The sequence below is a fragment of the Salmo salar genome, chromosome ssa10, assembly GCF_905237065.1.
Source record: "Salmo salar chromosome ssa10, Ssal_v3.1, whole genome shotgun sequence".
NCBI lineage: Eukaryota > Metazoa > Chordata > Actinopteri > Salmoniformes > Salmonidae > Salmo > Salmo salar.
In genome coordinates, this window is record NC_059451.1 from 78119829 (window position 1) to 78228114 (window position 108286).

General features: G+C 43.0%; 2 protein-coding genes across 10 annotated transcripts; one reads left to right on the forward strand and one right to left on the reverse strand.

Moving 5' to 3' along the window:
- Positions 1 to 651: 651 nt before the first annotated feature.
- Positions 652 to 76293, reverse strand: ptprz1a (protein tyrosine phosphatase receptor type Z1a). Of its 9 annotated transcripts, none has more exons than XM_014124572.2 (31): positions 75995 to 76293; positions 40914 to 40985; positions 33574 to 33753; positions 32943 to 33094; positions 31527 to 31622; positions 29573 to 29639; positions 27937 to 28094; positions 24028 to 24178; positions 21974 to 22158; positions 21569 to 21695; positions 17679 to 17719; positions 16092 to 17514; positions 15465 to 15998; positions 12671 to 12809; positions 10826 to 10917; positions 10491 to 10576; positions 9741 to 9761; positions 9452 to 9548; positions 9281 to 9363; positions 8998 to 9132; positions 8754 to 8888; positions 8356 to 8519; positions 7824 to 7959; positions 7437 to 7583; positions 6478 to 6571; positions 3699 to 3775; positions 3306 to 3434; positions 3049 to 3201; positions 2354 to 2496; positions 1692 to 1827; positions 652 to 1579 (listed from the first exon to the last, which is right to left on the reverse strand). In XM_014124572.2, the coding sequence occupies exons 1-31, from the start codon at positions 76053 to 76055 to the stop codon at positions 1436 to 1438; spliced, it is 5358 nt and encodes a 1785-aa protein (XP_013980047.1). In that variant the 5' UTR covers positions 76056 to 76293; the 3' UTR covers positions 652 to 1435. The 9 variants fall into 9 exon arrangements, with proteins under 9 accessions (XP_013980047.1, XP_045544067.1, XP_013980048.1 ...); XM_045688111.1 differs by adding an exon at positions 56189 to 56254 and having other exon boundaries at positions 15465 to 17514; positions 75995 to 76292; XM_014124573.2 differs by adding an exon at positions 56160 to 56254 and having other exon boundaries at positions 15465 to 17514; positions 75995 to 76292.
- A 19162-nt stretch (positions 76294 to 95455) lies between these two features.
- LOC106561021 (dihydrolipoyl dehydrogenase, mitochondrial) lies at positions 95456 to 103266 on the forward strand. The gene is made up of 14 exons (XM_045688114.1): positions 95456 to 95610; positions 96518 to 96593; positions 96745 to 96824; positions 97078 to 97146; positions 97278 to 97347; positions 97514 to 97614; positions 98455 to 98598; positions 98700 to 98801; positions 98994 to 99184; positions 99395 to 99565; positions 99721 to 99910; positions 101289 to 101426; positions 101526 to 101615; positions 102551 to 103266. Exons 1-14 carry the CDS (start codon positions 95572 to 95574, stop codon positions 102614 to 102616), a joined length of 1527 nt encoding a protein of 508 aa, XP_045544070.1. The 5' UTR covers positions 95456 to 95571; the 3' UTR covers positions 102617 to 103266.
- Positions 103267 to 108286: the final 5020 nt, after the last annotated feature.

The following is a 108286-nucleotide window of genomic DNA, read 5'->3' on the forward strand; positions in this document are numbered from 1 at the left end:
CACACCTGCAGAGCGCGTGACACAACTGAATAAGGTAAGCCTGAATACCAAATACTGAGAGGTGCGCAGGAAGGCGTGCATAGGAAAGGCATAAATTCCTAAGTTGGAATCAGGCCCATGGTGAATACTGTCAAAAAATCCATTAACATTAACAACTATCTGGTTGAAAGCTCAGTTTACATTTTAGTTAGTTTATTTGTATCTGTTCATCTTATGAATAGTATAGTGTCAAGGACAGTGCTAATGCATTCACTCATTGCTATACTTTTCCCCTTGTAATGTATTTTTCTTGAGCGATTACATTATTGTTGAGGACAGCTCATACCTTGGCTTGATTGTTAAGGCTTAGCCCAGCTGCCTTACTTGGAAATGATCATGCATAATAATTATTTCAAACATCTGCTGAACAGTTTGATGGGGTCAGATGAACTCTATTGAGGCACTAATAACATACTGTATATTCACAATGCACCTGACCTGAGGGCATGATGCCGCCCACGCCTTAGGCTGTATAGTGCTAAAATCCAATTCAATGTGAAGTTACACCAATTATGGAACAGTTTAACTTTAATGTACTGTGCACCCACAGGTCTAGATTGACCTTCACAGTAGTTAAAAAAAAATGGACAGACCACTCCAAAAGCTCCTTCCTTGGTTTTCTTTCACTTGTTTAATCCTATGTCTAATCATCAGGCAAAGTTTCATGTACAGCTAAAACGTGTCAGTACCCCAAGATTCATATTTAGTCCATTACAAAATACAGAACACTTTCTATAACATTAAAACATACAAAAAAAATGCTTTGACTAAGTTATTAGAATGCAGCCATACATTGAAAATTGACTAAAAAAACTGTAGTAAAATATAAAAATCTAGAAGTATAAATAGAAATTTGGTCCATTGTCTTGGTTGCTATAATATTATTTACATATTAGATTTATTATTTCATGCCAATGTGCATTTTTGATTTCAAAAGCTCACCGTTGCTACAAACAAAATAGTATTTACATTGTCTAGATGGGAAGAATGAGTTGCTCAATGCATTGACTCTACAAGAAATAGGCTAACAAAATGTTGTTTAACGTAAAGGTTGCATTTTCCCTTCTTTTTTTATAGCTTACTGCCAATAAATACGAAAGTTTAGGGAAAACAGTTAGTTAAGCAAACATCTCAAGACGGCAGTATCGACAAAACATCGTAAAGTTAATCTACAATTGTATGAACGCCGTTAGAAGTACAAGATGAATATACAAAGGCACACATTACAGGGTCGTGCGGTATCATGTCCAGCGGTCCGGAAACTGCCATTCAACGACGGAGAACAGAAGAGGAGAATAAAAGGAGGGGAAAAAGGCAAAGCTGCTGTCTTTAAAAACTGAACACAGTGAGACAGGCAAGAGTCCATACTGGCAAGTTAGGGGCCCCGTTGCCATAGTTACACCAGGGACTCAAGGCTCTCGGCTGTGCTGACAGGGCCCCCTGGGACTGTTCCGTTGTTGTCAGAGGACTGGAGCGTCCTCTCGTCCTCCTGTGTGCCAACCAGGCTCAGCATGGCTTTGTACAGGAACTGGTACTGCTCCTGAATGAGAAAGAAATAGAGAAACTGTGCTGTTGAAGGGAGAATGTTTTAACACAAAATGGCTAATGTGCATCACTCAGGTACAATCAGACAGTGATTCAGATTGACTAACAACATCAGTGAAGGTCCCGGGCCTCATGAGGTTGATCATCTTGGCCACCTGGTACACGTCCACAGAGCTCTCCAACTCTAGTTGGCACACCAGAGTAGACAGGGCACAGAAGGTTCCCGCAGTAACACCGCCAACCCTGCAAAATCAGACCAGCGCCATGAAGTGCCTATAAAACTGAAAATCTCTGGTCATATTAGCCAGGGGCTAAGCCAGCTTTTGATACTTTGGGCTAATTCCAAGACATATTTGGGAAATGTTACAGGATTAGTGCTCTATGCTCCAGTTTGTAAGTATTTACTGAACCTTTACAGTATTATCTGTGGTTAAAACCAAGGATTGAGCACCATACAAGAGTATTAAGACAGGATTGTCTCAATAGGCCTGGATCAGTGCAGGTTTCAGTTCCAAGAAATTTTAAGAGTATTGGAAATATGGACATATCTTCTTATCCTCTTAGGTCAGAGTGGATCGTCTTGAATCTATTACCAGTGGCCAAAATAAAAAATAGAAGGAAAAGAGAGATTCAGGGGTATTGAGCTTGCCTGGTTCCAGATGGGTGAGATTTTGACTTTTGGGACTATTCCATTGATTCCAGGTCTTGAAAAAGGTTTAGAGTGGACATCATTACCTTATTTCACAGATAAATAATCAATAGGTCTTACTCGTCATGGACAACCATGGGGCCCTCCTTGGAGGAGCTTTCCTCCCTCACCAGGCTGAGCAGCTCAAAGGTGCTGCTGATGGGACTGTCTGGGTTGGGCCAGCGAGGTGTCCGGTAGTGCCTCACCTCCAGAACATAGTCATCCTGGCCCAGAGGGGGACAATAACACAATAAGACAGAGTGAGAGATAGAGAGACAGTGCGAGAAAGAGAGAGAGTGTGTGTGTGTGCCTGTGTGTATGTGTGTTGAAAGTGGTCCAGTGATTGGACGTACAGATGGTTGAGTGAAAACTGTGTGAAAAATAACAGCTGTGCTCCGTTGATGTGTGGGGAATGTGTATTGAATTCCATTTCCACCCTTCATTTGGTTTCACCATGGGCCAAGATCCAGAGAAATATGAGCAGAACAACTCCTAAATGGAATACTCATGTTGCTATATATTCCCTCTGTGTAACAATAAACAGTGGTTAAATGTTTTTGGGGTATAGACACAGTGATAACATTTGCTGAGCACTAGCAACTGGTCCATAACGACTGGCCCATAGCGACTGGTCTTTTCTATGAGGCTTTTCTTTTTGGGCTGATCCTCCTCTTCAATGTAGTTAGTCTATTCTAAGTAGCTGATCATGCTATTGTGACTGATCTCTTATCTTATCAAGCTGAACTCCCTGGTCTTACTGATCTCCCTCAGCTCACCTGTGTAGCCTCCAGGACATAGTCCTGCACCACCAGCATGTCCTCGTTGGCCAGACACACATGGTTCTCGCTCCGCAGGGTCACTGTGAACGCCTCACAGCTGATTGGCTGCTCCTTGCGGGGCCAGTACACGTACGGCTCCTCCCCCTCTGCCTGAAAACACAGAAAGATGTGATAAGGACTTCCTATTTGAGGCACAAAATGGCTGCCTGCATACATCAGCAGTTTTGTGTCCAGGAGGACAGATAGATACCCACCAGGCTTGGTGTTCCCGGCAGTGTGACGATGACCTGAGCGTTGTGATCCCAGATCATCCTCCAGAAGTCTGTCACCGTGCAGGCCAGTGGGTTCTGGGTCACGATGAACTCAGTGCTCTGCCGGTACCCCTGAGGAACACAACCGGTGGTAGAAAATTTAGACAGGTGGTATAAACATTCAGACAATTTAGACAGGTAACCAAAAGTGGAATTTACTGAAAATGATGGCTGGAATGGAGTGTTATGACTGGACTGGAGTGAATGGTATCAAACACATAAAAACCATACGTTTGATACCATTCCATTCACTCCATTCCAGCCATTATTATGAGCAGTCCTCCCGTTAGCAGCCTCCACTGCTGCATCCTTTATGTACAATGGTTGGGTTCTTACCGTGAGGTATGAGGCGTTGATGTAATCTGATGTAGTTTCTCCCACCACCGTAGACAGACACACCCGTGACCTTTCAACTGGAGACAAAGCCACACAATGTTAAACTTCCTTATTAGGTATAGATAAGGTCATTTTGTATAATATTAATATTACAATGATTAGCTTTATTAAAGCAGTATTACTTAACCATAATGACTGCTTATCAACCTAAAGTAATTTTGTCACACACATTTGCTTACACCAAACAAGAGTAAAACCGTTCCAAAGGTTTATGCTTTCAAATAACTTTTTTCCCCAATTTTTTTATAACAGTTTTTGTTGAGGGGTCCAAGTGTGGGGAATTTTGCTAAATGTTCATTTGAAAGTGACAATGTTGAGGGCGGGTGAGGTCTCATTGTCTACACACTGTTAACTTCTTTGGGATAGAGGGCAGTATTTTCACGGCCGGATAAAAAACGTACCCGATTTAATCTGGTTACTACTCCTGCCCAGAAACTAGAATATGCATATAATTAGTAGATTTGGATAGAAAACACTCTGAAGTTTCTAAAACTGTTTCAATGGTGTCTGTGAGTATAACAGAACTCATATGGCAGGCCAAAACCTGAGAAGATTCCATACAGGAAGTGCCCTGTCTGACAATTTGTTGTCCTTCTGTTGCATCTCTATCGAAAATACAGCATCTGTGCTGTAACGTGACATTTTCTAAGGCTTCCATTGGCTCTCTAAAGCCGCCAGAAAGTGGAATGGGGTGTCTGCTGTCTCTGGGCGAAGAACAGCAGGAGAATTTGTAAGTGGTCAGCCTGGGTACAGTGACACTGGAGATGCGCGGTCACGAGACTACTCCATTTTTTTCTTTCAGCCTTTGAATGAATACAACGTTGCCTGGTTGGAATATTATCGCTATTTTACGAGAAAAATAGCATAAAAATAGATTTTAAACAGCGTTTGACATGCTTCTAAGTACGGTAATGGAATATTTAGAATTTTTTTGTCATGAAATGCGCTCGCACGTTACCCTTCGGATAGTGACCTGAACGCACGAACAAAACGGCGGTATTTGGATATAACTATGGATTATTTGGAACCAAAACAACATTTGGTAGAAGTCCTGGGAGTGCATTCTGACGAAGAACAGCAAAGGTAATCAAAATTTTCTAATAGTAATTCTGAGTTTAGTGAGCCGAGTACTCAGAATATTGCAAAATGTGCTTTCGCCGAAAAGCTATATTAAAATCGGACATAGCGATTGCATAAAGGAGTTCTGTATCTATAATTCTTAAAATAATTGTTATGTATTTTGTCATAAACAATTTAGTAAATTCACCGGAAGTTTTCGGTGGGTATGCTAGTTCTGAACATCACATGCTAATGTAAAAAGCTGTTTTTTTATATAAATATGAACTTGATTGAACAAAACATGCATGTATTGTATAACATAATCTCCTAGGAGTGTCATCTGATGAAGATCATCAAAGGTTAGTGCTGCATTTAGCTGTGGTTTGGGTTTATGTGACATATATGCTTGCTTGGAAAATGGCTGTGTGATTATTTGTGTCTATGTACTCTCCTAACATAATCTAATGTTTTGCTTTTGCTGTAAAGCCTTTTTGAAATCGGACAATGTGGTTACCGTAAATTCCAGACTATAAGCCGCAACTCTTTTCCCACGCTTTGAACTTCGCGGCTTAAACAATGACACGGCTAATATATGTATTTTTCCCGCTTTCAAATTTGTGGGTCCTGACAGCGTGGAGCATTGTCAATAAATCCGCTATCATCAACGGGTTTCGAAAGGCTGGCCTGCTGCGTGTTGAAGAGGGCTCAGCGGGGGATTTGCCTCTGGATGAAAGTGACGAGAGCGACAATGAAAACGATCCAATATCGGATGAAGCAATTCTGAGGCTATTCAACTCCGACACAGAAGGAGATGGTTTCAGTGCACAGGAGGAGGAAGATAGTGACCAACGACTTTCTTGGTAGGCTACTGTTTACTGCAAATTTTTTATTTTTTGTTACAAGCCGTGTTTCGTTAAAGCCTATTTATTTTTGTTAGAAGCCGTGTTTCGTTAAAGCCTATTTATTTTTGTTACAAGCCGTGTTTCGTTAAAGCCTATTTATTTTTGTTACAAGCTGTGTTTCGTTAAAGCCTATTTATTTTTGTTACAAGCCGTGCTTCGTTAAAGCCTATTTATTTTTGTTACAAGCCGTGCTTCGTTAAAGCCTATTTATTTTTGTTACAAGCCGTGTTTCATTAAAGCCTGTGTAAAGTTAATTTGTTTCAATGTACCGGTAGGCACCTGCGGCTTATAGACATGTGCGGCTTATTTATGTTCAAAATAATATATATTTTTTAATTCAGTGGGTGCGGCTTATATTCAGGTGCGCTTAATAGTCCGGAAATTACGGTAGATTAACAAGAGTCTTATCTTTAAAATGGTGTAAAATAGTTGATTGTTTGAGAAAATTGAATTGTGGTATTTTAGTTGGTTTTGTATTTCGCGCCGTGCGATGCCATTGGCTGTTGGCTAGGGGTTCCACAGGCGGAACGGGGTTCCGCTAGCGGAACGTCTGTCCTCAACAGGTTAAAGGGATTAGACATTTTATGTTTCTGCGTCCAGTATGAAGGAAGTTTGAGGTAGTTTCGCGCTAATGCTAGTTAGCATTGGCTCACGAAACTACCTCTAACTTCCTTCATACTGGACGCAAAAACATAAAAATAGTGTCCACACGTTCATCTGCCTCTGGCGAAGTATGAACAAACTTGTCTGGAACTCACCGGGTATTAAAGAGGAGTTTCTGTTCTTCTCTCTGTTGCACTCTTTCAGGGCTGCCGAGTAGTCACACTGTTTGGCATTGGACTGGGATACCAGCTGTAATCACATTGACTACGGTTACATGCACACAATATGATTATTGTGAATAGTCAGATTAATATAATAGTTTGATTTAATCATTTACATGTTTTCCAAGAAGAACGATTTCCCAAATAATCCTGTTTACATAAACACATCTGAAATCAGACTACCTGATGGGACTGTGATAAATGCAGAAAATCGGCAATCTAAATATATGTTCTACCATAGCAACCATGTTATTTTTGGGAAGCCTATTCGATTCTGAGTTCGGATATTTAAAGTTTGTATGTGAAAATTATTTCTAAGATACATACTTTCAGTTTTTCCGAACTCACTTCACTCGTGCAAAAGATGGACGCTTCACTCGCGCGGCTCGTGCTAGCACACGTGCAGATCAAACACACCGCTGGAACGCCGATTAAGCTGCTTACATGTCCTAATAATTTGAAAGATTGCTCAGAAAACCAGGTGTTTTAATAGGTGTATACTTACTTTTTTTTGTGACCGATTAAGATAAGCAGAGTAAGGTGTTTAATGCCATATTCGGCTTACTGACGTAATCTGTTGAATATTGATTTACTAGTGTGCATGTAAACGTACTCAGTGGCACCAGATTAACTGTCAGTGTTTAAACATGATGTGCCAGCGGTTGCAACTGCTCTTTTCAAAGGACAAAGAAAGACAATTGATGTGAAAAAAAACTAAAACTGTCTTTAAACCCCGTAGACAAATTTTCCCTTTAAATGTATGTTTTACTTTTAGTTCTGCCCTTCATGTCCTACTGGAGTTCTTATGGAAAGTTTGCCAGTTGTACATTTTGCTGTAACGCAAATACTTCCTCTATGACTTGTTGTAAGCTGTTATAAGCACGTGTCTTTACCTTAAAATGTTTCTCCAGCTGCGTCCTGCCGGAGGGCCCTGGGGTCAGGAGGTCATTGACGTAGCTGTGGATGAGGCTGGAGGAAACCTCCGTCTCCTTGCCCAAGATGGCCTCCACCAGGGTGTCGTGGATGAACACATACTGCTCCTGAATGCACAGGGAAAGTAGGGGTTGAAAGCCTTAGTTGGGTGTTGTCATTCATACAGTTCTGGAAAGGTAACAGGACAACTGATCATAGTAGATTCACTGTTTTCTTACTGGTATCAGACCTGGGATCAAAAAGTATTCTTTCAAATACTTTAGAAGCCTTTATTTGAGCTTTTCTGGCGCAATGGCACCAATGGAAAAGTCCCAAAAGCGCAACCCCCCCTCTGGCTGAGCACTCACCTCTGTCTGTACCAGGTGGTTCCTCTGTGTGCGGATGTGTTTGAGGAAACCCATGATGTTGACCGTGCCCTCTTCTTTGATCTGCTTCAGCATGCTATCCAACACTATGTAGGTGCCAGTCCTGCCTACGCCCGCACTGGAAACACAGAGGTACACAATTTAGTTTACATTTAAGAGCCACATTTCAATAGAGAATTGTGAAGTACTTGGATAGAGGAAGGTTCTTTTTTAGATTGTGAATCCTGGTATTTTGAGTTCACTCTAGTTCTCTATGAAATAATTGTTGACCTTCTCAGCTGGACTAGGTGAAAGCAGCCACAGAATGCATGTTAAGAGATTGCATTTAATGGAGGACCATGTCCATTCTATTCCTATGCCAATCCGAATGTAAATTGACTTCCTAAATTCAATCCTTCACATATAGAAGATGAGCCATTTTTAATTGACTGAATTGAATTAGTAATTTCAGTGGGGAAAAACGGTATTGACCTCAAAACTATTCTATACATTTTGCAAATCTATGGCTTCCTACCTGCAGTGCACTACGACAGGCCCCATGTCATCTGTCCTGGCTTTGGAGGACTTCTGGACGAAGGTGAGCACAGGGAGTGTGTACTCAGGCACGCCCATGTCTGGCCACTGGGTGTAGTGGTACTGTGTCACAGTCCGCTCGTTAATCCGCCCCTTCAGTGAACCCTGGGGTTGGTGGGAGGAAACAGGAAGTGGTGAACAGGATGGGACTTTGTCTGTCACTTTGACACTTGGGATTCGTGAGTTCCATACGAAATGTTCAGAAACTAAAGTTGTAATGACGTAGTGCTTCAACTGATTTGTAGGGTAGGTGCAACCAAAGTAGGTAATATATGTGAGGAAGTAGAGGTGAAACTATTCATGGTGAATGAGAAGTAAATGTGATGTAAATTGTGTGACCTTTTGGACTTTGGTGTTCCTGAGGGTGAAGGTTCTCTCGGTGTAGTGGGCCAGAACCTTGCTGCTCTTCACTGTCACCAGGAAACCACCGTACTCATCCTGGCTCTCCAGGGGCCAGTACTGGTCACACTTCCTCTGAGAGACACAACGAAACACTTTCGTATACTCATGAATAAGCATGAATAAACTATTTATAAACTATTACTAAATATGTATAAGCGTATACGTGGCCCCGGTCTCTCACCCGTCCCTTCTCCACCAGGTTGGTAATCATGATGATGATGCCCACGTTCTGCTCCCACACCATCCTCCAGAAGTCCTCGGTGCTGGACTTGAGAGGGCCCTGGGCCGCGATGTAGGCCCTGGACTTGTTGAAACCCTGAGGTGGGAAGGGCGGCAGGGGACGGTAAAGAGAAAGAGAGTGAACAACAGATTAGCTACTGACTCGTCAACAAGACATTTGCCCTCATAACACTGCTAACATCTGATGTTATTGTGCAGATAGAAATGCAACAAAAATTGATTACGTCAACGTAGTTTGCGTTAATGTAATCTCCACTCTTCCCGTCTTTGTCAGCCTGGGTTGAGAGTCTTACTCGGCTGTGGTCATCTAGGAGTACAGGAGGAAAGAGATAAGCTGGGTGCATTCAATAATGTATGTGTGTGTACATGTGTTTGAAGGTGCATGTTTGACTTACAGGCCAGGATATTGATGTATCGGTTCTTGGTCTTGTTGTCTGGATGGTTGGAGCCATCTGTGGTGATTCCCAGGTCCACCGTGCACACCTGCACCTCCTAGAAAAACACATGACCTTCATCACTCCACCCCTAACATCCCACCATCCTCCATTACTACGCAGCCAAACAAAAATGTGTCATCATGCATGACAAAAACGTCAACATGGGCAGCTGGAAATGTGACAAACATCTACACACGATTACTACAGAAATAATCGAATCAAAAGAGAAAAGGGAGACACAGCTTACCTCGTAACATTCTTTCAATATCTAATGGAGGGGGGGTAAGAATGCAAAAAGCACAGCAATGTAATGTCATGACACAAGGTGAGCAAAAAAGTCAAAATAAATAACAAGAAAACGGTTTATGGGCAAATCTCAACTTAAAGACACTGTTCATGCAATAAACAAGGCATCGAAAGCGGGTTTCAGATTCACTCCATGTACCATGTTAATGTCCTTATATTAGCTTTGACTTACAAACCTATTTTTGTGTTATTGACAACAGTTACACATGTATGCATTTACACAGCACGGATAAAATGCCAAGCTGGATTTAACATGGTAAGCAATGGTAAATATCCAGTTAAACCTATCTTAACTTGAGCCAGAAAAACATCAACATCCATGAATGCAGTGTAGATTATGATACGTTTGTAAGTCTCAATGGTAAGGACAACAGACATGGCTCCTCAGAGGAATCTGGGCCTGTAGCACGTAGCATGAGAGAGAGTGTGAGTTTGAATGGCCATCACAGTGCATAGCCTACCGCCCCATAAGGTTTCTGCATGCTGACCTTAAAATAATGATAGCCACCGTGTAACATCGCAAACGTCACGTAACAATTTCGCAAGATGGATACACACAGAACAGCATTAACTAAAAAAACAGGTAGACAGCTGACTTGAAACACGTAACCAATAAATACTAGTTTTGTTTTTGTCATAAACTATATCCTGTGATCTGAGGGAGCAAAGGTTACAGAATGTGACAGCACACCTCAAACTCCCGGGAGAATGCGTTGGTGTGGTGGAGCTCTGTCACGTGCTTGACAAACTGCTTCACCGTAAGGGCTTCATGTTCATCTGAAAGGCAGAGATCAAAGGTATTGAGATGATCAACAAAAGTCCTTGATCAGAATGAACATTTGAAACGCCATACTCTTGTCAGAAGCAGATGTTGAGTGAGGTGGTGTTAATGACAGAGGTAGGCTTGATGAAAATGTAGCGCATGGACAGATGGAGAGGATAACTGTCTCCATGGCTCTGTGCTTGTTAGCACTTTTATCTCTGTGTGTGTGTTGCGTGAGAGTGTGCTTGTCTCAGGATGGTTACCTGTAGCTGTAAGCAACGGTGTGGGTGGAACAGATATGACTCTGGGCGATGTGTTTTCCTCTATGTAGAAATGGGCAGTCTGGAAACACTTTCTGTGGAAACATATGTACGATGATATAAGTTAATAAACAATAAACTTGTATTAGATGAGATGGAAAAAAGCTTTATATTTGTCTCCGTGACCTATTGACATTGATTTTTTTACTTTTTGTCCAAAAAAATATATCGCTTTTTTCCATCTCATCTAACGCAAAAGAGGTATTTGTATGCTTTGTTCTCATTTGGTGAAAAATGTGCAAAAAAATTGTGACAAAGACAATAATAATATTGGTATTATGATTGAGTAAAATATCATAAAAAGACTAACTGTAGATATATTTTTGAGACGTAAAAAGATCACGCTCAGAGACAAGAAAGGCCTAAAAAACACTTTTGCTGTGTTTTTTAAGATACGAAGACAACCACAGATGTTGGCGAACACATGGTAATCTGTCCGTAACACAGGAAGAAAAAAAAATCCTTCTAATCTCTGACAAGTTTTTAACAGGATCACGCATGCATTTCTTTTTGATGAGCCTGTGTTCAGATAAACCAAAAATGGACATCACCACACAGATTACTCTGGACGAAAAACCAGCAAAGAGACGTCCCCAGTAGATAACATGTTTGCGTTTCTAAAAGACGTCCCCACTTTGCTAAACCCAAGTGCACAGCTATGGGGTGGCCAAATGAACACCGTGTCACCAGGGGAAGTACAAGGATGCGACACAGAAGGGATTACCGCAATTTAGCCTCGCGCCACTCGTTTTACAAGACGCTGACACGACGCCTTCATGTCGGACATAATGAGGCAGAGGCCCTTTCCCCCTACTACTCCACCCGAGGCCCTGTTCCCCAACCACTGGACGACCCCGAGCCCCAAGCTCAACGCTCTACACTCTGAGTGAGGTACATCTCTCAGATTTAATCCCTTAGCAGCTCCAAGATTACTACGGCTTAACATGAAAATACAATAACAGGGCAGAAAGCATGAACAATATGTCACGTCTCCAGCCCAGTGGATGAGAAATGTACAGTCAAAGTGTTTACATTTTTGAAAGTGTGTCCTTGATTGGATTGCAGAAGATGGTTATTTTACTGTCCGACCGGTCAGTTTGCCGCCACAGTGAAAAGTAGTATTTTTCTATGATCTCACAGTATGGGCAAAATGTCTTTAAACCTGGAGACGCGCAACTCTGAATGCTGGCAGTTATGTGTAAGTGAACCTACCCAAACACAGCAAAGCTCATGTGAAAAGCCAGACATCAAACCGTAGTGAAGATATTGGATGTGTCATGGGGTAGTGTGTGAGAGTGAGAAGGAGATTGGGCTCGTGTCACAGAAGATTAGGCCTCCCAGTGAGACAGACAAATATGAGGTTGTTAAGGTCAACCCCCTCCACCCTTCGCATACGCCACCTCCCGCTTCACTCCACCCGTGCCAACTAATGTCTGGGGACCAACCAGACCCAATCCTCGGCGACAGATGAATAACAATATGACAGGTATCAGCCCTGGGGCAGTTCCACACAGCTGTTCCATTGGGAGGCATGAGGCTTACTGGTGCCAGTGTGTGTGGAGCCTATCAATGCAGAAAGGAAGCTGTTGTTCATGTTCTGTAGCTTAGCTGTCCGATTATAGAGATGATGCTTAGGGTCAGAGGGGTCAGTGCGGAAACGATATTCATCATCATAATTGGATCTAATAACAATCATTATGGATCTAATAATAATCATTATGGATCTAATAATAACCATCCTCCTTCTCTTCCTCCTTGTCCTCCTCCACCTGCTCCTCCTGGTCTTACCTCCAGTAGATGAGGATGCCCACCAGGATGATGAGTCCCACGAAGGTGAGGGTGGAGACCACTGCCAGAGGGACCACGGCCCTCCTCTCCTTATCCCTGGCCAGACCCACCCTGGACTCATGGCTGCTGTTACTGGCCTCTGTAAGTGGGGTGAGAATAGATAAGGAGGGGACAATGGATGAGGAGTGAGCTAATGTTGACTATTGAGACATAACACAACTCCCACAACAAATCATTCACTCAATCAGCTTCTACAGTGGCAAGAAACCCTTTGGAATTACCTGGATTTCTGCGTAAATTGGTCATACAATGTGATCTGATCTTTATCTAAGTCACAACAATAGAAAAACAGTGTGCTTTAACTAATAACACACAAACAATTATACGTTTTCATGTCTTTATTGAACACACTGTGTAAAAATTCACAATGCAGGGTGGAAAAAGTATGTGAACCCTTGGATTTAATAACGGGATGACCCTCCTTTGGCAGCAATAACCTCAACCAAATGTTTTCTGTAGTTGTGGATCAGACCTGCACAACGGTCAGGAGGAATTTTGGACCATTCCTCTTTACGAAACTGTTTCAGTACAGCAATATTCTTTGGCTGTCTGGTGTGAACCGCTTTCCTGAGGTCCTGCCACAGCATCTCAATCAAGTTGAGGTCAGGACTCTGACTGGGCCACTCCAGAAGGTGCATTTTCTTCTATTGAAGCCATTCTGTTGTTGATTTACTGTGTTTTGGGTCGTTGTCCTGTTTCATCACCCAACTTCTGTTGAGCTTCAATTGGCGGACAAAAGGTCTTGATGAACTTGGGAATGAATTTTTCCTTTGATGATATCAAGCTCTACAGATGCTGAGGCAGCAAAGCAGCTCCAAACCATGATGCTCCCTCCACCATACTTTACAGTTGGGATGAGGTTTTGATGTTGGTGTGCTGTGCCTTTTCTTTCTCCACACATAGTGTTGTGTGTTCCTTTCAAACAACTCAACTTTAGTTTAATCTGTCCACAGAATATTTTGCAACATCCAGGTGCTCTTTTGCGAACTTCAGATGTACAACAATGGTTTTTTTTGGACTGCAGTGGCTTCTTCCGCGGTGTCCTCCCATGAACACCATTCTTGTTTAGTGTTTTACGTATCGTAGACTCGTCAACAGAGATGGTATCACGTTCCAGAGATTTCTGTAAGTCTTTAGCTGACACTAGGATTCTTCTTAACCTCATTGAGCATTCTGCGCTGTGCTCGTGCAGTCATCTTTGCAGGACGGCCACTCCTAGGGAGTGTAGCAACAGTGCTGAACTTTCTCCATGTATAGACAATTTGTCTTACCGTGGACTGATGAACATCAAGGCTTTAGAGATACTTTTGTAACCCTTTCCAGTTTAAGCACACTATGTTTGTCTATTGTTGTGACTTAGATGAAGATCAGATCAAATTGTATGACCAATTTATGCAGATATCCAGGTAATTCCAAAGGGTTCACATACTTTTTCTTGCCATTGTACATACTGACTCACGAACACTTCAGTAGTAAATCAACACACGCACTCAGTACTCAAGAACAAACATCGCAAAGGTTAATGCAATATAAACATGTGATTTCACATAGAGGTGAGACAACACTTGGCAAGTGAAACGTGTTAGCATCAAACTACTCTAGCATTTGAACTACATGTATTGTCGTTTTGTAAAAAAAACTGCACTTTTAAAGAATAGTCCAACTTACCTTTGTGTTCTAATACATCGACTAATTCAGAGCTCCTGCTTGAACTACGTAGACTTGTTGACTTCAATTTGAAACGCTACCCTAGACCTTTGCTTCAACATCTTTATACCCATTCAGCTAACAAATCAAAACCTCTAGCGACCTCTCTAAACCTTATACAATGGTGGCAATAAGGATGAAAGTGAACACAAATGCTTTCACAAAGTTAACATGCACTAAAGGTTAGTTCATGAGTATGGCTCAAAGCTTGAAGCAATGGCTTAAATATATGGGACTCTAAATGCAGCAAAGGTATAAGAGTATGAATGAGTGAAGACCATAAAAACCTATTGGGCAAAACTGTTTTCTGCCCGCTTCTAATGCAAAGACTTAAATGCAGATGATAGTTTGTATCGATGAGCTGTTTTGTCTGGGGTCTGAATGATGACAAAGATATGGAATATTAAAGAGGTCAAAAATCGGAAAAGATTCTAAACAGGGGCCCTGAGACTGTCTCAAGTGTTTTGTGAATTACATTGACTGTTTAATGGGGAATTAGACCACCAGTGGTCTGCTAAGGCAAACAATCTATTTTGGTGCGAGTTGGGATTTGCAAGAGATCTGCTGCCCTCTACAGGATGTCACATGATGTTACAGCAAATAAAGAGTAGAGACACAGGCACGTGCAAGTAAATGTGAATGAATATAACAGAAAATACGTAACAAAGAACATTGAAATGATGATGGCTATGGACTTGATTGTGAACTTCAACATGAACCTGGCACAGTAGAGTGGCCTGGATCTAAATCAAAATGTATAAAAAAGTAATGTCTTTGTTCTACAAAGAAGAAAGGCCATGATGGTGAACACACACACACAGGCACAAACACTCGCACACACACTTTCATCTTATGGGATTTTAGTTATCGTAGACAGGTGGTGTGTTAGGTGATGTGCCTCCTAAATTCCAGAGTATTTCCTGTTCCATTGGCATCATGGAATCTGTAGTTTTCCCCAATCCAACAGGTGCAGCACTGTGCCTTGATGTACGGGGAGATGTTGTCCCCTTGTGGATGTTTGTTTTACCTGCGATTGGCTCCTCCTCCTCAGAGTCTCTCTCGGTGCGCTCGGGGATACTGAAGTCTGAGGACATCTCGTTGTCGTATGGACTCTCGCCCTGTCCCGAGCCACTCTGCTCCTCCCCACCTAGCGGCCAGGGCACCGCCGCAGTTACCGCGGATATTGTTGCCGTGCTCCCCGCCGTCTCCGTGGCGACGGCACTGCCACTCTCACTCTCAAAGTAAAACGCAGAGGAGCGTTCATCATTGTCGGGAGAGGCGGCGACCTCCGAGGTGAATGAGGGGGGGGCGGTGGGGATGTAAGGGAGCATTCCCTCCCCTGAGGCCGAGGCCGAGGCTGAACTCTGAATCCTGTCCCACTCTTCATCTAGCTCCTCCTGGGCTTCTCCCGACAGGGTCGAGCCAGACGCATTACTGTCTACCGTCTGCAGGTCAGGGGTGAGGGTGGGGGTGACGGGGGAGGCCGTGGGGGAGGAAGAGGAGGAGGGGGCGGAGGTTCGGAGGGCCGAGACCCAGCGGTCCTTGGAGCGGGACGGCGTGGCTGTAACAGAAATGTGCAGGTCACCATGGGAACCGGAGAGAGGAGGATGAGGCGGAACATGAGGAGAGGAGGAGGAAGAGAAGAGAGGCTGACCTACAGACGGGTTGGTGGAGCCCGCCAGAGATGAATGGATGAGATGGTCTAAGTCGCTACCGGAGGAGTAGAGCGCTAGGCTAGCCGCCCCCCAGTCAGACGTGGGGAGGTGAGGAGAGGCATGCAACCAGGAAGAGGACGAGGTGCCATCCAGAGAGCAGGTACACAACGACTCCACACCATTGCTAGCTACCGTGAACCCTCCGCCACCATCAACAACCCCCGACAGAGAAGACTCTATTACACCGCCCGTAGCATAACTAGAGTCCCCCAGCCTGCCATAGACATAGTCAGTGATTCCCGGGGTGGCCCCGGACAGAGAGAAGTCACTAGAGAGGAGAAGAGAAGGCTGCAGGGAGAGAGAGCCTGCAGGGAGCGGTCTAGAGGCTAGCTCAGACAGGTCCTGCTCGACGGGCGAGTCAGGGAGAGTTTGAAGGGGGGGAGTGTCACTAAATAGTGCGGGGTCACCCGAGGCCATGGACGAAGAACCAGACAACACATCGCCATCACCACTATCATCATCGCCTTCATCGCCAACACCACGAGAGACTACGGTCTCCCAACCAGACAGGGTGTGTGAGGGGTGAGGGAGGAGAGACAGGGTGGGGGAGGAGGGGGAGGAGGGAGCGAGGAATGAGTCACCACTAGACAACAGTGCTGTAGCAGCATGCGGGGAGTCCCGAGCAGGAGGGGTCACAGACGACACAGGTCTAGACGAAGGAGGGGCATGCAGGCAGGCGGTGGGGGCGTTGCTAGGGGTGGAGCCGGGATAACCAGGGGTCGACGTGTCACACACAGGAAGGGTGGAGGGGAGGATCTCACCGTTGAACACCGGCTGCGTGGTCTGCGAGAGAACGCTGCCGAAGGAGGAGGCAGTGGACGAAAACAAGGGCATGCTGGGACTTGTAGGCTGTGGTGGTACCCCCTGAAAGAGGGAGGGGGAAGAAGTGGCCACGGTCCAGCTTTCCGGGAGAGGGATGGCCATGGAAACACCGCTGTCTTTGCCGCTTGGGACGGTCACAGGGCGCACCAGCCCTCTGCCCTTCTCCTTTCTGGTTGAGGAAGTGGTGATGTCATCAGTGCGAGACAGCAGCATGGTCGCTGTTGTGGTATACTTCTGGGTACTCCCGCTCCCTCTGCTGCCTGGTGAGACGGCCCCCTCTGCTGGAGCTCTGGTCGTGGTGTGGTACCTTACACTTGGCTCCGTGGACGTATGGGATCGGTTGGGCTGAGTGGTCTTGAAAGGAGACCCTGGAGGGGTGGTTCTCCTCTGGACAGAAGGGGTGGTTGTTCTGATACCAGGCAAGGGGAGGCTTGGTAGGCCAGTGGTTGTTTTGGGCCTGATCCTCGTAGAGCTTGGGGTGGTCCAGTCCATGTCATTGTCCTGGTCTTCACCCGGTTCAACCCGGGGTCCATAGTCCTCCTGGTGGGGAAATACACAGTCACACACCACATATACTGATGCCTTGTTATGAGACACTACTCGTTGTCCTATGTTTAAATGAATGTTTTTTTCTTGCAGTGCGCTACAGACTATCACCACATTGCATTATGAAATAAGTAAAATGTATGTTATATTATACTTACTTCCTCTGCAAATCCAGTAGAATCTGGATCAGGGGTGTCCTCTGAAAATAATCACAGATGAGAGTGTTAGAAACATTTTGTTAACAATAAATAGCAAAATAAGATTTTGGGAGGTAAAAAATGTTTTTTTTTAAATGTATTTTTTAAATATGCCTTTTCACCGTCTTGAGCTCACTGGGTTATTGTAAGTATGTTCATACAAATAAATAACTATGACTGATACTTGATATATCTCAACATATTATGGTCAACAGTCTGACAAGTTAGGAAGATAACAGCCTAGACATTGATTTGTGTGATTGTTTTTCTTCTGGCCTTCAATTTAGGGCTCTAATCAATCTGTAAAGCTGAAGCATTACAGATTCCGTGATATAAATTGAAAGGTAATTTCCGATTGAGCCGACATATGCAGCGTTTACGGTGCATGAGAGCATCAGCTGTTCCGGACGACTGTGTGATCACGCTCTCCGCAGCCGATGTGAGTAAGACCTTCAAACAGGTCAACATTCACAAGGCCGCAGGGCCAGACGGATTACCAGGACGTGTACTTCGAGCATGCGCTGACCAACTGGCAAGTGTCTTCACTGACATTTTCAACCTCTCCCTGTCTGAGTCTGTAATACCAACATGTTTCAAGCAGACCACCATAATCACTATGCCCAAGAACACTAAGGTAACCTGCCTAAATGACTACCGACCTGTAGCACTCACGTCTGTAGCCATGAAGGGCTTTGAAAGGCTGGTCATGGCTCACATCAACACCATCATCCCATAAACCCTAGACCCACTCCAATTTGCATACCGCCCAAACAGATCCACAGATGATGCAATCTCTATTGCACTCCACACTGCCCTTTCACACCTGGACAAAAGGAACACCTATGTAAGAATGCTATTCATTGACTACAGCTCAGCGTTCAACACCATAGTGCCCTCAAAGCTCATCACTAATCTAATGACCCTGGGACTAAACCTCCCTCTGCAACTGGATCCTGGACTTCCTGACGGGCCGCCCTCAGGTGGTAAGGGTAGGTAACAACACATCCGCCACGCTGATCTTCAACACGGGGGCCCCTCAGGGGTGCGTGCTCAGTCCCTTCCTGTAATACCTGTTCACTCATGACTGCACGGTCAGGGATGACTCCAACACCATCATTAAGTTTGCCGATGACACAAGTGGTAGGGCTGATCACCGACAACGACGAGACAGCCTATAGGGAGGTCAGAGACCCGACTGTGTGGTGCCAGGACAACAACCTCTCCCTCAACGTGATCAAGACAAAGAGATGATTGTGGACTACAGGAAAAGGAGGACCGAGCACGGCCCCATTCTCATCGACAGGGCTGTAGTGGAGCAGGTTGAGAGCTTCCTTGGCATCCACAACAAACTCGCAACAAACTAACATGGTCCAAGCACACCAAGACAGTCGTGAAGAGGGCACGACAAAACCTATTCTCCCTCAGGAGACTGAAAAGATTTGGCATGGGTCCTCAGATCCTCAAAAGGTTATACAGCTACACCATCGAGAGCATCCTGACAGGTTGCATCACTGCCTTGTATGGCAACTGCTTGGCCCACGACCGCAAGGCACTATAGAGGGTAGTGTGCACGGCCCAGTACATCCCTTGGGCCAAGCTTCCTGCAATCCAGGACCTCTATACCAGGCTGTGTCAGAGGAAGGCCCTGAAAATTGTCAAAGACTCCAGCCACCCTAGTCATAGACTGTTCTCTCTGCTTGGACCAAGTCTAGGTCCAAGAGGCTTCTAAACAGCTTCTACCCCCAAGCCATAAGACTCCTGAACATTTAATCAAATGGCTACCCAGACTATTTTCACCCCCCCCACCCACTCCCCTCTCCTTTTTACGCCGCTGCTACTCTCTCTTGTTATCTATGCATAGTCACTTTAATAACTCTAATAATTATATTAATTAATTATATCTCAATTACCTCGACTAACCGGTGCCCCAGCACATTGACTCTGTACCGGTACCCCCCTGTATATAGCCTCTCTTTTGTTATTTTACGGCTTCTCTTTAATTATTGTTACATTTATTTATTTATTTTTCCCCGGTATTTTTCTTAAAACTGCATTGTCGGTTAAAGCTTGTAAGTAAACATTTCACTGTAAGGTCTACACCTGTTGTATTCGGCGCATGTGACATATAAAATGTATTTGATTGATTTGATTTGAATGCCGTCTCCGCTAAAGCAGGACCATTGCCTTTAAATGTCAATCACGCTGTAAAGCTGAACTTCCACGATGCGGATTGAACAGAGCCCTTAGTTACAACTTTGACAATTAGTAACAATGACATTATATTCTGAGATATTGGCCCCATTGACAAACCCAACGACATTCTTACAGACAGACACTTTACTTGAAACGTACTTTAAAATGTAACTGAAAGAATAACCATAAGGAGACACTCACACACACAAACAGATTGAGTATTTGTGAAAACCAATCTGTTTTTGATGGTATTTTTTTTGATGAATTGGGTGCAAAACTTTATTTTAATTCACAGATTGGTCTTCAGGTCCAGGATAGAGGCTTGACAAAAATCTTCGGAAGCTTGATATCCACATCTTTTCAATGGGTCCACAGTATATGAAGCGGCAAATCATTAGATAGTATGAACCTATATTAGAAATCTTGGTGAATATGTTGCTGTCTCACCAGGTGAGAGAGAGAGATAGAGGGAGAGATAGAGAAATAACAACAGGAGGGAAAGTTATCCACAGGTAGTACTTCCTCGTCAGCACAAACTGAGTGTTAACACACCCATGCACATGCACACACGGCCAACGCACACACACATCCTCTTACCTGGATGGGACTAAGTTACACATCATGGAGGCCTCAGGCCAGATCAGAGTGGGTTTGTAAAGCATGAGGTGGGTTTTTCAAAAGTTAAGTGGAGAGGGAAGGGATGAATGAATGAATTCACAAACGCGATTCACAAATGAGTTGTTTTGTCACCACAATTGTCACATCACATTCGGTCACACAATTGTTTCAAGTCATTTGGATGAGTGTATACAATTCATGCACATCGAAATATGATGCAGAGTATTTTTAGCAAGACAAAATGTGTTTATTATAAACTTACAATTCAGGAAATACAGAATACATAAGCAAACATTCTCTTACTGTGACAGGAGGAAAAGATGCCATTTCAAAACAAAAGTGCAATTTTTTATATTTTGTGTGACATAGAAGGTACACATGGAATAACCTTTGACCTTAAACAAACAGATTGAGGCGGGCATTCTTCCGTGTTAGAAATCAAAGCACACTTGAAAAGGGTACAACGAAGATTTCACCAGAGACAGAGTACAATACACGCAGTACATTTACTGTGGCACATAGAGGAACTGGGTGCATGTTTAAAGGAACAGAACTGGACAAAGAGAAGACACAGAGACTGAGGGTCGGGGGGGGCTTCTCAAACAACATCATACAGGGAGCATGGCCAAGACGGCCAGGGAAACAGAAGTGGCTCTGGAAACCAGTGACAGTACGGTGGGTGTGAAATGTGTGGTCATTTGCGGACACCGTGGACACCAATCAGAAACCACGACAGAACTACATCTTTATCTTCTTCAGAATTCCCTTAACACAATCTGTTCACTCTCTATCTGAGAAGCCTTCAGGGCACCTTATCGGCAAACTGACTGACTAGACTACACTAGCGGTAAGTGTGACTTTGCTGTTAAGACCTACCATTAAAGCGATACAGTAAAGAGAACTGGTTTGCAAATGATCAACCATCTATGTTTGGGCTCTACTCTCTATGTCAGCAGAACGCTATGGCAGAGTATAACCCCCCCCCCCCCCACCCTATGTACGGTCTGTGTAGACGTATTGACGGTCACGGTCGCTCTTACCGGGGTCGTCGATCGGCATGTCGACGGTCAGCTGCTCGCTCACGCGGCCGTACAGACCGTTGGTGCAGACCGCCATGACCTGAACCACGTAGCTGGTGTTGGCCATCAGGTCCTGCAATATGGCCCCCTGGGGAACGACAGGTGAGAGGGGAGTACAGGGGGTTTAGGGTGGTGGAAATGTGGAGGGTTATACCTTTGTAGGATCTGTTCTTGCTTTCAATCATACTATGGTTCTTTAGTTTCTTTGTTTGTTTCTTCATCCATTCCCTCTTTCATTTTCTCATTCACACAAACCTTCCAAAATGTGATTGACCTCAGTTGGTGATCTGCGTGTGTTAGTTTGCTGAGCTCCAGCTCACAAGAATTAGTTCCGTGACCAACCCCCGCTACAAAAATGTCCCTCACCACATCCTGGTCTCCGTCGGTCAGGTACTCGAAGGCCGGAGGGTCCTCTCCCTGGGCCAGCTTGTAGGTAACTGAGTACTTCTCTATCCCGGCGTCGTACACCGCCCGTGGCCGCTCCCACATGACCAGCAGGCTGGTCAGGTTATGGGGGTCTGCCTGCACGTTCTCCGGCTCTGAACTGCAGACTGACAGAGAGAGAGAGGCAGAAGAGACAGAGAGAGAGCGAGAGAGAGAAATAAATAAATCCAAATGATTTTAGATTCATAAGAATTCCACGTAAAATAATCACTTGAGGTGGTACAAAGAAATGCTGTGTAGAATAAATGTCAAACTTCATTCCGGGCACCAAAACAAAAATATTTGCATGGGGGAATAATGGTCACCACAACTGGTTGTTTCTCCCGTTAAGAGAGGTAAACCCGTGCCTCATGCCTGTGTCAAAGGTCACCATCAAAGATTAGTGCTGCGGCACTAATGCAGCTCACAGACACACTGAGACTCTGGGATTAACACAGATTAGAGGGGGGAGAAAGAGATTTAAATCAATCAAAATGAGACCTGAGACAATGGCCAGGGACAACAACTAAACCGTTGACACATTTCCTACACGATCTACGCTAAAGCCTGCACTTCAGTTTTCTTAGTTAAGGATCCTCTTTTCCCAGAAAGGTCATAAGGGCGCCACAAGAGTAGACCATGGAAATCATTTGTGGTGAGGGGGTGAATGCATTAATTTCATGTTTTTAATGATGCTGAGGGATTTAAGAAAGATACTCACATTTGTACTAACCCCTTTTCAACACAAGAGGGCAGAGAGGAGCAAAGAAACAGCAGTATTTTTCTCCAGTTCTTTTCTTTATTTTCTTAATTTTGACGTGCATCTCACACCTATTCATGTACATTATATATCATATTCAATGCACTGTATCCATTTTCCGAAGACGTTTGGAAAGTGCTCTGTGAAAGGGAGGGGGCAGCCACAGTAACCTAGCAACACCTAGCGACCACCAGGTCTAAAGAGGGGAGAAAGAGGGGAGAGAACTTTAAGCTGAGAGACTAATATCATTGCTGGCATGTAGGGAAAGAGAGAGAGAGAGAGAGAGAGAGAGAGAGAGAGAGAGAGAGAGAGAGAGATGAGAGAGCGAGAGGGGCTAGTGTATTAGCCTGGTGCCTAAGCATCCACAGCAATTAAATTATCCCTTCAAGGATATAGAGAGTCCGGGTATAATTAAGAGAGGCACATACACACACACACAGATGCTGACACACATGCTGTCTTATATTGAATGCCTCCCAGCATGCCACATGCTAGTTAAAGTCCTGATTAATGCTGATGTCTAACCAGAAAACACACATCAAACTGCCATCACGGCTTTAATAGGGTCAGGAACCAGTCATAGTATGATACATCAAATGAGCTCTGTGAGACAGCCACAGTGTACCGTGTATATGTGTGTGTGTATATGTGTGTGTATGTGTGCACGCATGCGTGCGTTAATGTGCGTTTGTGCCACAGATTACCTTTGCCCATAACAAGCTGCAGGTTCTTAGTTGGGTTACCAGTGCTTGCCTCATATGTATCAAAATCCACCTATGACATTTTAATAGGCCACCAAAAGTGTCACAAATATATTTAGGATGTTTGATATTGGTATGTTGCTCAGAATTAAACATTCTATGCTCTGCTGCAATGACAATGTAGGCATAATACATATTAATGCTCTATTTGTCTGTGAGTTACTTGACAGCAGACTTTATTCCAGCCCAGCATCAACAAACCTGAATCTATTCATCACCTAATCATCAAGACCATGATTAGTTGAATCAGGTGTTAGTGCCAAGAACCAGGAGTGAATACGACAGATGTTTGGATGGATTATTGGAGACAGACAGACAGGTACATGCTGGGAGTGAGGACCTCCTCTGACAGACAGACAGACAGACAGACAGACAGACAGACAGACAGACAGACAGACAGACAGACAGACAGACAGACAGACAGACAGACAGACAGACAGACAGACAGACAGACAGACAGACAGACAGGTACATACTGGGAGTGAGGACCTCCTCTGTGCCAGTGTAGGAGGAGAAGGCCTGGCCCATGAACTGCTGCTGCTGCTCCCTGTAGTTGTTCTGCAGGTAGTCCATCAGCATCACGTAGCCCGCCTGCTGCATGGTCATCACCTCACAGAACATCTCCAGCTACAACACAATGAACAGTTATAACCTCTTATGACCCTTCATAGCATAACCTCAAAATAATGTCACAGAGGAAGTCTGCTGCATGGTCATCACCTCACAGAACATCTCCAGCTACAAACATACAACCAACACATTCATACAGAACAATGCCTCTGTGACTTATAGGAAGATTTTAACCCATTTAGCCCCAACATTTATTCACGGTGTAGCCATCATTGTAAAGCCCTAGTTATTTTTTGTTGCTTTGACAAAGTCATTTCTTAAGATTTTTCATTTATTTTATGTGATCAGTGATTCATTTACGTCTTGCCGTTAGTTTAAGGTCGACCCTGTACGTGAACTGAACTCTCCTTTAAATATGGTGAAACTATTCCTTTTTAAATATTTCATTCAAAATAAATATTGAACAGCTAAAATTTAAATTCTAGTGTAAAAGCAGGTGAGCTGGATCTACTCTTTTTGGCCATTTTCTGGTGTTTTGTGGGGGGAAACTGAGCGGGTCGAAAACAACACGTCAACCCTGTTGCCCATACATGTTGCCCATACATGTTGCCCATACATGTTGCCCAAACAATGTCATTTCTTTTGTGAAACTCGCATTCAATTGCCACTCCCTGTTTCACACAACAAGATTCCATTCCCCGTCACAAGGAGATGTATGGCTGATTTCATTTGAAATCGTCAACCCTCTTTACAGTCAACCTTGTTACTTTACTTGGCACTTAGTACGCACTTACTATAGTCTTTTTTTCAATGTAAACTCTTGAGATGGGAAAACGTTTTTTTTTTAAATGAAGTTGAATATGTGCTCTTTATGACAGAATGTTAGAACGAGGTGAAATCTTCTCATAAGGCACTGAATTGATGGCACCACCCACATACTAGCTAATTACTATTATCGTGATACATTCTCACAGACCTTCAAAACTATGGGTCATACAGTATTCACACGTCACACAACCTAACACACAGGCTCTCGAAAATAACTTTCTGTAAATAAGAACATTGCAAATACGAATTTGTTCTTAATTGACTGGTAAAATAAGGTAAGTAACACACATGCTAGACACATGCATGGATGCATGTCCTATACACCTCTTCTACAGTTGATTGTGTAACACTGCACAGAACACTGGTCCTCTGACTCACACAGCATTCCAACCAGAGTGGCTGTGAGTGTGACCGGGGGCCAGAACCGTGACTCAGGCAACCTCTGCAACAGCCATTGGTATGTACAAATGTAATGATAGGTGTGGTGTTGTAATGACAGGTGTGGCGCTCTTATGGCACAACTTTTGAAAAATACTTTTGCATATGCACATGCATGCTTATTAGTTCATGTTATCAAAACAACTAATATGTGGATAACGTTGCTTGAATATATAGGCTACTGTATGCACGACTGGCGATATGGTAATTCCATCACATAAGAGCTAGTGTACGCCTCGAGGGAGTGTTTGAAAAGCTACCAAGCTACACAATAGAGGAACAATTCTCCCAAAATGGCCTTTCAAAGTGTTTTGAAACTTGAGACGTGACATTACCATACCATACAGAACCGAAAACAGGCAGACTGAAAGCCAGTTTAAATGGAAAGAGGGTGTGTGTCAGACAACAGGATGTCAACAGCTGAAGACTTAAAAGGAGTGTGAGTGCGTGTATGTCTTCCCTGTTACCCTCAGGGTATTTGTGATTGACAGGTATATAACAACTGTCATTAAAACCAATAAATAAAGGCGCACAGAGGCCTTTACTCTGCTTAAACTGAAACGCATGGTGCTGACACACACACACACTCAGAGAGCCACGATCAATTATGAATGCAGACATAAATCAAAAGCAAAGGTCTGGCACAAAGTCAGACACAAAAACAAAAAGATGCAGGCGCCGGCATAATGAAACAGTTTAGAAGTGACTTGTGAAAACAACCTTGTGCAATGCCTTTTAACTATACAAATGAAGGAGTGTATGTTAAGGTCCCACCCAACCCATACACACTCTAAAATACATCTGTCAACTCCCACTCTCCCTCTTCCTGTTGCTCACACTCTCATCTTCTGTACTGACAAAAACAATATTTCCACACAATCTCTGATTTTATAAATGCACACAGGAACACAGGTGTACAGTTGAACTCGGAAGTTTACATACACCTTAGCCAAATACATTTAAACTCAGTTTTTCACAATTCCTGACATTTAATCCTAGTAAAAATTCCCTGTTTTAGGTCAGTTAGGATCACCACTTTATTTTAAGAATGTGAAATGTCAGAATAATAGTAGAGAGAATGATTTATTTCAGCTTTTATTTCTTTCATCACATTCCCAGTGGGTCAGAAGTTTACATACACTCAATTAGTATTTGGTAGCATTGCCTTTAAATTGTTTAACTTGGGTCAAACGTTTCGGGTAGCCTAACACAAGCTTCCCACAATAACTTAGGTGAATTTTGGCCCATTCCTCCTGACAGATCTGGTGTAACTGAGTCAGGTTTGTAGGCCTCCTTACTCGCACACGCTTTTTCAGTTCTGCCCACAAATTTTCTATAGGATTGAGGTCAGGGCTTTGTGATGGCCACTTCAATACCTTGACTCTGTTGTCCTTAAGCTATTTTGCCACAACTTTGGAAGCATGCTTGGGGTCATTGTCCATTTGGAAGACCCATTTGCGACCAAGCTTTAACTTCCTGACTGATGTCTTGAGATGTTGGTTCAATATGTCCACATAATTTTCCTCCCTCATGATGCCATCTATTTTGTGAAGTACACCAGTCTCTCCTGCAGCAAAGCAACATGATGCTGCCACTCCCATGCTTCACTGTAGGGATGGTGTTCTTCGGCTTGCAAGCCTGCCCCTTTTCCCCCCCAATCATAACGATGGTTATTATGGCCAAACAGTTCTATTTTTGTTACATCAGACCAGAGGACATTTCTCCAAAAAGTACGATCTTGTCCCCATGTGCAGTTGCAAACCGTAGTCTGGCTTTTTTATGGCAGTTTTGGAGCAGTGGCTTCTTCCTTGCTGAGTGGCCTTTCAGGTTATGTCGATATAGGACTCGTCTTACTGTGGATATAGATACTTTTGTACTCCAGCATCTTCACAAGGTCCTTTGCTCTGGTTCTGGGATTGATTTGCACTTTTCGCACCAAAGTACGTTCATCTCTAGGAGACAGAACACGCTTCCTTCCTGAGCGGTATGACGGCTGCGTCATGGTGTTTATACTTGCATACTGTTGTTTGTACAGATGAACGTGGTACTTTCAGGGGTTTGGAAATTGCTCCCAAGGATGAACCAGACTTGTGGAGGTCTACAATTTTTTCTGAGGTCTTGGCTGATTTCTTTAGATTTCACCATGATGTCAAGCAAAGAGGCACTGAGTTTAAAGGTAGGCCTTGAAATACAGCCACAGGTACACTCAAATTATGTCAATTAGCCTATCAGAAGCTTCTAAAGCCATGACATATTTCATACATTTTCCAAACTGTTTAAAGGCACAGTCAACTTAGTGGATGTAAACTCCTGACCCACTAGAATTGTAATGCAGTGAATTATAAGTGAAATAATCTGTCTGTAAACAATTGTTGGAAACATTACTTGTGTCATGCACAAAGTATATGTCCTAACCGACTTGCCAAAACTATAGTTTGTTAACAAGAAATTTGTGGAGTGGTTAAAAAACAAGTTTTAATGACTCCAATCTAAGTGTATGTAAACTTCCGACTTCAACTGTACATGGACACACACACACACAGACCCACCTGCGTGTCGGAGATGGCCACAGTGTTCTTGAAAACGATCCACTCCACGGTCTCAGTGCAGGGTGGGGTGGTGAGGGAGCCGTTGTAGATGAAGTACTTCTCTGTGGAGTTGGGCAGGAGGCCCCGGAGAGAGAAGGGACCCACCCTCCCACTCTTACCTAGACAGGGGGAAAGTGTAGGGAACGCAGACAGAGAAGCAAAAGTGAAATAGAGGAACAGATCAAAAGGAAGAGAGAATGACAGATGATAGAGGATAACCGGTAGAGTATAACCAATAAAGGATAACCAATACAGGAAACACGATAGAGTATGAATGATAGAGTATGAACGATATAGGATAACCAATAGAGATTAACCAATAGAGGATAGAGGATAAACGATAGAGAATGAACGATAGAGGAGATACAATAGAGGATAAACGATAGAAGATAGAGGATGAACGATAGAGGATAAACGATAGAGGATAAAGGATAAACAATAGAGGATGAACGATAGAGGATAAACGATAGAGGATAAACAATAGAGGATGAACGATAGATTATGAACGATAGAGTATAAACAACAGAGGAGAAATGATAGAGAATAAACGATAGAAGATAAACGGTAGAGGATAAATGGTAGAGGATAAATGATATATGAACAATAGAGGATAAACAATAGAGGGTAAACAATAGAGAATGAACAATAGAGGATAAACGATAGAAGATAAACGATAGACGATAAACAATATAGGATAAACAATAGAGGGTAAACGATAGAGAATGAACAATAGAGGATAAACAATAGAGGATAGAGGGTAAACGATAGAGAATGAACGATAGAGTATAAACAATAGAGGATAGAGGGTAAACGATAGAGAATGAACGACAGTGGATAAACGATAAAGGATAGAGGGTAAACGATAGAGAATGAACGATAGCGTATGAACGATAGAGAACAGAGAATAAACCATAGAGGATAAACGATAGAGGATAAACAATCGAAGATGAACGATAGATGATCAAGGACAAACGATAGAGGATAAACAACAGAGGAGAAATGATAGAGGATAAATGATAGAGGATAAACGATCGAAAATAAACAATATAGGATAAACAATAGAGGATAAACAAGAGGATAAACGATAGAATATGAACGATAGAGTATGAACGATAGAGTATGAATGATAGATGATAGAGGATAAACAATAGAGGATAAGTTATAGAGGATGAACGATAGAGTATGAACGATAGAGTATGAACGATAGAGTATGAACGATAGAGGGTAAACAACAGAGGATGAACGACAGAAGATGAATATAAAGAAAACAGTGTGTGTGTGTTTATGTGCCTGTGTGTTACATTATGGCACAGTGAGGTAGTGGGTGTATGATTGTGGGGGATAGTGGCCCTTGAATTTACATGAAATGAGTTGATGCACTCTGTAATTGCTACCTGCATTGAAAACCTCAACCTCCATTAGCATTAACTATCTACTGTACAACATACATTTACTGAAACTTAGGAACAGTGCTGTGCAGTAATACATCGATAATGAAATGCAAGGGAGATAATTATGGTTGTGCTTACAGCAGGTGAGTAAAAAAAAGTTGATTGGTTGAGGTTCGAGTTATTAGGGTTAAGTCAGGTTGACATACCGAATCGGCTGACACTGTTGATTCCATCAATAATGGCTATGTAGTTGTCATTGTCTTCGATGCTCGTCTGTAAAGAGGGAAAGGCAGTGGGTTAGTCAGGCATCTCAAAAGTCTACAGTAGCTTCCTCTACTCATCTCCTCCCCCTTAACTTTTTGTGTCCCTACATTTCTTGGGCTGCTTTAAAGAGACAATCTGCAGTTGCTACATCCATTTTGGGACATACATGTATTTATTTTATACTTTATTTCACCAGGTAGGCCAGTTGAGAACAAGTTCTCATTTACAACTGTGACCCGGCCAAGATAAAGCAAAGCGGTGCGACAAAAACAACAACACAGAGTTACACATAAACAAACGTACTGTCAATAACACAATAGAAAAATAAATGAATAATGATGTAGCCATTGATTCTTGAAGAATATAACTTAGAAATGCCTCATGATCTCAGTTCAACTGTCGTACTCAATCAGAACCCAAAACATAACCTTGCTTTACTACATTGTTTGTAAACAAAGTAAATTTAAATAGACACTATGTAGCCTCAAAATAATTGCTAAAACTATAATATTGTTATAATGGATGGTCAGTCCTTGTATACATAGCTCTGTCAATGAATTTGATAGTGCTTACATTTCTCCAGCCCCATCCCTCAGCTTTTTACTGAAACAGGGGCATGGAGTTCACTTTGTTATTGTTTCAACTGCTGAATGCCCCTTTAAAGCTGTGACCCGCTTAGCTGAAGCTAACACTGATGCTAAGCTAAAGCCAACACTGATGCTAAGCTAAAGCCAACACTGATGTTAAGCTAATAGCTAGAGACGTGATATTCCACAGCTGACCGTCTATGTACTGTAGCATGTCTAATCTCTGCTCAGTCTGATGCTGTAGTTGGTAATCCGTTCCACTATTCTGTCCCCTTTGATTTCCCAGGTGGGCAGCGGAGTGTAGCCTAAGATGTGTGGGCTAATCTCCTCAACAAACACACACACGCTCACACACGGTATTGACCTGCTGGTATTCTACACTGTCAGTTACTGCCAGGCTGTTTATTCAGTAGAGGTACTGTTCAGACTAGTTATGTAGATACAGTAAGTCATCCCTCATCGACTATGAAAAGCATTGCTGGTATGGACGCAAAATTATCCATCAAACACTCTTGACACAGGTCACAAACACATGCGCGCACGCACACACACATCTGCACAAAATCGAATCCATCAGCACACTCCGCTTCCTGTCAATGTCAACAGATGACATACCTGTCAAGGACACCCACTCCCCCCAATCTACAGAACCTACTAGGTACTATGGCCATAGTAGGTCAAAACATACAGACCAATGGTAGAAAAAGTACCCATTGTCATACTTGAGTAAAAGTAAAGATACCTTAATAGAAAGTGAAAGTCACCCAATAAAATACTACTTGAGTAAGTCTAAAATGATTTGGTTTTAAATATACTTAAGTATCAAAAGTAAACATACTTGCTAAAATATACTTAGAAAGTAAAAGTATAAATCATTTCAAATGTCTTATATTAAGCAAACCAGACGGCACCATTGTCTTGTTTTTATTTTATTTACGGATAGCCAGGGGCACACTCCAACACTCAGACATAATTTACAAACTAAGCATTTGTGTTTAGTGAATCCACCAGAACAGAGGCAGTAGGGATGTTCTCTTGATAAGTGTGTGAATTGGACCACTTTCCTGTTCTGTTAAGCATTCAAAATGTAACGAGTAGTTTTGGGTGTCAGGGAAAATGTATGGAGTAAAAAGTACATTATTTTATTCAGGAATGTAGTGAAGTAAAAGTAAAAGTTGTCGAAAATATAAGTAGTAAAGTATAGATACCCCTAAAAACGGCTTAAGTAGTACTTATTAGTATGTTTACTTAAGTACTTTACACCAATGATACAGACACACTCAGAAAATGACCACACACTCACGCCCACCTCAAACAGCACAGAAAGAGCTGTGATCCTGCCCCCGTCCTTGATGGCGTAGTCTAAGGACTCAAAGTGATGCTCTTCATAACAGTAGATCTGCATCTGGAACAGACAGATACAAGGTACAGGAGATGGTTGATATCCCTTGTACTGTCCTTGAGAGTAGGGCTGAGTGCTATATCCTATTTTGAGGTATACTGGTATGGATCCACATACTGGTTTGGGATTTTAACAATACTGTCTATAGCGATATTTTGATACAATGCTAAACTAATTGGACTACTTCACAGTCAGTTTTGTCCTAGTTTGGTTGAGTATAAAACCATCAGAATGGAGAAAGCCCATTAAAACCACTTAGAATTCCTACGGTCATCTACAACGCATAAAACATATTTAGAACTTTTCAGAAACTTAACCGTTTCATCGTGTGTGTTCCAAATATCTCTAACGGTCTCCCCAATGTCCGTTTTTTTATGCGAGTGATGTCAGAATGCACTCACTGTTCAAAAATGTGATTGTTACGCAACAGGACAGTTAACCCGCACTGCCCTCAAACCAAGACATGCTGCCTGCTAATTATCTATAGGCTATGTTTCAACTTGTCAATTTCAGATTAGTTTGTATTTTCTAATAACAGTTTGAATTGAGGTGTATACTGCCTCCTCATTAATTCTTACAGAAGTAGTCCATTTCACTGTTGCGGACGTTTGAGGCTTTATTGAGCCGGAAAATCTCTCTTCGAAGAGAGCCCAAGCACTTATTCGGTTTGAGTGTACATCGCAGGGACCACTGTAGAACGATCACACCCGTGTGTTGGTAAGTGTCAAAGGGATTAATACTGTCAAATAGAGCCAAACAGTCAAAAATTAGAAAGCCCTACTTGTGTCACGTCCTGACCAGTATAGGGGTTATTTGTTATTGTAGTTTGGTCAGGACGTGGCAGGGGGTGTTTGTTTTATGTGGTTCAGGGTGTGTTTTGTGTATGTGTTTAGGTAGAGTGGTGATTTGATTTATTAGTCTGGGGTTTGTTAGTCATTGTTCTATGTTAGTATATTTCTATGTTCTATGTTTAGTTAATTGGGGTTGGACCTTCAATTGGAGGCAGCTGGTTATTGTTGCCTCTGATTGAGGGTCCTATAATTAGGAGTTTGTTTTTCATGGGATTTTGTGGAAGATTGTTCTTGTTTAGCTGTTTGCCTGACAAGACTGTCAAGTTCGTTTTGTTTTGTATACGTTTATGTGTTTTCCTTCTTCACCAAATAAAAAAGAAGATGAGTGTACATTTTCCCGCTGCGTCTTGGTCTCTACCCTACGACACCCGTGACAACTTGGGAGGTTACAATGAGGTCATACTCTGTCATATGGAGGTTATAACAAGGTTATACTCTGTCATAGTTATAATGGGCGAATGTCAGGTCTTACCTCCAGGGGATACTTCACCCCGTTGAGGCTGTGTTCGGAGCCCTCTGAGGAGGCGTTGCAGCGTCCCCAGTGGAAGGTGATTCTTCCCACCTTAAACCTGCCCCTCAGCCCCCCTCCACTCACATAGAAGTCCCCCTCTGGGTTCACCGCCACTGGAGAGAACACACAGAGGGTGTTAGCTGACCGCATTAAACAACACACACATACACTCACACACACTATATTGATGTGGCCTGAAGCTTGCCAAGTGAAAACACAAAAAGTCACGTACACACACACACACACATCCATCGGCTTTAAAAGTGCCATAAGTATACACTACAACAATGCCCAATCTTTCAGTATCTAACAATATATAATAATTTCCACATCATCATATTGTATTGCATTCCTCCTTCCACTCTTCTTCTTCTCCACCTCCTCCTTCTGCTATGACACCGTAGTTTTAAAACCCAGACCACAAGGCTCTGAGACAGTTTCTACCCACAGGCAGTGGATACTGAATAGGTGACTGAATGGCTGGTTGCAGATAGGACTGTTTTACTGTATTACTTTGGCTTTACAGTTTCATTGCTGGCTGCTGTAATGCTGTTTTTATGGTGATGACTTATGGGGATGTGAGAGCGCATACCTGTCTTGCCGTCGTTCTTGATGGTGGTCCCATCAGACATTGCTTCCTCCCAGCCCTCGAACTTCAGCTTTTGGAACTGAACTTTGACCTGTGTCAGCTCCTCCTCGATGTTGATGGGCGACTGTCTGGCATTGTTACATGATGGGTACTTCTTGGCCCAGTTGTTTTGGTTGAGAGTCCCTGCCAAAAGAGAGTTGAAATGTGTTTAATGTATGGTAGAGATAGATAGCTAACATATTGGTGGTGCGTCAGCTACATTCCTTTGCCCCAAAATTGTACATGCCATTTTCCATTTCAAAACATAACTCAGTTGTTTTCCCTTTTCCCGGAAGTGTACTCTGGTTTCTTCCTCTCTAATTAGTGGCCAACTGATTGCAGGTGTGCTCCTGCGGGGAGCTAACGAGCTAATCACCTTCAGGTGTGTCTGCTTTGACAGGATATCACTGGGGTGTAACATGCAGAACTGTGGAATTTCTCAAGCCATTCCTGGGGGATCCCCAGGGTGTGATAAATATTCTTTTTTTTTATCCCAGCACTAATACCTAGGGATGCACGATATATCAGTGAACATATCGGAATCGGCCGATATTAGCTAAAAATGCCAACATCGGTATCGGCCGATGTCTAGTTTAACGCCGATGTTAAAAAACGATTTCAAAGCTACCGTGCATACCTATATAACGTAGGAACATGACATAATGACGCCCACAATGTCTACTGTGTGGATCAAGCAGTCAACAAGTCGAGCAGTCATTTGAAAGAGTAAGAACATTTCAGCGAGACAACTCAAAGGTGAAATCCATTAAAGTCAAGATAATGGAATTCATTGCCCTTGACAATCAACCGTTCTCTGTTGTGGGTGATGTTGGCTTTCGCCGACTGGTCGAGCAATGGTACACACTACCAAGTGCGCTATTTTTCAGATGTTGCCCTACCGGAGTTACACAGTAATTTGGGGTATCAACCTCCACTCTTCCAGGGAACAAGAGCAGGAGGTCAGCATATCTTCGGCCCAGATGTTTGTCCGCCGCTGTCGACGTACCTGGAGAAGAGCTTGGGCGGCAATTCTCAAGACCAACTCCAGGTATTGTCGACAAGCGGACCGTCGTCGGACCCCAGCTCCCCACTATCGCATTGGGCAGAGGGTATGGCTTTCCACTCGGGACCTGCCCCTTCGGGTGGAGTCCCGCAAACTGTCCCCCAGTTTCATTGGTCCTTTTCCCATCTCTGGAGTCCATAGTTCCACTGCTGTCCTTCTTGTGTTACCCCGTACCCTCCGTATTCACCCTACCTTCCATGTGTCTCACAGTCCTTTGTCTTCTGTTTCTAGGCCCATCCCTCCCCCCGGGTCATCGATGGCCAGCCAGTGTATATGGTGAGACGCCTCCTGAGGGTTCGACCAGGGGGCAGGGGTTTCCAGTACCTGGTTGACTGGGAGGGTTATGGCACGGAGGAGAGGTGCTGGGTCCCTGCTAAAGACATCCTGGACCCGGCCCTCATCGCCGATTTTCACCACCGGCACCCCGGTCAGCCAGTTATGCATCCGGGGGGGGGGGTATACTGTCACACCCTGATTGGTTTCACCTGGCCTTGTGATTGTCTGCAGGTGTCGATAGTTTTCCCCAGTGTATTTATCCCTGTGTTTCCTGTCTCTCTGTGCCAGTTCGTCTTGTATGTCCAAGTCAACCAGCGTGTTTTTCCCGTGCTCCTGCCTTTTCTATTCTCTTTTTGCTAGTCCTCCCAGTTTTGACCCTTGCCTGTTTCTGGACTCTGTACCCGCCTGCCTGACCATTCTGCCTGCCTTGACCTCGAGCCTGCCTACCACTCTGTACCTCCTGGACTCTGAACTGTTTTTTTTTACCTTTTGCCTGTCCACGACCATTCTCTTGCCTTCCCCTATTTGGATCAATAAACATCTAAGACTCCAACCATCTGCCTCCTGTGTCTGCATCTGGGTCTCGCCTTGTGCCCTGATAGCGTCCATGTGTGTGTGTTAACTATTTAACTGTACTAGAATGGCAGTTAAAAGGCAGCAAAAATTTAAAATATCGGTTATCGGTATCGTTATTGTATTTTTTTTACAAGGAAAATATCGGTATCGGCCAAAAATGTAATATTGGTGCATAATGCCTGATTCAAGTAATCATGGGTTGGGTGATATGATGAGTAGTTCAATCAAGTCCAATCTACATGAAGTGCTTATGGCAAAGGGTGGATATGGGGCTGTGCATGGAGCTGATGTGCCTATTCCACACGATAGAACAATTTAATGTCATGCTTTCATTCCAACATTTCCTCCTGCTCATTCATTGCTGTACATTTTTCAGTTTAACTGGAGTCAACTAAGGGGCTGGCAGTATCATTTTCAGTGTATTGGTCGCATGGGAGGCCTAAATTGCCTTCCTGAGTTTTGTTTCAATGCTTCTCCTGTAACCGAACTCATCCTATCAAACCTGGTTGCCAGTCTGTTTCTGTTTTAGCCAACACCTGTCTCACATTACATAGACAACAACAAAAGCTGGCTAAAACATCAGTGACAGTGAGTATGGGTAGTGTTTATTTCACTTGCCTTGAAGTTTCCAGCAGATAGATTTGAGATGCATTGCTTAGGCTATATACTGTGAGCATGTAAATACACACACACACATACTACTACTACTATTACTCGTTACAATTTCTAACTGAATTTTAGTCCTGGGGCCCACATACTGTAGAGACCCATCTGAGCCAGAAGACAATGAGGCTGAATGAGGTCATTCTGAGTTCTGGGTCAGCTCATTAGCATGTCAATGGCTCCACACACACAGCAGAGGGGATATGATGCAACAGTATATTCTTCATCATCTATCTGTTGTGGGCAATTGTAACTGCTGGTGTGCTTACCCTGTGATAATCGTATAAAAAAAGCATTTATGAAAAGCCAAATTTAAAAATCTTAGTTATCAAATTTTTTCTCAATGGTTCTGATGGTTTTTGCGGGTTAGGCTACCGTTGAACGAACATGAAAATGGACAAAATCCCTTTGAATGATTTATCAAGCTAGAATTTCATTTTGATGACATACTTTTTTGACGCTTTGATCAACATTTTTCAGTCATTTCAATTTGTTGATATGAAAATTTCGTTACAACCGTATTTATTATATACAGGTAAATGCCAAAATAAAGGAAACCCTTGAGTAAATGAGGGATACAACGTATACATTTTACATTTTAGTCATTTAGCAGACGCTCTTATCCAGAGCGACTTACAGTAGTGAATGCATACATTTCATACATTTTTTCTTTCTGTGCTGGCCCCCCGTGGGAATCGAACCCACAACCCTGGCGTTGCAAACACCATGCTCTACCAACAGGTGCTTCCACACAGGTGTGGTACTGGTTCCTGAGTTAATTAAGCAATTAACATCACATCATGCTTAGGGCCATGTATAAAAATGCCCAGTTGCCTATTATTTTGGCTACTATGGCTAGAAGAGATGAATCAGTGAATTTGAAGGAGAGGTCTCAAAGCAGCATTTTTCATGGAAGAATGGTGTCGAATCTTCCAATAGAGTTTCAGACACTTGTAAAAATCTATGACAAGGCAAATTGAGGCTGTTCTGGTGGCTCTTGATGGCCCACCGCTCTATTAAGAACTTTTATGTTGGTGTTTCCTTTATTTTGGTAGTTACCTGTATGTGTGTGTGTAATAATATTTCACATAATAATATTGTTATGTGTGTGTTTTTGGGCGCGTGCAAAAAAAAAGCTGGTGCATTGGAAGAATCCAAAGTGAAAACATGTTTTTAGAATTTTTTGCAAATGTACTGAAAATTAAATACAGAAATAGCTAATTTACATAAGTATTCACACCCCTTGCTATGACACTCCAAATTGAGCTCAGATGCATTAGGATAAATGCTTGGTATAGATACCATTCTTCCCTTTCTAAGAGAGGTAATAGACCATTCATTTAGCGGTGATAATGATGGTACTGTATTGTACAGTGTTTGGATCCACATAAAGGTATGTCAGAGGAGCCTGTCTATTATGGTGTTAGGATAAGAAAGATCAGGGTTGAAGGGATGCGTCGCTCAAAAGGCACGCACAGCAAAAGAGAATCCCTTCCACACACACAACCGCAAGAGCGTACACGCACATGCAGATTATCAAATGGAAGCACACACACACACCTGCATTATGATAGCACATACACACAATGCAGATTATCCAATAAAATCACAAACACACACACACACACACACACACACACACACACACACACACACACACACACACACACACACACACACACACACACACACACACACACACACAAACCTGCATTATCACAAACAAGCTCACACAACCACAAAGCACCATTCCAAGCCCTTTGGCTGGGAGGGCCCACCATGCAGAATGGTTGTTTAACTCTCATGAGCTTCTATATTGTGCCTGAACAAAAACAATTGGACCCAATACAAGAGCACATCACAAGGATTCAAAATACAACACAATGCTGTGACTAAATAGTCATTGCAATATGAATAAGCAACAAGCAATATAGTGTGTGTGTGTGTGTGTGTGTGTGTGTGTGTGTGTGTGTGTGTGTGTGTGTGTGTGTGTGTGTGTGTGTGTGTGTGTCTGTGTGTCTGTGTGTGTGTATGGGGGATGAACAAGTTTATCTGAACGTTGAACTCTATCAACTGCTTTTCTATTTCTAATATATCTTCAAGCCTCCAACATAAACTTTCTGAAGCACAGGGTAAGTATAGCGTCCATAGGGCCATTGGACCAGGGCTGTTTTTCTGTTTATGCTAGTTATACAATAGGCCTATAGATGGGGGAGGTTATTGAGGACAGGGAAGTTGGGGAGGGACAGGGGCATGTTAGGGTGGCATTGGCAGTCGGAATACAGGTTGTCCCCCCGCCTGGCTGCCTGTGCCCACATGTCTGTGCCCTCACCCAATAATGTCCCCATTGTTGTGCCAGTCTCCCCATGTGTCACCCAGATTCAGTTTGTTGTGACGCCGACAGAGGCGAAAGGGGAGGTATGGGAAGGTGGTGTGGTAAAGAGATAGAGAGGGAGCAAAGGGAAGACGGAGAGAGAGCGTTGGGAAAGGGGTAGGGGTAGACTAGACAGTGAGAAGAAGAGGGGGAGTGAGAGAGAGAGAGAGAGAGGTGAGAGGGAAGAGAGGAGAACACAAAGACAGCAAGGGGTGGAGAGAGGGGTGCAAGGGGGGAAAGAGAAAATATTTTTTCTTGTCATGTCTAGTGAAAGCAAAGATTGGCAGAGAGATATGGGGGGGGGGTGATATTTGTGTGCTACTGCCTGAGGGTCATAGTAAATATGCATGGTACATTTCCATGCCAAATGATGCATCTATTTTGTAGAATATGCTGTATTATTGACTGTTTGGCAACTGTATAACATATAAACATGCTAATAATACAAACTGTATCAAAGTCAATGTTGAATTGAAGAGAAATACATACATTTTTACTACACATCATACATTCTATGCTGTATTGGCTAGTCATAACCCATGTCATGTCTCATCCAACACAGATCAGACAAGCTAGGCTAAACAGCCGCTCCAAACCAGGAGCTGAATGTGCCCTACTTTCAAATATGGGTCCCAGAGCCTAACACAGGGAATTCTCTCACCACCAGGGAATTCTCCATGGCTGAAAAAAGAAATAAAGGAATAGACCCTGAGAAGAGAGTCCCTAGTGTTGTGTGTGTGTGTGTGTGTGTGTGTGTGTGTGTGTGTGTGTGTGTGTGTGTGTGTGTGTGTGTGTGTGTGTGTGTGTGTGTGTGTGTGTGTGTGTGTGTGTATGCATTTGTATGTAACCCTCTGTCAAATGAGGCTACGCCAATACACTGTAACTCTTGCACTGTTTAACAGCTTGTGTTACAATATTGTGTGTATTTGGATGTTGTCAACATTAGTTGAAAAGAGATTGCGGGCCATATTCTGAACTAGAACTTCAGTGTAAATAAGTCTTCCTTTCTCATCTCCCCATCTGATAACCTAAGCATAGGCCAATTCTTAACTGAAAACATTTCAGTTGAAACTTGTCTACTCTTTTCCCCAACCAGTGGTTATGGAGTAAAGGGGAGAGAGAAGGCCATGCCATTTACCATTGGAACGAGGCTCCAAATGACCCCCAATGATAACCAATCCATTTCCTTGTTGATCTCTCTCCACACGCATTGCCAAACGTCAGGCGAATTCATGAAGATCAAATGAATTTCTAAGGGGATACGTATTCAAATGCAAATCTCAGAATGAGACCATGGGGGGAAATTGGAATGGGTTCAGATGATCTTCAAGAGAAGGGGGGAGAATGCGTGAATGTTTTCTCAAATTATATTTTCAAATAGGACATTAATTCCCAGGTCTCTTTGGCGTCCCCGTTTCAGAAGATATTCATGAAACCAAGCTATTCATTATGACCTGCATTGTAAACAGAATTATTGCCGAAGAGTATATTCTGCAAATGGCCTACTCTTTAGATCTCTGCCACACATGCACACACACACCTTTGTTCTTCCTCTCAAAAAATGGCTGATATAGAGATGCCAGGAGTGGCCATTCCTTAGAAAATCCCAGTCTACTCCAAGGTACAAGCTTCGTGAGGAGAACAAGCTTCGTGACTAGGCTACTCCATTTTTCTCTAACCAGTCAGAACAGTCTAGTCTAAGGCAAGACCAGTCTAGTCTAATAGGTTTATTGGAAACCATAACAGCTCTGTTAAAGGATGAGTCAAACAGATAAAGACAAAGTTAATCCTTTCTGATATTTTACACATGCACAGACTAGACAATCTCTGTGGTTATCTGTTATTACATTACGCACACACACATTACGCGTGGATACATGGTACGCAAGTCACAAGCAACTTTTAGTCTATGACTGAAAGTCTGACATTGTCTGTCACTACCAGCTCAAAATACTAGCGTTTCCCAGTCATCTCTTTGAAGCACACTACTTATCGATCACATACTCACTGTGTGCCCGCGCACCTGCACACCCGCGGGTGCACGCATTCACACACACCAACACACACACACACACACACACCTCATAAGAGGAGCTTTGAGGACACATTGTGGCAGTCCAGCAGACATCAAAGTCTTATCTCCACCAGAGTGCCACTCCACTCCTGACCACCTGTGGATTCATGGCTAGTGAGGAACCCATTCAGTTTACATGTTAGCACTTCAGCTGGTCTTTGGTATTACAATGCTTCAAAATCACTTAGCTTCAATATATCAATAATTTATCCAAATGTATCCTACTGAGATAGACGTAGAACATTTAACCAAAGTCGTCTGGTCCCCTACACACTTACCCGCATAGGACCAGTCGATGTCTTCTGAGAATTTGCGCTGGGCCCGGTATCCGTATCCTTGCACCAGCTCAGCTGCAACAGAAAGAAAATAGCTCACAAAAACAGCTCTGTTTACGTCCAAATATGTAATTTGATTAAATCAGCCTGGATTATTCTTATCATGGCACCAGAATTATTATACGTTCACACAGCCTCTAAATCCTATTGAGTTGGTCTGTTTTTATTTGAGAACTGAAAGACATCCATGTCACTTTAAAAGATCAACTCACGATACCCTCATTCCAAAAGATCATGGCAAAAAACAAATAATAATGTGTTATTACACATAACAATATTGCTTGTAGGCCATTATGTGCAGTGCAACATTGAGGACCACTCATTTAGAGTTATATATGAGAAAATATCAGCAAAAGAGGGAGGTCTGAGATTGTACAATAAAAACAATCTGTTATCTTTTCCGTCTGAAGAAATTTGCTCAATTTTGAGAATAATGAGTAAGATTTACAGTGCCATCAGAAGGTATTCACACCCCTTGACTTATTCCATAACATGTTGTGTTACAAGGTAGGATTAACATTGATTTAATTGTAATTTGTTGTCAAAGATCTACACAAAAAACTAAAATCTCAAATTGGAAGATAAATTCTAACATTTGTAAAAATATCATGAAAAATAAAACACTAATACATATTTTTTTTATTCTTCAAGCTCTGTCAAATTCATTGTTGATCCTTGCTAGACAGACTTTATTAAGTCTTGCCATAGATTTTCAAGCCGATTTAAGTAAAAACTGTAACTAGGCCACTCAGGAACATTCAATGTCGTTTTGGTATATTTGGCCTTGTGTTTTAGGTTATTGTCCTGCTGAAAGGTGAATTTGTCTCCATGTCTGTTGGAAAGCAGACTGAACCAGATCTTCCTCTAGGATTTTTCAGTTCTTTATCCTATAAAAACTCTCTAGTTCTTGCCGATGACAAGCATACCCATAACAAGATGCAGACATCACCAGGCTTGAAAATATGAAGAGTGGTACTCAGTGATGTGTTGTGTTGGATTTGCCCCAAACATAACACTTTGTATTCAGGACATAAAGTTAATTTCTTAATTTTTTGCTGTTTTATTTGAGTGCCTTATTGCAAACAGCATGCATGTTTTGCAATATTTGTATTCGGTACAGGCTTCCTTCTTATCACTCTGTCATTTAGGTTAATATTGTGGAGTATCCACAATATTAAACTCTGTAATTTTAACGCGGGTCGTACAAAGGGGACCAAGGCGCGGCGTGTGAAGTGCTCATATTTAACTTTAATGAAACACTATAACAAAATAACAAAAAACGACCGTCAACAGTTCTGTCAGGTGAACATACACTAAACAGGAAACAACTACCCACAAACAACAGGAAAAAAAACACCCCTACTAAATATGACCTCCAATTAGAGGCAACGAGGAACAGCTGCCTCCAATTGAAGGTCAACCCAATAAACCCCAACCTAGATATAGACAAACTAGAAATCCAACATTGAAATAGAGAACATAGAACAAACACAAAAACACCCCCTGTCACGCCCTGACCACTCTACCATAGAAAATAACAACTTATTTTGGTCAGGACGTGACAGTAACTGTTTTAAAGTCACCGTTGGCCTCATGGTGAAATCCCTAAGCAGTTTCCTTCCTCTCCGGCAAATGAGTTAGAAAGGACGCCTGTATCTTTGTAGTAACTGGCTGTATTGATACACCATCAAAAGTGTAATTAATAACTTCACCATGTTCAAAGGGATATTCAATGTTTGCTTTTTTTACCCATCTACTAATAGGTGCCCTTCTTTGCGAGGCATTGCAAAACCTCCCTGGTCTTTGTGGTTGAATCTGTGTTTAAAATGTACTGCTCGACTCAGGGACCTTACAGATAATTGTATGTGTGGGGTATAGAGATGAGGTAGTAATTTAAAATCATGTTAACCTTTTCACGTGTGAGGTCCAAATATCAGTAACAGTTGGCCCCAATGTCAGTTTTATTATGCGCGTGATGTCAGAATGCACTCACTGTTCCAAAATGTGATTGTTACCCAACAGCACAGTTAACCTGCGCTGCCCTTAAACCAAGGCACGCTGCCTGCTAATTATCTATAGAAAATGCTTCAACTTGTCAATTTCAAATTATTTTCGAACAAGTTTTATTTTCTAACAACAGTTTGAATTGAGGTGTGTTCCGTCTCCTAATTAAATCACATAGAAGTTGCCCATTTCACTGTTGCGGACAATTTATGTTTGAGGATTACTGAGCCGGACAAACTCTCTCTTGGACAAACTTCTCTCTTCAACGAGAGCCCAAGCACTTCCCCAATGTTTCGCCAGATCAAATATGAAGACATTGTGCATTTCTAGTCAGAACAGGCCTTCCCCTTGACACATTTTCTGTCTGGTGCCCGCATTGCCTTCATTGTTGTTTTCCTTACAAATAATAACTTTGGACATGTGTGCGTTCCTATCAAAGTAAGTGCCTTATTTTATGTATATCGTGTTGTCGTTTCTACTGTAGCATATGTATGTATGTACAGTGGGGAGAACAAGTATTTGATACACTGCCGATTTTGCAGGTTTTCCTACTTACAAAGCATGTAGAGGTCTGTAATTTATATCATAGGTACACTTCAACTGTGAGAGACGGAATCTAAAACAAAAATCCAGAAAATCACATTGTATGATTTTTAAGTAATTAATTTACATTTTATTGCATGACATAAGTATTTGATCACCTACCAAGCAGTAAGAATTCCGGCTCTCACAGACCTGTTAGTTTTTCTTTAAGAAGCCCTCCTGTTCTCCACTCATTACCTGTATTAACCTGTTAGGGCTAGGGGGCAGTATTGACACGGCCGGATAAAAAACGTACCCGATTTAATCTGGTTACTACTCCTGCCCAGTAACTAGAATATGCATATAATCATTGGCTTTGGATAGAAAACACCCTAAAGTTTCTAAAACTGTTTGAATGGTGTCTGTGAGTATAACAGAACTCAAATGGCAGGCCAAAACCTGAGAAGATTCCATGCAGGAAGTGGACTGTCTGACAAGTTGTGTTTCATCTGGACTCTATTTATTGAAGACTGAGGATCTTTGCTCTAACGTGACACTTCCTACGGCTCCCATAGGCTCTCAGAGCCCGGGAAAAAGCTGAACGATATCGAGGCAGCCTCTGGCTGAAACACATTATCGCTTTTGGCAAGTGGCCGATCAGAGTACTATGGGCTTAGGCGCGTGCCCGAGTCGACCGAATGCTTTATTTTCTTTCGTCTGTTTACCTAAACGCAGATTCCCGGTCAGAATATTATCGCTTTTTTATGAGAAAAATGGCATAAAAATTGATTTTAAACAGCGGTTGACATGCTTCGAAGTACGGTAATGGAATATTTAGAATTTTTTTGTCACGAATTGCGCCATGCTCGTCACCCTTATTTACCCTTTCGGATAGTGTCTTGAACGCACGAACAAAACGCCGCTGTTTGGATATAACTATGGATTATTTTGAACCAAACCAACATTTGTTATTGAAGTAGAAGTCCTGGGAGTGCATTCTGACGAAGAACACCAAAGGTAATAACATTTTTCTTATAGTAAAGCTGACTTTGGTGAGTGCTAAACTTGCTGGGTGTCTAAATAGCTAGCCCTGTGATGCCGGGCTATCTACTGAGAATATTGCAAAATGTGCTTTCACCAAAAAGCTATTTTAAAATCGGACATATCGAGTGCATAGAGGAGTTCTGTATCTATAATTCTTAAAATAATTGTTATGCTTTTTGTGAACGTTTATCGTGAGTAATTTAGTAAATTCACCGGCAGTGTTCGGTGGGAATGCTAGTCACATGCTAGTCACGTGCTAATGTAAAAAGCTGGTTTTTGATATAAATATGAACTTGATTGAACAAAACATGCATGTATTGTATAACATAATGTCCTAGGGTTGTCATCTGATGAAGATCATCAAAGGTTAGTGCTGCATTTAGCTGTGGTTTGGGTTTATGTGACATTATATGCTAGCTTGAAAAATGGGTGTCGGATTATTTCTGGCTGGGTACTCTGCTGACATAATCTAATGTTTTGTGATTTGGTGCCACCTACCCTAGAGAGGTTAACTGCACCTGTTTGAACTCGTTACCTGTATAAAAGACACCTGTCCACACACTCAATCAAACAGACTCCAACCTCTCCACAATTCAAGACCAAAGAGCTGTGTAAGGACATCAGGGATAGAATTGTAGACCTGCACAAGGCTGGGATGGGCTACAGGACAATAGGTAAGCAGCTTGATGAGAAGGCAACAACTGTTGGCGCAATTATTAGAAAATAGAAGAAGTTCAAGATGATGGTCAATCACCCTCGGTCTGGGGCTCCATGCAAGATCTCACCTTGTGGGGCATCAATGATCATGAGGAAGGTGAGGGATCAGCCCAGAACTACACGGCAGGACCTGGTCAATGACCTGAAGAGAGCTGGGACCACAGTCTCAAAGAAAACCATTAGTAACACACTACGCCGTCATGGATTAAAATCCTGCAGCGACGCAAGGTCCCCCTGCTCAAGCCAGCGCATGTCCAGGCCCGTCTGAAGTTTGCCAATGACCATCTGGATGATGCAGAGGAGGAATGGGAGATGGTCATGTGGTCTGATGAGACAAAAATAGAGCTTTTTAGTCTAAACTCCACTCGCCGTGTTTGGAGGAAGAAGAAGGATGAGTACAACCCCAAGAACACCATCCCAACCGTGAAGCATGGAGGTGGAAACATCATTCTTTGGGGATGCTTTTCTGCAAAGGGGACAGGACGACTGCACCGTATTGAGGGGAGGATGGATGGGGCCATGTATCGCGAGATCTTGGCCAACAACCTCCTTCCCTCAGTAAGAGCATCGAAGATGGGTCGTGGCTGGGTCTTCCAGCATGACAACGACCCGAAACACACAGCCAGGGCAACTAAGGAGTGGCTCCATAAGAATCATCTCAAGGTCCTGCAATGGCCTAGCCAGTCTCCAGACCTGAACCCAATAGAAAATCTTTGGAGGGAGCTGAATGTCCGTATTGCCCAGCGACAGCCCCGAAACCTGAAGGATCTGGAGAAGGTCTGTACGGAGGAGTGGGCCTAAATCCCTGATGCAGTGTGTGCAAACCTTGTCAAGAACTACAGGAAACGTATGATCTCTGTAATTGCAAACAAAGATTTCTGTACCAAATATTAAGTTCTGCTTTTCTGATGTATCAAATACTTATGTCATGCAATAAAATGCAAATTAATTACTTAAAAATCATACAATGTGATTTTCTGGATTTTTTTCCGTCTCTCACAGTTGAAGTGTACCTATGATAAAAATTACAGACCTCTACATGCTTTGTAAGTAGGAAAACCTGCAAAATCGGCAGTGTATCAAATACTTGTTCTCCCCACTGTATGTATGCATGGAGCATAATGTATTTTACTGTTTTATTCACATGTTTTCAAGTACTGCTGACAAATAATGCATTCTGATTCCTGCATAGATTTTAATGGACACATAGGATGTGTGTAAAATACGTTTTTGAAGGTTGTACTGATTATGATGAGCTAATGCTAAGCTATTTTCCAGCTATATGTGGCACCATGTTTGCACAATGCATTCTGGTTGTCACGTAAGCGTCTGTCAGACCAAAGATGATCGTTCACTCAACTGACTTATGGTGCATTCAAGACAACTGGGAACTCAAAAAATATGAGGTCAAATCATGATGTCAGTGATCTTCAGGTCCGAAGGTCGGATCTCTAGAAGAGGCCCGAGGTCTCTAGGTGAAATTCCGAGTTGGATGACCGTTCAAAACAATTTTCCCCAGTCGGAGCTCGTTTTTTTCCAAGTTCCCAGTTGTCTTGAACGCACTGAAGTCGGACGTCAGAGATTTCCGAGTTTCCAGTTGTTTTCAACGTGGAATCAGATTGTAATTATGGTAGTTCAGGGTTGCCAGCTCAGACCCCATTTCCAGGAGTTTTATTTTTAGCGTATAAACTTCTTCTGTTTGCCCACCATTTATTGATAAATCCCCCATCATAGTAATATTTCCTGCATCTTATCCCCCCATGATACCTTCCCTGATATCTACCCCCCATGAACTTATACACTGTAACAAGTACATTGAAGATTTGTAAAATGCTCAAAAGTGGCCAAACTAAGTTCATATGTTTCAGGCAATGAGCGCAGCCATCTTTGACTTTGTTTACGTGCATCTTATAGTGAATGGCATTCAGGAATTAGGGAGTTTTCACTTAAACATAAACCATCATAAAGAATTTAGCTGCTGTTAGCTTAGCTGACACGCATCTCTTTTCTAAACAATAAAAGGTGAAATTGAGGAATAAAGTTGTGAAGACCTTTATTTCCCAGCAGTACAAAACATTGTTTAGATGCTTTTCAAACAACAATGCTGTTTAGACACGTTTGTTGCATTATACATTCTGTTGCTACTGTTCCAATCACATATTTGTGATGGAACGCTGCAAGTACCAGTCAACAATGACCACAATATGTGAGCGTACGCATCAAAGGGTTCAACACTATTATTGCACATAGAGTGAGTCTATGCAAATTATTATGTGACTTGTTAAGCAAATTTTTACTCCTGAACTGATTTATGCCTGCCATAACAAAGGGGTTGAACACTTATTGACTCATGACATTTCAGCTTTTCATTTTTTATTAATTTATAAAAATTTATAAAAACAGAATTACACTTTGGCATTATGGGGTATTGTGTATAGGCCAGCGACACAACATCTCCATTTAATCCATTTTAAATTCAGGCTGTAACCCAACAAAATGTGGAAAAAGACAAGGGGTGTGTCTACATAACTGTTGGCACTGTAAGTCTGCAGCACACAGACCATTAACATAATGCACTCTGGGGGTTGTCTGTGGAATATATCCATGCGTGTTTGTTTACTTGTCTCTAGAAACCCACCCATACATGCACGCACGCACGAAAACACACACACACACCCACACCTCACCAGCAGACATAATTATCCTTGCATTTCACTGTACCAGTGCTGCAGAATGATAAGGAGGTGATAGTTTATTATTACAATGCCCTATGAGTCCTGTCTGGAAAATGAATTGGAGCCAGATCCCTCAGGGCTACACTGCCAGGCAATTATGGAAGAGTTACTGTCAGAACCAACATGCCTCATTATCATAGCTTGCACAAAGCACCTGCTCACTAAAGCATAGGGAAACAAACCGATTACACCAAACGTTCTTGAAATGATGCTGAAACCAAGTGATGTCCAAGAATGGGAGACGAGGATGTGCTACATTTCTGCAACATTAATAATGCCAACTGTTTTCAAAAAACGTGGACATGAGGGACCCTCGCAGAGCGACTGAAGTAGCACCAAACGTTTTGGGAACATCACTGTGGATGTGCACGAAAGCTGCTGATCGAAAGCAGGAGGAACTGATTAGAAGAGAGGGTACAGGTTTGACCTTTTCCAAACATGTTCAACCTTTAAACAACATTTCTCCATAGTTGAGCATTTTGTCTACAAAAGATTGTCATCTGGGGATGAAAGAAGCTTGTTTTCCTTTATAAAAAACGAATTCACTTACAAATGCATAGGCCCCAAAGTCCATCAGTACTGGAAACGTGCTGGAGGGGTCAATGTAAAAATAATATATCTAAGTCAACACAGTACGGCTCGGGTTGGCACAATAGTGTGAAATGGGTCTTAAAACATGTCCAAATCTTGACCTGACCTGACTCTGGTTGGAAGAAGATGAGGATGGGGACTCATGCTCTGCTGGGCTGTTTTCATGTTTGCCTGTGATATCATTTCTCTGTCTAATCCTGGATTAAATGGCTTTGACCAAGCAAAAGTCCACTTTTCTCACAATTTTCCCAAAGCAGTATACCAGTAACTCTTCTGGGGAGTTCAAAGAATGACGCTGTATAGCCTTTGCTATGTGTTGTATACTGAGCTGGTTTAAATAGTCATTAAGGATATCATCCATGCAAAGGGATATAGTCCCGCAACTAATAAAATAATAATTAGGAAACTAGAAGTGATAAATAGCTCTCTTTTTTCCCTTTTCGCATTCTCTTCATTATTATCTCTATCTTGTGGTCTTCCTCACATTGTTGGACTTCACTGGTCTGTGCCCGTCTAACACTGGGGTCAGCCAAGGGTCATGACCTCTCGTTAAAAGGTCAGGGGTTGGAGGTTCACTCACACACACAACACTTTGTCTTCTTTGGCCTTAAACCAACGCGCCTCTTTACCAACACAGGGACATCTCTACAAGGGCTTCCTATCCTCCTTCTCCTCTCCCTCGCTAATCCGAGGAAATATGATTGCCTACAAGAGTATTTGGCTTTAACCTGTCCTATTCTTTCTGTTCAGTGCAGATGAGGGAAGGGTACAAGGAGAGGAAACCTTTAATGATTATTGAGATACATCCTCAGTGTCCCTATCTCCCTTGCCTGACCTTCTGATGTACCATACTGAGACCATACAGAAAAGAATGGTAGCCGGCAATGATGTTTTCTACTCATACTTCTGTGATGCTAATTGGCTAATTCATGTAGGAGAGACAACTGTAGCTCTCTTACCGCTCATCCTCCTTTCCTCTCTGTTTCGCAAACTACTTTTATTTATATCTCTGCCATGTTCCTTTTGTGTTGGACATACAGTAATTAGGGTCTACAGCAGGGCTGTTCAATTCTGGTCCTGGTGGGTCGAAAAATGACTGTTTTTTGTTTCTAACTGTTAGTTAATTGCACTCACCTGGTTTTCCAGGTCTGAATTAGTCCCTTATTAGGAGAATATGAAAACCAGTAGTGTTTCGGCCCCTCCAGGACTGACATTGAACAGCCCTGGCTACTGAACTCCTTATGCCCATCTGTCTCTCTCTCTCTCTCTCTCTCTCAGAGCTCATTCCTCTCCCTCTTGTTCAAACTGTCTCTCCTCTCTCTCCATCCATCTCAATCTCTCTCGAAGCTACATACTTCTTCTCCCACTTGACTAGTATCTGCATCTATCTCTCCACACCTCAGTCTTTTCCTCTCTGTCCATCTCTTCCTGTGTCCCTCTCTCTGTCCATTCTCTCTCTCTCTCTCTCTCTCTCTCTCTCTCCCTCTTTCTTTCTCGCTCTCTCTCTCTCTCTCTCATCTTATCCAGTTTGTCTAGAGACCTAACTTCTCTATTTCACCAGTACAGCAGTCACTCACATGCCAGTGTTCTGTCTATAGAGTGTAAACAATGGCTTTGACATGAAACACCTGTCCATTTCCAGCACCGGTTCATTCAATAGGCTTGATTATATTACACTGTGTATGTGTGTGTGCGTGTGCATGCATGTCTGCTTGACTACATATTTGTTTGTGTGTGTTGTACATGTGCACTTGTGTATGTGCTGTATTTGCATGTGTATGTGTGTGAGGTCAAGGGCACCATGCATATCCCTATTTAGCTTCAACAGAGGATTACAACATGGCCTCGCCTTGCTTTGTCTGGTGATCGCCCATGGCCATGACGAATTGCATTGCCTTTCCTCTTTAAGGATCAGTGGTGCACCTGTGACTGAAAGGGAACAAAAAGCTTTCCTTAAATTACAATCTGGGCTGCTTAACTCATTGTGGCCCAGTGCCTCCTTTTGTGGCGGTTACGAATTGAAAAACTACAATGGTCTCGACAGACATTAAGTATCTTTCAAAAATGGATCGTGTGAAAATATCCAAGGATCTAAAAAGGCCTTTTGAGAGTGCACAGTTGTTTTACACGGCTTGTACAGTGCTACCATCTCATGTAGTTATCACAAGAGGTCGTCCCAAGTAACTGTGAGCTACACACCCAGACAGGTACTTCTTGTCCCATTGTCTTGTCAAGTTGTCTCCTTGATTGCCTGCCCCTGTCTTAATGCCCCCACCCCCGGTTCGGTTTCACTCAATCAACAGTTTTTATTTCCTCAAAGGGGTTAGCCTCATAGCCTACGTCCAGACACCAGGTTTCGATTTCCTGTTGTAACGTTGTCTGAATGGAGTTTGGGCAAACAAAAAACTAGTCTGCGTGGCACATCGCTCGTACATGCACAGATCAAACAGCCCATAAGTTCAGTTACAGCGCACCCTGTTCATGTGACAGATGAGGACACAGGAGAGAAGTCCGCCTGCCATTGTGGCGTGAGACTACAAAGAGCACATCTGCTAAAACAAGCATAACCACGGTAGAACTGAAATATTCATACACATACAGTATGTACAGCAGGAAGGCCATTGGAAAAGGCCATTGGAAAACGTTCTATTTAAAAAGGGCAACCATCATATTTGATTTCCCCCCTACGATGAAATCGGGGAACGGACTGTGGATCTGTCTCTGTCCGTTCAAACGTTCGACACACGCGATATCTCAGCACTGGGACGATCTTCCAGAAACTTGGGTGAATGATGCGTCTAGCCATAGAGATCAGGCTTTTACAAAACTCCACTGATTGGCCTAAGGCGGGAACTATAGTAATTAACTGAAATGTGTTAGTAACAAGCTGTATCTCAATTCATGGGGGACGACATGTTTACCGTTGCCTTGTTTATTGCTTGTTTTATTCAAGGGAATAATGTCGGTAAAGAACGAATGTAAATCCCTAAAAAACATTGACTGTCGAAAGCTTTGTTGAACTCCTGCTATAAAACTCTACTACCTCATTATCCTCATCAGAATGTAAAAAGTCAGTTGGTAGTAAATCAAGTGGTGCTGGTGGGTTTGATGACTCAGCCATATAGTGTGTGAAACAATGGTGGAAAGAATGTGCGGTCTCACTTTACAGTGCTCATGAATTAACGAAGAAGGTTTAAAACACACAGACAGTCAGGGTGAATGTTGGAGGAGGTAAAACTATAAGTAACGATGGGGCGGACAGATTCATTCTGCATTTCTCTGAACGACAATACTGTAGTCAACTGAACAAAACGATAATCTCCTACTTTAAGAGGGATTTTCTGAAGAGTTTTTATCACACCTTTTCCCATTACAATATCCTTTCAGTGATATTTGAATCTGAATCCTGATTGACGCTCAACATCGAGGACGGGAGTTATGATGTCCTGCAACTCAAGAGAGGGACTGAAGAGTTCCCCCCAAAAATGCTTGTCCAGTGAGGGGAGATACTTTATTGTAAGACTTCTCCTCAGTATGAGTAATCCCGATCTTACTAGTTAGAGAGCGAGAGAGAAAAAGAGAGAGAGAAAAAAAAAGAGAGCAAGAGTAAAGAGAGAGGGAGAAAAAGAGAGAGAGAGGGAGAGAGAAAAAGAGAGGGAGAGAGACAGTAAAGAGAGGAGGGAGAGAGACAGTAAAGAGAGAGCGAAAAAGAGAGTGAGATAGTAAAGAGAGAGAGAGAGAGAGAGAGAGACAGTAAAGAGAGAGGGAGAGAGAGAGATAAGCCACAACCACATCTGTGTGTTTCTCCAACAGAGAGTGGCCAGCCAGCCTTGTGTGTGTATGTAGTCTATAGAAGGCTGTGGGTCTGTGAAGCATCCATCATGCTGCTGCATGGTGAATAAAAGGATTAACCAGACCCTGGGAGACACTGGCTAGCCCACAGGGCAGGAGCACAGAATTCTACCTTAGCCAGAATGGTTGAGTAAGGCAGCCCATGGCAATGGGGACCTCTTGAACCCCAACAAACGTTTGGTTCCTCTCCAGAGGTCACTGAGAAAGTTACAGCAGAAGACCCTGTTTGATATAAAGAAGTGTCATGCTAAGTGTGGCTGTCTTCCGTTATAAACCAACAGACAGGCAAAGGAAGTAGTCAAAGTGGTCATGGGTAAAGAGACAACCGGCTTCTATTACTACACCCCCTCACACACCCTGCATTCACGTAGAACCTGTGCCAATCATTTCATTGGCAATAGCCAATGTCATATCTCAGTTCCCAGGTTGCATGGAGACAGTAGGGTAGAGGTGAAAATCCTCCATGGAGTGATGCCACCAAACACACAAAGGCAGCCTGTCATTCATTCAATAGGGAATACCATACACATAAACTAGCAAGTTCTACAATGCATAATTTTGCTTGGGTGGGAAAGCATGACTGATGGTCTTTGGGGATTCCTGTTTGATGGTGTATGTATATATATATATATTATGTGTGTGTGTGTGTGTGTGTGTGTGTGTGTGTGTGTGTGTGTGTGTGTGTGTGTGTGTGTGTGTGTGTGTTTCGTGTGGTGTGAGTCCAGCTGCTGATCTGAGATCTGCAACGTGCCACACTTATTAGCCCAGGGCTGTCTGCTCTCTAAACTGATAATGTGGCAGCACAGCTGGAGCATTAGGGGAAGGGGATACCTAATCAGTAGCACAACTGAATGCATTCAACCGAAATATGTATTCCGCATTTAACCCCACCCCTCTGAATCAGTGAGGTGCGGAAGGGGGGGCTGCTACCTTAATCGTCGTCCACATCATTGGCTCACACGCTTCAACAGCGCAGGTGGCAATAACACTAAATGCATCATCATAATAGATTAGCCAAACCCTTCACAATGTATTACACCAGCTCCTGAGGGCCATCATCGTTTTTAAAAAATTGGTCAGGGCCCCTGACCATTGCGCCTGGTCGGTAATCCGGCCATGGCTCCACACAAGGACACAGAAACATCACTTAACACATGGAATTTGCACACAAGGAAGAAGTACATGGACACTGGTTCAAACCAACAAAGGGAGCTGTAATAGAAAAGTCTAACCTTCCTTGTTGGATGTTGAATACTTCAAATATACCATTTGCCGGCACATCAGGCTTGAGTTGATGAGAAACATCTATAACTCTAAAGATAATATTTGACTAGGGGCCGGGTTTAATCAAACCTGCCTTAGCAATGTTTATGCAGTATCATTATTTACATAACTAGACCTACTGCCCACACAATGATCTCAAAGATCCTACCTGTGAGAGGAGTCGACGTTGTAGTTTATAGTGTCCAAGCACACTTTAGTGACTACACAGAGAAAAGGTTTGTCTAAACGCCGATGTCTAAAATCAGGGTTCTCCAATCCTGATCCCGGAGAGAAAGTCCAGGCTTTCATTCCAGCCCCTCATTAAAACACACCAGATCGAAGGCCCTGAAAAGTTGATTACTTGATTAATGTGTTGAGTAATGGGCTGGGGGAAAAGCATGCACACACCCAGTATTTCTCCAGGACTGGAGTTGGAGGATCCTGGTTTAATTGCGGATTGAACTGATTTGCTCCTTGTGTACACATTGCTGTACAGTGCTGGCTCTTGTCCAGACTGTGGAGGATTCTAGAATGAATCCACATTCTGTAGAGTAAAAGCTCATGTCACTGTGAGATGGGTCAATTGGCATTGTGGGACCGTGTGGGAACAGGCTGTATGACAGGCATCCTGCTGGTTCTGGCACACTCTCATTGTGCCTTGTTTAAGTGACTCTGGAGAGTGTCTGTCGATGCCCGGGTGGCATGACGACGTTCCACAGTGTGTGCCTGACGGGAGGAGTGTGAAATGAGTTGGAGTGTAAGTGTGTGGTCACACTTTTCGTTGCATTCTGATCTGTCCGGCCTGTATTCTCCAACACCAGGTCCCATGTACTGGGGTGATAAGACTGAGTGGCCCAAAGTGAGTGTGTGTGTGTGTGTGTGTGTGTGTGTGTGTGTGTGTGTGTGTGTGTGTGTGTGTGTGTGTGTGTGTGTGTGTGTGTGTGTGTGTGTGTACCTGCATGTGTATCTGTGCTAAGTGCGTAGGGCTGGGAATTGCCAGGGACCTCACGATACAATATTATCACGATAGTCAGGTGCCGATACGATACGTATTGCAATTCTCACGATTCTAGATGTACTGCGATACGATACTGGGATTTTATTGCGATTCGATGTTCCAAACATAATGCTCACCATATGTCTGCTGCAGAAGGATACGAGAGAGCCATGAGAAAACGAGTTTGGATCAGTCATGGGAAAAAAAGTGCGGAAAACAAATTGTCTCCCTATTAAAGAAATACTGCCGTTTTGGAGCAGGTACAGCCAAATAGCTCAAAAATAACATTGCGATATTGTCAAAACGATACGATATATTGTCAAAAATAATATCCCAATACGTAACTTTATCAATAATTTCCCCATCACTATACATGCGTACAATTAGGAGTATGTGTGTATGTGATAAAGAACAGATGAGGGAAAGAAATATAGTATCTCTGTGTGTGCGTGCATTAGTGCGAGCGTCCGTGCATGCGTACGCTCCTTCCTGTACATAATGACCCATCCAGAGAGTCTGTCTGATTGAGGACTCTGTCTAATGGCTCCAGCCGTTTAAGGTTTCCATCATTATCCTCCCTGGACTTGGGCCAAACACACAGTGCAGGGATGTTTGTTTATCCAGCGTTTCTAATGTGTCATCCTAACTTTCCCCTGCAACTGAACTGCAATAGGATAAGAAGGGCCTGGTCCAGTAGCCAGCCATATTCCGAGCAGCTGATCTAGCTCTTGAGGTCATCTGGCCAGAGCAAATCAGCATGCAGGATACGTGGGGCCCGACTTCCTGGAAAACAAGTGGACCTCATTATGACCTACAGGCACAGTGACTTCCCCCGGTCTCCCACACATTGCCATGGCCACAGATTCTGCCTGTTTCCTCTCACTGTCTGTCTTGGTTAGGATGTACTGTATCATTTCACACCACAGAGAAATCACGATCTTGCAATCTGCATCTCTGTCTCGATCACTCTTTGGGTGGTGTGAGAAAAATGATTGTGTTGTGTCATTCAGACAGTCTTCCTGAAGTCTATTTATTTTTCTCCCGCTTTGTCATTTAGTTCCTCGCTCAAACGTCTCTAATGTCTCTAGAGCGGGACAGTGAATGTTTTAAACAAGATATCACTTAACCCGGCTTGTTTAGAGGAAAAGAGAGAGATTTACTGGAATCAAAAGGGGAGAGTTCCATCATAATGATCTCAGAGGACTTATTTATAAGAACAAAAAAATCAACTTTGGGTAAAACGCACTAGCATATATTGAAGTGTGGGAGTGTCTACAGAAAAAACCATTAAGGATTATATACAGGCTGTGATTTATGGACCAAGAGCCATTTGAAAGCATTTTAAAATGTATTTGCTATGGCTACATGACATCAGTGTATTTGGCAAATTGCTCCTTCAGGAAGAACGGTGTGCATTCGGTCTCCATGTGGTACTCTGCCAATAATGAAAGTATTCACACCCACCGTTCTGTGATTGTTTCCTGTCCCCTCACCTTGAAGCTCTCACCAATTAGAGCTACCAGCTTTCACGTTCCTGTCCGGTCAACTTGATTAGATGCCTGTCACGTCAATAAAAATGAAGGGAACATGAGTAACGACAGCTTCTAGGCTAATTTGTCATCATTCTTATGAAAAAGGTCGAGATCATGCTTGTTAGGAGGCACAGGGGGAGGTTACACAGTCTTCTTGATTATTTACACTGTCCCATTCATTGATGATATCACAATACGAGGCGAGTGCTGAACATGATAGTCTCAGTTGTCTGGCTTGGGAGATCAAATCTGTGTGTGTGTATGTGTACGTGTGTGTGTGTGTGTGTTTGATGAAATGCAGGATAGATGCCAGCCCTTACATAACCATTCTATCCTGAATCCAGTCATCAATCAGGTACCATCTCTGTCCTCACGGATCGAAATAGCATAAGATAGAAGACTGGACCCCTGTCATTATTCACCAAGTAACATGCCTGTGACGAAGACTTAAATAGGAGTTGAAAGCTAAGCATACAGCTAAGTAAATTAGTGAGGAGGGGACGTCATTGATGTTCAATGAAATTAAATATGCTTCACCAACACACAAACACACGCACGCACACAATTGCCTCTATATAATGCAGTTGACAAGACCGAAACTATCTTCCCAATTCCACCGGGACCAATGGCAGAGATAAAAAGTTGATGAGGCTGTCCTATTCCACAGAAGAGATGCTTTCAGCATCTGTGGCAAATCGTTTTAACCAGATTTCCAAATGCATAAAGGATTCGTTCTGATCATGGAGCCTGGTGAGGCTATTTTGGCATGGGCTCGTCTAGACATAGATCTAATCTAATTGGTCACATGGAGCCTGACCAACAACAGAAATAGAAGAGCAACTAAACCACATCTGAGCCGGATGGGTGCATTTTCTGCCAACATTGTCTCCACATTGTCCCGGGGGTATGGGTGGCTGGGAGGGTGTGTGAATGGTTGTAGGAGGACTCCGCTGCTTGCTTTCATGGTATTTCTGATAAGGTGAATGGATTTCTTTATAGGAGGGAAGGAGAAATATATTTTATGGGTAAGTTCAAGGAAGCACCCAATCATAGGATGAATTGTGATTGCTAAAACCATGACGCAATTATGACAATATAAATGCTCTCAAAGAAATACCAGAAATAGAAGTTCAAATAAATGCTCTCACTAAGAGCAATTAATGTCTCCTTCTCTGAGTTGTGTTATTGTAAGCAGTGACAATGGATGATACTGACAACTGACACAAAGGCTTTGAAGGGAAATTACAGGACTCCCACTGAGTTCCCTGCCTTCCACTGAACATGCTGGACACAAGAGGTTGCACAGCCGGACGCAGTCAGCCTCATCCGAGCGTGACTGTGCTCTACTTCCCAGAAACACCTTTTCTCCTTGTAGCCTGATGGTGGAAACATGGACCGACACAGATGACCAACAGACCAGAGAGGATATCGCAGGGCTACAACATGCTGCTTGCTCCAAGCTCTGGGCCAACTCATCCTCTTTAATCTCTCTGAACACTCTCTCTGGCCTCCAACACAACCATATTTCTCAGTACTGAGTGATCCTTTAGTCTCCGTGCCATATCCGTCTTTATGAGCAAGTAGCATTTGATTTTTACGTCATGAAGCGCAAGGATTCTTGTATTGGAACATCTCTAACGAACAAAAGTCCTCCCACATTTTTCATTGTTAGCGGGGTCACATAAAGAAGATGACACAATATCATAAACCACCAACCTGATAGACCTCAGTAGGAACCACTAAGCAGGGCTTAGGGGTTAACCTACGCACTAATTGCTTTTCATGTAGATTAATCCACTGTGGCTGTCCCTTGACCATCCATCAAGGTCAGAGTGAGCAAAATTACCAACTCATTAACAATCACCCAGTATTTCCATGGTGGCTTGGGGGATGTACGTCTGTAGCCATTTTGAGTGATACGTTAACTGTGATTACATAGTACCTGTCTTGACTGCATCAAATCGTGAGAAGCTAGCTAGTTAACCTGTTTGGGATAGGGGGCAGTATTTTCACGCCGGATAAAAAACGTACCCGATTTAATCTGGTTACTACTCCTGCCCAGAAACTAGAATATGCATATAATTTGTAGATTTGGATAGAAAACACTCTAAAGTTTCTAAAACTGTTTGAATAGTGTCTGTGAGTATAACAGAACTCATATGGCAGGCCAAAACCTAAGAAGATTCTATACAGGAAGTGCCCTGTCTGACCATTTCTTGTCCTTCTAGGGCATCTCTATCAAAAATACAGCATCTCTGCTGTAACGTGACATTTTCTAAGACTTTCATTGGCTCTAGGAAGGCGCCCGAAAGTGGAATGAGAGCTCTGCAGTCTCTGGGCAAAAAACAGCAGGGGTTTTTGTGAGTGGTCCTTCTGGGAACAATGACACTGAGGCGCGCGTCCACGAGACGACTCCATTTTTTTCTTTCAGTGTTTGAACGAATACATCGTCGCCCGGTTGGAATATTATCGCTATTTTACGAGAAAAATAGCATTAAAAATTGATTTTAAACAGCGTTTGACATGCTTCGAAGTACGGTAATGGAATATTTTGATTTTTTTTTGTCACGAAATGCACCGGCGCGTCACCCTTCGGGTAGTGACTTGAACGCACGAACAAAACGGAGCTATTTGGATATAACTATGGATTATTTAGAACCAAAACAACATTTGTTGTTGAAGTAGAAGTCCTGGGAGTGCATTCTGACGAAGAACAGCAAAGGTAATCCAATTTTTCTTATAGTAAATCTGAGTTTGGTGAGGGCCAAACTTGGTGGGTGTCAAATTAGCTAGCCGTGATAGCCGGGCTATCTACTCAGAATATTGCAAAATGTGCTTTCACCGAAAAGCTATTTTAAAATCTGACACCGCGATTGCATAACCTGTTAGGGCTAGGGGGCAGTATTGACACGGCTGGATAAAAAACGTACCCGATTTAATCTGGTTACTACTCCTGCCCAGTAACTACAATATGCATATAATTATTGGCTTTGGATAGAAAACACCCTAAAGTTTCTAAAACTGTTTGAATGGTGTCTGTGAGTATAACAGAACTCATATGGCAGGCAAAAACCTGAGAAGATTTCATGCAGGAAGTGGCCTGTCTGACAAGGTGTCGTTCTTCTTATCTCTGTTTATTGAAGAGTGAGGATCTTAGCTGTAACGTGACACTTCCTACGGCTGCCATAGGCTCTCAGAAGGCGGCAAAATGCTGAATCGTGGCTTTGCAGGCTCTGGCTGAAAAAAAGTAGCGCGTTTGGGTAGTGGCTGGTTACAGTACTGTGAGACTCAGGCTCGTGCCCGCGTCGACCGAAAGCTTTCTTTTCCTTTGTCTGTTTAGCTAAATGGAGATTCCCGGTCGGAATATTATCGCTTTTTTACGAGAAAAATGGCATAACAATGGATTTTAAACAGCGGTTGACATGCTTCGAAGTACGGTAATGAAATATTTAGATTTTTTTTGTCACGAATTGCGCCATGCGCGCGACCCTGATTTACCATTTCGGATAGTTTCTGGAACGCACGAACAAAACGCCGCTATTCGGATATAACGATGGATTATTTTGGACCAAACCAACATTTGTTATTGAAGTAGCAGTCCTGGGAGTGCATTCTGACGAAGACAACAAAAGGTAATCAAACTTTTGTAATAGTAAATCTGATTTTGGTGAAGGCTAAACTTACCGGGTGTCTAAATAGCTAGCCCGTGATGGCTGGGCTATGTACTTAGAATATTGCAAAATGTGCTTTCACCAAAAAGCTATTTTAAAATCGGACATATCGAGTGCATAGAGGAGTTCTGTATCTATAATTCTTAAAATAATTGTTATGCTTTTTGTGAACGTTTATCGTGAGTAATTTAGTAAATTGTTAGTAAACTCCCCGGAAGTTTGCGGGGGGTATGCTAGTTCTGAACGTCACATGCCAATGTAAAAAGCTGGTTTTTGATATAAATATGAACTTGATTGAACAAAACATGCATGTATTGTATAACATAATGTCCTAGGGTTGTCATCTGATGAAGATCATCAAAGGTTAGTGCTGCATTTAGCTGTGGTTTGGGTTTTTGTGACATTATATGCTAGCTTGAAAAATGGGTGTCTGATTATTTCTGGCTGGGTACTCTGCTGACATAATCTAATGTTTTGCTTTCGTTGTAAAGCCTTTTTGAAATCGGACAGTGTGGTTAGATTAACGAGAGTCTTGTCTTTAAATAGCTGTAAAATAGTCATATGTTTAAGAAATTGAAGTAATAGCATTTCTAAGGTATTTGAAAATCGCGCCACTGGATTAGACTGGCTGTTGCGTAGGTGGGACGAATTCGTCCCGCCTAGCCCAGAGAGGATAAAGGAGTTCTGTATCTATAATTCTTAAAATAATTGTTATGTATTTTGTGAACGTTAATCGTGAGTAATTTAGTAAATTCACCGGAAGTTTTCAGTGGGTATGCTAGTTCTGAACAAATCATGCTAATGTAAAAAGCTGGTTTTTTGATATAAATATGAACTTGATTGAACAAAACATGCATGTATTGTATAACATAATGTCCTAGGAGTGTCATCTAAGGAAGATCATCAAAGGTTAGTGCTGCATTTAGCTGTGGTTTTGGTTTTTGTGACATATATGCGAGCTGGAAAATGGGTGTGTGATTATTTCTGGCTGGGTACTCTCCTGACATAATCTAATGTTTTGCTTTCGCTGTAAAGCCTTTTTGAAATCGGACAATGTGGTTAGATAAAGGAGACTCTTATATTTCAAATGGTGTAAAATAGTCATATGTTTGAGAAATTGAAATTATAGCATTTTTAAGGTTTTTTGTATTTCGCGCCAGGCGCTACCATTGGATATTGGTGAGGCGTTCCGCTAGCGGAACCTCTGTCCATAAGAGGTTTTAAGCTAGCTAACTTTACCTAGCTAGGCTAATTGAGGCAGCAGTGCATGCGCTTTCTCATCCTACAGTCAGTGCTTGACTTGGACTGAAATAGGTGCCGGTACTCATTTTGGGTGCTGGTACTGTTTACATTTAGGTGTAGGAGCTCCACAATACTTTTGAGCTAAAGAGGAACAGGAGCTCAAGCAGTAGAACATTTGAGGTGCCGGTACTCAGCTCCGACAAGCTCCTGCCCAAGTCAAGCACTGCCTACAGTTACAAATACAGTTACAGTTACAACAACTCCATTCAGAATATTGAGTAGCAGCCTACCTGTTGGCTCTTAGTCGTTGTAGCCTATCCTTCTCCTGTAACTTTTAATTCCGTCATTTTAATTCCATCTTCCATTGATTAGATATCTCCTAACTTTTGCACAGAGGCTTTATGACAGTAGCCTATTGCCACTTTGATGACTTATGATTGGCCAACAACAACAACACGGTACACTTGCCACGCGCAACGCTCGTGAAAAGCAAGAGCAGCAGCATAAATTATAAAAATGTCTCTCGGATCTGTAGGGTCCTTCCGGACAAGTCAGTTATAATTACACATACCTGAGACCAGTGACAATCATATCAGATCTGACCCAGACCCGTGACAGTACCCGCTCGGGTCCCGGATCGGGTCTCAGGTATTCGGGTACAGGTGGATCTGTGAAGACCTCTAGTGCAGACAACCAACTTTTTGTCTCTGATATTCTCTTCTTTTCTGGTGTGATTTATCAGTAAGATTTCGGAGGTTCCACTGATGGCCTACTATTGAGTGGTATCATTCATCACCAATACATTTCTGTCACAGAGGATGAAAGTTCTATTTCAATGGGCATGACATGTCTGTCATTAACCTATTTCGATACGGGGCAGCAACACAGATTGGCCTCTCCAGATGTACCCGGGCATGGTTCCGGACCCCTGGCGGGAGCATTAGCATTGGCCACCCGCTGCCATGTGTCCACCACCAGCTGGGGCCAGCTGCCACCCTCCACCAAAGACCTGGCTAGTCTGCCAATCAAGACATTTGGGAATCATGGTGGGGTACAGAGTAGGATACAGTTGAAGTTGGAAGTTTACATACACCTTAGCCAAATACATTTAAACTCAGTTTTTCACAATTCCTGACATTTAATTATAGTAAAAAATCTATGTCTTAGGTCAGTTAGGATCACCACTTTATTTTAAGAATGTGAAATGTCAGAATAATAGTAGAGAGAATGATTTATTTCAGCTTTTATTTCTTTCATCACATTCCCAGTTGGTCAGAAGTTTACATACACTCAATTAGTATTTTGTAGCATTGCCTTTAAATTGTTTAACTTCGGTCAAACGTTTCGGGTAGCCTTCCACAAGATTCCCACAGTAGGTTGGGTGAATTTTGGCCCATTCCTCCTGACAGAGCTGGTGTAACTGAGTCAGGTATGTAGGCCTCCTTGCTCGCACACACTTTTTCAGTTTTTCCTACACATTTTCTATTGGATTGAGGTCAGGGCTTTGTGATGGCCACTCCAATACCTTGACTTTGTTGTCCTTAAGCCATTTTGCCACAACTTTGGAAGTGTGCTTGGGGTCATTGTCCATTTGGAAGACCAATTTGCGACCAAGCTTTAACTTCCTGACTGATGTCTTGAGATGTTGTGTTGCTTCAATATATCCACATAATTTTCCTCCCTCATGATGCCATCTATTTTGTGAAGTGCACCAGTCCCTCCTGCAGCAAAGCACCCCCACAACATGATGCTGCCACCCCCGTGCTTCACAGTTGGGATGGTGATCTTTGGCTTGCAAACCTCACCCTTTTTCCTCCAAACATAACGATGGTCATTATGGCCAAACAGTTCTATTTTTGTTTCATCAGACCAGAGGACATTTCTCCAAAAAGTACGATCGTTGTCCCCATGTGCAGTTGCAAACCGTATTCTGGCATTTTTATGCCGGTTTTGGAGCAGTGGCTTCTTCCTTGCTGAGTGGCCTTTCAGGTTATGTCGATATTGGACTCATATTACTGTGGATATAGATACTTTTGCACCTGTTTCCTCCAGCATCTTCACAAGGTCCTTTGCTGTTGTTCTGGGATTGATTTGCACTTTTCGCACCAAAGTACGTTCATCTCTAGGAGACAGAATGCATCTCCTTCCTAAGCGGTATGATGGCTGAGGGGTCCCATGATGTTTATACTTGCATACTATTGTTTGTACAGATGAACGTGGTACCTTCAGGTGTTTGGAAATTGCTCCCAAGGATGAACCAGACTTGTGGAGGTCGACAATTTTTTTCTGAGGTCTTGGATGATTTCTTTTGATTTTCCCATGATGTCAAGCAAAGATGTCAAGCAAAGAGGCACTGAGTTTAAAGGTAGGCCTTGAAATACATCCACAGGTACACCCCCAATTGACTCAAATTTGGTCAATTAGCCTATCAGAAGCTTCTAAAGCTATGATATCATTTTCTGGAATTTTCCAAGCTGTTTAAAGGTGTATGTAAGGTGTATGTAAATAGTGCATGTAAATATCTGACCCACTGGAATTGTGATACAGTGAACTATAAGTGAAATAATCTGTCTGTAAACAATTGTTGGAAACATTACTTGTGTCATGCACAAAGTAGATGTCCTAACCGACTTGCCAAAACTATAGTTTGTTAACAAGAAATTTGTGGAGTGGTTGAAAAACAAGTTTTAATGACTCCAACCTAAGCGTATATAAACTTCCGACTTCAACTGTACATGTTGTACACAAAACAGGAGGCAGACAAGCAGTCAAAGTAGTAGTGTTCTTTTTCAGCAACTCTGGCTAGTGGCTACGATATGGCAGCAACTACAAAGATTAGCCTACATCATCACACAAAGCGCAGATTGTTTTTTACTCCAATATAATGTGTAGGGACTTTGTCCTGCTTGTGCAACTGCAATATCCATTACAATAAAGAGAGGTTATAGCCTTTGAATGTTCGTTCAACTCGCTGCAGGGTTTTTATTTCAGCTGTTCGGAAATATGAGGCAGAAATATGAGGCAGAGACATAGGCTACATCATCATGAGTAAAAAGAGAAACATGAAGGGAGGTGGCGTGTAAGCAGCAGCTACAGATGTAGGATCTTAATTTGAGCCAGTATGCTACAGCAGGAAAATAATCCTACAGAAACAGGAAATGTGCATTATTATGTGCATTATAATTAATGGACATTTTTGTAGGGGTTAATACATTTTAAGGGAAAATCAAGTCTGAAATTTTAATGTGGAAATTACAAACTTCAAAAGCCTTTTTAAACTTCAAAAACACGACAATATTTACATTTCATGCATTGCAAGAAAGTTCTCCTGCAACAGGGTGATTAAATTAAGATCCGGTACGTAGAAAAAATTTGTAAAAATGTGATAAAAGAGATCCAGATCCGTAGCTTTGAGAAAGAGGCTCTAACTCCTCTAGCTTCACAATGAGATATGGTGCATGCGAGGCAGCAGGCTGTTAGCCTGCCTGCCGGCTTAGTGGGGTCTGCCACTAGCATAGTCATTATAGTCAGCTCAGCTTTCCCCATTGAGACCATGTCTGTGCCTCGATCTAGGTCGGGCAAAACTAAACATGGCGGTGTTTGCGTTAGCAATCTCACTGGAATAAAGACCTCCTCCAATCCTGTCATTATTGAAAGAGATTGTGATAATATCTTACATCTGAAAATATAACTACTTAATGTTAGATCCCTCACTGATCATATCCTTGATGTGATTGGCCTGACTGAAACATGGCTGAAGCCTGATGAATTTACTGTGTTAAATGAAGCCTCTCCTTCTGGTTATACTAGTGACCATATACTCTGAGCATCCCGCAAAGACAGAGGTGTTTCTAGCATTTACGATGAGGACGACGGTATTCAGCGGTGCGCAGAGACACAGCAGATGACTGCGTTTTCGTATTTTGAGCGTCTTGTCATTAAATCTATACAGCCTACTCAATCACTTTTTATAGCTACTGTTTACAGGCCTCCTGGGCCATATACAGTGTTCCTCACTGAGTTCCTTGAATTCCAATTAGACCTTGTAGTCATGGGAGATAATATTCACATTTTTGGTGACTTCAATATTCACATCGAAAAAGTGGACTTTTATTGTCCCCAGCTCAAGGTGCATCTGTGTAATGATTATGCTGTTTAATCAGCTTCTTGATATGCCATACCTGTCAGGTGGATGGATTAGCTTGGCAAAGGAGAAATGCTCACTAACAGGGATGTAAACAAATGAGTGCACAACATGTGAGAGAAATAAGCTTTTTGTGCGTATGGAACAAAATGTTAATATGTTCCGTGTATATTTTTGTTCGGTGTAGCTCCCAGGTATACAGAAAATACCCGAGCCCTGAAGCAAACTTCCAGAAAATTGGAACAAAAATGGAGCTTCGCCAAACTGGAACTCTACCGACTAGCTTGGAAAGACAGTACCGTGCAATATTGAAGAGCCCTCACTGCTGCTCGATCAGCCTACTTTTCCAACCTAATTGAGGTGAATAAAAACAATCCAAAATGTGATACTGCCACAAAGCTAACTAAAAAGCAGCATTACCCAAGAGAGGATGGTCTTCACTTCAGCAGTGATGAGTTCATGAACATCTTCGACGAAAAGACCATGATCATTAGAAAGCAAATTACAGACTCCTCTTTGAATCTGCGTATTTCAGTTGTCCTGAGTCTGGACAGAACTGCCAGGACCTAGGATCAATGGAGACACTCAAGTTTTTTAATCCTGTATCTCTCTTCACATGTACCAAACTCACAAAAAATGGCAGTAATAAAGCCTCTCCTGAAAAAGCCAAACCTTGACCAAGACATTTTTATAAAAAATATGAACCTATATTGAATCTCCCATTCCTCTCAAAAATGTTGGAAAAAGCTGTTTGTCCTCTGACAAATCCATTGTAAGTTTCGGTGTTCCTCAAGGTTCCGTTTTAGGACCACTATTGTTTTCACTATATAATCTATCTCTTGGTGATGTCATTCGGAAACGCAATGTCAACTTTCACTGCTATGCGGACAACACACAGCTGTACATTTCGATGAAACATGGTGAAGCCCCAAAACTGCCTACCCTGGAAGCATGTGTTTCAGACATAAGGAAGTGGATGGCAGGAAATGTTTTAGTTTTAAACTCAGACAAAACCCGAGATGCTAGTTCTAGGTCCCAAGAAACAAAGATATCTGCTGTTTGATCTGAAAATTAATCTTGATGGTTGTACAGTTGTCTCAAATAAAACTGTGAAGGACCTCGGCGTTACTCTGGACCCTGATCTCTCTTTTGACGAACATACAGTATAAAGTATATTTCAAGGGCAGTTTAACATTACAAAAATCTGAAACGTTTTGTCCAAAAATTATGCAGAAAAGCTAATCCATCCTCACTTCTAGATTAGACTACTGCAATGCTCTACTTTCCGGCTACCAGGATGAAGCACTAAATCAACTTCATTCAGAGCTAAATACGGCTGCTATAAGTTTGACTAGAACCCCAAAAATGTATCATGTTACTTCAGTGCTAGCCTCTCTACACTGGCTTCCTGTTAAGGCTAGGGATGATTTCAATGTTTTGCTGCTAACCTACAAATCATTACATTGACTTGCTCCTACCTATCTCTCCGATTTGGTCCTGCCGTACATACCTACAAGTATGCTACGGTCACAAGACGCAGGCTTCCTTATTGTCTCTAGAATTTCTAAGCAAACAGCTGAAGGTAGAGCTTTCTCCTATAGAGCTCCATTTTTATGGTATGGTCTGCCTATACATGTTCGAGACGCAAACTCGGTCTCAACCTTTAAGTCTTTATTGAAGACTCATCTCTTCAGTAGGTCCTATGATTGAGTGTAGTCTGGCCCAGGGATGCAACGGTGAACGGCAAGGCACTGGAGTGACAAACCGCCTTTGCTGTCTCTGCTTGGCCGGCTCCCTTCTCTCCACTGGGATTCTCTGCCTCTGACCCTATTACGACTTACTAGTGCTCTTCCATGCCATCCCTAGGAGAAGTGCGTCACATCATGCCAGGCTTTTTCGCTATAGTCGACTTGAGTGGGTTGAGTCACTGACGTGATCTTCCTGTCTGGTCATTCGCCCCCTTGGGTTTGTGTGGTTGGTGGAGATCTTCATGGCCTTTACTCAGCCCTGTCTCAAGGTAGTACGTTGGGGGCTGTTGATATCCCTCTAGTGGTGTGGGGGCTGTGCTTTGGCAAAGTGGGTAGGGTTATATCCTGCCCCCCTGTCCGGGGGTATCGTCGGCCTGGGCAACAGTGTCTCCCGACCCCCCTTGTCTCAGCCTACAGTATCTATGCTGCAATAGTCTATGTGCCAGGGGGCTAGGGTCAGTCTGTCCTATCTGCTGTCTTATCTGGTGTCCTGGGTGAATTTAAGTATGCTCCCTTTAATTCTTTCTCTCTCTCTAGGACTATGTCTCAGGACTACCTGGCCTGATGACTTCTGGCTGTCCCCAGTCCACCTGGTCGTGCTGGTGATCCAGTTTCTGCGGTTTTGCCTGTGGCTATGGAACCCTGACCTGTTCACCAGAGATGCTCCCTTTTCATGCTGCTGCTCCAGTTTTTCAACTGTTCTGCATGTGGCTATGGAACCCTGACCTATTCACAAGATGTGCTACCTTGTCCAGGACCTGCTGTTTTCGAACTCCCTCCCTCCCTCGCTCTATCTCTACCGCACATGTTACCTTGACCTCTGAATGCTTGGCTATGAAAAGCCAACTGACAATTACTCCTGAGGTGCTGACCTGTTGCACACTCTACAACCACTGTGATTATTATTTGACCCTGCTGGTCATCTACGAACGTTTGAACATCTTGAAGAACAATCTGGCCATAATGGCCATGTACTCTTATAATCTCCATTCGGCACAGCCAGAAGACGACTGGCCACCCCTCAGAGCCTGGTTCCTCTCTAGGTTTCTTCTTAGGTTCCTGCCTTTCTAGGGAGTTTTCCTAGCCACTGTGATTCTACATCTGCATTGCTTGCTGTTTGGGGTTTTAGGCTGTGTTTCTGTAAATGTGAGGACTGACGCTGGAGACGAGAAGCAAGTACAGGGAGTGGACATTTAATAAACAACGGACATGAAACAGAACAGGAACAGCGTCTGGACAGGGGAAAAATAACGACATCAATGCTGACACAGGGAACAAACTGAGGAGCAGACAGATATAGAAGGGGTAATCAAAAAGTACAATCTTTGTTCCCATGTGCAGTTGCAAACCGTAGTCTGGCTTTTTTATGGCGGTTTTGGAGCAGTGGCTTCTTCCTTGGTGAGTGGCCTTTCAGGTTATGTCGACGTAGGACTAATTTTACTGTGGATATAGATACTTTTGTACCTGTTTCCTCCAGCATCTTCACAAGGTCCTTTGCTGCTGTTCTGGGATTGATTTGCACTTTTCGCACCAAAGTACTTTCCTCTCTTGGAGACAGAATGCATCTCCTTCCTAAGCGGTATGATGGCTGCGTGGTCCCAAGGTGTTTATACTTGCACACTATTGTTTGTACAGATGAACGTGGTATCTTAAGGCGTTTGGAAATTGCTCCCAAGGATGAACCAGACTTGTGGAGGTCTACAATTTTTTTTCTTCGCTGATTTCTTTTGATTTTCCCATGATTTCAAGCAAAGAGGCACTGAGTTTGAAGGTAGGCCTTGAAATACATCCACAGGTACACGTCCAATTGACTCAAATGTTGTCAATTAGCCTATCAGAGGCTTCTAAAGCCATGTCATCATTTTCTGGAATTTTCCAAGCTGTTTAACGGCACAGTCAACTTAGTTTATGTAAACTTCTGACCCACTGGAATTGTGATACAGTGAATTGTAAGTGAAATAATCTGTCTGTAAACAATTGTTCGAAACATTACTTGTGTTATGCACAAAGTAGATGTCCTAACCAACTTGCCAAAACTATAGTTTGTTAACAAGAAATTTGTGGAGTGGTTGAAAAATGAGTTTTAATGATTCCAATCTAAGTTTATGTAAACCTCTGACTTCAACTGTATTTGTAATAATGACAATTACAACAACACTGAATTAACACTTTTATTTTAACTTAATATAATACATAAATAAAATCAATTTAGTCTCAAACAAATAATGAAACATGTTCAATTTGGTTTAAATAATGGAACAACAAAAAAGTGCAATATGTGCCATGTAAAAAAGCTAACGTTTAAGTTCCTTGCTCAGAACATGAGCACCTATGAAAGCTGGTGGTTCCTTTAAACATGAGTCTTCAATATTCCCAGTTAAGAAGTTTTAGGTTGTAGTTATTATAGGAATTATAAGACTATTTCTCTCTATACCATTTGTATTTCATATGACTTTGACTATTGGATGTTCTTATAGGCACTATAGTATTGCCAGCCTAATCTCGGGAGTCGATAGGCTTGAAGTCATAGACAGCGCTGTGCTTTAAGCATTGCGAAGAGCTTCTGGCAAACGCAGGAAAGTACTGTTTGAATGAATGCTTACGAGCCTGCTGCTGTCTACCACCGCTCAGTCAGACTGCTCTATCAAATATAAAATCATAGACTTAATTATAATATAATAAACACACAGAAATACGAGCCTTCGGTCATTAATATGGTCAAGTCCGTAAACTATCATTTCGATAACAAAATGTTTATTCTTTCAGTGAAATACGGAACCGTTCCGTATTTTATTGAACGGGTGGCAACCCTAAGTCTAAATATTGCTGTTACATTGCACAACCTTCAATGTTATGTCATAATTATGTAAAATTCTAGCAAATGAATTATGGTTTTTGTTAGGAAGAAATGGTCGTCACACAGTTCGCAACGAGCCAGGCGGCCCAAACTGCTGCATATACCCTGACTCTGCTTGCACGGAACGCAAGAGAAGTGACACAATTTCCCTAGTTAATATTGCCTGCTAACATGAATTTCTTTGAACTAAATATGCAGGTTTAAAAAAATATACTTGTGTATTGATTTTAAGGAAGGCATTGATGTTTATGGTTAGGTACATTGGTGCAACGATGGTGCTTTTTTCGCGAATGCGCTTTTGTTAAATCATCACCCGTTTGGCAAAGTAGGCTGTGATTCGATGATAAATTAACAGGCACCGCATTGATTACATGCAACGCAGGACAAGCTAGCTAAACTAGTAATATCATCAACCATATGTAGTTAACTAGTGATTATGTTAAGATAGTTTTTTTATAAGATAAGTTTAATGCTAGCTAGCAACTTACCTTGGCTCCTTGCTGCACTCACGTAACAGGTAGTCAGCCTGCCACGCAGTCTCCTCATGGATTGCAATGTAATCGGCCATAATTAGCGTCCAAAAATGCCGATTACCGATTGTTATGAAAACTTGAAATCGGCCCTAATTAATCGGTCATGCCGATTAATCAGTCGACCTCTACATGAAAACGTATAATTTTCTTGTGTGGTATTAGCTTAAGAAGACTGTGTTTGCCTATTGTTGTGACTTTTTTATTTATTTTAACCAGGCAAGTCAGTTAAGAACAAATTCTTATTTTCAATGACGGCCCAGGAACAGTGGGTTAACTGCCTTGTTCAGGGGCAGAACGACAGATTTTTACCTTGTCAGCTCGGGGATTCGATCTTGCAACCTTTTGGTTACTAGTCCAATGCTCTAACCACTAGGCTACCTGCCGCCCCATTTTGATGAAGATCAGATCAAATTTGATGACCAATTTATGCAGAAGTCCAGGTAATTCCAAAGGGTCCACATACTTTTTCTTGCCACTGTAGAGGGGGTAATCAACAAAGTAATGGAGTCCAGGTGAGTCCAATATTGCGCAGCTGCGTATAATGATGGTCACAGGTGTGCGTAATGAAAGGCAGCCTGGCACCCTCGAGTGCCAGAGAGGGGATGCGGTAGCAGGCGTGACAGTAACCCCCCCCCCCTTCTAGGGGCGCTACCTGGCATCCCACCTGGGCGAGCCTAACGGGCTGGCCGAGGCATGGGCGCTGGATATGCTGGCTGAGTCATAGAAGCCCAAAGAACCGCTGAGGCGTGGGATCCTGGCGAGCCGGCTGAGGCATGGGACCCTGACGATCCGGCTGAGGCGTGAAAGCCTGATGGGCCGGCTGAAGCATGACGTGGGGTGGGCGCCTGCCAAGCCAACCGAGGCAAGAAGACCTCTTGAGCCAGCTAAGGCATGGAAGCCCGACGAGCTAGCTGAGGCACCCCCGGTTCCATCGGCGACGGCACCCGGACCCAACCAAAACAAAAAACAAAAACTCCCTGATGCTTCCTTTAGTGGTGTCAGCATTCTGTGAGGATCGACGCTGGAGACGAGAAACAAGTACAGGGAGTGAACATTTAATAAACGACGGACATTAAAGAGAACAGGAACAGTGTCTGGACAGGGGAAAAATAACGACATCAATGCTGACACAGGGAACAAACTTAGGAGCAGACAGATATAGAAGGGGTAATCAATAAAGTAATGGAGTCCAGGTGAGTCCAATATTGCGCATCTGCGCGTAATGATGGTGACAGGTGTGCGTAATGAAGGGCAGCATGGCCCTCAGCCTGGCCCTTGAGCGTCAGAGAGGGGGAGCGGGAGCAGATGTGATAGCAAAAGTACTTTGTGACATTTGCTGATGTAAAAAGGGCTTTATAAATAAATTTGATTTGATTTCCAAATGGGCGGGTGGAGATGAAACTCTGTATTTGCAGCCACGGCCTATAAAGAAATACAGTCAAAAACTTTGACCAACTTGAAGCTTGGCTTGAGTAAAATATTTGCCTGTACAGCCTTAGGCTTAGCACTGCCAAAAGATTCTTAAGTTGTTCAAAGTCCCAGTTATTGTTATTTGCGTAACTACACAGGCATGTCATGCTACACACATTTTTAATAGTTCTGTCAGTGCCTAGACTGCATTCTATGTCAAGTTCAATTTTGTTGCAAAATGTTACTCCTGTAAGCAATTACATTTAATTTGTACTTTACTGATATTTAATATACATGAAAAGAGCATGGGCCTTTTGGGGAGTGGTATGTGCAGTCATGTCCCAACACATTTACAAATTCCATTACTTGTGTCCCATTGAAAATTAGAACTAAAAGAAAGATTAAAAAAGAAAAGGGGGGATACACCCCCAATCCCCCCGAGCAAAATGCACCTTGACCAACAGGGTTGTTCACACAAGCTAGCTGGCCTTTATCTTAGTCACTTGGGGATTTGCATTCAGTGTCAGGACAACAGCCATCGATATACAGGACAGTTAAGAGACCACACACTAACAGGCAGCTGAAGAGAAGAAGAGGGGGAGAAATCAATGGCTCTCTACCAGCCACTCTATGGGGCTCCTCTTGTTCTCCCCAATGGCCCCGGTGTGAGAAGCTCTCTTTCAGTTGCAAGACGGGCCACCCGGATCTGCCCTGTCATCCATTAAGTAGCCAGTGGTGGGCATCGAGGACCCGGCTGGCAGAACGCCATGAAGACACCAGCAGAACCTGGTTGTCTGTGAGACAAACGAGGAGAAGGAGAATAGGTAGCGGGTAGAGATGGTGGGAGGGAGACAAGAAGAGGACGAACAGGGGGTGAGATTGGGGGAGTGAGAGGAGAATTAGACAGGAAGGAAAAAATGATGAGGAGGAGAAATTAGAAAAGAAGAGAGAAAATTACAGATTGACGATGATGAGGGAGAGAAAAAGTTTAACAAATATATGGGACAAAAAGGAGAAGAGAAGAATGCATGTGAAAGTGTGAAATAAAGACAGTGAAGAGTGAGCATGAAAAGGGGAAAAGGTCTGGAACAAAACTAATGACATTACGAGTGTGGTTGAAGCCTCAACTCCATCGCTCTCCTAGCTTGGGGGCACCGCTGAGGTGTCAAGAAGGGGGAGCCTGGGAGCCAGAGCGTCGGAGCATTGCCATGACACTCCTGTGACGGTCGCAACACGCTGCGCTCTCACACATCCCCTCCAGTCTCGCAGCGTGAGAGCCTCCTGCTCCAGCGCCACCACTGCCGCTGGGACAAATTGGTGCTCGATCTAGCGTCACGCTTACAATGGTCCCCCCTTGCTGTGTCGCTGCGCACCGCTGAACACCATCGAACACCGTCGCCCTCTGCCAGCTTCTCCCCCACCCACACAAAACAAATCTCTCTTCTGACAGCATAATTCACGGGGGAGGCCTTGGGAAGACGGAGGATATGGAGGAGAACCAGTGTCCTGGGCTCCGCTATGGAGGCTTGGCTGGTCTGTACCACCACGTAACCATAGTCCTATTCAGCCATGGCCGGGGAGAGAGAGAGGGGCGACTCAGAGGATTCAGTGTGGCCCCTGTGCAAACTTGAGTGAATGCCGTTGAGCCTAATACCGACTAATCTGGTCATCAAATACCCCTCCTGCCGCCGATTGTAAATCTGCTCTGCTTTTTACCAGCAACCCTGCTTGGATGGCTAAGAGGACCAGTGTGCCAAGCTGCTCTGGGTAAGGTGTCCCGCAGCTTCCTCTGAGAAAGAGGGAGAGAAGGAGAAAGAAGAATGGGAGAAGGTAGGAGAGGAAATGAGAAGAACGTGTAGAGAGGGGGCAGAAAGAACAAGGGAGAGGTGGCATGGAGAAAAAGCTTTTCGTCTTCGCATCAAAGGAGCTGAGAAGCTGAGTTTCAATTACTGTTGGTAATAAGTGTGATTTTGCACAGTTAACAACAGCCATACTCAGACTAAAGTAGACAAATACACTCTATGCAACTAAACTATTGAGCTGTGTACTCTGCAAGTGTAGTTTATTGTATTCCTCAGTGTGATAACAGCTGCATGGGCAACATGAAGTTATGAACTGGCACACTGTCCTCATACCAGTAAGCCAAATCTGAAACTGGATTAAGCATTGGACCAACAGCTTGTGACACACCCCTCTACGGTGGACTTCCTAGAGGCATGAGCACAGGGGTATGGAATCTGGAAGCCCACCAACCAACCATCCACCTGAATGACTGAGTGACAAACTATGACTGCCATATGTCACGAGTCACGACCACCCTGCTCCAAAACAACAGGCACAGAGACTTCCTCATCCGAGAGAGAGCGGGGCACTGTGGATGATGCCCCAGTGTAAATGCCCCATCTATATCCCACCACATTGGGAAGACAGATGGTGCAGAGTCTGCGTTGCATTCATTCACTTTGTGTCTTTTTTCTGCCATCAATCCCTATGCTGCCTTCCCAACAAACGACCGTTTCCTTTGTGCTCCACGTTTCATCAAAGCGTCATTTAAAGCACTCTGCTGAAAGGGGCAAAAAGAAGGGAGAAGAGGAGGGGAGTGGTGGCGGTGGGGTGCATGTGGTAAAGCATTCAGCATGTACCAACACATTTGATATCCCAGTTCACAAGGCCTGTCACAAAAGGCTTTTAGCTCTTAAGCAAACTAGCTTTAGCAAGCTTTTTTCAAGTCTTTGTCTAATGCCTCACCCAAAAGATTAAACCAAGCATATCAGTCTCCTCCTTGACACTTTTGCACTGTACGTGTGTGCCATATTGATGCTGAACGGCTAAGACCAACTGTGCGAATTAAGAAAACACTCCTTTCACTCAGTTCTGAGGGGATATGTAAATTATCAGTTTATTCAAATATTTGCCTGTATTGTCCTGTAACCAATGGTGGCTGTAACAGCAACCCCATTTATAGACCTATTTGAATTTGGTCAAAATGACAAGATAAGTATCAAAATTTGTGCAATTAAACGTACTTATAACACATCAATAGCACATTATTTATAGGCTACCTACAGTACCATAGGCTTCAAATAAAGTGTAACCAAAGGCTATCTGTTTGAACTTTTCAGGATAGCCTTAGGTGAATGAATGTCAGGAGAGAAATACAGTTGTGGAATGTAACCTAAAACATTAGCCCTAAAACGCTGGTGGTTAATGTCTCTGCATGGCTTTGCTGGAGTAGCAGTAGCACTGGTTTTCAGGCAGCTTGAGACTGCCATACCATTCATTTCAGTAGCACCTATCGACCAATCACTACTAGCCCCCCTTTCCAAAAATAATAGCGTTTTACTTACTAATAACATAGTTCGACAGCCGTGGCGAAACCACCCTTTTCATGCTCCACTAACGTTATATTTACGGACCAAATAAATACGAGACACCCGATTAATGGGAATGCACATTCTGATGGGATTCTTTACACTTGGCCCCTTCATACACAACATAGAAACAATGTTGAATGTTTTAACTTTCTTTGCGTAGCTACCCCAAAGTGATAGTCTTTAGATGTTCCTCTGTGCTCTTCTCACAATAGTCTGTGTCCTACGGTTGCACAACAAATATCACTAACACCCATTATCTATAAGCACACGACTGTCTTTTAATAAGGCTTACAATACGTTGTGTATTTTCGAATTTAGTCATTATGAGATATGAGATGATAATAAGACATTATAAAGGTGTAATGCATCATTTATGACAAGTCTTACATTACATTTATAACCGCATTATGTTGCCACTTCAACATGATGTTAAATAACATAGAGCCTACTTCTCCAAAGACGCACAACGCTTGTGCATAATCATTCGAGATAATTGAAATAGACCGAAAGACGATTATTATCTTCAGGTTTATAAATCAAATCAGCAAAATAATCCATGAAACATAAAATGATGGTGTACAAAGTAGGCTAGTGAAGCGAACCGAGTTCATTTGAACCTGAACTTCACGCGCATTGCATTCTCGGAGAGAAACAGGTAGGCTACCTTCACAGAATCAACAGTAACCATCAAGTGAAAAAAACAACCAAAAATCTTTAAAAAAAATTATAATGATATAATATAATAATAATTAATAATGAGAAAAACTAAATTCAATTCAAGTTCTTACCTAATTGACAGACGATCAAGAGCTGAGCGAGCAATAAGCCTCTTGAAACAGCCGTTTCCATATTTCACCAACCTCACAAATCTCGATGAAGACAATAAAAATCGAACGTATGCTTCTTGGGAAGGATAGTCCCGTGACGGTTTCACATTTGTTTCATGCTGGGAGTTGTTGTGTTGTCAGGTCCCCGTTTGTCCTCACTCCTTTCTTTTCGGTATCTCCGGTGAGGCTGTTCGTATGCTACTCGGAGATGAACGGTGAGCGAGAGGAGGGAACGTGTATGAGAAGCGTGCGCCTCCCACAGACCATAATGCACGAGCTCTATTTAACGGAGTTTATATGATTTTTTTTTTTTAAAGGAAATAGCCTGCATTCATTGATTTATTGATTTCATTAATTCATTACAAATAGTGATAATTCCATGTAACTCAGTTGCAACAGTCGTTTTGTAACTTTATTATGAATATGTTTTATTATTATTTTTAACACAAACCATTAGGCTATTTGCATAGCAGCGGGAAGTAGTTTGGTGATGGGGGGGGGTCTGCAAGCGACAAAGCTGGGAAAAAAATGTATTGCCAAGGGATATATCTATATCCCATACAGAAGTCTGTATCAGTCTGCTAATACAGGACTAGTAAAGGCCCAGTGCACCACTTTCTTGTATTTGAGTGTTTACCAGTATTTGTAACTTGAGGTTGTTGATTATCTGTACAAATCAAAACTGTATTTGTCACATGCCCGGAGTACAACATGTGTAGACCTTACCGTGAAATGCTTACTTACAAGCCCTTAACCAACAGTGCAGTTCAAGAAGAGTTAAGAAAATAGTTACCTAACACAATAACATAACAATAACGAGACTATATACAGGGGGTACCAGGTCAGTGTGCAGGGTACAGGTAAGTTGAGGTAATTTGTACATGTGGTGGTGAAGTGGTGAAGTGACTATGCATAGATAATAAACAGGAGTAGCAGCAGTGTACAAAACAAATGGGGGGGGGGTCAACGTAAATAGTCCGGTGGCCATTTGATGAATCGTTCAGCAGTCTTATGGCTTGGGGGTAGAAGCTGTTAAGGAGCCTTTAGGTCCTAGACTTGGCACTCCGGTACCGCTTGGTGTGCGGTAGCAGAGAAAACAGTCTATGACTTGGGTGACTGGAGTCTCTGACAATTTTATGGGCTTTGCTCTGACACCGCCTATTATATAGGTCCTGGATGGCAGGAAGCTTGGCCCCAGTGATGTACTAGGCCGTACGCATTACCCTCTGTAGCGCCCCATGGGAATCAAACCCACAACACTAGTGCTGCAAGCACCATGCTCTACCAACAGAACCACATCATCACATCACATCTTCACAAACCACTTGATGTCTCAATGTACTCAATCAATTACTGTATTGTGCATTATTTTTCTTCATGGTGATGGAAAGTCTACAGGTACAAACCTAGATGACCAGCCTATGTACAATACTGTAATGTACATTTACATTAAGTGGTTTATAAGGATGGTCAATTAATTCTGCTGAAAAAGTGATTGTTTTCCATGTTATTTGATCAAGAAACATTTAATTTGATGTGGATGTTTTGTATCTTAGCCCATAACTTTGCACCTTTTGATATAAATGTTTGAGGACAGGGTTTTGTTCTTTCTGGATTCCATTAGAATGATGATCACAGAGAAAGGGACAGGGCAACAACTCTTACAATACCAACTATTGAATCCTGCAAGATTCTGTTCTTAATTGTACAACTATATTTTTTGCCAAAGCAGCTATTCGGCATCTTTTGTGAATTAATAATATTATTCATATATATTTTTTAACCCTTTGAAGCGTACAATCACATATTTGTGATCATTGTTGAGGGGTCCCTGCAGCGTACCATCGCAAATATGTGATTGGAACAGTAACAACAGAACGTATGATGCAACAAACGCGTCTAAACAGCATTGTTGTCTGAAAAGCATCATTCTTAACAATGTTTTGTACTACTAGGAAATAAAGGTCTTCACAACTTTATTCCTCAATTTTACCTTTTATTGTAAAAGATAAATGCAAACGTCATCATCCAAACATCACATGGAATACAGCCAAACTCATTCCATAAACCAGTCTAAATAACAGGTTGCCCTGACAAAAAAAAAAAACATAAGTTAGCGACCTAACAGCTAGACTTGTTCCCAATGTATCTCATCTCTGGTGAGCACAAGGGAGAAATGTAATATTGTTTAGAAAAGAGATGTGTCAGGTAAGCTAACATGAGCTAAATTCTTTAAGATGGCAGCCATGTTTGTTCATGTTTGACAAGCGAAAACTCCCTAATTTCAGAATGCCATTCACTAGAAAACACAAATAAGTCAATGGCTGCACCCATTGCCTGAAAAATATAAACTTAGTTTGTCCACTTTTCAGCATATTACAAATCTTCAATGTATTTTTTACAGTGTATACAAGAACCGGAACACATGACTTGACAAGTTGTTTACCGTTTTTGACAAATCACAAAGTAAATAAAATGTTATCTCACAGATCATCACCCCAAATACAAGCCTACTGCCTAGCCTAGCTGTAGAGTGGAAGCTAAACAGTGATGAAACCATTTTAAGGGGCTTTGTGGGGGGGTTAATTTAATTTGTCGAGGGTTTTCAAGTCCATGGGTGGTGGAAATGGGGGAAGGTATCATGGGGGATATGATTCAGGAAATATTCTATGATGGGGGATTTATCAATAAATGGGGGGCAAACACAGGAGAAGTTTATACGCTAAATAAAAATAAAACCCCTGGAAATGGGGTCTGAGCTGGCAACCCTGAACTACCATAGTTACAATCTGATGCCACGTTCAAATCTCCGACACCCTTAGCACCCCTACTTCCCGAGGCTATGGCTACTTGTCATGGCACCAGACTGAAGTGGAATGGTTGACTATGGGTTGACCAAACTCCACTTCTCAACATGAAACGGCAATGTATTAGGAAACGTTAGGTTCACAAGTGTAGATTTATTCTGAGAAGCTAGCTATATGGCTGGTAAGAAAAGAAAAGCAAAGAGCAGCATGGAGCCAATACAAACCATAGGCTAAGTAACAGAGATGCTGGGGGAGGACTACCTTTTGTGAAGTGCCAATGACCTCTTGACTTAGAGGGGTGGGTTAAACTCTGGTGAAATGGAGACTAGCACATCACCAGTGACCCTGAAATCACAATTCAGTCAGGGAATGTGGGACAAGTGCATGTGGGTGTTGAGGTGTGGGGTGGTGGATGGTGGGGGGGATCAAGGAGCATCAGTCGGGGGGGGGGCGGCGTTACATATCTTCAAGCTTGCGGGTTTCAACAAAATGGCTAACACTCCCTCAATATTGAGGGGAAGGGAGGGGTGGTCCATCACAATTCATGTGACACTAAACTCTGAGTCTACTAGCTCACAGAGCCGGTTCACACATGTTTTAATAGATTAGGCCTAAGGGGTTTGAAACTATACATACAGGCAGAACATTTTGGAAAGCACCAGATAAGACTTGACAGACAGGTACTCTAAGTCTGGACCGATGATACACATACACCATTTGTTTAAACAATTTGAATGACCATACAAATCAAGATCTTCCCCCAAACAGATCATTACCATCACTCAATCAAATGGATTTTATTGATGGTTTTATGGCAATGATCAGTTGGGCGGAAATACCACAATAAGATCATAAAGTGAATGTACTTTACTGAGTTTGGTGTAGTATTTCCCCAGGCCTGAGACGAAACAAAGAGAGCTATACTTTAAAGGGCAACCCCAAGCCTTTGGGTTTTCTTCAGTTTCAACCACAGGCAACAAGATTCTCTACTTCAATATCATGCTTCCATGTTCCCCCCTTTTACCCCTGTGAATACATTTGCATAATTTAGCCAGGATTATCTTTAATTAATGCAGAGGCTGCTCCTCACTTGTTAGATTGTTGGTTTCCAGGGGGCCTAATAAAATTACTTTTACACTCGAGAGCAGGCAGTGTGGGTTTGGGGGGGGGTTATAAATGCTTTGGCGCTTATCACAAGTACTACTACACTCTTAGAAAAAAAGTGCAATCTAAAACCTATAAAAGTTATTTGGCTGTCCCCACAGGAGAACCTAGCACATGAATCTCTGTCCTCAAATGACCCCTGTGAGAGACCAATTAAGAAAACATTTGGAAACTTATATTCCTTCTATCTCAATATCCGTACATCACAGGGCAAATGTTCATTTTTCGATGCCAATGGATCTATAATTTTTCCTTTAATGCCATCTTAGACAGAACCAGAAGATAATGCATTCCCAGGAAAAATCATGCAGTTCAGAAAAGTAAGAAAACAACTTCCAAAAGCTTTACCCCAAACTAGGTATCATCGATCTTGGGCCTGGCCAGATCAGCAGAGAGCAACCATCGAGTGACCATCTCAACTGATCAATATGGGAAGTGAAGTGGACAACACAAACTCATTAGGGCCTGTGGAAATAGCCCTGTCTGCAGTAGTGTTGGAGAGGACGGTTCGGAGATGAATGGTAGGCCTATTGTTAGGAGAGCACTAAGAAAAACCATTGCAATGAGAAATAATAGAGAAATTATCAAAAGAAAAACATTTTTGTTCAGTTTACTGGTCAATACTGCTAACAAACATCCTGTTCAGACTCCTAAGTTCCACCCATGGATAATGTTACATAGGAAAATCCAACAGGCATATCAACAGCAACAATTTCCCAAGGTGTTTCAGGACATCCGATGAGCCTCCATTATTGGCAAAATTGAATTGTCTAATGCTCATGCTGTATAATTGGATTTTCATGAGTCAAGCGATGGAGAAGCCATCATATAACTGCTAAAAAACAAGGACAGAAATCGATGAGAATTTTGCAAAGTCCAATGAGTATTTAGTTTCTATTCGTAAACATTTTGGTCAGACAAGCTCAAGTAGTAGGAAATAAGTGTCTGTCTTCAAAGGGAAGGTCAAGAGGACAGGGGATGAAAGGAATGGGGGGATGATTTTGGGGACAGACCAGTTCCAGAGTCCTGCCCCAGATTCAACTGTCCCACAAACGAAGGGAAAATGTAGAAGCTCTGAAGTTGCCAGAAAAGGCCTATCCACAGTGATTCGATTTTTATTCGGATCTCCATTAGCTGTTGAAGAAGCAGCAGCTATTCTTCCTGGGGTCCACACAAAACCTATAACATGTCAAAATACAGAACTTTAATGGACAAAAACAGCAACACAAATGTAAACTAATAACACTACGACTAAAGAACAGCGCGACTAAAGTCTCTTAGGTTTCAAAAGACATTCCCATTGAGGCAAGTTTCCAGAAAACTGACACAACACTGTGTGATATAAACAGTCAGTTATTCCGTGTCCAATCTGCTCGCAGGGAGCTTCAACTGCAGCCAATCAAATGCCCTTTGACCAAAAGGGAAAAGAGAAAGGGGAATTTGAAACACAGGAATGACCACTTTGAGGGATGATTCTTCAAAAAAGGTCACGCCACCCTCAGAAGTGGATAACTGATTATCTCTAATTATTCTTCCATTAATTTCCCCTTGCACTGAACAAAATTATAAGAAATATAGAAGTATATACAGTATATATACATATATATGGTATATATACAGTATATATATAAATACAGTATATGTATATATACAATGTATATGTATGCATACAGTACCAGTCAAATGTTTGGACACACCTACTCATTTAAGGGATTTTCTTTATTTTTGTTATTTTCTACATTGTAGAATAATAGTGAAGACATCAAAACTATGAAATAACACATATGGAATCATGTAGTAACCAAAAAAGTGTTATACAAATCAAAATATATTATAGATTTTAGATTCTTCAAAGTAGCCAACCTTTGCCTTGATGACAGCTTTGCACACTCTTGGCATTCTCTCAACCAGCTTCATGAGGAATGCTTTTCCAACGGTGTTGGAGGAGTTCCCACATATGCTGAGCACTTGTTGGCTGCTTTTCCTTCACTCTGCGGTCCAACTCATCCCAAACCATCTCAATTGGGTTGAGGTCGGGTGATTGTGGAGGCCAGGTCATCTGATGCAGCACTCCATCACTCTCCTTGGTCAAATAGCCTTTACAAATCAAATCAAATCAAAATGTATTTGTCACGTGCGCCGAATACAACAGGTGTAGACCTTACAGTGAAATGCTTACTTAAAGGCTCTAACCAATAGTGCAAAAAAAGGTATTAGGTGAACAATAGATAAGTAAAGAATAAAACAACAGTAAAAAGACAGGCTATATACGGTAGCGAGGCTACATACAGACACCGGTTAGTCAGGCTGATTGAGGTAGTATGTACATGGAGATATGGTTAAAGTGACAAAGCATATACGATGAACAGAGAGTAGCAGTAGCGTAAAAGAGGGGTTGGCAGTTGTGGTGGGTGGCGGGACACAATGCAGATAGCCCGGTTAGCCAATGTGCGGGAGCACTGGTTGGTCGGCCCAATTGAGGTAGTATGTACATGAATGTACAATTAAAGTGACTATGCATATATGATAAACAGAGAGTAGCAGCAGCGTAAAAAGAGGGGTTGGGGGGGCACAGAATGCAAATAGTCCGGGTAGCCATTTGATTACCTGTTCAGGAGTCTTATGGCTTGGGGGTAAAAACTGTTGAGAAGCCTTTTTGTCCTAGACTTGGCACTCCGGTACCACTTGCCATGCGGTAGTAGAGAGAACAGTCTATGGCTGGGGTGGCTGGGGTCTTTGACAATTTTTAGGGCCTTCCTCTGACACCGCCTGGTGTAGAGGTCCTGGATGGCAGGCAGCTTAGCCCCAGTGATGTACTGGGCCGTACGCACTACCCTCTGTAGTGCCTTGCAGTCAGAGGCAGAGCAATTGCCGTACCAGGTAGTGATGCAACGAGTCAGGATGCTCTCGATGTTGCAGCCGTAGAACCTTTTGAGGATCTCAGGACCCATACCAAATCTTTTTCCTGAGGGGGAATAGGCTTTGTTGTGCCCTCTTCACGACTGTCTTGGTGTGTTTGGACCATTCTAGTTTGTTGTTGATGTGGACACCAAGGAATTGAAGCTCTCAACCTGCCCTACTACAGCCCCGTCGATGAGAATGGGGGCGTGCTCGGTCCTCCTTTTCCTGTAGTCCACAATCATCTCCTTAGTCTTGGTTACGTTGAGGGATAGGTTGTTATTCTGGCACCACCCGGCCAGGTCTCTGACTTCTCCCCTATAGGCTGTCTCGTCGTTGTCGGTGATCAGTCCTACCACTGTCTGCAAACTTAATGACGGTGTTGGATTCGTGCCTGGCCATGCAGTCATGGGTGAACAGGGAGTACAGGAGGGGACTGAGCACGCACCCCTGGGGAGCTCCAGTGTTGAGGATCAGCGTGGTAGATGTGTTGCTACCTACCCTCACCACCTGGGGGCGGCCCGTCAGGAAGTCCAGGATCCAGTTGCAGAGGGAGGTGTTTAGTCCCAGGATCCTTAGCTTAGTGATGAGCTTTGAGGGTACTATGGTGTTGCTGAGCTGAGCTGAGCTGTAGTCAATGAATAGCGTTCTCACATAAGTGTTCCTTTTGTCCAGGTGGGAAAGGGCAGTGTGGAGTGCAATAGAGATTGCATCATCTGTGGATCTGTTTGGGCGGTATGCAAATTGGAGTGGGTCTAGGGTTTCTGGGATAATGGTGTTGATGTGAGCCATTACCAACCTTTCAAAGCACTTTATGGCTACGGACGTGAGTGCTACGGGTCTGTAGTCATTTAGGCAGGTTGCCTTTGTGTTCTTGGGCACAGGGACTATGGTGGTCTGCTTGAAACATGTTGGTATTACAGAATCAATCAGGGACATGTTGAAAATGTCAGTGAAGACACCTGCCACTTGGTCAGCACATACCTGTAGCACACGTCCTGGTAATCCGTCTGGCCCCGCAGCCTTGTGTATGTTGACCTGTTTAAAGGTCTTACTCACATGGGCTACGGAGAGCATGATCACACAGTTGTCCGGAACAGCTGATGCTTTCATGCATGCCTCAGTGTTGCTTGCCTCGAAGCGAGCATAGAAGTGATTTAGCTCGTCTGGTAGGCTCATGTCACTGGGCAGCTCGCGGCTGTGCTTCCCTTTGTAGTCTGTAATAGTTTGCAAGCCCTGCCACATCCAACGAGCGTCGGAGCCGGTGTAGTATGATTCAATCTTAGCCATGTATTGAACCTTTGCCTGTTGGATGGTTCATCGCAGGGCGTAGCAGGATTTATTGTAAGCTTCTGGGTTAGAGTCCCGCACCTTGAAAGCGGCAGCTCTACCCTTTAGCTCAGTGTGAATGTTGCCTGTAATCCATGTCTTCTGGTTGGGGTGTGTACGTACAGTCACTGTGGGGACGACATCCTCAATGCACTTATTGACAAAGCCAGTGACTGATGTGGTGTACTCCTCAATGCCATCGGAAGAATCCCGGAACATGTTCCAGTCTGTGATAGCAAAACAGTGTCCTGTAGCTTAGCATCTGCGTCATCTGACCACTTTTTTATAGACCGAGTCACTGGTGTTTCCTGCTTTAATTTTTGCTTGTTAGCAGGAATCAGGAGGATAGAGTTGTGGTCAGATTTACCAAATGGAGGGCGAGGGAGAGCTTTGTACGCGTCTCTGTGTGTAGAGAGTGATGGTGTGGAGGTGTGTTTGGGGTCATTTTCCTGTTGAAAAACAAATGATAGCCCCACTAAGGGCAAACCAGTTGGGATGGCGTATAGCTGTAGAATGCTGTGGTAGCCATGCTGGTTAAGTGTGCCTTGAATTCTAAATAAATCACTGACAGTATCACCAGCAAAGCACCCCCACACCATCACACCTCCTCCTCCATTTAACCTTTATTTAACTAGGCAAGTCAGTTAAGAACAAATTCCTATTTACAATGACGGCCTACTCCGGCCAAATCTGGACGATGCTAGGCCAATTGTGCGCCGCCCTATGGGACTCCCAATCACAGCCAGATGTGATACAGCCTGGATTTTAACCAGGTACTATAGTGACGCCTCTTGCACAGAGATGCAGTGCCTTAGTCCACTGCGCCACTCGGGAGCCCAAGAGTTCCGGATTGACTGACCTTCCTGTCTTAAAGTAATGATGGACTGCCGTTTGTCTTTGCTTATTTGAGCTGTTCTTGCCATCATATGGACTTGGTCTTTTACCAAATAGGGCTATCTTCTGTATACCACCCCTACCTTGTCACAACACAATTGATTGGCTCAAACACATTAAGAAGGAAAGAAATTCCACAAATTAACTTTTAACAAGGCACACCTGTTAATTGAAATGCATTGCAGGTGACTACCTCATGAAGCTGGTTGAGAGAATGCCAAGAGTGTGCAAAGCTGTCATCAAGACAAAGGGTGGCTACTTTGAAGAGTCTCAAATATAAAATCTATTGTGATTTGTTTAACACTTTTTTGGTTACTACATGGTTCCACATGTGTTATTTCATAGGTTTGATATCTTCCCTATTATTCTACAATGTAGAAAATTGTGAAAATATAGAACAACCCCTGAATGAGTAGATGTGCCCAAACTTTTGACTGGTAATGTAGTTTTTTTTAAAGTATTGGAACATTTAAAATGCCATTCCAAACAAGAGAGAACTAAGGCCATGGAACAGAATGTTCTAGACTTTCACCCAATAACGAATAACTCTGTAAATATGTTCAACTGTAGAATAAAGAATAGCATAACCCTCACTACATGACACAGTTCTACACATTTCTCCATTATCCTCTGCTGTTGCTTTTACACTGTATTCCCCCATTGGGATTAAAGTAATGAGGTCACATTGCGAAAAACAGACAGGGTTTAAAGATATCATCGTCTCCCCTGCCCCTTTCACACCCATCCACCTCATTTATTTGGTTCACTGCCTTGGCACGTGGTTTCCATGACACCAGGGGTTTGTGGCACGACACCAGCATTGTTATCGACAACCGAGTGCCAATAATGCAGGCCGTGAACTGAGAGACTGAGGATCGATGACTGTCACTGTTGATCATGGTGGGTGATGTAAGTGCAGCACACCACTAGCCCTGGTCGTATCTCATTACCATTTTTCATAATCTTCCCTCTCTAAAGCCAGGGTTCCATTGAGCCATTCATGTGGGCACCCCCATAAATGTATATATATATTTTTGTACATTTCTTATCAAGTTGTGGTTTTAGTTGTTCATCCTTTTCCCTCATACACCATGGCCTCAAGCATGACTTAATTAAAAAAGCTTTTAGCAGCGAGATTTAAACAAGCAGAATATTACCTCTACGAATCCTATGTTTTTAACAACTGTTTGTAATGGTATTAAAATCCTACCATATTTAATTTATAACTAATGTTGCCATATTTTTGTAGACTTTTACTTATAAAATTGGAGATGTGAACTTGGAATGTTATTCCTTTCAATAAACAAATGAATTGTAGGCCATGGTAACCATTAAAGTTTTTATGAAGATTAACGGTTATTATGGAGTTCTTTGTGTGATTCTTCAGCTCAGGTTCAAGGCCTGGGAGCTGTGGCTACTGCGTCAATGAGCTTTCTGCATACCAGAGCAGAACAAAATGCTCCTTCAGCCACTCAAATGGAGGGCTTTAAATCAAAAAGAGTTCAGGTTCACGCTCTCTCTCTCACACACACACACACAGACAGATTTGCACCCAGTGTCCAGAAACACACACACTTACTCAAACACACAAACTCTCACACACGCCTGGGTTCCCTGAATCCAAAGAGAAAAGAGTAGAAGGGTACTCAATGGGCTCTCAAATGAACCTCCCAACTCCCAACCCTTGTCTCTGCCACTCAAACTCTGTAAAGGGAGAGATGACATGCACGACGCACGCACGCACGCACGCACGCACGCACGCACGCACGCACGCACGCACGCACGCACGCACGCACACACACACACACACACACACACACACACACACACACACACACACACATTTAATGCGCAAACAGACTTTTTTTTAAACAGACAAGCCACATATCATCTTAATAAAGAGACTGGAATGTGCCAAGGCTCCTCAAAGAGCTGGCATTCAAGTTCTTTGTCGCTGTGATGCATACAGACACACAACATACACTCGTTCTCTCTCAGACACTCGCAGACCGCTTACTAACTCTGCTAATGAGCTGGTATTCAAGTTCTCTATGAGTTGTTTGTATTTTTGCCCAACTGCAAGCACATGCACATCTATACCGTATGTCCATGGTCCACATAACAGTCACATCAGAATAAATCCTGAAATGCCAACAATGTAAAGTAGTGCAGAATCCATGGAGTATACTGTACAGGACTGCGCTGTGTTTCACATTAAAAGAAATAGGGCACAGAAGTGTGTTAAAGGTCAGTGCGCTCCATTTTCCTGGTTATGAAACAGTTTGAAGCTCTAACGATCTTTATGCCATCCACCTTAGGCAGTAGGCACAAACTGTACACTCAGGCTAATTAGTGAATATTGATTGTTGATCTGTTTCTGTACCGCCACACAGAGGCCTAGTTAATTACGTTGGGATGTGGGCCCTGTTCAAATATAAGATACATCTTTCATTCTTCCTCAACACGGATGAAAGGTTATTGAGGTAATGTTTGTTCCTGCAAAATAGATTGTACTGAGTGGGTGGCGCGTGACATCAACGAGCCAAAAATGTTGCACTATAAGGAATAATAAGTAGTTCTTCATTACATGAATTGTCCAATTCAATCAATGTGGATGTTGGCTTTTCTGAAACATTCACAGTAGATTAAATAGATGTTTGCTTGGTACTTAAAGCACAACAGAAACACCAGACATTGCTGCCAGTAAACAGTAATGCCCTGACTCCAAACTGCTTACACAGTCTTCAGAAAGCTGGTTGGCTGATCATGTTTCTTTTATACATGCTGCCTCCAAGAAGAAATGAACGTTAGCCAGGCTAGTCCAGAAAGAAAGCGCCAGTGCAACTTCGAATAGTGCCCCAGGGTTTCCTAGCAACACTAAGTAAGCGAGATGCTGGGGTGAGACAAAAATTAACCACGAAGTTCTAAGTTCATTGAAGTACATTGCTAGGGATTCAGAGAGCAGTTTCTTTAAGTGTAAAGTCATTATTGAACTTATTTTTTCAATCTACATTTTTAAGGTTTTGTTACTCTGTGGGCTCGCTAGATGTTGTTCGGAATGCGTGTGAGTGCTCAACTGATACATTTCTATACTCCATAAGGTGTAAAGTAATGCTGTGTTTCTGAGTGCTTGGAGTAGCATCTGTATCAATTCTGTCATTTTCACTCTCGTTCTCTCTTAACCTGTTGAATGTAATAATAACAATACAACTCACACAGCCACCTTCTCTAAAAATGTAACGAAATAATGTATGCACTAATTAATACAGTGAAGCTGCATTTTTAATTATTGTTCATCTTCAAAGTTGCCAAGTGGTATTGTCCCAGGGTTGGGCTGGCTGCTTCCGATGGCATTCACTCATTCATTGCGCTAGGTCTGAGGAGAAGCAGCCGCAGACAACAGCTCCAATACTCTCTTTCTCAGGGTGTCTGCACTCACAATGGACTTCCTCAGCCTTCATACAAAAGAGCCCGGTGCATAAAAACGGCCAATTTCAATGGCATTCCTCCCCACAATCCACCCCTAGAATATGAGCTTTTCTCTCTTCTCTATCCCCCCCCCCCCCCTTCAGTGGTCGGTAATATATTACGATGATTTGGAATAAAATACATTTCAACACTCTAATAAAACAAACTGAAAGGTTAGATTGTGTATGGAAGTAACTCGAAATGTGTAAAACAACAACAACAAGAACAATGCAGAAACGCCAGTGTCATTCTAATTTCATGGAAATAATATTTTACAGTAACAAACAAGGATGCAATGATGAATTGTCAAATCAATGCCTACTCCCTCTCCTCCACAAACACACACTCACCCCTCCTGCCCTCCTAACCAACCCACCCCGTACCTCGCATGGGGAGACATTAGCTCCCCTATCACATCCTCAGTCTGGGCTGGGGGGTTGAACCATTGTCACGCTGTACAACGGGCCCCATTGGCAAGCCGGCAGCTTACCACCCCAAGGCTGCCCGGAGACAATGAGGGGGTTTGGAAAGGGTGAAAAGGAGAGTCGCTGTACGTCACATAGACCCAGGGCCTAATCCCCTTGCCCCGTATATCTGCACAGAGCGGTTTTGCACCGCGAATCAAAAGGCACCCCCTTTTAATCAGGCCCCTTTTCTCTTTCACTTTTATTCTGTCTCAGAGAAAAGGCTTTTATAGAATAGGGCCCTTTAGTGTAAGCAAGACACAAGGCGCAGCCTTTCGCCAAATGGATGCCTCTGGAAGGCTCATTTTGCTCATGTCGTGTTGGAAGTGGACTTATTTTGGGTTGGGAGCTGTTTTGGAGAGCACGTGAAAAGACTTGAGACGGGACATGAAAGCTGGTTCTTGAAATTCACACAATTGACTTTGAAAGCAGCCTTCTCTGTGTGTTCGGGTGTGTCTTTGAGGGTGTTGTTGGTGTTTTTTAATCTAATTTGTCTGTCCCTGCTTCTAGAAGAGCACAAAACAACCTCTATTTCTGATGATAAATGTACAGAATTTGCTAAATGTTTTTTAGCAACATTATTAACATTTCTTGCGATGACAAGGTTAGTTAAAACATATTAAAAACACTCACTTAAATAAGAACTTTGGCTTTGGGTGTCATATGGAACACATGTAAAGGGCTTACATGTGTTCCATATATATATATATATATACTGCTCAAAAAAATAAAGGGAACATTTAAACAACACAATGTAACTCCAAGTCAATCACACTTCTGTGAAATCAAACTGTCCACTTAGGAAGCAACACTGATTGAAAATACATTTCACATGCTGTTGTGCAAATGCAATAGACAACAGGTGGAAATTATAGGCAATTAGCAAGACACCCCCAATAAAGGAGTGGTTCTGCAGGTGGTAACCACAGACCACTTCTCAGTTCCTATGCTTCCTGGCTGATGTTTTGGTCACTTTTGAATGCTGGCGGTGCTTTCACTCTAGTGGTAGCATGAGACGGAGTCTACAACCCACACAAGTGGCTCAGGTAGTGTAGCTCATCCAGGATGGCACATCAATACAAGCTGTGGCAAGAAGGTTTGCTGTGTCTGTCAGCGTAGTGTCCAGAGCATGGAGGCGCTACCAGGAGACAGGCCAGTACATCAGGAGACGTGGAGGAGGCCGTAGGAGGGCAACAACCCAGCAGCAGGACCGCTACCTCCACCTTTGTGCAAGGAGGAGCAGGAGGAGCACTGCCAGAGCCCTGCAAAATGACCTCCAGCAGGCCACAAATGTGCATGTGTCTGCTCAAACGGTCAGAAACAGACTCCATAAGGGTGGTATGAGGGCCCGACGTCCACAGGTGGGGGTTGTGCTTGCAGCCCAACACCGTGCAGGACGTTTGGCATTTGCCAGAGAACACCAAGATTGGCAAATTCGCCACTGGTGCCCTGTGCTCTTCACAGATGAAAGCAGGTTCACACTGAGCACGTGACAGACGTGACAGAGTCTGGAGATGCCGTGGAGAACGTTCTGCTGCCTGCAACATCCTCCAGCATGACCGGTTTGGCGGTGGGTCAGTCATGGTGTGGGGTGGCATTTCTTTGGGGGGCCGCACAGCCCTCCATGTGCTCGCCAGAGGTAGCCTGACTGCCATTAGGTACCGAGATGAGATCCTCAGACCCCTTGTGAGACCATATGCTGGTGCGGTTGGCCCTGGGTTCCTCCTAATGCAAGACAATGCTAGACCTCATGTGGCTGGAGTGTGTCAGCAGTTCCTGCAAGAGGAAGGCATTGATGCTATGGACTGGCCCGCCCGTTCCCCAGACCTGAATCCAATTGAGCACATCTGGGACATCATGTCTCGCTCCATCCACCAACGCCACGTTGCACCACAGACTGTCCAGGAGTTGGCAGATGCTTTAGTCCAGGTCTGGGAGGAGATCCCTCAGGAGACCATCCGCCACCTCATCAGGAGCATGCCCAGGCGTTGTAGGGAGGTCATACAGGCACGTGGAGGCCACACACACTACTGAGCCTCAATTGACTTGTTTTAAGGATATTACATCAAAGTTTTATCAGCCAGTAGTGTGGTTTTCCACTTTAATTTTGAGTGTGACTCCAAATCCAGACCTCCATGGGTTGATAAATTGGATTTCCATTGATTATTTTTGTGTGATTTTGTTGTCAGCACATTCAACTATGTAAAGATAAAAGTATTTAATAAGATTATTTCATTCATTCAGATCTAGGATGTGTTATTTTAGTGTTCCCTTTATTTTTTTGAGCAGTATATATATAGATATATATATATATAGATATATATAGATATATATATATATATATATATATATATATATATATATATATACACACACACACACACACATAAGGATCACATGAGGTAGAATTAGTTAGCTCTCCTTTAAGTGTCACTTTTCAGGAGCTGCAAATTATAGCCAACAGGCCAACAGCACATGGTTTTTAATAATAACATTTTTGAACTAAATGCCTGCATAATTTATACCTTTGGCAAAGGGAAGTGAAACATTTATAGTTGAGGAGGTAATTCAGTCAGATTTGACTTTGGTATTACTGCTTTTTAGACAATATTTTTTGAGAAAACTGCAGTATATTGGTTTTCTATGTTCGCTACATATTTCAGTATGAGACTGCATCATTGAAGTCGTTTGTGTGACGTCAAAATGACGGGTGTAGTACAAAACAAAGTCATCAGCGATTGGATCGTCTCATACCAATCAGAGTATTAAAGCCAATGACGATTTTTCAAAATGCCACTTTATCCAAGTGTGTTCTGGCTCTGGCTCAATCCATTCGTTTCTGGGACCAATCAGAATGGTTAGAAAGTGTTTGCGTTCTAGAAATCGTTGAGGAGGGACTCAAATCCAGAGGGGAAACATTAGAGAAGAAAAGTTTGTGGCCGTTGCGTTTGGCGCAATGAGCTTGGGTAGCCAATATACTACCAAAACTCTACACCATTCATAGGCCTATGGACCCAAAGACTCAGCCTCCATAATATTTACAAGGATAATATGAAACGGTCATTTGTGTAAGTAGGAGTCACAAAAAAATATAAAAAATGGTTGAAAACCCTTTCCTCCAACTCTCCTTGGGGTCCATGAGTTGAATCATAAGAAAATGTTTTTCCTCATCATGTACACCAGTTTTAGAAATTGTACCTCTATGCATTCAAGTAGTGCCCTCTAGTGTTCATTTTGTAGCAAAATACAACTTGAGGCCAATCAAGGACACGTTACCCAGGCCAACACATACTGTATCACTATCGCAATGTTCAAAACCACCTAAAGATCAAGAATACATACGTATCTATAACCCTGGTACATTATCATACAGCATTGTGGCCTAAACGTTATAATCAATGGATAACTCAATTAGGCTAAAAATCTAGTTTTACAAAGATGGTGTCTTGTATGGTAGCGAATGGCAGCATCAAAATGAGTAGCATGCATCTTAACCATCAATTAGATATTTTCACCTAAAAATAATGAGGTCTTCTGACAGTGGCACAGAACGTAACTGGATCCATGGCAACAGAACCTCAGGACCACTGTCAACCCACATAGAGCCTACACACACACACACACACACACACACACACACACACACACACACACACACACACACACACACACACACACAATGACCACTACGGGGCCCATCATGCCACCCATTAAAACAGGTTCAGTCGAGTTCAGCTGAGTTTGGCGAGTACTTGTGCTGCGCCCCATTCAGGCCGAGTCAGTACCCCCCTAGATGGACCCTTTTCTCTGGACACACAATTGGGGAGTTCAGGCAGAAACAGAGCAGCTCGCAGCAGCAGTGACCATTCAAACCGGTGAGCTGATGTCAAACGGTGTGTGATGTCAGACGGACATGGGCCAATGCTGAGTGGTTTGGACACCTGGGGGAATTCAAAAGGCAGCTCTTTTTTGTTCTGTCACTTTTCAGACTTGCTTCTTCAGCAGTCAATCACAATACCCGGCTTGTTGTTTTTACAAAGGGATCTTTAGGGTTAGTGCTTGAGAAGTCTGTACAAATAAATACACACAGCGCTCTACAAAGAATATCTGAAGATCAGTGCCTGTCTTTGTAGGGCTTGCCAGCTCAGAGCTCAGGGAAAATGTCCTTTGTATTATTATGAAAAGGAAAGACTCCTCCCAGCACTTCCATTTAATATCTAATGGACAAATCCATGACAAGTCATTTGTAATCTCATATGCTCATCATCTGTGTTCATGCATTAATTGAACATTCAAACTCAGCAATAATGGATAAGAAAGTGCAATCAATTTGACTATTCTCCATATTCACAAACCCTTTCTTTCCACCCTCTCTCTCGACCCACACACACACACACACACTCTCTCTCCCCACACACACTCTCCTCACTCCCGACACATTCTACCAAATCAAATTAAATGTATTCATCACATACACAGTTTACAGCAGGTATAAAAGGTGCACTGAAATTGTTATGAGCAAGCTCCCTCAACTAAGCAATACATTAGTCAATAATAACTATGAAAAAAGTCAAGTAAAAAATGACATGTAGTAGAATAGGTAGTAGGTAGTATGCATAGTAATAATGGACTGTATTTACAAATATAAAGTGGGTAGTGGAATCAATAATACATATTAGAACAGCAGCGTTGACTAGGTCGTTCCACGAAAACAGTGCCTTTTGCATCTCTTTAATATTTTAAGTAGAAATTGTAGACCAATATTGCATTTTAAAAGCCTGTCATAATAAATTAAGTGCCCTTTAATATAGACCACATGGAGAATTAAATAAATCTTTTTAATATGAATAAAGGCTTGCTAAAGTGCAAAAAGTCAGCATTTTCACATGTCCCTCTGTCAACCCTGTGTCACTTCTAGGAAGATTTTAACTCACTTAATCCCAACATTTCTCCAAATTTCACCATCACCGTCATTTCTGAAGATTATTATTGTCCCCCGCGAGGAAGTTGGGGAGGGGACTGTGGATGTCTCTGTCCATCAATACGTTTGTATGTTAGCAACACTTGATATCTCAGACAGCACCGGGTCGATTTTGATGAAACTTGGGTGAATGACGCGTCTAGCCATAGAGATCCGGTATTTACAAAATTAGAGTGATTGGCCCAAGGCTGGAGCTATAGTAATTTAACTGAAATTTGTTATTCACACACAGTATCCTAATAGGCCCAAGGGGGATGTTTGCCTCATTCATTGGGGAAGACATATTTACGCTTGACTTGTTTACTTCATGTGATTAGTGATTCATTTACTTCTGTCCCTCATTTTTAGGTCAACCCTGTCACGTGAACTGAACTCTCCTTTTAATATGGTGAAACTATTCCTTTTTACATATTTTTTCTCAAAAGAAACAGGTGAGCTGGTTCTGCTCTTTTTGGCCATTTTCTGGTGTTTTGTGTTGGAAAACTGAGCGGGTCGAGCATAACACGTCAACCCTGTTACGCATAGATAGACAGGCTAGAAATATTTTAACAAGTTCATTATTTTTTGGGAAGCTTGCATTCAATTGCCACTCCCTGTTGCACACAAGCTTCCATTCTCCCTGTCACAATGGGATTAATGGGTGATTTAAGAATAATTCTTCAACCCAGTTACTTCATTTGGAACCTAATATGTTTTTTTTTAAACCTCTTGAGATGGGAAAACATGTGTTTTATGCTTGTGTGTGTGAAGTCAGAGCAAATAATTTATAATGTGCATAATATTCTCTTCGGTGCAAATAGTCTGTAAGGTGCAGATCTGTGCAGGGAGACAGCTAGGTTTAGCTTTTCAGCAGTCTGATGGCCTGGTGGTAGAAGCTGTCTCGGAGCCTGTTGGTCCAAGAGCCGATACCGCTTGACAGATGGTAACACAGTGAACAGTCTGATGGCCTGGTGGTAGAAGCTGTCTCGCTGTTGCGCCTTCTTCACCACATGGTCTGTGTGGGTGAACCATTTCAGATCGTCAGTGATGTGTACACCGAGGAACTGGAGGATTTCCACCTTTACTGCGGTAACGTCGATGTGGATAGGGGCATGCTCCCTCTGCTGTTTCCTGAAGTCCACGATCAGCTACTTTGTTTTGTTGACGTTGAGTGAGAGGTTATTTCCCTGGCATCACTTTCCCAGGGCCCTCACCTCTTCCCTGTAGGTTGTCTCGTCATTGTTGGTAATCAGGTCTACTACTGTTGTGTCGTCTGCAAACTTGATGATTGAGTTGGAGGCGTGCGTGAGCCACGCAGTCATGGGTGAGTTATATTCATGTTTTAGACGCAAATAACCTTATTTTGTTATTGATTTCTAGAACACCTGTTTGGATCAGATTAAATGTACTATGACAGCAAAGATTTTTTACATCATAGGGAGGCGACAGACAGTATTTGTCTTTCTTGGATTGTTACTGCGCAAGCGCAATTTCGTGAGTCCTTGGATGATCCGCCTGCTGTAGGTTACGCAGCCTGTAAGGGACACATACAAAATGCAGAGCTGGAATCAAGTATATCGCACTCTGGCAACGGTAAGGAAAAACAATTCTATGTCAATTAGTTGTTCAAGTTGTCTGGAACAAATATGAGTTAATGTGACATACGTTGGAGAGTTATCTCGGCTGTCTTTCAACGCGATTTATGAATTACAGGCCTTGCTAGCCACCTAGAGTAGCTATGCTGGTTAAACTCTCCAGCTATATACTAGCAGCTAGCTAGCCTAGCGTTAGCGAGTATACAGTTAGCTAGCTAACTAATGTTAGTTGGCTCTTCCTATATTATATGCCCTCCCAAGCTAGCCTTGTTTGGTGCGTGTCTTGTGCAACATTATTGCTGGTTAGGCTGAAATTGTTTATAAGATACATTGGCGAACGTTAATGTCATTACAAAATAATCCATCTCAAAGTAAGCTAAATTAGCTAGCTAGCTACCACAGTCAACAAGCATCCTCTTGCGAATGACGAAAATGACATCCAGCCCTGTTTGAGGACTGCTACCAATGATACATCATTGACTGTCAAACTCCCAAGCACTCAACTTTGATTTGTAAAGCAATTTGATGAATCATATAACACTGTTGTTAGCCAACAGTGTATGTAAGTAAGATCATTATTTTATTTTCACCAGTACTTGATAACTAACAGTAGTTAACAAATGTAGCTAGTATTGTAACTAGTTCAACTTTCTACGACCTTATAATCATCACATACACTCACTCACTGTAATACTTGCAATCCTGTTCAGATTGCATTGGCCTTTACAGGATTTTTGTCTTGCGTTCTAGAGTGCTGAATAAAAAAACGAAACATTAACTGACTTCTTGACATGGATGACAACTACAACAACATCACAGCAGAACCATATACAACGCAAGCTGACATTAAAGTCAAAATCTGTCTGCTCACTGTCCCAATTTGTGTCCCCTCCTAACACATACAGCGGAGCCACCAACTCCCGAATAGGCTTCAGGGTGCAACTGTTCTCTCCGTCCGAACATACGCTGACAAAGCACAGAGTAAGTCAACGTTTCACTCCAACGTTCAATTAGCTAATCCGAGGTGCTGCTCTTATCAAACTGAATCCCAACATGTACACAAGGTGAATACAACATGTTCCTCTACAACTTGTTGCCTCTTCTGATAAACATGTTCTTTGCACTCCTACAGTTGATGCTGACGTCACAGTGGTGGGCTCTGGTCCTGGTGGATATGTTGCTGCAATCAAAGCAGCGCAGCTTGGTTTCAAGGTAAAATTAGGCCTCAGTGTATATAATTTCCGCAGCAATCGAATGTTTGCTCCCGTCCGCACAGGGCTCTGCGCACCTCCCTGGAATAGGGAGATTTCGGAGTATGTGCAGAGGTGCCGTCAGGCGGACGTTGTGATATTGCATCTTTTTGTTCAAGCGGACACAGCGGAAGGTGTAAATAAGGCTTAACCTTTTTATTATTAGTGATGCCCATCTTGTCGTCATTGTTCACCAACTTTGTTTTCTACCACAGACGGTGTGTGTGGAAAAGAATCCCACCCTAGGCGGGACTTGTTTGAATGTCGGCTGTATCCCCTCAAAGGTAAACATTGGGAATGAGGGGTTCATAGAACTTTTGCTAGGTCTTATTGCGCAACACTCTGACTGTGCAACTTTGTCTTTGCGAGTTGTTGAATAATGTCACATGTCTGTCTCCCTTGTCACCTTGTATAGGCCCTGCTGAACAACTCCTATCTGTACCACCAGGCCCATGGCAAAGACTTCGAAAGCAGGGGCATTGAAAGTAAGAGTCCACATCAGCTAGAGCAGTGGTCACCAGCAGCCTGGCCCTAGAGAGCTGAAGGGTGTGGACAGGCTTTCGCTCCAGTCAAGTCTTTGGGGATTCCAGTAACAAACATTTACTTGAGACTCTTGCTCTCTCTGTCTCTCTCGCTCTCTCTCTGTGCCAGTCTCAGGGATTACATTGAACCTGGAGAAGATGATGTCACAGAAGAGCGGGGCGGTCAAAGCACTGACAGGAGGCATTGCACATTTATTCAAACAGAACAAGGTGAGGTCTCAACTATATAGTTCCTCCCTACATTGGGAGAGGGATGCCTAGTTCACTCTAGCCTCTGCCAGGCTTTCATCTCACCTTCTATATATAAGCCTGTGAAAGTTCTTGTCAGAAAGACGCTAAAAGAAGGTGGAGGGTATCCAAGCCGTTTCCCCCTCCCATCAATTGGAATAGGCACGTTCAGAGGCAGCGATTCTTAACCGAAAGGCAATTATTTTCAATGGTGCCCATGTGGGGTAGTCTCATTTCAACCAAAAAATAAATAGCCATCAAAACATATATTATGCTAGCACCGTAAATTAGCTACATTCTGGATATTTTGCGCTTCTGAAGAGGGATGGAAGGGGTGGTTGTTTTTGAAAAATCGTGTCTTCTCACAGCCAATCAGCGCTCCACTCACCTATTTTTACAATATGAACTTCCCCAGGCTCTGGAGAACAATGTGAGCAAGGCCTGGAGCCGAGCGGCGGCCAAGTTCACTCAAATTACACATTTGGCTCACTTTATGGATAAATGGCAACTAATCTAGGCAACTAATCAAGACAGCATCTGTAAATATGGGTAAGTTAGTGAGATTTCACCTCAGCAGGATTATAAGCTTGAAACAGTCAAAACAGGCTGCTGATATCTTCTTTATATGGAGGTGACCATCTATGGACATTACATTGTCAATGGACTTGGGTCTTTTTCATGAACTCCCTTGTAATTTGAATCCATCACGAAGTTTGATACCAGTGCAAGCTGTTTTGATGCTTCCCCTTGGATTCTTTGTTCCAGAGTTTGTTATGAACTTGACCCTGACTTTAATGATATAATGTGGCGGTTTCCCCTCAGGTGACGCACGTGAATGGCTATGGGAGGATTACAGGCAAGAACCAGGTGACGGCCACGGCCGAGGACGGCAGCGAGCAGGTCATCAACAGCAATAATATCCTCATAGCCACTGGCTCCGAGGTCACGCCCTTCCCCGGGATTGAGGTACGTTACTGTACTACAGTACTAGTTTGTAGCAGATGACCAGATGTTAGTTGACATGTGTCAAAGCCGAGTCCTAACTCTCCTAACCCCTGTGCTGTCAGGTTGATGAGGACACTGTGGTGTCCTCCACGGGAGCCCTGGATCTGAGGAAGGTCCCTGAGCAACTCATCGTCATCGGCGCCGGAGTCATCGGGGTGGAGCTGGTGAGGGACGACACGCACACATACACACGATTTACAGCATGGTCTGTAAAGAGTCACGATTTACAGCATGGTCTGTAAAGAGTCACGATTTACAGCATGGTCTGTAAAGAGTAAGTGGCAGTATGAGGATTCCAACTCTTGGGGGATTCCTAGGGTCCAGTCTAACATCCTGTTTGGCCTCTCGTTCTCCAGGGGTCAGTGTGGCAGCGTCTGGGCTCCAATGTGACAGCGGTCGAGTTCCTGGGCCACGTGGGCGGCATGGGCATCGACATGGAGATCTCCAAGAACTTCCAGCGCATCCTGCAGAAGCAGGGTATTAAGTTCAAGCTGGGCACCAAGGTCATGGGCGCCATCAAGAGGCCTGACGGCAAGATCGATGTGGCGTGAGTTCCATCCCCCGGGTGTGTGTGTGTGTGTGTGTGTGTGTGTGTGTGTGTGTGTGTGTGTGTGTGTGTGTGTGTGTGTGTGTGTGTGTGTGTGTGTGTATAGGGTGGCTCTAGCTGTGAATGAACAAAATCACTAAGAATGAATGTCTAGTTAAAAATCAGTAGGTATGACCTAGCCCAAACGTTACCGTGTGTTCTTGCCTCCAGTGTGGAGGCGGCTGCCGGCGGGAAGAACGAGACTCTGACGTGTGACGTGCTGCTGGTGTGCATCGGCAGACGGCCCTTCACCAGGAACCTGGGCCTGGAGAACGTGGGCCTGGAGCTGGACAACAGGGGACGCATACCCGTCAACAACCGCTTCCAGACCAAAGTACCCAGGTAGACCTAAACTACCACACCCCTCTGTTATATTCAACACCTGCTTTTTCAATACACACCTATATTCCAACCGCCTCTCACCAAGGTCTCTTTCAAAAGGCACTAAATGTGATAACTCAATCTTTCCTTCCCATTTATTCCATCTCCCTCTGTAGTATCTATGCCATTGGTGATGTGATTGCCGGGCCCATGCTGGCACACAAGGCGGAGGACGAGGGCATCATCTGCGTGGAGGGCATGGCTGGGGGCGGCGTGCACATCGACTACAACTGTGTCCCCTCTGTTGTCTACACACACCCCGAGGTGGCATGGGTGGGAAAGACGGAGGAGCAGCTCAAAGAGGAGGTGATACACACATCTCCCCAAACAAACACCCATAGTTTTGACCAAATTAAGTAGCGGACATGGCTTTTATATATATATATATATAATATAATCACTGGATCAATGCTTTTGTTTGGATTTCAGCTGCTAAAATGTTGATTTGTGATTAAAAATACACTGAACAAAAATATAAAACGCAACATGTAAAGTGTTGGTCCCATGTTTCATGAGCTGAAATTAAAGATCCCAGAAATATTCCGTACGCACAAAATCTTATTTCTCTCAAATGTTGTGCACAAATTAGTTTACATCCCTGTTAGTGAGAATTTCTCCTTTGCCAAGATAATCCATCTCCCTGACACGTGTGGCATATCACAAAGCTGATTAATCAGCATGACCATTACATAGGTGCACCTTGTACTTGGGACAATAAAAGGCCACTCTAAAATGTGCAGTTTTGTCACACAACATGATGCCAAAGATGTCTAAGAGGGATTGTGCAATTGGCATGCTAACTGCACGAATGTCCACCAGAGCTGTTGCCAGAATTGAATATTCATTTCTCTACCATAACCTGCCTCCCAACTTTGTTTTAGAGAATTTGTCAATACGTCCAACAGGCCTCACAACCGCAGACCACATGTATGTCTGGGTGAGCGGTTTGCTGACGTCAGCGTTGTGAACAGATTGCCCCATGGTGGGGTTATGGTATGGACAGGCATAACCTATGGCCAGCGAAAACAATTGCATTTTATTGATGGCAAGAGATACTGTACTGAGCCAAGACCATGACGAGATCCTGAGGCCCATTGTCGTGACATTCATCCGCCGCCATCACCTCATGTTTCAGCCTGATAATGCACGGCCCCATGTCGCAAGGACTTATACACAATTCCTGGAAGCTGAAAATGTCCCAGTTCTTACTTAGCCTGCATACCCACCAGACATGCCACCCATTGAGCATGTTTGGGCTGTTCTGGGTATGACAGCGTGTTCCAGTTCCTGCCAATATCCAGCAACTTCGCACAGCCAATGAAGAGGAGTGGGGCAACAATCAACAGCCTGATCAATTCTATGTGAATGAGATGTCACTCTGCGTGAGGCAAATGGTGATCCCACCAAATACTTACTGGTTTTCTGATCCACACGCCTACTTTTTTTTTTTTAATACACTAAATTGACTGATGTCCTTATGAACTGTAACTCGTTGCGTTTTATATTTTTGTTCAGTATTATATTGAAATCCCTGCAGGTATAAGACTTAGCCACAAGGTGGCGATACTCTCCCCAAATTGTTGACTTTCCAAAGGAGCCAAAGTCTCCCAAAGTATCGCACATATACTATCAACACAGAAGAGTGCCCATAAAGCATAACAGTAACCTCAACTCTACTTCGCAGGGCATCCCATACAAGGTGGGCAAGTTCCCGTTTGCCGCCAACAGTCGAGCCAAGACCAATGCAGACACTGATGGCCTGGTGAAGATCCTCGGCCACAAGGAGACGGACCGGTTATTGGGCGCTCACATCCTGGGCTGTGTGAGTCATGCTACCTCAGGGCTCCTTAGCAGATGAAAATGTGGGCTATAGCGTATGAAGTTGTATGCTAACTATGGTGACCTTTGACCCTTGTCTAGGGGTGCAGGAGAGATTATCAACGAGGCGACGCTCGCCATGGAGTACGGAGCGTCCTGCGAGGATGTCGCCAGAGTTTGCCACGCCCATCCCGTGAGTTAAACGCACACACGACAGGGGCATGATCAAATACTGATTCATACATACATACGTCATGTTGTAGAATAATGCAAGTTCAACAATGCCATTTGATATATGGAAGTGGTGGTTACTAGTATTTCAAATGGCAGATACTTTTGTAAAACAATCACTGGGTGCGCCGTCATACCCATCGTAGAACAGGGGTTGGTTGGTCAGTTAAATTGATATTTAAGATGGACCATCAAGCTATTTGATTATCTATTTTAGGACACTTGAGGGCAGGCCTATCAGGGAAAAAATGTGATGACTTTAGAATCTGACCTTATTGCCATGATCTCAATAAGTTACAGCACAAGAGATGGCAAATTTCAGTCTGAAGGAAGTATGCTTTGGAGTGATTGAAATGCATCAGGAAGGTATTGGGAAGTTCAGGAAAACATCAGGGATGATCAAACAATCTTATGAATGTTTGATTGGTAAATCCAATTCAGTTTCCTCAGTTATTCTGTGCAGATTCATCTCTCATTTCGAACGAGTTCTGCACAGCTTGTATCATCATAGGTGAAAACATGCACATGTTCCAGTCTTAGCTTTTAGGGTTGGGGTCATAGTCTGTAATAGATTAAACCGTTCAAAATCTAGAGGTAAATTTGTGGGAAGAAAACGATTTGAAGATGTGCCAGGATCGCTAGAAACGGTTTTACTGCGCCGTTTGTCCCTGCCGCTAGTAAGGTTATGCACGTAACCACGGTTCTGAAGTGCCGCATTCAACTGACTGAGGAAGACACAACACATTCTTTCATATTATTCCCGCGCGCCCCACAATGACTAAGGCTGATATAGGGCCTAGCCACAATGTCATTCAAATGCACACACATCCACATTTGTGGAACCGCACCACCTACCTGTCAATCTAATCTCTTCTTCCGTCCATCCCTCTCTTCCAGACTGTGTCCGAGGCCTTCAGAGAAGCAAACCTCGCAGCCTCCTTCGGGAAAGCTATCAACTTTTAACTGCCGTCTTCGCTCACACAGCTGTGTACATAACCGTTCTGTCCACGACGTCCCCAAACCAGAAATCAGTCCACAAGCAACGCGCACACTCTAGGAGGGGGACACGGAATGTACCGTGACCCCTCAACTCCAATTAAGAGGCTCCTCTGTATACATACATAGAAAACAAAGACAAACCTTGTATCACATTAAGTATGTAATTTAAATGTTCTCAATAAAGGGGTTTGGGTGGTAAAAACGGACTGGAGATAGTCTTTTTGACATTCTACATCGGAGGTGTCTTGGGTGTTGCACTCAAGGTTCGCTGCTATATTAAATAGCTAACTATATATAGTCGCAGTATATCTAGCATTTTTCCAACACCACTTTCTTATTAGTACAGTGCTCAGAGATGTATATTCATAGGTTGGTATTGGGTGGAATACTGCTGTTTTTAACAATAAGAGATGAGTCATGACTGAGTATTTTTAAAGACTGAGGCAAAACTACTTTTCAATTTTAGTAAAGAGGTTGGAAAGGCCAAATCAGCAACTCGCTTGTATGAATTGCAATACTTATTCAAATATGGCTATGTTGTCTTTGTGTGTATACATTCTTGCTTAACTCAGAGCTCTACAAACACAATAAAATGTAGTAACGTTTCAAGTCTAGTGATGTGTGATGCATTGAAGTGGTGTTCAGTGCAATATGTGGAACAGCAGAGGGACCTATACCAACTACTTCAGTAAGATGTGACTTCCTCTCCATCCTCATGCATTTGGAGTCACTGTAAATCAGGTGAAAGCAGTAGTGGTAGTCTGCTAAAGGGTTTTCCCAGACACAGATCAAGCCTTCTTCTGGACTTAATAGCATGCTCAATCACTGAAATGGTTTAGTCCAGAAGTATACTACATAGCAGGATCAATGATTTAGCCAGATAACTCTAAAACAACCAGAAATAATTACTGCTACAGGGAGCCCCATTAAATTGTTTTCACTAATTGGTATTTTGAACGATCTGATGTGACTGGTCAAAAGACCAATTAGTGGGGGAAAAAAGAACAGAATTGGGCTGCTTGTGTAAATGCAGCCTTAGCTGGCTAACTCATTGATCCTGCTTTGTCGTATAGTCACCCCTCAGGACTAGGGGGGTAGATCAGCTTTAATATTGCAGCTAGATTGACAGATGCCTCAATGCCATTTTCTGCTAAATATATTACATTTTTACAGACACTATTTTACATAGTTCTCTTCCCTTCAGCACCCCTCCCATTTATCTCTGAACACCATCCCGTTTTGATTTCTATTAGCCATGTAATGTTTCAAATGTCCAGAACCTTTTTATTCTCATAGTTTCTACAGATTGTAAAGTAAAGAAAATGTTTAGGTAAGAGTATTATATTATTGATTGATTATGACTTTTCAAATCACCCAGCAGTGCTATTTGCAGAGTTAGCTCCAGCTAAATGTTGTAATTCTTCAGCCTTTCCGGAACCTCAGACCAAAAACAAGCTACGCATGCTAATTACCAAAACAAGTGATCTAATGATTCTCTTCGCAGCAAAATCTGCAGAGCTGGGATGGTTGTATCACCCATATAAACTGAACATGTAAAGTGTTGGTCCCATGAGCTGAAATAAAAGACCCCAGAAATGTTCCTTACGCACAAAAATGTTTACATCACTGTTAGTGAGCATTTCTCCTTTGCCAAGATAATCCATCCACCTGACAGGTGTGGCATATCAAGAAGCTGATCATTACACAAGTGCACCTTGTGCTGGGGACAATAAAAGGCCAATAAAATGTGCAGTTTGTCAGGCAACACAATGCCACAGATGTTTTGAGGGAGCGTGCAATTGGAATGCTGACTGCCCAAATTTCCAACAGAGTTGTTGCCAGAGAAGGTCATTTTGGAGAATTTAGCAGTATGTCCAACCAGCCTCACAATCGCGGACCACATGTAACCACGCCAGCCCAGGAACTCCACATCTGGCTTCTTCACCTGTGGGATCGTCTGAGACCAGCCACCCAGACAGCTGATGAAACTCAGAAGTATTTATGTCTGTAATAAAGCCCTTTTGTACAGGAATAACTCATTCTGATTGGCTGGGCAGGGGCTCAGCCATGAGTGGCCATCGTGAAAGCCATAGATTAGGGTCTGATGAATTTATTTCAATTGACTGATTTCTTGTTGCATTTTATAAAATCTTTGACATTGTTGCATGTTGTGTTTATATTTTTGTTCAGTATATACATACACAGAGTACTAGTCAAAAGTTTGGACACCTACTCATTCAAGGGGTTTTCTTTATTTTGCCAATTCTCTACATTGTAGAATAAGTGAAGACATCAAAACAATGAAATAACACACATGGAATCATGTAGTAACCAAAAAAAGTGTTAAATAGATTAGATTCTTCAAAGTAGCCACCCTTTGCCTATGACAGGTTTGCACACTCTTGATATTCTCTCAACCATCTTCATGAGGTAGTCACCTGGAATGCATTTCAATTAACAGGTGTGCCTTGTTAAAAGTTAATTTGTGGAATTTCTTTCCTTAATGCATTTGACTCATATATATATATAAACTCAGCAAAAAAAATGTTGTGCGTTACATTTCTGTTAGTCACATGTCTGTGGAACTTGCTCAGTTTGTAACAACTGAGACATTAACGTTTGTCCTCTCACTGTCAACTGCGTTTACTTAACATGTGTAAATATTTGTATGAACATAAGATTCACAACTGAGACATAAACTGAACAAGTTCCACAGACATGTGACTAACAGAAATGTAACGCACAACGTTGAGATTGCCTGCAATGACAACAAGCTCAGTCTGATGATGCTGTGACACACCACCCCAGACCATGATGGACCCTCCACCTCCAAATCGATCCCGCTCCAGAGTACAGGCCTCTGTGTAACGCTCATTCCTTCGACGATAAACGCAAATCCGACCATCAGCCCTGGTGAGACAAAACCGCGACTCGTCAGTGAAGAGCACTTTTTGCCAGTCCTGTCTGGTCCAGCGACAGTGGGTTGGTGCCCATAGGCGACGTTGTTGCCGTTGATGTCTGGTGAGGACCTGCCTTACAACAGGCCTACAAGCCCTCAGTCCAGCCTCTCTCAGCCTATTGCGGACAGTCTGAGCACTGATGGAGGGATTGTGCATTTCTGGTGTAACTCAGGCGGTTGTTATTGCCATCCTGTACCTGTCCCGCAGGTGTGATGTTTGGATGTACCGATCCTGTGCAGGTGTTGTTACATGTGGTCTGCCACTGCGAGGACGATTAGCTGTCCATCCTGTCTCCCTGTAGCGCTGTCTTAGGCGTCTTACAGTACGGACATTGCAATATATTGCCCTGGCCACATCTGCAGTCCTCATGCCTCCTTGCAGCATGCCTAAGGCACATTCACGCAGATGAGCAGGGACCCTGGGCCTCTTTCTTTTGGTGTTTTTCAGAGTCAGTAGAAAGGCCTCTTTAGTGTTTTCATAACTGTGACCTTAATTGCCTACCGTCTGTAAGCTGTTAGTGTCTTAACGACCGTTCCACAGCTGCATGTTCATTAATTGTTTATGGTTCATTGAACAAGCATGGGAAACAGTGTTTAAACCCTTTACAATGAAGAGCTGTGAAGTTATTTTGATTTTTCCGAATTATCTTTGAAAGACAGGGTCCTGAAAAAGTGACGTTTCTTTTTTTGCTGAGTTAATATATAACATTCTATTGGTTGGTGAGGCACCCATGCTCAGGAAGAATGACAGTGGTCTTTCCGAGTGCAACTCGCTCAGTAGATTGGGGATGGTAGATGGCATGGTGCTGGTACCTGGAGTGGAGCTGTTACCTGTCATTGAAGCTCTGAACGGGGCAGGGCTTGGGGACCTGGAGCATTGTCTACGGAAATGCCCCTCCCCACATTGGTAACAGGTGGCTCTGTTAGGACTTGGGAGACCTGAATGTCACTCTGCCCTGGCTGGATCCCCTCCTTCCACTCTCAGAAGCTGCTGGAGCTGGATAGGGGGTTGTGTAAGGCTTTTCACTTCCACCCGCATATGTTTCACCTCTTCTAGCACAGATTCAAATTGTTCCTGGGTGACATACATGGGCCCTTAAACTCTGTATATCGCTGGTGGTTAATTTGAGTCAGACTATGATGATATGCATACAGTAGGCCCTCTGGCCATGTGTGAGCTAAGGTGTCCATGCCCTGGGGTCTTTTGGACAGAGAGAACCAGAGGGAGCAGGTCCACGTGTGCTGTTCTGAACCGCTGCCATATCATCTTCACTACTTGTGGGTGAAGTCTCCATTCCCCGGGGGTGGTTTCTGTCTCGACAAGAAATCTGCCACCTCGTTAACCTTGCATGGGGGATGATGAATGGCTCATAGGGAGGCCAGATGTGGTAGGGCCACCTGTAGGGACCTTACAGACCTTGTTCCCCCTTGATGGTTGATCTGGAACACTGTCGATGTATTGTCTGATCGTATCAAGACACGTTTGTGTTTGAGAACCGGCAGAAAGTGATTCAGGGCTAATTTCTAGCATGTTGATGAGCTCTTTCCTCCAGTGGGGGCACCACTCTCCCCTTACAGACCTGTGTTACCACACCGCTCCCCAGCCTGTTAGTTAAGCGCCGGCCGTCACTACTTCCCACCCTGCCGGAATTGATCTGAGGGACACCTGTAGCCAGGTAGGCTCTCTTCCTACATGGCCTCAGAGTAGAGTAGCACGCCCTTGTCACCTGTATTTTGGTGTTTCTGTCTCAGTTGGGGTCCAAGCGGAGGTCATTAAACCACACTTGTAGTGGCCTTAAAGTAAGCAGACCTAACGGTGTCACCGTGGAGGCCGCCGCGAGCATGCGCATCAGTTGTTGGAATGTTCGTACCTTCACCAATGCAATCAACTGGAATTGTTGCAGAAAAAGATTGCTGTCCACACGCTGAGGTGTTATACATACCCTCTTAGTGCGGGAGTTCAGAGCCATGCCAATAATGGTGAACTTTTGGCTTGGTGTGAAGTTGCTGTTTTCGTTGTTCACGGTAAGACCCAGTCGAGTGGGGGCACAGATGAGTCAGTCGTTGAGGTAAGGAAGGATCTTGATCCCCTGTATGTGGAGGGATCGCAGGGCTGTGCTTGTGAAGATGCGAGGAGCCAGGGAGAGACCAAAGGGTAATACCGGAAACTGGTATGCCTGGCCCTGGAAGGCGAACCACAGCAAACGCCTGTGTTCCGGTAACACAGGAACGTGAAAGTAAGCATCTTTTAGGTCCAGGGATGTGAACCACTCTCCTGCGGATACAGTATGGAGAACATAGACCATCCACAACATGTAACATTTTGAGAAAAACAATGGATATGTTGCCGTAAGAGGTTAGTAGAATCTTATTCAAAATGATTTACAGCTGTAATGGCTGCCATAGGTGCTTCCACCAAGTGTAAACTCTGGGTAGTGTGAAGACATATGCTACCAATACATTTTCATTTTGTATTTATTTTATTAATTTGGAAAATGTTCTATATTTTTCTTTCACTTTGAAAAAAGAATAAGTTGTGGAAATAGGAAAATAATTACATGTAATCCTTTTTAGATTTAATTTCAAGGCAGCAAAATGTGAAGATGGTGCAAGGGGTGTGTAGACTTTCACTAGTAACTGTATGTAGGAGGATGCAGATGTAATTATATAATAAT

What these genes read in the sequence shown, in the direction of transcription:
- ptprz1a (XM_014124570.2), bottom strand. Translation starts at nt 76,055, where the DNA reads ATGGAAACGGCTGTTTCAAGAGGCTTATTGCTCGCTCAGCTCTTGATC. An exon ending in GGAACACCAAAGTCCAAAAG is followed by an intron (nt 8,520 to 8,753) that starts GTCACACAATTT and finishes CACCAACCCCAG; the next exon opens with GGTTCACTGAAGGGGCGGAT. An exon ending in CCGGGACCTTCACTGATGTT is followed by an intron (nt 1,580 to 1,691) that starts GTTAGTCAATCT and finishes TTTCTCATTCAG; the next exon opens with GAGCAGTACCAGTTCCTGTA.
- LOC106561021 (XM_045688114.1), top strand. Translation starts at nt 95,572, where the DNA reads ATGCAGAGCTGGAATCAAGTATATCGCACTCTGGCAACG. An exon ending in CAGCGCAGCTTGGTTTCAAG is followed by an intron (nt 96,825 to 97,077) that starts GTAAAATTAGGC and finishes TTTCTACCACAG; the next exon opens with ACGGTGTGTGTGGAAAAGAA. An exon ending in TTCCAGACCAAAGTACCCAG is followed by an intron (nt 99,566 to 99,720) that starts GTAGACCTAAAC and finishes CTCCCTCTGTAG; the next exon opens with TATCTATGCCATTGGTGATG.